The 119793-nt window shown below is 61.5% G+C and overlaps 4 protein-coding genes and 1 long non-coding RNA gene across 15 annotated transcripts; 3 read left to right on the top strand and 2 right to left on the bottom strand.

The window, feature by feature from the left end:
* Positions 1 to 18293: 18293 nt before the first annotated feature.
* Positions 18294 to 21483, top strand: GGT6 (gamma-glutamyltransferase 6). Its single transcript, XM_060647659.3, has 4 exons — positions 18294 to 18829; positions 19391 to 19575; positions 19667 to 19780; positions 20037 to 21483. The coding sequence occupies exons 1-4, from the start codon at positions 18687 to 18689 to the stop codon at positions 21065 to 21067; spliced, it is 1473 nt and encodes a 490-aa protein (XP_060503642.2). The 5' UTR covers positions 18294 to 18686; the 3' UTR covers positions 21068 to 21483.
* A 921-nt stretch (positions 21484 to 22404) lies between these two features.
* Positions 22405 to 35533, top strand: MYBBP1A (MYB binding protein 1a). The gene is made up of 26 exons (XM_078437944.2): positions 22405 to 22646; positions 22814 to 22909; positions 23609 to 23692; positions 23778 to 23852; positions 23953 to 24060; positions 25174 to 25349; positions 25459 to 25626; positions 25740 to 25857; positions 26824 to 27119; positions 27333 to 27443; positions 27907 to 28032; positions 28120 to 28287; positions 28377 to 28482; positions 29773 to 29869; positions 29984 to 30135; positions 30441 to 30521; positions 30608 to 30766; positions 30855 to 31034; positions 31112 to 31269; positions 32188 to 32428; positions 32631 to 32756; positions 32837 to 32905; positions 33417 to 33530; positions 33734 to 33835; positions 34390 to 34526; positions 34724 to 35533. The coding sequence occupies exons 1-26, from the start codon at positions 22440 to 22442 to the stop codon at positions 35274 to 35276; spliced, it is 4008 nt and encodes a 1335-aa protein (XP_078294070.2). The 5' UTR covers positions 22405 to 22439; the 3' UTR covers positions 35277 to 35533.
* Positions 35399 to 65003, bottom strand: SPNS2 (SPNS lysolipid transporter 2, sphingosine-1-phosphate). 5 transcript variants are annotated; one of them, XR_013552148.2, is made up of 14 exons: positions 64464 to 64951; positions 53084 to 53149; positions 45007 to 45143; positions 41183 to 41334; positions 40957 to 41023; positions 40030 to 40172; positions 39643 to 39795; positions 39346 to 39535; positions 38898 to 38963; positions 37376 to 37474; positions 37143 to 37306; positions 36825 to 36985; positions 35901 to 36402; positions 35399 to 35860 (listed from the first exon to the last, which is right to left on the bottom strand). XR_013552148.2 is itself a non-coding variant. In XM_078437946.2 (13 exons), exons 1-12 carry the CDS (start codon positions 64831 to 64833, stop codon positions 36829 to 36831), a joined length of 1650 nt encoding a protein of 549 aa, XP_078294072.1. In that variant the 5' UTR covers positions 64834 to 65003; the 3' UTR covers positions 35399 to 36402; positions 36825 to 36828. The 5 variants fall into 5 exon arrangements, 1 of the variants encoding a protein (XP_078294072.1); XR_013552151.2 differs by having other exon boundaries at positions 35399 to 36402; positions 64464 to 65003; XR_013552149.2 differs by having other exon boundaries at positions 35399 to 36402; positions 37143 to 37285.
* Positions 65004 to 72236: 7233 nt separating this feature from the next.
* On the bottom strand, positions 72237 to 106648 carry SPNS3 (SPNS lysolipid transporter 3, sphingosine-1-phosphate (putative)). Of its 7 annotated transcripts, none has more exons than XM_081791140.1 (12): positions 106183 to 106648; positions 104031 to 104096; positions 99802 to 99938; positions 99157 to 99308; positions 98359 to 98425; positions 97605 to 97753; positions 96664 to 96816; positions 93144 to 93337; positions 79244 to 79309; positions 73883 to 73981; positions 73419 to 73590; positions 72237 to 72586 (listed from the first exon to the last, which is right to left on the bottom strand). In XM_081791140.1, exons 1-12 carry the CDS (start codon positions 106391 to 106393, stop codon positions 72256 to 72258), a joined length of 1797 nt encoding a protein of 598 aa, XP_081647266.1. In that variant the 5' UTR covers positions 106394 to 106648; the 3' UTR covers positions 72237 to 72255. The 7 variants fall into 7 exon arrangements, with proteins under 7 accessions (XP_081647266.1, XP_081647267.1, XP_081647268.1 ...); XM_081791143.1 differs by having other exon boundaries at positions 72398 to 72586; positions 93148 to 93337; XM_078437945.2 differs by lacking the exons at positions 72237 to 72586; positions 73419 to 73590 and adding an exon at positions 73646 to 73716 and having other exon boundaries at positions 93148 to 93337.
* Positions 76619 to 80268, top strand: LOC144614395 (uncharacterized). The gene is made up of 3 exons (XR_013552152.2): positions 76619 to 76952; positions 78293 to 78404; positions 79209 to 80268. It is a non-coding gene; the product is annotated as an uncharacterized LOC144614395 (long non-coding RNA).
* Positions 106649 to 119793: the final 13145 nt, after the last annotated feature.

The raw sequence follows: 119793 nt of genomic DNA, 5'->3' as shown, positions 1-119793 counted from the left end.
AGTCTGTTGTATCTGCGCACGTGCCTGCAGGGACACGTGTGTGCATGGCACGTGTTCATTCACGGTACCGTGTCTGCAGGAGGGATTCTTGCTCATTTGCTCATGGGTGGTGAGCATACGTTTATGCACACACGTGTGTGTGTGCCTACAGAACATGTGCCGACGTTGACACTGGGATGGGTCCTCGGCCGCTAATGCACACGTGCATATCCTCGCGTGTCCGTCCTGTGTCTACACAAGCTTACCTAATCAGATGTGTGTGGTTGTGTGAGCTCCATCATACGTGTCCCATGCCCCTGAAAGTCGGTCTCTACAAGGTGCAGATCCCGGGGGTCGGGGGCCACTCTGAAGACCCCAGCGCACGAAATGCCAGAGGTGCCCTGGTTTGGGGAGGCAGCCACACTGAGCAGCGCTTCCCGCCTCCGGGACCGTGCTGGGCCTCTGGGTCCCCTCCCACGGGCCTCTGCTGGGGCACGGGGCCCACAGCACAAAGCACATCCGCCCCGGCGTGGAGGGGCTTGCGGTCCTGCCCACGGAGGCAGGGGCTGTGCGGGGCATGCAGTGGAGACAGCTGTCTCCCCCCTCCCCCCAACCCAGAGAAGGTAGTCGGGCTCACATTTTCTATCTCCAGGAGTAGCAGCCCCTGAGCCCCGGTCGCACGGCCTGTAGAGGCCTCCTCGGCTCACCCTAGCTCCCTGCCCGCACTCTGGGGACTGTGGCCCCAAGAGGGGACACTGAGGTCTGGGAAGAGCCAGCACCGCCCCCCCCCCCCCATTGTTTGTGCTGGGCCCCTGGGTCCCTGGGGAAGTGGTGTCTAGGGCAGAGCACCCTGGAGCCCTCCCAGCTCCTGAGGGCAGAGCACCCTGGAGCCCTCCCAGCTCCTGTCCCGACCCTCAGGCCTCCAGACACCCGCCCAGGAAGGCCCCTCCCTTTTATAACACGAGTCTCTGAACGGGCACTCACTCTGCCCTGCTGACCCTGGCCTCTCCGGCCCAGGGGACCCCGTGAGGCAGAGGCCCAGCTGTTGTCATTTGGGGGCAGAGCTGGGCCTCCAGCTCTGGGCTCCTCCTGCCTTCTCCCCACCCCCTCCACACCTCCCACCCGAAGGCCTGGCCCCTCCAGCCCTGCTCAGCCCGCTCCCCTCCCCCTTCCCGGACTATTTATAGAGCCTGGCTCAGTGGCCTCCAGGACAAGAGGAGCCAGAGGTCCAGGGCAACGGCTCCCGGCTCCTCGGCCTTCCCCAGGGGCCCCGCAGGCTGGCCAGTGTCCGCTTTCAGCCCAGCCAAAGGCCGCTAGCTCAGAGTGAGTAGTGGGGGTGGGGAGGCCAGGCCGAGGTGCGGGGCCTGCCCAAGCCGAAGCCGTTTGGCTCCCTCAGGAGAGTTCTGGAGACTCACTAGGGCTGGGGCCTCCACGGGAGATCTCAGGGCCTGCCGGCACCTCCTCGGCCCCTCCCCTGCCAGCCCCCAGAGGCCCCTTGCTCTGACAAAACCATCCCTCTGACCCACGGACCCCCTCCACCAACAGGGGACGCCTTACAGTGCCATTCAAGGCCCCTCCGGTAAAATGCGCAAAACTCACTCGTGCACTGACGCCTGTCCTGGTACCTCTGCCTGAAGCACCCCTGCTGCTGGCGGTCCTGTCCGGCAGACCCCCCTCCACTCTCCATTCTTCACATCTTCAGAGCGCATCTTCAATGCCACCTCCTCTGGGAAGCCCCCCTGAGGTCCCCACTCACCTCCCCTCCCTGTCCCACTGTGCCCGTTGGAATACGTCCCCTCTCCCCTGCCCTGCCTCCCTCCTCCCAAGTGCAGCTTCTGTCTTAAGGAATGATCACTCTTTGGGGTGTGGGCTGGGGGTTCCTGAAAGGGCAGGACCCTGACTCGCTCATCCTTCTGCCCCCGTGCCCAGCTCCATCAGCCAATGCTATGCAGGGGTGAAAGAGGGGGTGCACGGACCAGTGACTGGACCGAGGTGGACCCAACAAGGGAGGGGAAGGAAGCAAGAAAGACCACCCCCGCCGTGTCCCCTGAGCCCCGGTTAACTGCCTGGTGTCCCTGGGGCGGGAAGGCGGCAGGGGCAGCCCAGGCCAGGTCTCAGTGGCACGGCGCGGCCCTGGGCAGCAGCCAGATTGGTCACCCTCATTCTTTCCAGATCAAAGTTCCCCCAGGGAACAGCCTGGAACCTGACACTGGCACTGGGGGGGCTGGGCCAGCTGGCCCTGTCCAGGAGGAGGACGTGGGGGAGCGGGACACCTGTCTCCAGCTCCAGGGACGTCAGGCCAGCAGCCAGGGAGGGGACCAGACACACGCACGCGCACCTGCTCCGGCCCCAGCCCCACCCCCTCACGAGGGCCCAGCCCTCTGTCCCAGACCCCCCAAGGACTCCAGGCCCCCAGGGGCTCAGCGCCTTGAGATGCCACCCCTGCCCATGACCTCTCCCCTCCCCCAGAGAGACTTCCATCTCAGACGCCCTCCGGGTACATCTCTCTGTCTCTGCGCCCTGTGCGGCTGTATTTCTCTGCATTTTCTGCTCTCCCCTCATAACCCCACGTCTCTTTGCATCCTCTGTCTCTGGGAGGGGGGTAGCCATGGGGTGGTGTGTCGGCCCTTGCTTCCAAGGATGAGCGGTTGTCATGTTCCTCTCCATTGTCCAGATTTTCCCTGATGGAGGAAGAGGGGGAGAGGGGAAGAGGGCAGAACCCACCGCCCCTGCTGCAGCCAGGCCTCCTTGATGCCCTCCGGCTGCCAGTCTGAACCGGCGGGGAGGAGGTGGGCAGAGCTGGTCGAGGCTCCTCTGTCCTCCGTTCTGCTTCACTGTGGAAAGTCCTGCCATCTCAGAGTGTGACTTCACGCCCCTGTGTGCAAGCAAGCACGTGCAAACACATGCACACACGCACGGACATGCATGCACATAAGCGCACACGCCCACACAAGCACCCATGCATGCACACGCACGCCTGCACACACACAAATACAAGCACACACACATGCACACCTGCACACACACGCCTGCACACACGCAAATAGAGCACACACACAAGCATACACACATGCACGCCTGCACACATACAAGCACCCATGCACGCACACGCATGCCTGCACACACGCAAATAGAGCACACACACAAGCACACACACATGCACACCTGCACACACACGCCTGCACACACGCAAATAGAGCACACACACAAGCATACACACATGCACGCCTGCACACATACAAGCACCCATGCATGCACACACACACCTGCACACATGCAAATACGAGTGCACACACACACGCACGCCTGCACATACACACACACCCATGTGTGCACATGCACACCTGCACACACCCAAATACAATCATGCACATGCACACACAATGCATGCCTGCACACAAGCACACACGCACAAACAAGCGTGCACGCACGCACGTGCACATACACACATACGTGCACACGGATGCACACACGTGCACACAAGCACCCATGCATGCACACTCACGTATGCCCGCACACACATGCACATACATGCACACCTGCACACACACACATACAAGCACGCGCATGCACACACACAAGTACGTGCACACACAAGCACCCATGTACGCACACGCACGTATGCCCGCACACACACATACATGCACACTCGTGCACACACGTGCATACACGCACACACACGTAGACAGTGTAGAGGACTGGCTAAGAGCCCTGGACTCTGGATCGTAGTCGTGGCTCACTATCTGTTGTGCCTGTTTTCTTACTTGTAAATGGGGTTACGGTGAGACTTTCTGCATCCTAGGATTGTCTCTGTTTGTAAGGCCCTTGTGTCAGGCACAGAGCGTTGCATATGAGTTAAATAAGCTCAGCAAATATGCGTCCATGCTTCACACTTGGCTGTCAGTGAACAGGACAGCTCCTGTCCACCTTTATGTCTTTGCTCCAGGCTGAGCCAGACGCGTCACCAGCAGGTCCAAACGGCCTGATGTGAGCCGTCGTGACTCGAGCCAAGGAATGACACACAGCCCACAGGTGTGATTCTGCAGATCCTCTGTGGAACCACATTCAGTCAGCAGTGGCTGTGCCACATGTGGCAAGGTCGCCTCCTCCTTAAAGATGTCTAGAACCTTCTGCTACAAACCCGAGACGTGAGATTTTCGAAAGTTAATAACATGAGAGGACATGTTTGTAGACAAGAAACGGAGACCAGTTCTTCAGAGAAAGGGGACAGGAGGCGGAGGCTGGCAGTCCATGGGGGACGGGGGATGGGCCACGGCATAAGCGCTGAGCTGGACGGGGCCGCGGCCCGGCCAGCGTGGGGACCAGCACCACCTGTGAACGAAGATAAACCAGACAGGCTACGTTCACCCTTCAGGGCCGTGGCAAACACCAAAGGCTCAGCAGAGCTGCCAGGGTCTGAGGGACTGTCCCACAGATGCATCAGTCACATGACGTGCAGGCCCACAGCAGTCACTTCTGGGGAAACCCTGATCGGGAGCCCGACGGAGGCGGCCAGCAGGTGGCCTTGGGTTTTATAGCATCTCCGAGTGACCACGTGACCAGGAATCACAGAGCCCCGACGAAGCAAACAAATCTGCCAAACGGAAGGACCGCTAGCTGAGAAAACCGAGTTTTAGAGCAATTTGAAAAGCACTTTAAAGGAGACATCGGCAAGGCCCTCAAAGAAACCGAGGGGTGGCAACCATGAAACCACAACGGGAGGACGAAGTACGAGCAGGTCAGGTAACAAAGTCCATCAGAATATGGGAAGTTAGAGTTAGAGCTGAAAAATTCAAAAGGTGGGCTATCTTCCCGGAGCAGAGCGGGACAGAGTCACCGTGGATGCGAAGACTGACCTGAGAAAACACCAAGGACGCAGCCCCAAGAGACCGAGAGAGGAGGCTGCGACAGAAAACACTAGGCACAAGGAGACAGAAATAGATGTTTCCAGAACAGAGACATAGAAGGACAGACGGAGAGAAACTACAGAAGAATTGACGGCAGAGGGTTTTCCAAAAACAAGGGGAAAAAAAAGTCCTTAGACCGGAAAAATTTTCATCACATGCTAAGCATAACAGACAAACAAATCCGTGGTCATTTCATGTTTTAGTGAAACTTCAGAACATCAAGGATCAAGGGGAAAAAAAAAAAAAAATCCCAGACCCGGAAAACAAGATTACGACGCAGAGTCCTCACGGGCGACACTAAAAATCAGAATAAAATAACGTTTTCGAAGGAACGAAGGCAGCACGGCGAGCTTTCCCAGAGCTGTGGGCACAGCACCTTGAGAGAAAGAAATGGTAACAACTACATTTCCGGGCATCACGTGAAAGGGACTGGGGGGGACAGCTTCCCCGGCAGTCAGGAGGCCTGACTCCCACCGTCCCACGTGTCAGCCAATGCTGCAGCCGGCGTTCCATCCCTGTCCCCGTCCGTCTGTCCCTCCCCTGCCTACCACGTCCCCCCCCTCCTGTCCCCAGGGCTCAGCTGACAGGCTCTCACCCCCAAGTGTTTCACGTTCTGCTCCGGGGCGTCCGCAGTCACCGCCTGCAGGGATGGGAGCTGGCCGCAGGTGCCTGTCCTGCCCACCCCTCGGGGCCTCACAAGGTCCCCCAGGAAGTGAGCCCAGAATGCCCACAAGAGGCCTCAGGAACACACTCACAGTGGCCTTCCGGCCACCCTCCCTGTCCCGGCGGCCTTGACGGCCATGGTGCCGGTGCACGAATTCAGGGGGGGGGGGGGGCGTCAAGCAAGGGGGGACGCGGTTTGTGTCAACACCTGACAGAAGGGGGGTTTCCCGGGCCCCCAGTGCACGACTCCAGTCAGCCCTGCACCTGACTCAGGCTGGAAGTAGGGCGGCCGAAGGCGCAGAAACCGTATTAATCACGGTGCCGAGTCTTAGCCTGGACGAAGGAGCGTCGGTCTGCCCCTCCCACCTTTCCATCCCTCCCCTTCTTCCCTGGCCCCCCGCCAGACCCTCAGCCCTTCCCTGCAGCCCCAGCCCAGCACCCTTCTATCCCTCAGCCCCTCTCCAGACCCCAGACCCTTCGGGACAGTCTTCCGTATCCTCAGCACCCGTCCCGCCCACGTCCCCCCCTTTCCCACTGTGTCCAGCACCCCCCACCCGGGACCACAGGCTGGAGACTCTATCCAGCACCCCACCCGGGACCACGAGCAGACCGCTTCCCAAGTGGCCGGATACGAGTAAAACACAAACAAAACGTGATGCCACCTCCAGCCTCCCCGAGCCCCAGTGAGGAGGAAAGGTGGGGTCCCCCAGGCCCCCTCTCTCTTTCCACCCCAAGCAGGATGACAGCAGGCTGACAGGGTGGGTGGGGGCAGGGACCGTCCTGCAGCCAGGGAGCTCTAGGTCCAGCCGGGCGAGGGTCCCAGTCCCAGGGGCTGCTGCGCAGGTGCTCACGGTCAGGACCAGAGGGCCCTGTTTGCGGGAGGCCTGCGATTTATCAACATGGCCAGCCCCAGCCACCAACTCCCCCAAACTCCTCTCAGCCCCCAGACCCCCCAGGACCCCCAGCCGCCCACACCTCCACCAGCAGACAGGACAAACGGCCACGGCTAGGGCTGGTTACCGTGTGACGGTTTCTGTTTGGGGAGCTGAGCGAGGCCCAGGGGCGGTGGGGTTGGTTGCACAACGTTGTGAACCTGTTTAATGCCACCCAGCGGCACACTTTAAAATGCTCACGATGGTAAACGCTATGTATATTTTGCCACAATTTAGACACGTTTAAAGATTTTCTCTGCAGGCACCGTTCCCTGCCCCCCCTTCGAGCCCAGCAGCCCAGCCAGCTCTCCCGTCCCTCTGATTTCCCCCAACCCTCCCAGCCCCTCCGGGCCCCCCCACCCACTCAAATCACTCCCCCTGGGTCCCATCGTCTTCTCCTGGCCCCTCCCTCCCAGCGCACCCCACACTTGCCCGTCACATCCACCCCACCCCGCAGAATCTCTCTGCCGCCCCTGCTCCAGGCCCCTGATCCGGGCAAAATTTTCTGTGCATCCCAGGAGCTAATTTTCCTCTTGGGGCTTGTATGAGTTGGGAGACAGGAAACCTGCCTGCAGTGGTTTAAACAGGTACAACAGGATACGGGAGAAGGACTGGTCTTGTCTCCGTGCTGACTGAGACTCCGGGACGGGACGGTAGGTGCCGAGGACTCCCCGCATTCCAGAGTGGGGACACCCACCAAAGCCGGAGGTGCTTGAGAAGCAGTTTTGGGACCTGAGCCGACCACCCCACCTCGAGTCACAAAAGAGGTTGGAGAAGCTGAGAGCAATTAGAAATAATCAGAGATATCACTTCTCAGGAGAGAAGCGGTTTCAACCCCTCTCAAGAGGTGGGGGCGTCCTGTCCCCCCCCCAGCAGAGGGAAAGAGGTGGGGGCGTCCTGTCCCCCCCCAGCAGCGGGAAGGAGGGGGGGCGTCCTGTCCTCCCCCAGCAGAGGGAAAGAGGGGGGGGCGTCCTGTCCTCCCCCAGCAGAGGGAAAGAGGGGGAGGGGTGTCCTGTTCCCCCCCCCAGCAGCGGGAAAGAGGGGGGGCGTCCTGTCCTCCCCCAGCAGCGGGAAAGAGGGGGGGCGTCCTGTCCTCCCCCAGCAGAGGGAAAGAGGGGGGGGCGTCCTGTCCTCCCCCAGCAGAGGGAAAGAGGGGGGGCGTCCTGTCCCCCCCCCAGCAGCGGGAAAGGGGGGGGGCGTCCTGTCCTCCCCCAGCAGAGGGAAAGAAGGGAGGCCGTCCTGTCCTCCCCCAGCAGAGGGAAAGGGGGGGGGGGCGTCCTGTTCCCCCCCCAGCAGCGGGAAAGGGGGGGGGCGTCCTGTCCTCCCCCAGCAGAGGGAAAGAAGGGAGGGCGTCCTGTCCTCCCCCAGCAGAGGGAAAGGGGGGGGGCGTCCTGTCCTCCCCCAGCAGAGGGAAAGAGGGGGGGACGTCCTGTCCCCCACCCCCCCACCCCGGCCGATGGAAAGCAGGTTCACCGGGATCCCTGAGTCAGTCAGTAAACCGTCTGCTGATCCGGGAACGGGGTAACTTAGAGAACACGGTACACTGGTCTCTGACCTGATCCTCAAAAGTCTAGGAGGGAGGACTTCCCCTTCTGCCCCAGGAATGGCGCCCTCCTGCCATGAGCAAGTACAAGTCAGGAGAAAAGACAGAAAACGTACTTTCTACAGGCAGCACAGACTGTGACCCCTGTGACCCCGGGACGGGAGGACGCGCAGTGTGAACGCCCTCGGCCCCGCGGCAGCGGGGCCCAAAAGCAGCCCACAGTCTCACTGAGCCAAGGCAACAGAGGCCACGTGCCCAGGAGGAAGGGGCCTCCGGAGAAGACGCAGCCGTCTGCAGGGGGGCTCCAGGAGGTTTGGGCCGAGACCTGACGGCTCACAGGTGAGAGGAAACCACCCAAGGCTAAGGAGAGAAGCACCACGAGGCAGCCGGGCCAAGCAACCTGTGGGGCTCACGCAGGGGCGGGGTTGTCCCCGCTTCCTCCGTTGGAGTGGAGAGACCTCACGATACGTCGAGCATGGGGAGAGTCTTCAGAAGGGGCATGTCCTTCAGCGTGAAAAGACAGACTCGAGAATGGCAGAAAATACTTGCAAGCCACGTGCCCAACAAGGGGCTAGTGCCCAGAATATATAAGGAACTCACAGCTCAGTATCAAAGAAGGAAATAACCCATAAAAGTGGACAGAGGACCCGAATAGACGTTTTCCCGAAGGAGACATGCAAATGGCCAATAGGTACATTGAAAGGTGCTCGACATCGCTGATTAGCCGAGAAATGCAAATCAAAACCACAACGAGCTCTCACCTTACACGTCTTGGGGACGTGAGGTAGGGGCGTCTGGGTGGCTCGGTCGGTTGAGTGTCTGACTGTTGATTTCAGCTCAGGTCATGATCTCATGGTTCGTGGGATTGAGCCCCACATCAGGCTCTGAGCCCGAACAAAACCCATCATTCTTTTTAAAATTTTTTTTAACGTTTTTTTTATCTTTGAGACAGAGAGAGACAGAGCATGAATGGGAAGGGTCAGAGAGAGAGGGAGACACAGAATCCGAAACAGGCTCCAGGCTCTGAGCTGTGAGCGCAGAGCCCGACGTGGGGCTTGAACTCACAGACTGCGAGATCATGACCTGAGCCGAAGTTGGACGCTTAACCGACTAAGCCACCCAGGCACCCCCCCCCCATCATTCTTTTTAAAAATAGAATGCAGCACTCAACAGCATAAAATTCAGAATATTCAGCTCTACTAGAAAATCACCAGACCTGGGGCCCCTGGGTGGCTCGCTCAGTTGAGTGTCTGACTTCGGTGCAGGTTATTTCGAGCCCCACGTCGGGCTTCAAGCTGACAGTGTGGAGCCAGCTTGGGATTCTCTCTCTCTCCCTCTCTCTGCCCCTCACCCACTTACTCTCTCTCTCTCAAAATAAATAAATAAACTTAAAAAAAAAGACAAAAAAATCACCAGACTGACCCATACGTAGGAAAAAAACCAATTCCTAGAAACAGACCTGGAAACGCTGGGATGATGGAATCCGTAGATAAAGACTTTGCAACGGCTGTTTTAAATCTAACAGACATAACCGAGGAGGAGTTGGACGTGACGAGGGGAGAAATGGAAGACGTACCAAAGGGACCGAAGTGAAATTTCTGGAGCTGGAGAACACCACCCCCGAAATGAAAACACACCAGGTGGGGCGGGGACCAGATGAGATTTTCCTGGAGAACGGGTCGGTGGGTCTGAAGGAAATGCAGTGTAGCTACCGGAAATCAACCCGGAGAGAAAGGCCGTGGAGGAAGACGTCAACAGAGTCACCGCGGGCCGGGGGGTAGCACCAAGGGGCCCAGCATAGGCGTAGCTGCAGTCCCGGGAGGGGAGAAAGTCAGGGGACGACAATGGAAAATATGTCAATACATCACGGCTTAAAATTTTCCAAATGAGACGATGACGACCAACCCATAGATCCAAGAATCTCAACAAAATCCAAGCAGAGAAACAGAGAAAGTCACGCCAACCCATATCACAAATTGCTTAAAAAAAAAAAAAAAAAAGAAAAGGGAAATCTCAAAAGAAGTCAAGGAGATGCCACCTGTAGCCAAGATGGAATGACAGAGACTGAATTGTCCCTCTTACCAAAATGATCTAAACACAGACAAGACATCAAGACACCTGGTGTCAGGTGACAAAGGACAGCGATCTCGGAAAGGCGGGGTCTTCCGCTGCCCCAGCTCATGCTTTGGGTTCCCACAAGACGTGAAATGGCACAGAGTCACCCCTAGAGTGGTGCCAGTGGGCTGCGGCAGTCACAATGCAGTAGCACAAACCCTAAACAATCAGGGAAACAGCAAACAAAGAGCCGGAGTCGATAATCTAACAAGAGATACAAGTGGACTCATGAATGATATGAGTTTGACCTGGGAGAAGTCAGAAGAGGAAGTAAGGGGAGGAAGTCAAGCCTGAAATAAGCAGAAGAAAATCATCAATAGAAGAGCAGAATTTAATTAAGCGGAAAACAGAAACACAGTAAAGTCAATTATGCCAGAAATTAAGCCAAGAGCCGATTCCTTGAAATGACCTATAAAATGGGGGGCGAGAGGGAAACTCTAGGCAGACTGATGGGGGGAAAAACACAGGAATCATCAGGAGTGAAGCAGAGGCCATCTTACAGACCCTACAGACACGAGGATGATGAGGGGATACCGTGAACTGCTTCAGGCCAATAAACTTGACTAAGTGAAGTGCATAAATCCCTCAAAAACACAAAGCATCAAAACTCACTCAAAAAGGATAGCTAACCCTTCTTACTAAGAAAGCTCCAGGCATAAATTACTGATGATTTCTACCAAACATTTCAGCAGGAAAGGTTAAAAGAAACATCTAAGAAATTAAGGAATCATTCATTCATTTACTTACTTACTTACTTACTTACTTACTTACTTACTTACTTTGGAGAGAGAGGATGCCATAAACAGGGGAGAGGGTCGGAGAGAGAGAGAGAATCTCAGGCAGTCTCCACCATCATCACATAGCCCCATGCAGGGCTCCATCCCACAACCTTGAGATCATGACCTGAGCCAGAATCAGGCGTTGGACACTCAACCAGTGAGCCACTCAGGTGCCCCGAAATTAAGGAAAATTTTAAAAGAAAGCACCAGCTTCTGGCCTGTTTTTTCCCAATACTAAAAACAGATACGAACATTACAAAAAAAAAAAAAAAACACACAGAATAATATTCTCTATGCACATAGATGCCAAATCCTTTACAGAATTTGAGCCAATCAAATCCAGAAATACACAACAAGACAATGCATCGCGGTCGTCAGGGGTTTATGCCGGAATGCAAGCCTGGTTTAGCTTTTGAAAATTAATCAGTATAATCCAAATTAACAGCGCCAACCAGAAGAACTACAGGATGACGTCAACAGATACAGAAAAACCATTTGATAAAGCCCAACACCCAGGAATGATTAACGAGTTTTTAAAAACCTCTTGGTAAACTAGGAACTTCCTCAACCTTACAAAGCTCAGCCAAAACAAACCTAGAACTAACACCAGACTTGACCATAAAAGGCTGGATGTGTCTCTCCAAAGATTAGGGGAGAACAGACCAGGGTGTCCTGTCTCATCCCCTCCGTTGACAATTGTGCCAGGAGTCTTAGCCAGTTCAATAGACAAGGAAGAAAAGGCATATTGGATACGAAGTAAAATTCTGTTCACAAAACATGAGTGTCCAAGTCGAAAACGTTAAGCAGTCTGCAAAGAAACCGGTGTAACTAATAGACGAGCTTAGCGAGGTCTTCGGATGCAAGGAAAGGTCGATATAAAAAAATCAATTGAATTTCTTTACAACAGCAAGACCTGAGTAGGACACTGGGATTTTTTTAAAAATACCATTTGAAATAGCAGAAAACTTGCAGAAAAATAGCAGAAAAAATGCTTGAAGTTAGCCCCCCCCCCCCCCCCGCCCCCCCGGTGGCTCAGTCGGTTGAACGGTGGACTTCGGCTCAGGTCATGATCTCACAGCTTGTGAGTTCGAGCCCCGCGGCAGGCTCTGGGCTGACAGCTCAGAGCCCGGAGCCTGCTTCCGGTTCTGTGTCTCCCTCTCTCTCTGCCCCTCTCCCACTCTCACTCTGTCTCTCTTTCAAAAGTAAATGAACATTTAAAGATTTTTTTAAAAAATTAAAACTGACGATACCAAGTGTTACCAACTGGAATTCCCATTCCTTGCTGATGGGAATGCAAAACAGAGCAGTGACCTTGGAAGGTAGGGTGGTAGTTTCTTGAGTCGGCCATACACTTGCTCTACGGCCCAGAAATCCCACTCTTAGATCCACCTAAGAGGAATGAAAACATGTGTCCACACAAAGGCTTGCACACGATTGTTTATAGAAGCTATAGTCACAATAATAAAATTTTGGAAACGAGGCCATCTCTACCAATGAACAAATACATTGTAGTGTGTAGATGCAATGAACACTGCTCACCAATAAAAAATAAAAATGTTAATACATGCGACAACATGGGTGCTTCTCAAAGGCTTCTGCTAAGTGAAAGGACTCAGATAGGAATGATTATATGTTGTATGATTCCATTGGGAATACACAAATCCCCAAAACAGGATTCCTTTGGTAAAGGCAAACCCGTGGGGATAGAGATTAGATCGGTGATTGCCGAGGGCCAGAGGCAAAAGGTGAGGCTGAGGGCCACAAGGAAACTTCCTGGTGACACAGATGTCCACCTTGATCGTGGTGGTGTTGGAAAACGGCGGTATACGTCAAAATCGGTAAATTTTCCTTTATGTACACGACACCTCAACAAATCTGGTTTTAAAAATGGAACGCATGGCGGACTTGCGGCCAACGGTAGTTTTGAGAGCAAAGAGAAGACACTTCACCGCATGGGAAGCTGGCACCCCGAAATCTCTGGGGGGAAGGGCCCGGCGCCTGCCTCCCGTGGACCAGGTGAGCGGAGACTGTCCACGCGCGCCCCCTGGCGGGAGGTGAGACCCTGACAGCCCAGCATCCAGGCGGCAGCGGCCGGGGAGCGCGCGTGGTTCAGCCACCTGCCACCTGCCAAGGGGGTCGTGGTGCGGGCTGCCGGGTTTGGGAAGGGCTTCGAAAGAGCCCGACCTAAACAGATGAGTCAGCTTCATACACACGCCAAGCCCTGAGAGGCTCTGTGCCGGCCGAGGCGGAGTCCGGTGTCCGGTATCCGTCAGAAAACCTTTCTTGCCCCTCTCCCCGCCTCCTTCCCCTCCCCCCCTCCCTTCCCACCCTGGAGGAACAGTCTGGGGGTGAGCCGGCGAGCAAGTCTGAGAGGAGTGAAATCAGACACACACACACACACACACACACACACACACACACATCCTCTGTCTGTCTCATGCACACGTGCACACACGCTTGTTTCCCTGTTGCACTGTCTACCCAAAACAGACAGAGAAGGTGCAAGGGAGGGGATTTTAACTCTGAGTGAACTTTTACGTTTTGTTTTGGGAGGACGTATGCTTTTTTTTTTTTTTTTTTTGCATTTTTCATTGTGGTTAAAACATAGCTAACATAAAATGTCCCGTTTTAGCCATTTTTAAATGTACAATTCAGCAGCACCAAGCAGACTTAACATTGCTGGACACCCAACCCCAGGGACTTTGCATCATCTCTACCTGCAACCCCCCAGCCACGGACAGTGACTCCCCAGTACCCCTCCCCCGCCCTGGTAACCACTATTCTACCCTCTGTCTCCATGAATTGGACCATTGCATGGTTTTCTTCTTTTTTTTTTATTAAAACAATTTTTTTGATATATTTGTTTATTTTGAAAGAGAGAGAGACGGAGTGCGAGTGAGGGAGGGGCAGAAGGAGAAGGAGACACAGAATGTGAAGCAGGCTCCAGGCTCTGAGCTGTCAGCACGGAGCCCGACGGGGCTCAAACTTGTGAAGTGTGAGATCATGACCTGAGCTGAAGTTGACGTTTAACCAACCAAGCCCCTCGGGAGCCCCTTGTGTGGTTTTCTTTCTTTTTTTTTTAATATATATATTTTTTAACGTTTATTTATTTTTGAGACAGTGAGAGACAGCTCATGAATGGGGGAGGATCAGAGAGAGGGAGACACAGAATCTGAAACAGGCTCCAGGCTCTGAGCTGTCAGCACAGAGCCCGACGCGGGGCTCGAACTCTCAGACCGTGAGATTATGACCTGAGCCGAAGTCGGCCACCCAACCCACTGAGCCACCCAGGCGCCCCCTTGTGTGGTTTTCTCAATTGCAGTTAAGAAATTAACCCCGAGGAGCCAGTGCCGCTGGGGGGTGTGGGCACACCAAAGGACAACAGCCCCTGGCCATCCCGGCCCCTCCCAGCCGCCAGCTTGTGAGGCGGTACCAGGCTCGCCTGATACACGTGTCTGTGAGGACATAATCCCGGCTGGCAGGTCTCTGGGGGGCCTGACTTGGTTGGCGTTTGACGGGGGTGGGGGGTGGGGGAGGGACACCAGGACATCGGGCACCTTCACAAATTGCCGGGGTGTGATAAGCAGCGGGTATTGTGCTGAAGTGTTGAATCAGCAAACGGTACATCTGAAACTAATCTTACATTGTATGTTAACTAACTGGAATTTAAATTAAAGCTTTTAAGAGACAGAGAGGGTTGCCCCTTGCAAAAATCGCCAGCAGACGGCTAGGAAAGGCAGCCAGTTCGCAACTGTTACTATATATCAAAACACCCGGGCAACTACAAAAAACACCCGGGCAACTACAAAAAAATACTGATTAATCACCAACCTAAAGATTCCGGTTTGATTAGTTAATTGGTCTGCCTGGGTATTAGGTGTCGTTAAAGCTCACCAGCAGATTCTAATGTACAGCTAAGGCTAAGAGCTCGAGCTGATGAGTCTCCAGTCCCGTACTGCAGCCCTAAAGCCGTCCGTGGAGGGGGAGGGGGGTGCTGGGGGGCATTGCTGGGTGTGAATCCTCCAGACCATTTCTGCATTGTGAGACTGAGGCCCGAAAGCAGAGAGGAAGGACATTGCTTCCTGGACCCAATTCCCATGGGGCAGGGGCGGGGTCCCACACCCAAGCCGTTCTCCTGCCCCTCCACTCCTTTCTGACCCCATGTACCCGGAAAGAGTGTCAGAGTCCACGGGCTAAGGGTTCGGTCCTACAAGACTGCCCACCCCCCCCACCCCGCCCCACCGGAGGGGCCAAGTGCAAGGCCGGGCTGTCGGCTGTACTTCTGACTGACCGGCTATGGGTCAGAGGTCCCCTCGGCCCCCTCCTCGGATCCTGCCGTGCGCTGGGGCGGCCTCCAGAACCCGGGGAAACGCCGCACTCCCTGCCTCACCAGCTTCTTGTAAAAGTTCCCTGAGCCCCGTCCTCTGGGGTTTTCCCGGAGGCTTCGCCGAACCGCACGGCTCATCGAGTCATTGGCCACCGGCGACCGACCGGACCTCCCGCCCCTCGTGGGTCCCCAGAGGTCAGGGGTGGGACTGGAGGGGCCAGCCTCTGGTCACGTGTGGCCTGCTCCTGGCCACGCCCCCCCCCTTGGGTGGGGTCCAGATGCCACCTCATTAACAAACAAAAGGCATCTTGAGGGCTCTCTGGCATCGAGGAGATTCCAGAGGTTTTAGGAGCTCTGGGCGGGAACAGGATGACCAAACGTGTATTTCTTACTGTAAATCACACTATCCCGGGAAGGAACCCATGTTTCTGAAGGGGCTACCTCATACCAGGCACTGGCCAAGTGCTTTCAGTGTATTTCCTCGTTCAATTCACACCTCAGCTCTGGGAGGAGAAATGTCGTGACCCCTATTTTCAAGTGGAGTCAAGACTCCCAGCGGTCAAACCACTTGCCTGCAGTCACGTGGCAAGTCAGTGGCAGAGACCGGACTGGATGCAGGTCTCCTGAAGCCGACCCCACTCCCAGCCCCCACGGAAACAGCCTGTCAGCCCAGGGAGCCACCTGGCCTGACCGCCACCCATCGCCAGAGCCTGCCTAGCATGTAACTGGAGCTTGGCTGACAGGTGTCTCGGGGTGGGGTGGGGTGGGGGAGCCGGGGCAGTGCTGTCCAAGCCCAGAGCTTCTGGAGTGAGAAAGACCACATCAGGAAGGGTCCCGGGACCCAATCGGGGGAAGTGGGGGTCCCAAAGAGCTCATCGGGGCCTAGTTGTAAGAGCAGAAATGTCAGTTCCCGGGCTGAGGTGGAGCAGGACATGGGGGCCGCACAGGCTCGGACGGTTCCCCACTGCCCCTTCTTGGGCGGGACCCGTCTCCATTCTGAGATTATAACCTTCCCTGAGAAAGGAGAGCCGATGGTCTTTGTGAGCGCCCCACAGCCTTGGCAAAACTGAAAGATGGCCTCCCTCTGCCGGTATCTCCATTTGGTTGGTTGGCTTTTTATTGGCCGGAGAAATCAGACACCCCGGAAACCGGCTTCGAGTGAGCTGAGGCGAGGGAGTGGAGGCAGCCGCTGTGCCTGGTTCTTTGTAGATCGATGCTTCTCGGAGCATCGTCAAGGGATCACCTGGGCGTTCGGAAGGCAGATTCCTGGGCCCTACCCCAGACCCACAAAGTCAGAATCCCTGGGAGGGACCGGCAGTCTGATTTCACAAACCCCTTGGGTGACTCTGCAGCTCGCCAAAGGGAGAGAGCACTCCGCCTGCTGGTGAAAAGGCCCAGAGAAGGGGGGAGTGGCGGAGAACCGTGTGGGATTGAAGGATGATTTCTACGGTGGTTGTTTTAATGTAAAAAACACTTGAGCTTTAAAAAAAAAACTTTTGTGTTGAAATAAAACCTTCAGGAGCTTGGGGCGCTCTGGTGACTCAGTCAGTTAAACGTCCGACTCCTGGGGGCGCCTGGGTGGCTCAGTCGGTTAAGCGTCCGACTTCAGCTCAGGTCACGATCTTGCGGTCCGCGAGTTCGAGCCCCGCGTCGGGCTCTGGGCTGATGGCTCAGAGCCTGGAGCCTGCTTCCGATTCTGTGTCTCCCTCTCTCTCTGCCCCTCCCCCGTTCATGCTCTGTCTCTCTCTGTCTCAAAAATAAATAAACGTTAAAAAAAAAATTAAAAAAAAAAAAAAACGTCCGACTCCTGATTTCCACTCGGGTCATGATCTCGCAGTGTGTGGGTTCAAACCCTGCCTCGGGCTCTGTGCTGATGGCTCAGAGCCTGGAGCCTGCTTCGGATTCTGTGTCTCCCTCTTTCTCTGCCCCTCCTCTGCTTGCACTCTGCCTTTCTCTTTCAAAAATAAATAAACATTAAAAAAAAAAAAGAAATAAAATATGCTTCCAGAAAAATGCGTGTGTCCTGCATGGAGAACGGGATGCATTTCCCCCATCGGCACCGTTGGGTAAGCAGTTGAGATTAAGAGACGGATCGTCACCAACGTCCCAGATCCCAGCGGCCCCTGTCCTGCCTCTCCCAGTCACCGCCTGCCCTGTGGTGGTCACAGCTCCTTTTATGTGTTCCTGCCCTTTATGTCATGGAAGCAGATAGAACGTGCTCCTTCATGCCCGACTCTGGCCCGTCACCGTGTTTGTAAGATCCAACTGACCTATCGCATCCACCCGAAGAGCGTTCAGTCCTGTGGACACACGGCTCGCTCTACCCAGAGGGCGGGTGTGACACGTCCCAGCGTGGGACTGCTCCAGTGTCTACAGTCCTCATGCCTGTCTGCTGGAGTCTCTGTGGTCTTGACCCTGTTGAAACATCGAGAAGGAACCAGTGGGGAAGGTCCTGAAGCTGCAGGACGGAAAGAACCAGTGAGGAGGGGTTCTGGGGAAGCCGGAGGCAAGAGTGGGGCGCCTGGGGCCAGTCGGGGGGGTCAGGGGCCAGTGAGTTGGGGGTCCCGGGGAAGCCAGAGGCAAGAGTGGGGGGCCAGAACCAGAGGCAGGGCCTGGCTTTGCCACTGCAGAGGGGAGGAGAGAGCCCAGCGCAGGTGGGTTCGCAGCTGGGGTGGCTATGAGGGGCTCCTGCCGTGGGCCTGGATTTGGGTCCGTGAGGTGGGAGGCAGGGTCACCCGCTTGGGCGCGTGGGAGGGTCGGGATGTGGGGCAGGGGAGATGGAGGTCTGAAGCGGTCACGGGAGACTGGTCAGCCCAGGTGACTTGAGAGCCGAGGCTGGGGTCCACCGCGCTCCCGCAGCACCTTCCGGGCCGTGCCAAGTTGCCCTGGAACAGGTGCTGGGGAACTCGGGGGCCGGGCCGCCGCCCCAAGAGGTCTGCGGTGCCACCTGCTGGGCAAGAGCCACATGACGCCCAGGGAGTCCCCTTCCCCGCCCCAGGGGCTCCTCCCCAGACAGAGAAATGCAGACCCCAGCAGAGGCCAGACATGTCCACACCGGGACCCGGTCACAGGCTGAGCCCTGACCCAAGCCACACCGAGTGCTGAACAGGCCAGGGGATCCCGTGGTTGCATCCCCAGAAAGGCAGGGGTCGGCGGGGGTCGGCGGGGGTCCTGGGTCTCCGGGCTGCGGCTGTGGCTCCCCCCTCACAGAGCTGCTCCCCCTGACGGGCTCCCCAGCCGCGAGAGCCCCCAGGCCCCGCGCCCTAGTGGAGCAGGCTCACGCGCAGCCTCCCTGGCTCCGTGCCCTGCCCAGACCTGTTCTAGAAACACACCACCCTTCCCCACGGCTGCCTCCACCTCCCACCAGCCAAGCGCAGGCGAGGCCGGGACTCAGCTGGGAAGGCCGGCAGGCAGGAGGGCTGGGGTGGCCTCCGCGGGGCCATGGAACCCACAGCAGGGCCCGTGCTGTACCGACAGCTGCAGCTCTGGGATCCAAGCTTGGAGTCCGGGCAGGAGGAGGAGGAGGAGGAGGAGACCTCGGAGCTGGTCGTTCCTGATCCCTGGAGGCCCCAGGACTCCTCTAGGTGAGTCAGGGAGGGGTCTGGGCACCCGGCAACTCGGGCCTGAGGCTGGTAAGTCCCTCCCTCTGGAGCCCCTAAGGTGGGGGCAGGTGTCGGACCGCCCCACGCCTGGCTCGGCTCCAGGAACTTTCTGGGTGAACAGGGGAGGAGCGGAGCTGCGGCCCCAGACCTGGCCTCCGAAGGGACATCTGTACGAGGCCTGCCTGGCCAGCTGCTCTGCCAAGGGCTCCCAGCCCCCACTCCTGGTGCACCTGCCAGGCAGGTTGGAGCCGGGCCGCACCCAGCTAGGCCCCGCTCCCCACCCAGCCAAGCCCACCTGCGGCCTCCCTCCTGCCTCTCCAACCTCCTCCCCAGGGGCTCCCTCCCTAGCTGTCCTCGGTGTCCCCAAGCTCCTTCCAATCGCCGTGTCTCGTCCACGCCCTCTACCGGGAGGCCTTTCTCCTTGGCAAAACTGTAGTCCTCACGCAAGTAAGACCAAGTTTTGGGGAAACGTCCCCTGGGTCCTCTCGGGGCTCTTGGTGGCCCTCCCGCCCCGGTCCTGGCTCAGGACACCCCTCTCTGCAGGGACGAGGCCGGTGGGCTGCCCGGGGCCTGGGCCCGCCTGGTCGCGGCCCTGCTACTCCTGGCCGTTGGCTTCTCCCTGGCGGTCGGGCGGCTCCACGCCAGCAGCGGCTCTGCGGCCCCTCCTCCCAGCGGGCACTCCCACCACCCCGGCGTGTACCACCACGGGGGCGTCGTCAGCCCTGCAGGTCAGAGCGGGGAGCCGCTGGGGGAGGGGGGACGGGCCGGGGTCACGGTCCCGGGACGGCCGCCCCCCCCGACGGTCTCCTCTTGCTGCAGCCACGTGCTCCCACCTGGGCCGAGAGCTGCTCGTCGCCGGGGGCAACGTTGTGGACGCCGGAGTGGGAGCTGCTTTGTGCCTGGCGGTGGTACACCCTCACGCCACGGGGCTAGGTCAGTGACCCACAGCCCCAGGTCTGCTCTTGGGCCCTGACCTCGGGGCTGCTTAGTGGCAGGACCTGGGACTCAGGCGGTAGCCCCAACCCTGGATCGTGGCCCCGGCTCCCACGTCCGTGTGGTCTTGACCCCCGTCTCCAGGCCTAGTGAGCAACTCCTGACCTCAGGCCGAGTCGGTGACCCTTCACCTGGGCTACCGAGTCCCCCTGACCCCCGTGCCCTGACTCCCGTGTGACCCCTTCATCTCCTCCAGGTGCCACGTTCTGGGGCCTCTTCCACAATAGCACCTCGGGCAGTTCCACTGCCCTGACGCCAGGTCCGGCCCGGACGCTGGCCCCCGGCCTGGGGCTGCCGTCCGCTCTGCCGGCCCTGCGCCTGCTGCACGCACACTTCGGCCGCCTGCCCTGGTCACGCCTGCTGGTGGGCCCGGCCACGCTGGCTCAAGACGGCTTCCTGGTGGATACAGCCCTGGCCGGGGCCCTGGCCGCCCGGAGCACGGAGGGCCTCTGTCCACTGCTCTGCCACGCCGACGGGACCCCGCTGGGCCCCGGGGCCCGCGCCACCAACCCCAAACTGGCCGCCGTGCTACGCGGGGCGGCACTGGCCCCCACCCCAGACCTTGCCGGGGACGCCCTGCTGAGTCTGCTGGCCAGAGACCTGGGGCTGCGGGGACCCTCGCCTGGGCCCGGGCCCACCCTGGAGCCAGCCCTGCAGCTACCTATGCCCCAGGGCATCCTGTCCACCACCCCCAGCCCCTCAGCTGGCCCAGAACTGCTGGCGAGGGTGGAGGCGGCCTTGCGCTCTGGAGGGCCCAGCCCTGACCCCTGCCTGTTAGTCCCACGAGCTCCCGTGACCCCCGGGAGCGGCGTCCTGGCCACCATAGACAGCAGCGGCTCTGTGCTCCTCCTCACCTCCTCACTCAACAGCTCCTTTGGCTCTGGACATCTGTCCCCAAGCACCGGGGTTCTGCTGAGTGACCTGGTGGCCGAGTCTGCAAGTGGGGGCTGGGCTTGCCCCCTCGTCCTCCATGGTGGCTCTGATGACACAGAGGCTGATGTGTTGGGGCTGGTGGCCTCAGGAAACCCCGTAGTGGCCAGAGTCACGACTCGTGCCCTGCTCAGTCGCCTGGCGGGGCCCCAAGCCCGGGCCCAGCAGCAGCAGCAGGGACCAACACAGAGCCCTAGCATTTGTGGTCAAGGGACCCTGCTCCAGGTAGCTGCTCACGCAGAGCATGCTCACGTATCCAGTGTCCCCAGTGGCTGCTGCACCTTCCAGGGCTTCTAAGTGTGGGGCAGTGGCCAGCAGGGCGTGGACCGGGTGGGGGGTCTCCAGCCTGGAGGCAGGGACAGAGCAGGCCCAGCAGTGATGAAGTGCATACAGAGCACACTGCCAGCTCAGGCCCACAACCTCTGGCCTGGATTGGAGTTAGTCAGTTACCTGGACTGGAGTTCTGGCTCTTTTTTTTCAGTTAAGGAACCCAAGGACAATGAGGAAAGAGCCCCAGGCCCCGGGGCCAACCCTGAGTTCAGATCCAGCCCCTGAGAAGGACAGGTAGAAAGACGCCAAGCCCCTGTCTTGGCTCCAGTCCCCACGGGCAAGGCTGGCAGAGCCCGGGGTACTGCTGGCCTCTCTGTCCTTCCCTTCAGGCCACCCTCTGCTGATCTGTGTCAACGGGGCTGGAAACAAAATAAAGATCAAGTCTCCTGGATGCCTTGTGCCATTCCTGTTCTTAGTTTCCCATCAGCCTGTGAAGTGTTCGGTGTGGCGGCTTCCCCCTTGGGCAGCACAGCTGACCTGCACCCAGACAGGCAGAGGCTGGGCCCTGCCTTTCAGCTTTCCCCTGCTCTGCTCACCTCGGGCCCCCTGGGGCACCATGTTTTCATCTCATTTTCCAAGACAGGCAGCAGGGGTTGAGAGGAGGAACAGAAGATACCCTAGGGGCCTGGGTCCAAAAGTGGCCGCAGCTGGGGTGTGGGATTTGGCTGGGGGACGGAGCGGGGCGGGGCTTGGCCCTGACATTGCCTGCCTCCCACGTCCCCCCAGGGATGGGGTCCCTCGGGACTATAACCCTCTAGAGACAGCTTCTCCAGGCCAGAAGCTGGGGAGGCCCTCTGTATTCCCGCCCGCCCTTGGAAAAGTTATGTCTGATTTTGTAGAACCCTTGATCAGCAAAGAGAATCCTCCCCCAGCTCAGTGGATGGTACCACCATCTACCCAGCTATTTTAGCCCCAAACCTGGCATCGCTCTCTTTTCTGCTCCCCCACATCCATCCCTCCTTACCAGCTCCAAATTAGCTGGAATCTGACCTCATTTCATATTACACTGCGGTCTGTCTCTAACGGTTCTTCCTGCTTCTCCCTCGGCAATCCGACAATCCATTCCCCACGTAGCCACAGAACAATCTTTTAAAAATGTAAATAGGATCAAGGCTTGCCCTTGCATAAAACCCTCCGACAACTTCCCATCCACGCTCCGATTAAACCCAGTAGCGAAAGAACCCCCCACCCCCCACCCCGGGCCGGGCTGGCCCCGCCCCCAGCCGCCATAGGCCCCGCCCCTCCCGACGAGACCCCGCCCCCCGCGGCCAGTCCAGTGCGCACGCGCGGCGACCTGACCCGGAAGAGGTCGTCTTCAGAGCCCACGTGTTCGAGGAGCATGGCGGAGATGGAGAGTCAGGACGTCGCCGAGCCCATGGCCCCCGGGGAGGCGAGCGAGAGCGGCGCCCGGCCCGCCGACCGTGAGGGCCTTTTGAAGCACAGCCGCGAGTTCCTGGACTTCTTCTGGGACATCGCGAAGCCTCAGCAGGAGACGCGGCTGGAGGCCACGGAGAAGCTGCTGGAGTACTTGCGCGCGAGGCCCCAGGTACGGTGGCGGGGCCCGGGGCAGGGGGCTGCGTGCCTGCGGCGGAGAAGCGGCGGCGGCGGCGGCGGCGGGAGCTGGGCCCGGGTGCCCCGGTGAGCGCGCCCCGAGGGGCGGGGGTGGGCCCGCGCGGGACGGCTCCACACTGGCGGGTGTGCTTGGGTCCGCAGGGAGCCGAGATGAAGTACGCCCTGAAGCGCCTCATCACTGGGCTCGGGGTCGGGCGAGAGACCGCCCGGCCCTGCTACAGTCTGGCCCTGGCACAGGTGAGGCGGTGGCTCCTGGAAGGGCCCAGCCGTGCTGGTCGGAGGCTGAGGGGTGAGGAGGGCAGTGGTCTGAGCGGACGCTGGGGGCGGGCGCAGGGGGGGGGTGGGGGGGGGGGACCGGGCTGATGTCCTCACGTGGAGGTGGAAAGTGCCTCAGCAAGGCCCGCGTACAGAGAAGCCCGGTCAGGTGGAGGAGGATGGTAAGTGGGTTGGCCAGCCCCCCGGGGTGCGTCTGCTGGGCATAGTCAGCTCTGGGCTGGGTTCTGACCTGGGCAAGGCTCAGGGCTCTTTTCAGCTGCTTGTAGGCCACCCCTTGAGGAACGTGGGCAATGGGCGGGTGGGGGGCAGGTGCGAGGGATAAAGTTCCAGTCCTTTAGGAGGGTCGTGGGGGAGCTCAGAGCAGGCTGTGGAGACAGACTGGGAGTCTCAGGCATTCTAGGCTCCAGAGGAGGTACTTCCTGAACCCGGGGTGGTCATGAGGCAGGGAGGCAAGATTCTGGTTCATCTGAGCAGCGGTGCTCCACACGAGCACTCCTTTGGGGGGGGGGGGTGCAGCAAGCAGTCTCAGAGGCAGCCTTGGGGTGGGGGCAGGGGCCCAGGTCCTCTGGGCCGAAGCTGAAGGGAGTCGGAGAAGGCTGAGGTCTGTTGGGTGGGGCTGGACATCCCCCGACCCCTGTCGCGACCCCCCTCTCCTGCCAGCTGTTACAGTCTTTTGAAGACATCCCCTTGTGCAGCATTTTGCAGCAGATACAAGAGAAGCACGACCTGCAGAAGGTCAAGAAGGTGAGAGTTAGCGGCTTGAGGGGGATCTCAGCCCCTGGGTGGGGACACTGGGCCCTTCTCACTCGCACCTGAAATTCTTTTCCAGGCGACGATGAGACCTGCTCTGTTCGCAAACCTGTTTGGGGTGCTCGCCCTCTTTCAGTCAGGCAGGCTGGTGAAGGTAGGAGGTTTGGCGGGGGACTGCACTGGTGGGGAGTGACGGGGGGTTGGGGGGACAGCGGCACGCCCTCCTCATGCCCTGTCCCCTCTGTGGGCGCCAGGACTCAGAGGCGCTGATGAAGTCGGTGAAGCTGCTGCAGACCCTGGCCCAGCACCACAACCACCTGCAGGAGCAGCCCCAGAAGGCCCTGGTGGACATCCTGTCGGAGGTACGGGCTTCACAGCTGCGGGGCCTCGGGTAGCGCTCCCTGGTACCCGAGCACAGAGAGGAAGCATCAGAACGCCCTCGACCAGCATCGGCCTGCAGAGTCGTGAGAGCGTGCAACCTGACGTCGATTGGGATCTGTATCAAAAAGCGAAACGGGAGCGAGCGTAGTTGAGTGACGTGTGTTAGTGAACCTAACGTGTTCAACGTGTTGTTTGAGCACGCCATCAGTGCGGAAGGTTGCAGAGGTATCTTACGTTCTCCATCGAGTTTCCGGAATCCAGCACGTAGGTTATGCTTAATACGCGTCTCCACTTAGGTCAGCCCGTTCTAAGAGCCCAGGGGCTGCCGTGTTGGACGGTGCGGTTCTAGAACAGTCCCTGGCGCGTGGCAAGTATATTAAACGTGCTTGCCGTTGTTGTTTTGGATAGAGCTGGCCCCCCAGGTCTCTGCTGCCCTGCGTGGGACATGGAGGCGGGCCAGTCCCTGGAACTCTTTGCTCCCGAGGACAAGACAAAGACTGGCATAGCCCTGGCCCCAGAGCTGGGAGGACCAGGCTTCAAATAAATCTCAGCTGTCTACTCAGGGCACCTTGTATAACAAATGAGCTAATTCAGAAAAAAACAAGGAACAATTATGAGGGCCCTCAATTAGCGTCAGCTGGGTAGTTGTTAAAAACCCAGTGTCCTGGGATTGGGGGTTTGAGCTTTTTTTTTTTTTTTTTAAATTTTTTTTTAACGTTTATTTATTTTTGAGACGGAGGGAGACAGAGCGTGAACAGGGAAGGGGCAGAGAGAGAGGGAGACACAGAATCTGAAACAGTCTCCAGGCTCTGAGCTGTCAGCACAGAGCTTGACGCGGGGCTTGAACTCACAGACCGTGAGATCATGACCTGAGCCGACGTCGGACGCTTAACCGACTGAGCCACCCAGGCGCCCCGGGGGTTTGAGCTTTTAAACACCTGGTACTGGTGCCGATGCCTCGTGGTGGGTTGTGGCTGCGCCACCTCAGACTGGCACTGTGTCGGGGCCTCACGGGAGCCTGGCAGGTGGAAGGGGGAGGGCAAAGGATGCTGGGAGGGGGGGCCCCTCCCCCAATCCGCGCCTCCCGTGCCCAGGTCCCAGAGGCCACGCTGCAGGAGATCCTGCCGAAAGTCCTCAGAGCCGACCTGAATTCGGTGCTCGGCTCCCCCGAGCACCTAGAGCTCTTCCTCCTGGCCCGGCAGAAGGTGCCCCGCAAGCTGGAGGAGCTGATGGGACCAGTCAGCCTGTTCTCGGATGAGAACGTCCCCAGGTACGGGGGGGAGCGGGCAGGGCAGGCAGGGCGCTGCCCCTGGCCCCGCACAGGTTGGTGGTGTGGATGGGGTGCTCCTGCCGTCTGAGTCCCCTCACCCCGTCCCCAGACTGGTGAGCGTACTGAAGATGGCCGCCGCCTCCGTGAAGAAGGAGCGGAAGCTGCCGGCTGTTGCTCTGGACCTGCTCCGCCTGGCGCTGCAGGAGGGCAAGTTCCCCCGGTTCTGGAAGGACGTGGTGGAGCAGGGGCTGCTGAAGAAGCAGTCCTGGCCAGCCAGGTGCGCGTGGTGCCCGTCCTTGCCCCCTCCCCTGCTTGTGGGCGGGGCGGGCTCGGGGCCCCACGTCCGCCAGGGCGGCTGGACTCTGACAGGCTCCGCCGTGCACCCCGCAGCTACCTGTGTTTCCGCCTGCTGGGCGCAGCCCTGCCCCTGCTGTCCGCAGAGCAGCTGCCCCTGGTGATGCGGGGGGACCTGATCCGGCATTTTGGGGAGCACATGGTCACTGCTAAGGTGGGTATTCCACCCCCCCCTCCCCCCCCCCCCGGCAGCCCAGCACTGTCAGCAGGGGCGGGGCACCGGGGTTCCTGGTGGGGAAGAGGGGCAGGCCGCCTCTGGGATCAGCCGGCTTCTGGTTTGCTGCAACATCCAGGGGTCTTCCTGCCTCAGTGGTCTCGCTTGGGAACTGGGGTTCTCTTCCCTCTGGGTGATGGGAGCTACCTGAGTTCCCCCAGGCCTCCCCCTGTGAATGGAGTTCGGGCAGGGTCGGTTGTTCGGGCCTCAGGCCCCTCGGCAGAGGCACGTGCAGCCCTCAGCCCCCCAGGCCTCCCCCACCCCGGCTGGGGAGAGCCCTTGTCCCCCACTGGTGTGCCCCGCACTAGGCCCAAGCAGCGGACGGGAGAAGCAGGTGCCGATTAGGAGTTCGGGGTCAGGAGCCAGGGCTTGTCTGCTGGCCAAGAGCAGAGGAGTGGCGTCCCCCTCGGCCGCTGTGAGGACAGTAGGGGGAAAGCCCACGGAGGTTACCGCGCCAGGTGCCCAGGAGGTGCTGCTGTGGTGCAGTCCTCCCCTCCGGACCGCCAGCTTCATGCTTCTATGGGGGCGGGCCCAGCTCCAGAGCGGAGGGCGGCCCACGTCCCAGTGCAGACGGTTGTCAATGTGACACGAATGTGTTGTGCACCCACGAGGGAAGTGCTCAGTTTTGAGCCCCACGGTGACAGCTAGGAGCTAGAGAGCTGGGTGTGGACCCAGGTCAGGTTGGTGGCCCAGCCTGGACTCTGCTACACCCTCGGTCCAGCCTGGACAACAGCCCGTCCTGGTGCAGTGAGAAGGGGGAAGGAGGGGCCTCCTGGGGCCGGGGCCCTCGGATGGGGCCTGGCTGTGTGTGGGGAGGAGGCGTGCCGGGCCTCAGGCGCGCCTGTTGGACGAGAGCTGTGGGACCCTCCTGGCGGGTGACCCCAGTGTTGGGCCTGACTCTTGCAGCTCCCAAACCAGTTCAAGTTTGCTCCGGAGATGAACGAGTACGTGGGTGCCTTCCTGGAAGGCTGCCGTGCTGACCCCGAGCGGCAGTTGGCGGTGGTGGTGGCCTTCACCTCTGTCACCAACCAGGGCCTTCCTGTCCTGCCTACCTTCTGGAGGGCTGTGCGGTTCCTGAGTCCCCCCGCCCTCAAGGGCTACGTGGCCTGGCTACGGACCATGTTTCTCCAGCCCGATCTGGACTCCTTGGTGGACTTTAGCACCAGCAACCAGAAGAAAGCCCAGGATGCTTCGCTGCACGTGTGAGTGGCCCCGCTGAGCCCAGAGCTCGGGCCCAGGCCCCGGGTGGGGGCGGGGAAGAAAGGGCCGCAGCCAAGCCATGGCTCCCAAAGAAGGCCTCTGTTTCCCCTTGTTTTCCCTGGGCGGGGGGGGATGTTGGTCTGTCTGCGGGGAGGGGCAGAGGAGGACCGTTGTGCTGTCTCTGAGTGGCTCCCTACCTGGCTCTCCCCCACCAGGCCTGAGCGCGCCGTGTCCCGGCTGCGGAAGTGGCTCATCCTGCGCCTGGTCAGCATCGTGGACACCTTGCACGTGGAGAAGGAGGAGGATGTGATTGAGGAGGTGGCCAGGTGTGAGCAGGCTCTGTCCCCAGCTCCCTGGAGGGGGACCAAGAATTGGGTCTTCCTGGAGCCAGAAGGCTCGGGTCAGGTCGTCGGGTGGAGGCAGGCCATTCTCGCCCCTTAGGCGGAGGGGGTTTGGGGAACATCCTTGAGAGGCCCTGTGAGGAGGGGACCCAGGGAGTGTGGAGCTGGGGGGCCACAGGCGTCAGCGATGTCAGGGAAGCCCCCCGCACTGGCCTCGTCTGCCGCCTCACGCAGCCCTCGTTTGCAGAGCCCGTGCTGTGACTTGGCGGGACGTAGCCGCGGGTCCGCCTCCGTTCCAAGGGCCAGATCCTGCTTCTGTTCCCAGTTCAGGCCCGGTTGTGTTCAGCGGGAGGTCCAGACTTGGGAGACGTTCTCTCTGCCACCAGGCCCTGGGTGGTGCCCTCGTGGGAGGGGGCCGCTGAGACCTGTGCTCCCCCCGCCCCCACAGGTTTTGCTTCTTCCACTCGTTCTTCGAAGCGAAGAAGCCCACGTCCCAGATCCCAGAGACCGAGCAGCGCTTCTCCTTTCCTCTGGAGGGTCGGACGCGGGAGGTGGTCGGCAGCGCCTTCTTCAGGTGGGCGGCTGCGGAGAGGGCAGGGCGGGCAGGTGGCCCCGAGAGCCCTCGGCCCGGCTGGTGACCCCGGCCCCTGCACTCCCCCAGCCTGCTGCAGACCCTCAGCACCCAGTGCAGGCAGGCGCCCGAGCAGACACAGGACAGCCAACCCTGGACCTGCCGCCTGGTCCGGTTTGCAGACTCGCTGCTGAGCCACAGCCGAAACGTGGCCGCCCTGACGCCCTTCACGGCGCAGCAGCGCCAGGCCTGGGACCGGTGAGGGGGTGGGGCTCCCCGGGGGGGGCCGGTGGGACGCCCTGGGGTCCGGAGGGCGGCGGCCTGAGAGCGTGCCCGGCTCCCCCCAGGATGCTGCAGAGTGTGCGGGAACTGGAGGCCACCTCCTCGGGGGCCAGGGCCAAGGCCGCTGCCTTCCAGCACCTGCTTCTCCTGGTGGGCATCTACCTCTTCAAGGTACGGCACTTGGGGTCTGGGGCACCACGGCTTTCTTCCCGACGGGGCTGGGGGCGGGGGGTGGGGGGTGCTCTGGGTGGACCACAGCCCGAGAACAGTCGCTCCGTCCACCCCATGGCCAGTCGTGTCCTGAGCTCTCCGTGCGGCGTCTCTGATCTGTGACCCCCCCCCGCCCTGCTGACTGGTGGGGCGAGTAGCGCTCAGGCCACACACACAGCTGTTGGCGGGGGTTCAGATACCAGGTCTGACCGCACGGCCCCCCCCAGGCCCCCCGGCATTGCCTCACTGAGCAGAGGTGGTGGGCGTGGAGGGGAAAGTGCCTCCTTCCCGGGAGGGCCCGACTCTGGGCAGGCCTGTCCCCAGGGGCGCTGCTGTCCTCTCTGATGCCCGAGGACAAGGTCCCGCCTGTGCTCCTGCAGCCTCTCCCGCGGGAATCCAGGGTGGCCGGTGGGGTTAGCGTGTGTTCCTGTCGCCGCCCAGCCCGCGGTCCCGTGCCGTGTCGCTGTGTCCCCACGTTGGTTCTCGTACGCCAGACCGAGGTGTCTCTAGATCCAGCGTTGTCTCCCTTTCTGTGCCAGCAACTCGTGACCCTCCTGCTTCCTCTGGTTTCTCAGGAGCTTTTTCTTCCCAGGCCACGGGGTGGGGTCGGGGTTCCTGCCTCTGGCTGCTGGGCTGTGGTGGTGGTTTCTGCTTCCAGGCTGCAGACGCTCTGAGCGTGGCCCATAGGCGAGTTGTGTGTGTGCGTGGTGGCCACGGTGCCCCTCGAATGCATGGCAGCAGGGGCCCCCCTCCCCCCGCTGGTTACGGGACACGCTAGACGCCTGCCCAACCCCAGGGCCTCTTAGCTGGACGAGGAGTGAGGTGCATAAAGGGCCGGGTGTTGGGCTCTTGTCTGCCTTTCTGGTACCACAGTCACACTGACCATCTCGGGCCCCCCCAACTCACTGGGCAGTGGCTGCAGTCCGGGCTTAGCCGGGCAAGTGGGGTTCAACTGGATTTGAATTCGCTCAGGTTAATGAATTTGGGTACTTTGTAACAGTGTGGAGGTAGGCGCGGGAGGAAAATCTAGCTTTGGGGATCCAGCTGGGACAGGTTTGTGGCGACCCTGAGCTGGCTGATGTCGCCAGACTCCATGGCTTCATGTGGCTCCCGGGGTCCCGGTGAGGGACTGGCTGAGGCAGGCTGGGGGGGCCATCCAACACCAACTGCTCGCGCTTGACCAGCCCCTCCCCTGGCTCGACAAGGCCTGGAACGGGCCCGGTTTCTGATTCTGTCCTCGCCCTGCCACAGTCCCCCACAGAGAGCTGTGACCTCCTGGGTGACATCCAGACGTGCATCAAGAAGAGCCTGGGGGAGAAGACCCGCAGGACCCGCTCCAAGGCCACCAGTGGGTCACTGTCCCCGGGGCAGGGGGCGGGGCACGAACCATGAAGGGGCGGGGGGGGGGGGGGGGGGGGGGAGGTGGCGGGGCCGGCCCAGGCTCAGCCTGTCCCGTCTGCAGACCCCCAGGAGCCACCGTGGGTGGAGGTGCTGGTGGAGATCCTGCTGGCCCTCCTGGCCCAGCCCAGCCACCTGATGCGCCAGGTGGCCCGCAGTGTGTTCAGCCACATCTGTTCCCACCTGACCCCACGTGCCCTGCAGCTAATCTTGGATGTAAGTTGGGGCCTCTGGACAAATGGGTCCCGGGATGGGGCCTTGCAAGCGCCAGGCTGCATCACGGCTGCCCTTCTGTCCCGTCGGTGTCACTATAATGTGTTCAGGCCGCCACTGCACGAGGCCGTTCCCTGGGGTGCACCGAGGGGCCCTGGGTGTGGGTGCTGGGCGCGTGGCCTTCTCTCTCGGGCCCCGTTTTCCTTCCTGAAATAGGGACCTTTTGGCCCAGACCGCACAGGGTGTGGCTGGAGGTCTGGGGAGGTTAAAGGCTCTGCGACGGGGCGGCCGTCTGGGAATCCCTGCAGGTGCTGAACCCCGAGAAGAATGCGGACGAGGACAGCGTGGTGGTCACGGACGGCTCGGAGGAGCAGCTGGAGGGCGCAGAGGTGCGTGCCGGCGTGGGGCCGGGTGGGGCGGGCGGGTGTGTAGACGCGCGTGGGAGACCGGAGGTACAGCACGGCGGCCCCCGCAGGACAGGAGCTCCGACGGCGAGGATGACAGGGCCTCGGCCGGCGAAGAGGACAGTGGCGATGACAGTGACGACGACAGTGAGGAGGAGGACCGCGACGCGGACGTGGACCAGGGCTTCCGGGAGCAGCTGATGGCGGTGCTGCGGGCGGGAAAGGCGCTGGTGAGCGGCGGGGCGGGGACGTGGGGGGGGGGGGGGGGGCGCCGCGTCCGTACCCAGAGGCCAGCCGCTCACGGGCGTCGTGCCTCAGGGCGCGGTGGACGGTGAGGACGACGACGACGGTGATGAGCTGGGGGACGAGGCCATGATGGCCCTGGACCAGAACCTGGCCAGCCTCTTCGCCGAGCAGAAGCTGCGCATCCAGGCCCGGAAGGACGAGAAGGATAAGCTGCGGAAGGAGAAGGTTCTCCGGCGAGACTTCCAGATCCGGGTGAGCCCCAGAGCCCCCGGCGTCGCGCGGCCCGCCCTCCCCGCGACGTCGCTGAGCCCGCCCCGTCCTGGCCGCAGGTCCTGGACCTGATCGAGGTGCTGGTGACCAAGCAGCCGGAGAGCCCGCTGGTGCTGGAGCTGCTCGAGCCCCTGCTGGACGTCATTCGGCGCAGCATGCGCACCAGCAGCACCAAGCAGGAGCAGGATCTGCTGCACAAGACGGCCCGCATCTTCACGTGAGCGCCGGCCCTCCCGCTCGGCTGTCCCGCGTCCCTCCTGGCGCCCGCTCTTTGCCGGAACCGTGGTCCTGGGGACCGCTCCCTGCCCTCGGGGTCCCCACATCAAGGAATCAGACCGATGGTGCAGCAGTGACACCCGGGGCTGTGGCAGGGGGCGGGTGGGAGGCCGGAGCACGGAGGGGTGGGGCCCAGGGGCCCCTCTTGAGGTACCAGGGAACCCTTGCCGGGAAAGGGGTCCTCGGGCCTGGAGGCCCCAGGCAGGGCAGGAGAGGTGGTCTCTCGACAGGAGCTGGTCACACACAGGTGGAGGAAGGCCTGGTGGCCCGGAGCCCATCAGCGTTGGGGGTCCACAGAGCTGTTCTCGTCAGCAGGAGCTCCCGGGGGGATAGTTTGCATTTAGGAAGGGACGATGAGTGGGTGGGTCGTCCGGAGCAGGGGGCCCAGCAGGAGAGACGACGGGGGGGGGGGTGGGGGGGGTGGGGGGGTGGTGGTGGTGCAGACCTGCCTTCCGGAGCAGAGACGCGGCCTACAGACGCGAGATGCCGAGCTTAGGTCACAGAGGAATGGGGGAGAGCAGGACAGACAGTGCCCCAGGTGACGCTTCCTGGCTGTCCCTGCCACCTGTCGGGGCAGCGCTGAGCTGGTTGAGTGACCTACTTCTCTTCCCCCGAGGACACCGACCCTCACGTTAGAAAGGGCTCAGGGGCCGCTGTCCCAGGAGGGATGGGGGCAGACGGGAGACGTGGACCGGGTTTCCCGTGGTGCAGCCTTGTCCCCGGGGGCTGGTTTCTCTGGCTCGTGTTTGGTAAATGCAGGTGGCCCTGGGCCGCCCCCTGCAGCTTTGGTCGCGTCCCTGTTCTCGGCAGGGAGGGTGGCGGAGGTGTGGTGACCGGCTCTCCCCCCACGGCCCCACAGACACCACCTGTGCCGCTCCCGGCACTACTGCCACGACGTGGGACGCCTCGTGGGGACCCTCTATGCCCAGGTGGAGCGGCTGGTGCAGCAGGCCGGCCGCCAGGCCGACGCCGCCGTGTCCCTCTACTATTTCAACGCAGCCCTGTACCTGCTCCGCGTCCTGAAAGGCAACGCTGCCGGCAAGCCTGTGTGCAAGGCCCCCAAGAAGGAGAAGGCCGGCTCCCAGCCCAAGGGACCCGAGGTGAGTGGGCCCCGCCCCGGAAGTCGCAGCCCACGACGCACCCGGGCAGCCGGCCGGGGCCGCCTGCCCGTTTCACAGATGGGGAGTGGAGGCCACGACTCCCGGGGACCCAGCTCTCAGCCTTCCGAAGGCGGTCCGGGCTCTGCCCCGTACCGGGGACCCTCTGCCCCGCGTCACACGGGCTCTCTCTCGGGTGGCCCAGGCTGCCGGCGGCTTGGATTTGAGCCTCGTGACCCCGATCTACTCATCGGCGCTGACCTCCTTCCTGACCAGGCGCAACAGTCCGCTCACCGTCACTATGTTCCTCAGTCTCTTTTCCCGGCACCCGGTGAGCATAGGGGCCGGCCCGCCCCCGGGGCCCCTGCTCAGCCCAGGCCCCACCTCACCGGCCTGTCACTTCCTCCATAGGTGCTGTGTAAGAGCCTGCTGCCCGTCGTGATCCAGCACGTGACGGGCCCAGCGCGGCCCCGCCATCAGGTAGGGACTTCCCAGGTCCCGGCCCCAGGCCTGATTTACCCCCCATGACTCACCATTGGCTGGGTGTTTGTGAGGCCCAGGAAGTGCCCGGGCCAGGGCAGGCCCACCCCTGCCCCTTTGACCTGGTCGGCCCCTGCCCCGCCGTGTGCACGGTGTCACGGGGAGAGGGGAGGCTTTGCTCCCACCACGGCCACATCCGTGGCCTGAACCCTCGGGCTCCTCCACACACACACTCTGACCTTTGCGGCCGAGGCCCCTAGCCGTCCCCGGGCCTGGATGGGTGGGACAGGGGCTTGTGAGCCCGGAGGAAGATGGCCCTGAGCGAGTGAGAGGGCCGGGTGCTGTCCCAGCTGCCCCCTCTGCCACGGGGGCCGCCTCTGCTCCTGGTGGGGGCCGGGCCCAGGTGGCTGCTGAGGCCAGGGCCGCAGGACCGGGCAGGTGGGACCCGCAGCAGTGGCTTCTCAAGCTCGGGGCCTGCACGCTGAAGCCCCCGTGACCACATCCCCCCCAGGCCCAGGCCTGCCTGCTGCTCCAGAAGGCCCTGCCCACACGGGAGCTGCGGGTGTGCTTTGATGACCCTGAGTGGGAGCAGCTGGTCAGCCAGATCCTGGCGGAGGTCACGGAGGTGAGGGCCACGGGGTGGGGCGGGGGGGGGGGGGGGGGGGGGGTGGTTGCCGCCCACATTCCCGTCCAGGGTAATTTTCTGGGGCCCTGAGCCTCGGGGTGGGGGGGTCTGGGCTGCCCTGCCCCCAACCCCGAGACCTCCCCTCCCTCGGGGTCCAGCGGGCAGTCCTGCAGAGCGGCTCACCTGGCCGCCTCTTCCCCTAGAACCTGCGGACGCTGGGTGAGGCACAGACCAAGTCAGAGCAGCAGAAGGAACTGGCGTCTTTGGGGCTGCTCAACACCCTCTTCAGGACCATTCACCAGGAGGTGGGGGCGGGGAGCGTGGGCAGGGTCGGGGTGAGCCGAGCTCACGGGAGGACGTGAGGAGGGTCCTGGCCAGCACGTTTCTGGGCCTGGGGAGGGGTGGGCCTGCGAGTGAGGCGCTTACGGGCCGCCAGGAGCTGGGGGTGAGCGGTTCCCCAAGTCCAGCCCTGGGGGGTGGGGGGCGGGGGAGGGTCCAGGAGTCCTTCGTGAGGGTGCTGGTCAGAGCCCACAGGCAGGGCAAGCTGGCAGGGCATCTCGGGGAGCAGACTCCTGGGCCAAGGCTGCGCAGACCACAGGTGCACCCGGGGGGCAGTGGGTTACAAAATTAATCCATTCGCTGCGTGGCGGGGAGGGCACAGCGGGGCTCTGGGCAGAGAGGCCTGAGGGGGGTCGAGGAGGGGTGGGGCCTTCTGGCTGCGGGAGGGGGCTCTCCTTCCCTCCCAGGTGACGGAGGCCCGATGCACAGGCAGGAGGGGGGGCAGGACTGGGGACCCAGAGCCAGGCAGAGGCCCTGCCTCCCGTCACCTTTGCGGCCACCCTTTTCCCTGTCCCCGCAGAAGCTGACCGTGGACTTGACCGCCGTCCTGGGCGTGCTGCAGAGCAAGCAGCAGAGTCTGCAGCAGAGGGAGTGTGCGGCCGGGTCCAGCCGCCTCTACGACCTCTACTGGCAGGCCATGAAGGCGCTGGGAGTCCAGTACGTGCCGGGAGCGGGGGGTCCCTCCTGGGGCGCGTGCCTCAGGGTGGTCCTGGCAGGCCACGAGGGCCCTCACAGTCCAGTGGGGGCCCGCGGGACCCTCGTAGTGTGCGTTATCCCGGGGGGAGCTTTGGGGCAGCATTCGTCCCTCTGTTCCACAGGGGTGGGGTCCCTTCTCTCATTTTGCTCCCTTGCAGGCGCCCCAAGTCAGGGAAGAAGGAGGCCAAGGAAGTCCCCAGTGTCACGCAGAACCCCGTCAGCACGAAGAGGAAGAAAAAAGGATTCTTGCCAGAAACAAAGAAGCGCAAGAAGCCTAAGTCAGAGGGTCCCGCGCAAGAGGAGGGTGCCAGGCCTGCAGCCGCTGGTGAGCAGCAGCCCCCCAGCACAGGCAAGAAGAGGAGGAACAGGAGGAAGGCCACGGTGCCCGCCCAGGCCCAGGCGAAGCAGAGGCCGGCCCCGGCCCCCGCCGCCGCCCTCACAGGCCCCGGCACCCCCGCCAAGACCCCAAAGCCGAAGAAAAAGCGGAAGCTGTCCCAGGTGAACGGGGCCGCTGCCGTGTCCCCCGCGGAGCCTGCTGGCAAGAAGCAGCCTCAGAAGGATCTGCCCGAAAAGGGGGTCTCCGGCAAGTGCCCACAGTCCGCGCTGCCGCGGAAAAAGGCCAGGTTGTCTCTGGCCAGCAGGAGCCCCAGCCTCCTCCAGAGCGGGGCCAAGAGGAAGAAAGCGCAGCTCAGGAAGGCCCGAAAGCCCTGAGCGCGGGCCCCGCCCCAGAGACCCCAGTGTTTTCACCGTGATCTTCACAAACGAGCCGGAGGGAGCGCGTGGGGCCCCGTGTCCCCCGCCCCCGGGCTGCTCTGCTGGGGGAGCCGGCGGGCCATGATTTAAATAGGTTTATTCCTTCATTTACAAGAGGAATATATTTGGTTTTTCTCTTAAGACTCTGAGATTCACAATCAGCAGCTCTAAAAAATAAAGGAGGAGTTTGGCTTCCGGAAGGAAGAGGAGGCGAACTTGGACCTGGTTCTTGTACAACAAGAAAACATCGCTGGGGCCCCGGTTGAGGCTGGGGTGGGAGGCGGCCAGGCTGGTCTTTGGGGGTCCCACCCCCTCGCAGGTACCCCAGAGCTGGGTGAGGAGCGGGTGCCTGCCAGCTTGCACACACTGAAGCCACGCCGGCGGGAACTACGGGGCAAAGCGTCGCCTAGGCTGGCTCTTGGGGTCTCCTACCCGCCACCTTGATTCCAGCCAGTGTGCGGGGAGCGTGTGTGGAGCGGGGGCAGGGGTGTGCAAGTGCACGTGGCGGGGGGGGGGAGGGGCGCGGTGGGAGTGGAGGTGCCCTGGGCACCGTGGGCACAGGGTGTGCGGTCGGGTCTCCGCCTGGGTGGCCCTCACCTAGGAGACCGCCAGGCCGAGCACCAGCCCCGGCAGCAGGGACCAGTGCCCTCCGGAGGGTCGTGCCCAGTGCCCAGCAGCACCCTGAGGTCAGAGCCTGAAGCTCCGCCCCGAGGCCTGGGCCGCCCCTTCTCCGTGCAGTCCAGGGTCTCCAAAGCTGCCACGTGGGAAAGTCCAGCCGCCCAGGACCACGTAAGGTGGTGACGCCCCAGGCTCTCCCCACAGACGCGCTGGGGGCTGCGTCCTCCCTGGGCCCCAGCGGCTGGGAGTCTGTCCGTCCGTGCGGCTCCCCCACACGCAGCCTTCCACGTCAGTTGAGGACGCGGCCTCTTGGTGCCACGGCCACTCGGCAGGCCCGCACCAGAGAGGGTGGGTGCCCAGCCTCGGGTCACATAGAAAGCTTCGCGTCAGCCCGGCAGGGCCGGGATGCCCTGGGACGCCTCCCAGGTAGGGCGACGGCACGGTCTCTTCGCCATCCTGGGGGCACCTAGAGAGAGAAGCCAGGTCACGGGCGGGGCTCCCTGCCGTTTGAAGAAAGAGGCCTTTCTCAGGGCTCTGGGGGCAGCAGGGGACATGGGGGTGGTGACCCTGGATCCTGCACTGCTGGGAAGCATGGCCCCTGGAGGCCAAGCCCAGGGTGAGGTCAAATTCGGAGTCACCAGGCGCTGGGAGGGTAGAGCAGGGGCTTTCTGCCAGTCCTGGCCTGGACCCCCGCCCCCCGAACCCACTGGTCAATTCGGGCAACAGTTCTAGAGAAGCAGGCCAAGCCCAGGGTCAGTAGAACGTGCCCAGGGGAGGAGGTGCCTTTGGAGAAGCTGTTCCTGCTTCCAGAACATTCCCCAGGGCCCTGCAAGGTGCTCCCTGACCCCGCCCCACCCCCCAGGGGCCCCTCCACCCGGCTGCACTCACGGCCTCAGACTTTGACGGGTGCGGGTGGCATCGCCAGCTGGTTCACCCTGGGGGAGAGACGGGCGGGGGTCAAGGTGGCGGATCAGCTGCGGCCGGGCCCGGGCACTGCTCTGGCGCATCGCATCTCGGGGGCCGGCTGGCCGGACGTGCCGGGCAGGGACCTCGTCAGCCCCAGGGGAAGGTGGGAGAGCCCAGGGGTGGGGAGAGAAGAGGCAGGAATGAAGAGGAAAAGAGAGAGAAGTCAGAAAACTGGAGGCGGAACTGCGGGCACCCCCCCCCCCCCAACACTCCCCCCGGCCGCCCACCCGGCCCACTCACTGCTGCTCGGCCTTGGCACGGTCGCCCAGGAAGAAGAGGGCCGTGGCCAGGAAGAACATGCCGCCCAGGACCACCACGAAGGGGCAGAGCATGAGGGCGTAGCCCAGGCTCAGGAACTCCCAGAGCGGGGAGTCCTTGGTGCTCTGGCGGATCAGGTCGGAGATCTGTGAGGGCGGGGGCGCGTCAGGGGGCGCCTCCCGAAGCCGCCCCCACCCGGCCTCGCCCCTACTCACAAAGCCGATGAGGTAGGGGCTCCCGGCGTCCCCCAGCAGGTGCGACGTGAAGCTCTGCAGAGCCACGGCCGTGGCCCGTCGCGTGGGGATGACCACGTACTGTGCGAGAGGCGGCAGGTCAGAGGCCACGTCCCCGGGGCCACCGCATCCCCCTGCCCCCGCCCCACGCCGGAGGACAGGCTGCTCGAGGTTCTGCACGGGGCTTGTGCTGGGTGCCGTGGTCCTGGGAAACAGGCCCACGGGCCGCGGCAGCGCCGGGACCAGAACCCTGGCCTTGGCCGTGAGCTGAAGGCCACACGGGTTTCTCCCCAGGAAGACCCAGCAAGGCCCAGGCTGGCAGGGGAGGGGGTGAAGCTGGTCTGCCTGGACCGGCCTCCACTCCCACCCACTGGTGCCCCCAGCTCCCCAGGCCAGAGCCCAGCTCCAAGTATGCAGAGCTCCCCCTGTCCCCGCAGCGGCCACGCCCTCGGGGACCCTTGTAACAGGGCTGGGGGAAGGGCAGCTGCATCCGATGGGATCGCGTGGCCCCGTTTCCAGCACTGATTAGTCATGTGGCTGTGACACTTAATAAAATGGGACGTGATTTCCCTGGGACCCAAACCCTGCCTGCAGCTGGGGCCGCCCCTGGGGGGCGGAGGCAAGCACAGGGGTCCTGCCCAGCACCAACAGCTTCACCTCCCCCCTGCCACCTGCCTGGCTCCACGCTGGGCCACGGGGCTGCGTCAGACCCCCCCCTCCCCAGCCCCGTGTCCCCCGGCCCACCGATGGAGGTGGAACAGGGCAGGCTTCCTGGAGACCCGGCAGGGCCCCCGGTGGCAGGCAGACTCTGATCTCTCCGGCTGTCCCGTATCGTGGCCCCAACCCCCACGTGACCCCCAGGAGGTCTGCCCTGGCGGCTCCTGGACTCTCCCCACTGTAGACCCCGCGTGCCCTTCTCCCACCCCTCCAGGCCCTGGCTGGGAGGATCCCTGGGAACAGGAGCAGCGGTCACCCTACCCCCAAACCGCCACCCCTCAGAGACGGCAAGTTAGCAGGGCCGCACCCCCTCCCGGTTTCTCCAGGGACACAGCCCCCGCCACTGCTCAGACGGCCCTTTGTGCCCGGCTGGCTGGTCTGGAACCCATTGTTGGCCCTGTGAAGACGGCCTCTGTCCACCCGGCCCAGCCGCCGGCCCTCGGGCAGGCGCGCCTGGGACCCGAGCTGGGCTGGGAGGGCAGGGCCCGTGGAGCTCAGGCCGGGGGAGGGGGCTAGCCTGGCACTGCCGGCCTCCCGGCCATGCCGAGCCTGCACACGTCCCCCTCCCCGCCAGTCCCACCACGCCCGTCCCTCCCGCTGGCCCAGCCCCCGGTTTCAGCCCCGAAGCCTGATCCCTTCCCTGCCTCCAGGCCCACCTTCCCCGCCGGCCTGGCTTCCTGCCCACCCCCCACCAGCCCCTCTGGCCTCCCGTCCCTTCACCGCCCTCTCCAGCTGCCCCCGGAGACAAGAGGCCCGGGTTGTCACGAGGGAACTCTGTCTGCCTCACCATGAGGATGTCCGCGGTGATGGCCCAGTTAGAGAACAGCAGCGTCTCCCCAACAAAGATGCAGACCTGCCCAGGAGAGACCGGGCAGCCGTCAGGGCCCCACCCCCACCCCCAGCAGCCCCACGCTGTCCCCAGACCTGCCCAGGAGAGACCGGGCAGCCGTCAGGGCCCCCCACCCCCAGCAGCCTCAAGCTGCTCCCTGCACCCTGACTGCCAGCAGGGAGCCCCCCCCAAGCCCCCACACCCCCCTTGGGGCCCCGCATCTCTCAGCAGGAGAAATTCCTCAGGCTCAGAGCAGTTGACAGGGTCCAGGAGGACCCCAAGGCGTGCCGGTGGCCTGGACAGGCCCCGGAGGGAGCAGGGCAGGCAGCGGACTTGAGCCCCCCCCCCCGCCCCCAGGGGAGGGGGCCCGCTCGCCCCACCACCTGCGCACCCCCGTCACACTCACGTAGGCACCCACGATGCTGCTCTTGGCAGCCACGAAGATGAGGCAGACGAAGATGGCGGAGCCCAGCATGCCCACGGCACACACCAGGGGGTCGGCCCGCTGGGTCCGCAGGCGGCACCATCGCGTGGCTCCCGCCCCCGTGACGACACCCAGGAAGCCAGTGAAGCAGGTGATGGCCCCGAAGATGAGGCTGTGGGGACAGAGGGCAGGAGCCGTGGGTCGGCCGGGGGCAAGGCTGGTGGGGGGCGGAGGGGGCGGCGCTGGGCACGGCTACCCCCCGCCCCCGCCCGGCCCTACCTGTCCTTGGCCCCGCACGGCGGGCTGCTGCACGTGTCTGCTGTCTTCTGCACGACCTGAGCTCGGTGCAAGTACAGCGGGATCCACATGCCCAGGGCCCCTGTGGCGAAGGACACGGCCGACGTGGCCAGGGAGGAGAAGACGTAGCTGCGGCTGGGGAGAGGCCAGGACGTCACGCTGAGCCAGGCTCCCCCCGCCCCCCACCACCCCCAGCAGCCCTCCCCGCTCCCCCTCAGGCTCAGGCTGCTGGGATAAGCATCAGGGGCCCCAGTGAGCACCTCGAGCAGCAGGGAGCAGGGGGGCCGTGCTGCAGGGAGGGGCCCCGCCCCTCCCCCCCGCCCTGCCAGAGCCCCCCCCCCCCCCCCCCCCACCGCCGGCAGCACTCACTTGCGGATCAGGGCCTTCATGTCTCGGAGCCACGAGGTCCGCACCTTGAGCTGCCCCCCGAGCTGGTCAGCGTGGCCTCTCTTGGTGGCCGGGACCAGGATCAGGATGAGTGTTCCTGTGATCATGCCCACGATGGGGGACACCTGGTAGGGCAGGAGTAGGTCAGGCAGGTGGGGCCCCAGGGCCCAGGGGGCTGTCCCTGTTTCGCCAGGAGCAAGCCCCCAGGAGGGCCGGGGTGGGAGGGGGCGGAAGGAGAGCGAACTGACCACCGGGCGGACGAACACGTGGAAAGACAGCCTGACAGACTCTGGAATCGAGGCTGGGGCCTGGGGGCCGGGGCTCTGGCTGCCATGAAGCCCCAGCTAAGGGATCGGGTGGGGGAACAGAGCCGCCACGGCCCCGGGCCCTTCCGGGTGGAGGAGGACACCCTGGCGGCCCGCATTCCAAGACACCAGCCCCTCCGGCAGCTGGAGCCCAGGGAGGCCCGTCCCCACCCCCGCGAGCCCAGGGCGGAGGGAGTTCCTCTCCATGCGCCCCGTCAAGAAATTCCACGGAGGCTGCTTCCTTCCTGCTTTTGAGGAAAAAACACTTTGTCTTAAGCTTCCGTTGCTCTGCGAGACTGGGGATCTCTGTTTCCTCCGATTGCGCTGTCCTGGGGCCTCGGCAGACTCGCCTGAATCCTCCCTCGGGACAGGAAGGGGTTCCAGGCCCCCCGGGGGGGGGGCCCCACACAGAGGTCTCCTCTCAGCCCTGCCCTCACACAGCGCCAGGCTCGGGCAGGATGCGCCTTCGCGGACCTGGAACTTCCTGACACGTGGGAGAGTCCCTCGTCCCGTCCTGGGGCCCTGAGGCCGCAGGACCACTGGGTCTGGCCCCCCAGCTCCCCGTGCGCACGCATCCACGGACCCCAGGCTGGGGTGTCCTTACCCGCAAGGCCCAGCGCCAGTCTCCAGCCGCCTGCTTCACGCTGGAGCCCGTGATGTAGCCCAGGCCGCTGCAGACGAGACAGCGCGGGGGACGGTGTGCTCACCAGCCCGGGGGCAGCCGGCCGCCCACCCCACCCCACCCCACCCGCTGGCCGCCACCGCGCGTCCGGGTCGCAGAGCGCCAACTTCGGGGACGGGGGTCCCGGGACGCGCGCAGGGACCCTCACCTGCCCAGCGGGATGGCAAAGTAGAAGACGGACAGCATGAGCGTGCGCGTGTTCTTGGTGAAGAGGTCGCCGATGATGGTGGGCGCGATGGTGGAGTAGCTGGCCTCGCCGATGCCCACCAGCCCCCGCGACAGGACCAGCAGCCAGAAGTGCTGCAGGAGGCACACGGGATAGAGGCCGCTGGCTCCTCGGCCCGACCCTCCCGGGTCCCCACGCCGGCCCGGGAGCCGGCCCGCGGGATGGAGCCCGACGCCGTCTCAGCAGCGAGGACACCCAGGCCCCTGGGCCCCTCCACACAAGCCCGGCACGGGGTTGGCACTGGTCTTCTGCAGGTGGACGGCTGTAAGTGCGGCCTCCGGGGGCTCCGGCCCCACCTGGGGAGCTTCAGGTCACCCCACTCACGTCCCACCCCGGGCAGGGCAGCTGGGCTGGCCCTGGCAGCACTGAGGACCCTGCGTGCACGAGGAGTGGGCAGTGCCCCCCCCCCACCCCCGCCACACATCAAAGCGGGAAGCCCAGCTGAGCCAGGAAGGGTGGGGCCGTGCCAGCTGCCAGGGTCCTCCCCCTTTGAGGTGGACCCGGGCCCTCTGGCCTCCCAGCTGCCCAGGGCCCGAGAACCCAGCCTGGCCATCTTTCCCCGGTCCCACCCTGACCACCCATCCGGCCGGCCAACGCCGCCCACAGGCTACCCGGCTCAGTCTCCCGCTTCCCTCCCTCCATCTGCCCGTCTCCGTCCGGGCCGGCCCTCTGCATCGTCGACTGCCCGTCCAGCCCCGCGCCTGTCCTCCGCCTCTGTGTCCCCCGCCTGCTCGCCTCGGTCCCTCTCTCTGGGGGTCACCTGCCCGCGTTGCTGTTGGGTCGTCCTGTATCGGTTTCCATTAGCCTTTTACACATCACGTGTACCGATCCTTTGTTTAATGTGATGCCTCCGGCCTGGCGATTCCCCGCCCCCCCCCCCCCCCCCCATGGCCTCTGGACTGCACATCTCGCTCAGGCCCCATCCCCAAATGACAAAAATACCCCCTAACACGCTGTTTGCGAGACGCTGGAGGCGAGATTTCCTCCTCGGCAGGAGAGCAGGTGGATAGGACGTCCTGTGGGTCCCCGGGCCTCCCCAGGAACCCCCTCCTTGTGCGTGTGTCATGCTTCCTCCCTCCCTGTTCCCGCACACGCACGTGCCCCCGCATGCTTTCCAAACAGGGACGTAAAGGGCACGGTTCCGTGCCTCCTGCCCCGCACCTCGCCTCTGCCCTCAGTCACGCGTTGTGGAAGCGGGCCCATCGACGCCGGCTAATAAAGACCCGTTCACACTTCTCCTGCCACGAAGACACCCCGTCTTTCCGGGCGTGCACCACACGGTCCCCCGTCCTCCGAGACTGTCACAAACGCCCGTGTGCGCGTGTGCCGCTCTGCGTGCACGAGCCGGGGTTTCTCTCTCGGGTACACACCTCGAAGTCAGAGGCCGGGCCGTGGGCCGCGCGCCCGTGGCACTCGGCAGGATCCTGCCGCCCTGCTCTCCGCAGAGGCCCCGCCAATTTGCACCGCCAGCAGCAGCTTCAGTAACACTTGGTGTCCTCACCTCCCTAATTATTGCCCATCTGATGGGTGTGAAGTGTTATCTCGTTGTCGTTTCAATTTGCATTTCCCTGCTGACTTGGGACCAACACCGGGCACCGGCTCCTCCTGGGACGGCCGGCCGGTCCTCGTCCTCCCCCCACTTTCCTACGGGCTTGTCTGGCTTTTTCTTGCCGATTTCTAGCTCCCGGTTTTTAGACTTTGCTTTTTCCCTTATTTTCGCCTGCCTGGAACTTATTTTGAAGCAGGGTTCAGCTTTCATCCAGGTGCACGGTCAATCCTCCACAAGCCCCCCGAGGCACACCTGTCACCCCCACGGAAGGGACCGTTTCACGTCGGCCTGCTGCTTTGGTTAAGCGGCCACCCCGTGATGACCAACGGGGCAGGCCACCTCCACGGCCACTTTTCACCATGTCCCTCGCTGTTCCTGGACGTTTTCTCTGCCAAATGAACTTCAGGATCCCACTGCCGAGGCTCGCCAACGCCCCTCCCCCCCGCCCCGCCCCGCGGGGCCCGGACCGTGGCGGCCGTGAGTCTACAGACTAACTGGGGCGATCCGTCTCTCCGCCTCCGCCGGCCCGCCCTCCCTCCCACACCCCGGCACCGGCGTCGCGGTCCCCAGAAGCTTCTGGTCCAGGCCCCATTTTCGACCGTGGCTGTCAGACTCTACTGACACTCTGGCCTGACCCTCCTCCGTGAAGCCACGTTGTACCCGCACACCTGCCTGTTCCTTCCGCCCCTGCCTCCGGCCTCTTCTGGGCCAGCGTCAACCTTCGGAGGAAGCCCAGACCCTGAAGTGCCCCACCACCTGGCCCCTGCCTTCCTTTCCAGCCAAAACACTCTCCTCCGTTGTGGACCCACCGACACGCCCACCGTTAGTGGCTCTGTGGGCTTGCTCCCACCGCCATCCCGTCCACCAAAGGCCTCATCACCCTATTCCACCTGCCTAGCTCAAATGCCGCCTCCTCCAGGAAGTTCTCCCTGACCCCATGGATTTCAAGAGACTGCTCTCTCTTCACTCAGGGCTCTCGGCGCTTTGCACATCTCAAAGGCTGTGAACGTGGGGCGCCTGTCCCATCTTCCCACACCCAGCCCGGGAGCCCCCAAGGACGGGGAGAGGGTCTGCTCCTTTATGCCGGAGGCCGAAAGCTCCTTGAAGACAGATCTTGGTCTCTTCTCCTTCTCCCTCTATTTCCCTCTACGGTAGCCACCATGTGATTGTCCTTCCTCCGCTCGAACACTCCTGCCGATGGGAGACTCACTACCTATCAAAGCAACATATCTCCCTTGTGGATCGGAAGAACAGAAGTGACGGTTGGTTGAATGCCGCCACGGTCCGCCGTCTGGGCACTCATCGGCTCGGCGATTTCCCACAATAAACCTTCCGGCGGGGAAACACTAGTCCCATTTTACAGATGAAGGAACCGAGGCTCAGGGAGATCTCTCCAGATCACAAGGCTGAACAGACAACAGAGTTGGGACATTCGCACCCGGACTGTGGGAGCTGAGTAAGAAACACCTTCCTCGTGTTGAAATGATGCTTGCCGCCCTAGGACTCTGACCCAAGGAGTCAGCTGGTTGTTGGGCAAAGAGCACACCGAGCGGGGCGCCCAGCCGGCTCAGTCAGTACACGTGTGACTCTTGACCTTGGGGACACGGGTTCAAGCCCCATTTTGGGCGTAGAGTTTACTTAAAAAAATAAAGTAAAAGGGCGCTGGGTGGCTCACGGTCAGCTGAGTGCCCGACTCCTGACCTTGCCTCAGGTCATGATCCCAGGGTCACGGAATCAAGCCCCACATCGGGCTCTGCGCTGAGCTCGGAGCCTGCTTGGGATTCTCTCTCTCTCTGCCCCTCCCCCATTCACACTCAAGCTCTCTTAAAAAAAACGAAAAGGAGGAAACCGTGCGAGGCACAGAGAGGGCCCGTGACTCACCTGGGGTCACACGGCAAGGTGCTGGCAGAGCTGGGACTAGAATAAAGGGCCCTGCCTCCTGGACCAGACTGGTTCTGCCGTTCCTTGCATCGTCCCCAAGTCAAGGCAGGTCAGAAAGAGGGTGCCACGCGGGGCTCGGCTAGGCTCGCAGCGGGGAGGCCCTTTCCGTAGCCAGGCCAGCTTACAAAAGCAGCCACGACGCCCACCCCCCCCCACCCCCCCGCTCTGGGAAGACAGCGCCTGAGACTCCAGCAGAGAGGCAGAACGAAGCCGGGCGAGGGGGGGGGGGGGGGCGGGGGCAGAGGAGCCGACGCACCTGCCGGGGGATGAAGGAGCTGGAGAAGGTGACCGCCGACCAGAAGAAGACACCGCAGCTGAGGATCACTTTCCTGTTGAAGCGGTCACCCAGGTAGCCGAAGATGGGGGCGGCCACCATGAAACTGCAGATGAACACTGCGGGGAGAGGAGGCCGTGACACGGGGCCAGGCCCCCACCGCCCGCCAGAGGCGACCCCACGACCCGCCCGCCTCCCCGCGGGCCCAGCTTGTCCAGCGGGTGACCCTCGGGGGACTTGAGCGACAGAGGATTCACTGAGCGGTTGACGTGGCAGGAGCCACGTCAGGAGCTCACCACCTGGGGCCTTGTGGGTCCGTGCAAGGCCACCTCCTCGCAAAAGAGGGGAGGCAAGACTCGCCCGAGGCCCCACCGGCGGCAAAAGCCCCGCGGGGACCTGATCCCCTGTGTGTCCGGCCCCGGAGCCAGTGTCCTCATACCTCGTCACGCTGCCGTCCTTCTTATACTTGGGAGAGAGGTTCAGAGAGGGGAAGGGACCCACCCAAGGTCACACAGCAAACCGGGACGGAACTGGGCCTGGAACCCCAGTCTTCCACCTGCCAGCTCATGCAGTCACACTCACTCCTCACTCCCCACAGGCTGGAGAGGCTTTCCTGGCGTCTGGAAACACTGTCGTTCATTCGCTCACTCTTTCACTCATTCAACGAAACAGGCAAAAATTCCTGCCTTCCTGGGCAGGAGAAAGAAACCACAAAATGAAAAATAGAGTACATGAGGTGGTGGCAAATGCTAAGGAGGGGAAAAGGGCAGAGACGGGAGACAGGAAACGTGTGCGACACAGAGAAAGAAGGGCCAGAGAGGTGACATTTCAGTGAAGACCTGGAGGAGGGAAGGAAAACAATCATGCAAATACTGGGGCAAGTGCAAAGGCCCTGAGGCAGGAGTATGCTTAGCACATGCGAAGAATAGCATAGAGGCCAGAATGGCTGGAGCAGAAGGAAGGAGGGAGGAAGGCCTGACGAGCCAGGGCCTGTGGCCCACCGTGGGGACTGTGGCTTCTACAGCTGAGAAAGGGCACAGAGCAGGGAGTGATCTGACCTGGTTTTGTTCTAGAACGAGACAGAAGACTCCATGGGGAGTGATGGGAGGGGCCTTGGGGCCCCAGGTGGGACCTAGAGGCCCAGCAAGGCAGGGCAGGCCCTAGGGGTCAGGGAGCAAGGAGCTCCCCCAGGCCTCCCCCTGCAAGGCGGTCCCACAGCTGACGGACAGATGGCCAGACAAAGGCCGAGGGTGGGCAGACGAGGTGGCCAGTTGGCCGGGCTCTGACCGCCGGGCTGAGTGTGCACACGGGCTGGGCTTCTCCCTCAGACAGAGGCGGGGAGGGGAGGGGAGGAAGGATGGACTTGGTGAAGGAGGGGAGAGGGCCGGGCCGGAGGAGAGTGACTGTCTCCCTCTTGTCCTAGTGAGCAGGACGGGGTGTGGCCGCAGGGGAAACTGGGGCCGCGGGCAGCATCAGCACAGAGGGGCGGGACCCGGGCCCAACGTGAGCTCTGATCCTTCCCAGCTGGGTGACGTTGAGCAGGTCACCACCTCTCTGTTCTCAGTTCACTGGTGTCCTGATAAACGTCCAGTGACGGACTCCAATAAAGGGGGGATGGGGGCGGGGGGAGGGATGTGGTGTTTGCCAACTGTTGCCAACTGTCGAGGGGTGAACACGCCCGCCGTGGCTGCCCGTGGCTGCCCGTGGCTGTGGTGTGATGTCACCGACCAGCGTCACAGGAGGTGGGTCTCAGGAGCACCGCGAAGGCAGATCGATTGCGTAAATAACCTCAGGGACACAGATACTGGTAGAATGCAGGGACGTGACTAGGGAAGGATGCGTTCTGAGTATTTACTACCTTTGTGTTTCACACAAGATGTTTAACCACAAGTGTACATAATTCAGTTGTCGCTAAGGGTCGAGTTCAGCTACCGGCTCGCACGACGCCTGAGAATTAACACACGCCTCTTGCGGGCTGGTCGAGGCCGCCACCCCGCCAGCTTCCTCATCCGCCAAATGAAGATAAAAATAGCAAGGCCCCGGGTGCCGAGCGCAGCGTGAGATAAAGCTCAAGGTGCTCTGCCACGCCCCGCCCGGAGCACGGCCTCGGTCAACACCGGGTCCTTGTTTAGATTCATCCACACAGAAATTACCTCCTCATATCTAGAAAGAGAACTTGTCCTGCTGGGCCTGCCTCACAGGACCTGCCTGAGATCAGACCAGGATGCGGGCAGAAAAGCAATGTTGATCCTTCAGGACTCACGCACATTAGGGGGAGGAGGGAGGACTGTGCCCTCTGTGCCTGTCTGCGCCAAGCGGGGAGAGGGCACAAAGAACCAGAGGAAGAGTGACCCATGTCCGGCCGGGGGGCAGAGCCTATCCGTGGGCTGCCCAGCTCGAAGGGGCTAGGATGCCAGGAAAGCCACCAAGAGGGCCAACTCCTGCCAGGATGGTGAAGAGAGGCCTCACAGAGGCGGCGATGTCAGAGCTGGGCATTGAAGGGTGCACGGGAGTTTGCCAGCGATGATGATGCTTAAAACCAAGAATACATACTAAAATATAAATCACAAATCTTATAAGCAATACCGTGCAACGGTTAGGGAGGCACGATGCTCACGGCTAACGAGAACCTTGGTTGTCGCTCACGGAACACTTGTAGACAGGCCCGAGTGCGCCCTGGACGTAAGCACAGGCTTCTCACTTGCCCCTCACGACTACCTTCATCCCACAGAAAGGTGCCAGAGGCCGAAAGGAGTTTGTCAAACGCCAGGGTCTAAGCCACACTAGGACCACGGCATGTCTGTCCTCCTGCAGGGGTGGACGGGGCCCGGGGGGAGAGCCAGGCCGCCGTCCCCACCACCCGGCCTGCGGCAGAGCAGGAGGGCGGCCCCGACTTCGTGACCCTGGCTCCCTGCCAGCCATCTGAGTGGACCGAGTCACAGGGGACTCCGGTGGGAGCAGGTCCCCACCCTCACCGCTGGGTCCCAAGCACCCACCTGTCCCCACCATGTCGTCCCATGTTGGAGCTGGGCCACCGACAGCTGGAGGAACCTGCCCAAAACTACACAGTGACCCTCCTGCCCCCAGACGCCCTGCACCCTCAGCACTGTCCCCTTGGGGACAAGGGCGTCCAGGGTCACGAGGGAGAGCAGCCCTCCCCTCTGCTACGGACAGACAGGTAAGAGGACGCTCCCAGGCCCTCGGGTGCATCACAGGCCAGCGGAGGGGCCTCAATGCAATCAGGGCAGGGACAAGAGGAAAAATGCTCCTGGCAGAAGAAACAGCAGTGGCAAAGGCCTGGAACCTTGTCCCGGCAGGGCTAGAAACTTCCACTGCCCCCCACCCCGGGCCTGCAGTCTTTGCTGGAAGAGAGCTTTCTGGGCGGCCTGGCTGCCCCACCCAGACCTCGGTGGGGGTGGCCTTCCCAGCAGCTCCCGCACAAGGACATCCTGCAGTCAGGGCATGGGGAAGCCCTGTCTTGGCTCACGTGTGCTGAGCCCACAGGACGGGGACAATGGGGCTGCAGGCGGGAGGGGGGGGGGGGGGGCGGCGGGGTTGGTGAGCCAGCCCACAGGATGGGGACAATGGGGCCCGCGGACAAGGGCGGGGGAGGGGGGCAGCGTGGGAGGAGCCACCTTGCAGAACGACCTCATGTGGTGTCCCCGCCCCACAGGGATGCCCGGGGGCCTTCTCCTCTGGGGCCCTCAGAGGGCCCAGCCCCCAGAAGTCCAGAACCACCCCACTGAGGACACTGTGACCGTCTGATCCCACCCGGGGGCTGCTCCCAGGGTGCATGTGGCCCTGTCCGATCCCAGAAGCTGGTCCTGGGGCAGGGGCAGGTGAGGCCTGAACTGGGGGAGCCCTGGACGCCCCGTTGGTGCCCTCGGAGCTCACGTCCAGCCCCCACCTCAGCCTGGGCTGAACCCAGGGCTATTTTTGCAGAGTCCAGATCCGGCCGACCTGTCATTCGGAGAGATGTGCCACCCTGCACCTCCCGTGGGCGGGGAGGGCGTCGGGCCGGCTCTGCCCACAGGGTGTGGACGGGACGCCCAGGCAGCCAGGCCACGGGGAGGCCCCATCGCTGCCTGTAGGGCCACCAAGCTCGGGCTTCCTGTAGGGAGAAGGGGGCCGCTCCTCCCTCCCACCGCTCAGGATACAAGCCCTGGGACGGCCCCTCGGGCCTCAGGGAGACCGGTCCTAGGCCCCCCTCAGGCACGGGGGCGCTGGGGGAACCGCCACGGGGGCTGCCTGACTACGAAGCAGGCCACTGCAGAAGTGGGGAGGAGAGCAAGGCCAGGAGGACACTCTGCCCGAAGCAGGGCCGCCGTCTGGTTTCGGTCTGAGCTGGCTCTTCCTCTGTCCTGGCACGTCCTGGCACGTCCTCGTGACCCCACCAACCCCAGCCCTGAGCTGCCTTCCAGCGCCCTCCCCCACCACCGGCCCAGAGAGAGCATCCCCATGCAGACGTCTAACGGGGCCATGCCTGCCCCAAAGCCTCCTCTGGCTCCCTACTGCCCCAAGACCAAAGCCAGAGGCCCTTCACGATGTGCCCCTGTCCCCCGCCCAGCCTCCTTCCTTCTGGGGGGAGGGGGGCGAACACGAGTCCCCAGAGCCTCCAATCGGCTCCCCTTCCGCAGACCCAGCTTCTGATCTGCTTACTCTCTCTTCGACTGGGTCTACACTGCTGACGTCCAGGGCTCACGGTTTTCACTTCCAGAATTGCGAATTCAGCTTTTCAGTCCCTGTTCTTTTCCAATAAGGTGCTATCCCTGTCTTACAAATTCTACTCTTTCTTTGGAACCGTGGAAACGAAGCACATAGGACGTTAAAGTCTGTTACGGCAAACCTACTGCCTGAAATTCCTCGGGAATCGGGTCGCCTGCTTTCTGGGATCCGTTGCCCCCTCCCACAAAGGCTTCCTCCTCGTGGGCTCTGCTCACGCTCAGTCTGCCTTCAGTGGGCACTGTCATCTGTGCCCCACACGGGCCCTGGGGCACAAAGGCTCCTGTCAGGAGCCGCATCTGCAGAGGGGGCCGCAAAGCCCGGGCCGCACGGAGCAGGCTCTCGGCACACAGCCAGAGCCGGGACGGAGATCTCACAGGCAGAAAAAGTGCCCACGGGCCTGCGGGCACAGCCAGAAGTCAGGGGGCTTGCCCTGGGCTCGGGGTGGAAATCGCGTCACCCCCACGATGCTGGACCCCAAGCCTGCATGGGGCCGACCCTGCAAGAAACCCCCGGAGCCCGGACGCTGGGCCGGAGTGGGCAGTCGATCCCTGGATGAATCTGGGTGACAGCTTCCTGCAGCCTCGTCGCGCTAGTCTCTTTACTCTTTATGTATATTTAAAATGTTTCATCATAAAAATGTTTACACTAAAAATACCGTAACAAGCTTCTGTGACAGATACTGGTCCCCAGGCGCCCTGCACCACTTGGCTTTAATACCAGCTTCCTCTCCTGCTCCCTGGTTTAATTCCCTGCTTCTGGCACCTGGGAATCCCCCTGCCAGTCTTAGCTTTCAAGCTCAGCTATGTAATTTAAGTGTTTTCTTGGCATATTTTACACAGCGTGGAGTGGGGGGGAGGGTTTCTCACATCTGCTCAATCTGACACACTGACTGTGAGCCCTATGCCCTGAACAAACTCTAACACATCCTTCAAAGCCCCACTCAAATGTCCCCTCCTCAGGGGAGTCTGATCGACCTACCACCAGGCAGAGCTAGGTGTGCCCTCGCTGCTGTCCCCCCAGGCTCCCACGCACCCTGCTCCCCCCCTGCCCCGTCATGCCTAGGTGGTGACTAGATAGGTTTTCTGTCCCCAGCGATGGGGGGAATCTACTGGAATGCAGGGACAGAGGCTATGGCAGAGCCCAGCAGGAGCTGCCTCTCTGGGTGTAGGCTGTGGAGACCCGGGCCCCGAGACAACGGGACCAGGGCTGGAGCTCTTCCGCGGGCTTTCCCAGAAGCTTCTGCAGGGGCTCGGGGGCCTGCTCGGGGCTGCCGAAGACAGGCTCTTCCCAAGCCAGGGCTCACGGTCTGGTCCCAAGGGGAAACGGCAGAGGCAGGCCCGGGCCTGACTCTCAGCCGCACCCCCTGCCCTGTCTCCGGGCCCAGCAGCCCCTGGTGCCCACGAACGAGCAGACAGCCCGGCTCTCAGCCCTGGCCCTTTGATCTGGGCAAACACCAGCACCTGGCTGGCGCCCTCCACCTGGCTCCGACCTTATCAGGGGCTTGGGGAAGAGACAGGTGCCTGGGGCCCAGGCCAATTAGGTGATTTTCCTGGTCGCCCACTGAGTCACATCCTGGTCTAGCTGGCCTGGCTCCTTGGCTCAGGTGGCCGAGGGGTGAGGACGCTCAGGGAGCCAGCCCGGCAACGCCAGGGGCAGGTGGTAGGGTGGAGGCCACGGGGTAAGTGTCCCTGAGAGACCACGGCCCAGGGGCGCCCACGCTGAGAGCGCAGAGATGCCAGACGCTGAGACACGGGGCCAGGCCTCCCCTCCCCAGGTGGAGACGGCGGCACGCGTGGAGCCCCAATCCTGGGCCCGCCGGCCTCCCCGCACGCGACCCCCTGTGAGTCACCAGCAGAGCTGACCTCTGTCCCTTCATCTGGGAAGTGCAGCTGCCCTGGGAGGTTGTGGGGGCAGAACCGACCATGCTGGTGGGGGGGGGGGGGGGAGGGGTGGTGTCCACCTCCAGCCAGGTTGCCAGGGTCAGTGGGGGCCACCATGACTTCTCTGTCCACTAGGAAGGCAGCCAGGGACACCTTGCAATAGGGACAGCACTGCTTGGGGTGGCTGGAGGCCGGGGCAGACCCTGGACACCCCGTCAGTCAGCAAGGCTGAGGCCCAGAGGGGACGGGACCGGGGCCACAGAGGGAGGGGGCTGGAGAGCTGGGCTCTCTCCTGCCCTCTCCCCACTCCCCACATCTGGCTGAAACTCTCTTCTGGGCTGTGAGTGGCGGTCACTGTGGGCTCAGAGCCCAGGAGGCTGGGGGGGGGGGGGTGGGGGGGGGGAGGGCCAGAGGACAGGTTTGGGCTCCTGTGCTGGGTGAGGGATGTGGGCAGAGGCAGGGGCCGGCCCCCCTCAGGGTTCTGGGTCACACAGCCTTGCCCCTGTCCCAGCTTCCTCAGCTGTCTGTTAGGGCTGCGCCCTGGAGCGATCACCTCGTCTGTCTGAGCCCCAAAACCACCCTGGGAAAGGATCACAGGCCGCAGGGCCTGGCTGAGTGGCTCATGGAGGCTGGCACAGCACATTCTGGAATGCCACCTAGGCAGGTCAGGCAGGTTCCGGGACATAGCGAGCTCGCTCCACTCCTCCCTCCCAGGAGAGCCCAGGCAGGGGAAGGGGTTCCCAGGCTGGAATGCAGACCACGGACTTCCTCCCACACATCTGACCGGGCCTCACAACCACACACCCTCCAGGGCCAGAAGGAATCGGAGCCAAGGAACCGGGCCCTCGGCCACACAGCAAGCATGGGGCCAGGTAGTGGGTCGGCAGGGACAATGGAGACACAGGCCCCCCTGCCCCAGCCCAGGGGGCTCTGGCCCTGCCCCTCCCCACCCCCACCAGGGAGAAAGCTTCAGGCCCAGGACTAGCCCAGGACCCAGGCACTCAGGCGCTTTCCCCGAGTTTGGAAATGGTTCCCGGACTGGCCGTGGGGATTTCCTGCTTTGACATCTCAGAGACTGTTCCCAGGCTGATGGTGACGGAGGAAATGGGGGCGCATGCCATGGAAACAGGGTCACCAAAGGCTCTGCCGCTGTCCTGCCTGGAACCTAAGGAACTCCCTTCACCAGCCTCAGGGCAGACCCTGGGCCCCTGGGTCCTGGTGAGGCCCCAGGACCAAAAGAAGGGTCCCCTCTAAGGACTCGGGCCTGTGGCCTCCCCGGGCGCCGCTGGTCTGTTTGCAGGGAGAGCAGCAGAGGCTGGGGAAGCCGGTCTTCTTGAGTGCCAAGAGTGAGGTCTGGACACAAAGCACACGTCCCTTCCAGCGAGTCAGGACCAGGGAGGAGACCCCCAGGGAGACCCAGCAGGTGTGGGGCCTGGCAGGGGCGTGGGCCTCACCTGACTGCAGCAAGCCGGCGCCTCGGTCCTTGACCCCAAACTGCTGCTGGATGTCCAGAAGGACGCCTGGGAGGGAAGACAGAGGGTGCTTATGTCTGATGCCCGGGGCCCCTGTCCCCCACCCCACCAAGGAGACCCCCAGTCTAAGCCCAGCCCGCCCAACCCAGCCCCTTCCACAGAAGGCCACCTCGCCCAGTCTGGCCAGGCCACTGGGGAATCTGCAGGCCAGGCTATGCTCACCCTGGGGGCATGGGATCCCACCCCCCACTCAGGGACCACTCAGGGCCACTGCAGGGACCTGAGGACAGACAGGCGGGACTCGGGCAAACGCGTGCTCGCGCTCACTCAGTTGTCCTCGGGGTTGTAACCAGGACCCCGCTTTTCCGATGACAGAGCTGAGACACAGAGGGAAGCAGGTAGGGCTTCTTGGGGGGAAGGTGATCCCTGGAGGCCACGCCTGTCCTCCTCCTGAGTCCCCACCACCTCTGCTCTCCCGTTAGGACTTTGCATGTCAAGAGGACTATAACCAGAGGCCACCAACAACCACGGACAGACAGAGCCACGGCTGCGTGGGGGCCGGCAACCTCCTGGAGCCTCCTCACCTCTCACGGCGCCCAGCCCCCCACCCCGCAGGCCCCGGGGGCCCCCACCTCTGCTTATCTCCGAGGACAGCAGGGGGCTGGGCCACAGGCAGGAACCCCCCCCCCCACACCCCCCCAGTCATGACACATCTGCACCGAGAAGGGCTAGGGAGCCAGGAGGAGGAGACAGGGCAGGCTGCCCCCACAGCCCCCCACGCAGGGCATGGAGGAAGGGACCTGCCCTCAGGGGTCTCCCAGAGCTCATCAGGATATGGTGATGGCGCACGTCACTGAGCAGGAACTGGGCAGACAAGGGAGCTGAGCACGAGAGGTTAAGCCTGCGCCCCAGGTCGTACAGCGGCAAGGTGGCCAAAGCGGCCCCCGGGGCCCCGGAGGAGGGTCCCGCCTGGAGACTGCCCCCCGAGGCCCAGGGCCGGGATGCTGAGCCCTCTTCCGGGATGCAGCCTGACACGGAGGGACGCTGGCCTCCTCCTCATGAGTGCCGAGTGGATTCACCCTAATTACCCATAATGAAGAGGCTGTGCGAGGCCCAGTTAATGACTTAATAACTAAGGCGGGCTGTGGTCGTGCCCTGAACGCGGAAGCCAGGGGCCTGTCCCTGTGGACGGAGGGGCCACCAAGTGGGGCCTCCGCGGGTGGCACGGTTGGGCCCAACCTTAGGGCACCACTTACACTCACCTCCCAGCCCCGCAGCCCATTCGCCCCGCTTCTGAGCCAGGGCCGCCCTGCCCCTCTCTCTCCCCCACAGTCAGCACCTCCCGTGGCTCCCCAGTGCCTCAGACGCACACTGGCCTCCACCAGGCCACAGGGCTGCAGGCTCAGCCCCTCCAACCCCGCCCCTTCTCAGAACACCCCCGCCCCATGCTCTGGACCCCGACCGCCCACAGGTCCTCTACCCTGCTGGCTGTGCTGATTCCTGCCGCTCCTTCAACACTAGTTCAGGTGCCTCTTCTTCTGGGAAGTCTTCCTTGGCTTCTCCCCCTCCTGTCACCCTCAATAAGGCAGGTGCCCCCACACTCCCCTGGCACACTAGGATCAGTGACTTCTGAAGACACGTAGGGACGTGGGTAGGAGCTCGCTGGGCCCACGGTGGCTAAGAGCCACGAATTACTGCTTCCTGCTAAGTTCTAGGTACCCAGTGAGGCTCTGCAGATGCGATTTCTACCCCTGCTGCTTCGTCGCATTTTTCACCCCATTTTACATATGAGAAAACGGAGGCCCTGAGAAGTGAAGTAACTTGTCCTATGGCAGGCAAGGGCCCCAGTGAGATCTGAAACAGGCTCTGTTGCCAAAAACCAAAAATGTTTTCTTCTGCCGTGCCGCCTCTGCACGCACTTGGCTCTTGCGGGCCCCCAGCCCAGGCCCCGGCACGCAGCCAGCCCCCAGCGGCTGTTTGTGGACAGAGACGCCCCATCCCCACTGCAGTGAGAGCCCCCTCAGGGCAGGGTCGTGGCGGGGCATCTCCGGAACCCAGAACAGACGCCGTCGCATGTTAGGTGATGGACAGGTGCAGGTGGGAGGTGGCAGGAGGGCGAGACGCCCCTGGGTCACTGCGCAGCGGGTGCCTGTCCACAGCCAAGAGGAGGGCACGTCCGGGGAGGAAGGCCGTATCAGCGTGGTCCTCATGAGGCCAGCAGGGGTCCGCAGCGCGGAGAAAACACCCTTGCGTCCCCCGCCCCGCCCCAGGCATCTCCTAGCCTCCAGACTGGACATGCTCGACCCCCTCCAGCACTTCAAGCCCCAGTGTTTGCCTCTGCCTCCAGGAAGCCCCCCTGACCTCCTCCGATACGCAGAGCTCCTGGTAAGAGGGAAGAGCATTTTTGCACATCCAGATGGATGTCCTGGGAACTCCTGGGCAGGCCAGACCCCAAGGGCCTTAGGGGCCCTCACCCCAGCACCCTGGAGCCAGGCCTTGGGGTCACCGCCTGAGCTCCAGGCAGAACCTTCCCGGGGCCTGGGGGCAGGGCCTCACTGCAGCCTGGTAGGGGCTGTGGCCACAGGCGGGTGAGAGCCGCTGGCCGCTGGCTCGGGAAGCATGTGTCACAGCAGCTCGCCAGCCGCCTGGATGTTCCTCTAGGCTCCCGCCTGGCCTGGGCCCACGAGCCCCTCCCTTCTTCCCACCACGACCTTATTTTTAGCCTCTTTCCTGGAGGCTGAGGTTTGGTGGGTCACAGGACGGGCCTCCTGCCCGGGAGCCGCCTCCCACAGCTGAGGCCAGGCCCCTCCACCAGCCCGGGGCACGCAAGGTGGGGCTCCACACGCAGCCCCCAGCCGCCCACGGCCACAGCTGAGTCGAGCCTCTCCGGACCCACAGCCAGGACCACCCTCTGCCCACGGGGGTCCCCCTCCCCGGAGCAGCCCGAACATTCTGTCCCACCAACCCCCAGTTACACCTCTCTCTCTAACTCAAGCCCCCAGGGTCTCGCCTCTTGTCCCAGGCCAGCTGTCCCTCCTGCTGCCCCGGGAGCCGGCCCTGGGGCACGCCGGCTTGGGCCTCACTTCTGTCTGCTGCGCGTCAGCTCACAGACACGCGCCCCTCTCCGGCCCCTCTGCCAGCCCCTCAGATTCTCTCCCCACTCAGGCTTCCAGCCACCCAGACTCCCATCCATGGCTCTGCCGCGTCCTCCCCGGTCCCCAAGCCGCAGCATGGCACTCCCCAGGCCAGACGGCCCTCGCCTTCCTCGGCCCCCGAGTGGGGGCCTCCAGAGAGTCTCCTTCACCCCCCGGCCCCCTCCTGGGGCCCCAGCACCCCTCCTGCAGCCTGCCTCATGGGCACTTAACCATCTTCTCCTAAGTCCTGGGCGGTGGCTCCAGAGAGCACAGCCCGTCTCTGGACTCAAGGAACTGGTGCCACGGCCCAGAGGTTATCAACTCTGGCCGGAAGTCAGAGTCGGCCAGGCCCCTGGGTCAGTTACACCACCGACGACGACAATGTGGGGACTGACATGCGTTCAGGGCTTGCCGCTTGCCCGACACGGTTCGCACGGTGCCACCCAGATTAGTTGACCGAGTAGGACTGCAGTCATGCTTCGTGGATCCCCGCTGCCAGCCAAATGGAGCCCAGACTTCTTCTGGCACCGGAGGCCTCCGTGACCCAGGTCTGCACAACCACCTGGCCTCAAGGTGAGACCCAAGAGTCGCTGACACACTGCCTGGGTGACCTGAACCACCAGCCTGGCCAGTCCTAGGCCCCTGTGGTGTGTACATCACAGCCTGCAGGCCTCGGAGCCTTGACTCCAGCCAGGCCCTCTTCCCAGGGTGTCTGTCTACACCGTCGAGGTCTACCGCGTCTGGGGGTCAGACCCAAGGGTGTCTGCGAGGGTGTCCCCCTAACTCTCTCTCTGCAGCTCTTGTTGAAGAGGTGCCCGTAACCTCGAGAGCTGGCTGATCATGGATACTCACGGTGCCGCCCCCCGCACCCCATCGTGGCCGGTCCGTTGGTAGATCCCAGAGAAGCCAGGTCCAGATCCTAACGTGCTGGGGTCACGCAGGCCTCACAAAGGCCACAACAGAAGAAGAAACTCACACTGGCCTCAGGAGCCCCCAGCCCAGCCTCAGATGCACGGCGGAGATGACAAGACCCTGCGGTCTCTTCCTGCCCTTGTCAGCCAGGCCAGGGCACCAGGTCTCAAGTTCACGCCCTCAAACACAGGCATCATCACCCCACATTCGCCCTGCCTTTTTTGGAGCAGACGACCTAGCTGAATCCCCAAGAGCGTGGCCTCCAATACCAGACCATCTGGGTTCAACTGCACTTACCCTGCTGTGTGACCTCAGGCAAGTTACTTAACCTCTCTGTATCTCTGTCTTCCTCTGCAATGTACCTTAATGTTAAGATCTGCTTCATATGGTTGTTGTGAGGTTTAGATGGGTTAATCGGTGTAAAGTGCTTAGGATGTTGTCTAGCACAGAGTAGGTAGTCCATAAACGTTAAAAATGTGACCACAGATCACTAAGCCTTGGGGTGGGAGCCCCAGCCATGACCGGAGGGCAATGGGAACTCCCACCTCAGTGTTCTTTTCTCTAAAATGGGGCAGATGCCTGCAAGGACAGGGCCTAGGGATCTGAACGGATGGCCCACGGGTCCCGGGGAGGCCTCAGAGCTGGCTCACTCTGGAAGGATCACCCTTCTCCGACACTCAGCCGCAGCTCCCGCCCCGGTAATTACAGGAGCCTGAGGGCCTGGCTCTGCTGACCTGGCCCTGCGGGCACCGCCCCCCCTCACCCCCCTCCCCGCCCCCCCCCCCCGCCCCCAGCCGAAGGGGACCAGCCAGGGCGGTCCCTGAGCCAGGACCGGCTCTCAGGCACACTCACCTCTACCTGCCCCCTCCCCCAGGGACAAGCAGAGTGACCTCTGGGAGCAACTGGCTCTGCTCTGAGCCCCGGGCTGCCCGTCTGAGAGCCACAGGGTCCCCATACGCCCCACACCCACCCCGAATCCCAATCACGTTTGTTGAACCTACACCGACCCTCCCACCGCGATGCCACCCGACAAACCTGGGTCATTAATGTCAGAGGTGCTTGCCGCTCACCTCCACAGGGATCCCGTGAGGCCCCCAGCGCCGGACCCCAGCCCCTCAGGGAGACCCCAGTCCTTTTCTAGAGGGCCCGGATTCCAAGCCTGTGCCCCTAAAGAACATTGCAGCTGGGCCTGAAACACCCCTCCCTCTCCCAGGTCCTAGAGAGGAGCCCCCCACCCCCACCCGGGGCTCAGAGCCCTCCCTCCTCCCACCAAGTCTCCGTGCCCAGAGTGGGCGGGGACAGGCAGCCTGGCCTGTGCCTGTGGTTCTAGTCTATCATTTGGGGCCAGTTTTCCTGGAACCAGACTCGGCCTTAGTAATTTGGGGGCTCTGCACAGCCGCTCCTTCCCTGGAGCAGCCCCCGCCCCACCCCTGCCCCCGGCTGTGCCCTGGCTCGGGGCCTCCCAAGACCACCAGGGCTACCCTTATCATGATCCGCAGACCCAGGATGAGGCCGGGGCGTGGGGGAGAGAAGCCCACAGATGCTCAGCTGTCCCCCTGCAAGGCCTCAGTGGCCAAGGCCTTGCTCCTGACCCTCAGATGGCAGACTGAGAGTCCGAGGGTGCCACCGGATAGAGGCCCCAGAGCCAGGCAGGACCTGGCCTCCAAGCCCCCAGACTGGCTTGTGTTCCCCCTTCGCCCACCAAACCACAGAAAACAGGCCGTAACCAGCCTCCTCTCAACGTCCACACCAACTGCCCTGGCGTGGATTTGAACCCTGCAACCTAGGAACAGTGAGTGACCCAGTAACACCACCCCCGGGGCACCGCACTTCACAGCCTACGAAGCTGAATCGTCCTCCTTGCTTTCCGGACCGTGTCTGGCAAATCCACGCGCGCCGGTGAAGGGACCACGAAGGCCTCACGGAGGTGCCCGTCTGCAGGGCGCAGACCCACAGGGAAGCCCTCCCCGCCTCCGCGCTCCGGCCGGCGCGTCACCCCTGCTCACGTCTTGCTCTAACGTCCGTGCTTCTGCCCTTCACCCGCCGCCCCCAGGCCAGCGGGACAGAGCCAGGCCCGGAGCAGGCCAGCATCCGCAGGACACTGCTGTCCAGTGTGACCCGGGCCCCACCCAGCGCTCCAAGTGCCCTCTGCCCTCACAGCAGACCCGGCAAAGTCACCTCAGAGCCCTCCTGAATGTGCGGAAGCCGTTCTGCCCGGCGTGGGGGTGAGGAGACCCCTCCATCGGGGCTGAGGGCTGGGCACGCAGGGCCCATCCTGACCACTTTCCCAAGTCCCTCCCGGGGATGCGAGGCCCACGGCTCCCTGTGCGCCGTGGTCAGGACTCAGGCCCCCGCCTCAGCATCGGGGCCTGGTCCTTCTCAGGGTCGTCTGAGCCTACCAGCGCCCCTCCCGCCCGGGAGGATGGGTTGGGGTCAGGCAGGCCAGGGTCAACCCAACCCGGCCACCCGGTCGCTTCACAAGGCCAAGCCCGGGCCAGCCCCACGTGCACGCTGAGGTGCCAGTGGCCAGTGGGAAACAGCCCTGGGGAAGGCGGGTGCAGGCAGAGCTGGGGAGGGGACAGCAGACAAGAGTTCCTGGGACCAAGTGCCCCACACTAGCCTTGGGAGCAACATCCTGACCACAAAATCACCTGTTGTGTGTCCAGGGCTCAGAGAGGGCCAGGACCTGCCTTAGGTGACAGAGAAGGTCTGGCACAGCCAGGAACAGGAAACTCAGCCTCGCCCAGGGCCCAGTAGGGAGCTGGGCCCCAGGAGCCTGAGGATCAAGCCAGGGTTCTCTGTCTCCCTGGCTCCCATCCCCCTTCTGACCTCAGGACTTCAGCACCCCCCCCCCCCCCACACACACACACCCAGGCGGAAACAAAAGCCACTTCCTGTCTGGGGAAGGGATGGGACACCTCTCTGAGCAGCTCAGGCCAGGCTGTAACGTGCAGCCCTCCTGCCCCTCACAAAACGGGAAACTAAGGCACGAGCTGGCCGGTCATGCCCTTGGTCCTAGACCAAGGCACTTCCTCTGACGGGTCAACAGCACGCCAGAAGGTACCTGCAGAGACCGGCAGCCGGTGGTTTGTCATTAGGGCGCTGGCTCTCCAGGCCGGTCGGGCCTCTCACCTGGGCGCTGACCTGCCAGACAGCCACCTTGGAAGGCGGCCCTGGAGACGCCCCGCCCACCCGGCAGGACCGAAGTGGTGCTGACACTGCAGTGGCCAGGGCAGGGCCACCCAAGGGGACAAGGCCACTGGAGGGGGCGGGGCAGGGCTGCTGTTGGCCATCCGCATCCACCAAGGTAGCCACAGAGCTGGGAGCTTGACATGGCCTCCACCCACCCAGGTGACCCTGTGACAGGCCCTGGGTGGACAGACTCAACCAGGCAGACACCAGAAGAGCCAAGAGCCCCAGGCCGGCAGCCCCCTCCTGCAGCCAGCTCAGGTATGCGGGGAACCCCCAGGCCTGCCGGGCCTGTGTTCCCACCCGGTCCCTGTGCTCTGCTCTCCCCGGCTTTGTGTTAGTGAGCAGTTGCCATGGATACTGGTCTCAGCTTCTTTGGCAGAAAAGGGCTCCCCCAGGGCAGGGCTCTGCCTCTCCTCACCAGGCTCTGCCCCGCCCAGTGCCACCAGCTGGATCAAAGGGAAAGAGCTCAGGAAGGCACAGGTGCCCCAGAGAAGCTGGGGAGGGGTCTCAGCTCCCAACAGCCATTCTCCGTTCTCTTCCTGCTGGGCCTGGCTCCAGCCTCCGTCCTGCTCCCATTTCACAGATGGAAGAGTGGGGGCCCGGGGGCCGGTGGAGCTCCGGCACCAGGAAGCAGATCGGAGGAGACGGTGCCCGAGCCCTCACCTTTCCCCTGAGCTGGCAGCCGTGACTGGGCTCCAGCCATGGGAGCAAGAGAAGCCGTAGCAGCCTCTGCTCAGAGGCCTCGTGCCCTGGCCAGCAACAGGGCCAGGCACCCCTGCCTGCACGGAGACAGCAGTGTCCTGGGGGGTCCTGGTCCCGCTCCTCTCGGCTGCGGGAGCTTGGGTGAGCACCTGTGCTCTCTGGCCTCCAGCATCCCCATCCACACGAGGAGATGTGTGCAGGCGTAGCCCTGGGCTCCTTCCCTTCCACCCCCCTGATAAGCGCCAGAGCTGGGCCTGGCCCTCCTCACCTGCTGCCTGTGCCCTCAGGGGGTTCTCAAGGGGAGGAGGGGAGGCCGTAATTGGCTGGGAATGCTACTTGTTCCCAGGATGGAGACCCGGCCTGGTGGAGGAGGGAGGGGTCCTCAAAGGGGCCTGAAAGGGACTGACCGAAACAAAGAAACACAAGAAACACGGGAAGCACAAGGTGGCTGGGGGCACAGCTTGCACAGAGGTGAGAAAGGGAAGGAGGCTGGCATCTGTGCGGCTCTCCTAAGGGTGCGTGAAGACACCCATTCACTCCGGCAACCCGGGAGGCACCCAGGAGGCGGTGATAACCAGAAGGCTCAGGTGACACCCCCCAGGTCACCCAGCTGGGGGGGCTGAAGAGCCTGAACCCAGGTCTGCACTGGCCATTGCAGCGGGACCCCAGACACCGTGGCTGTGGCTGCCTGAGCCGTGGCCGGTCCCGACTGACCCGCGCTGTAAACGGAGAACACACACCAGGCTGCAAAAGTTAGTATGAAAAAAAAAAAAAAGCAAAATATCCCATTAATAGCTTTTATGTTGATTACATGTGCAAATACATTAGAAATGTGAGGTTGAATAAAATATATTAATCGGTTTCACTTATTTCTTTTTACTTTTTCAACGTGGCTCCCAGAAGTATTTAACTTATATATGCGGCATCATATTCCTCTTGGACAGAGCTGGTTGATCTATACCATAAAGATAGAAACGCACAGCACAGATTTCAAGAAAGAGAGTGGGAAATCCACTGCTGAGGGTCTCAGGAGTCAGGTGGGTCGAACATCAAAGGTGACTGAGCCGTAGAATGTCTGCCCCCTCACCCACCCCCTCCACCCACCCCCAGCCAGCAGCAGGTGGACTCTGGCCTGGGATGCCCATTCCCCTGCCCTCCCCCTCCAAACACATCAGGCCATAGCAGTTGTCATAGAGACAGTAAATCTCCCTAAAAACTGGACCTGGGGCAGGGGCGTGGGGAAGCCTGCCATAACGAGAGGGAGAGGGAGCCAGGCTTATCCGGAGAGGAAATCTGTGTACGTTGTGTGTTGGGGGTGGGGCGGTGCCGGGACAGGGAGGGATGCATAGCCCAGGCGGGTGTTTGCACAGGGCTTTCCGGACCTTCCTCCCGACGGCCCCACACCCCTCTGAGCCACCGCTCCCCATCCCCCCCTTACGAATTCCCTCGAATTTCCTATCTTGTTCTCCCATTCTGACTCTGGGACCCAAGTAGGGTGGGAGGCAGATAAGTTCCAGACCTCCCTGATCCCACCCTCTCCCCTCAGTCCCTGGCAGGGTCAGTCTCCCTGAGGATACCAGGGAGGGGTGGGTCTGGGGCCGGGAGAAAACAAGTTGTGCAGTGTCACAATGCCAGAGACAGCACCAGTCACCGTCCAGTAGAGATGTGGGAGCCCTCCCAGGCCAAGGCTGGCTGGTAGACCTACCACCTGCCTTCTCGGCACTTCTCAGGCCGTCCTGGACAAGGGGTGCCCAGGGGCCTTGGTCTCCTCCTGTGCACAGAGTCCATTTTGCACCGACCACAGATCCCCGTGTTCGCTGACCTCCCCCCACTTTATGGTGGCAGGGAAGCTCCCAGGTCCCAGACAGCACAGCGTGGGGGGCCGGTGCAGCTGGGCGTTGCTGCGTCTTCCTGTTCACCAGACCACAGTAAGAGCCTCCTGTGGATGGCCCAGGTCAGAAACGGGCGCCACTGGTTCTCACTGCCGCCCCCCCCCCCCCGCCGCCCCCGCAGCAGAGGGAATAGAGAGCCAAGGGCTTTTGAAAGTGGGAGGGGGGGAGGGGGAACCCATCAGAGTTCCTTCCTTCTAGTTGACACAAAACCCTATTCGACAGAGGAAGACTGAGGCCAGCAGGAGGGAAAGGGACCCAGGTGACCCACGGTGGACAGTAGGGCCCACCTCTCTCCATAGCCCCACAAAGTTCTCTTTAGAGTCTGTCCAAAATTCCTTCCGCCACCTTCCCTCCCTCTCTCTCTCTCTCTCTCTGTCTCTCTCTCTCTTCAGTTGTTCCAGATTTTACTGAGCTGTGGCTAGGCAGGTTCTGGGCCAGCGTGCCATGTAGACAGCCACTGCTCTCCTCCTGCAGGGAGCCCCCCGTACCAGCCTGCCCACAGAGGTTTCATTTCAAGGTTACCGCGTTCTCACCTACAGGCAGCTCAGTCCACGGAAGGCCCTACTCACAGACCCCCCCCACCCGGGGAACTGGGGGAGGGGGGGTGAGCAGCCGGAACCCAGTCCACCCCCGAGGGGCCCAGAGATTATCCGCCGCACAAACGGGAAACAGACTTAAACACGAGCTGGGACTGGCCCAAGGTCACACACCAAGCAAGTAAGGGGCAAATCTGGGACTAGAACCTGGCTGTTCCACAGACCCCCACCCCGTCCCCAAGGCTGGTTCCCAGAGACGCTCGCACGGGATGAGGCAGCCCCCTCTGCAGCCCCGGTGGCCTGCGCCCTACCCCCAGGCCCCCAGCGCCACAGAGCTGGGGGAGGCGGCTTCAGGCCTCCAGCCAGGGCCAGCTGCAAACCGCATCTCGGGTCCCCAGGCGCCGCGGACCCGCCCCGCCCCTCCCTCCGCTCCCCGCAGCCCCGAGCCTTTGTCAGCCACGCGCTCACACACGGATCCGCGCCGCCCGCGCGCACACACCCGGGCTCCCCTGGCGCACACCCGCAAGGGGCGCGCGCGCTCGCCGCCCGCACGCAGGGGAGTGGAGGCGCCGGAGGAAGGAAGGAACTGACCCGCTACGGCCCGACAGACCGCCTGGGCTGGGGGAAGGGGAAGCTGGGGCCGGGGCGGGAGGGGGCGCGGAGGCGAGGACGCGGAGGGACGCGGAGGAGACTCTCGGAGAAGAGGACAACGGATGGGACGTCAGGGCTGGCGAGGACGCGCGGGCTGCTCCGCGGCTGGGGGACCCCTCCAACCCCTGGCCCGGCGGGGCGGGGACGGGGGGCAGGTCCCCGCTTGGACCCGTGATTCACGGGCCGTCACTTGCCCGGCGTGCCTGAGCGGAGGGCCCTTAGACACCCCGCTTAAGGCTTGGATACAGGGGCCCTGGGACCAAAGGCTCCCCGGGGAACCTCCAGGCCGGGGGTTGGGGCGTGGGGGCTCCTGGCTCTCGGGCCGGGTGGGGCGCTCGCTCACCTGCTACGGTGTACCTGTCCAGGTAGTTGAGCACGTTGCCCAAGCTGAGGATGGCGGCAGCGGCCCCCCGTCCGCGGCCCAAGCTGGCCGGCTTGGGCTGCTGAGCTCCGGGGCCCTTGGCAGCGGCCGCGCAGCCGGGGGTGCCGGGGGTGCCGGGGGGTCCGGACGGCGCCCGCCTCACGCTGCCCGACAGCGTCTGCACCTCGTCGTCCGCGGCCGCGGCTCCCGCGGCGCCCACTCCCCGCGCCCCGCAGCAGCCGCCGCCTCCAGCCCCTCGCTGCGCCCCCCGGCGCCGGCGCCGCCGCTCCGCGTCCGCCTCCTCCTCCTCCGCGCCGCCCGCCGCCGCCGAGGCGCACTCCAGGCACATCATGCCGGCCGGGGCCGGGACCGGGGCGGCGGGGGGCGCGGGGGGCGCGGGGCCCAGCCCGGGCCCACTCAGAGCGTGTGCGCGCCGCGGAGCCGCCGCTGCACCATCGCGGCCGGGCCCGTCGGCTCCTGCGCTCCGGCCCGCGTTCCGCGCTGCGCCGCCGCCGCCGCGGCTCTGACAGCTGCGCCCCGGTCCCGCCCACCCGGCGGCGGCCAATCGGCGCGCGGCTCGGCCGCGGCCCCGCCCCGCACGTGCTGCCCGGGGCGGCCGACGGGGGCGCAGTGGGCCGCGCGGGGGCGGGGGCGGGGGCCCGGGGCGCGCGGCGTCCCGGAGACGGGGCCCGGCCCGCGGCTGCTCGCCGCCCGGATTTAATCAGTCCGGGGAGAGCGCGGAGTGTGACCGGCGGGGGCTTGGCGCGGACCCCCGGCCTCGGCCAGGCGCACAGGGCTGTGTGGCCCACCTCCGCAGGGAAACCCAGATCCAGCTCCTGACGGCTCCCGGCCCCTATGCCTGTGCGCGCGCCGAGACCCTACCCTCGCCCCCGCAGAGAAGCGGCCCCTGGCGGGGGAGCCGGGCTCCTGTGGGGCCCACCAGACGCAGGGCATGCCTAAGGGGCCTCCCCAAGCATCAGACTGCCAGCCGCGCCCTAGGGAGGGGGCGAAGCCCAGGATGGAAGACGGGAGGCTGGGTCGTGTGTGGCACCACCCTGGGCAGATCCCTAACTCTCTCTAGGTCCCAGTGTCTCTCCCGGGGCGGGGGTAGATCGGAGGACAGAATTCAGCCCGGAAGTCTATGAGCGGTCACTACCACCCTACCTGGGGAAGGGCGAGTCCTATCTCCGATGGATGTGGCAGGGTCGAGTGCCTTCTGTGTTCGCAGCCACAGTCACTGCCCTCGCCCATCTCAGAGGTGCCGTGGTTCCGTGCCCCAGCCCCAAACCTACCCTCTTCATCTGTCTGAGGCTTTGACTGTAACTCAAATCCTATAGAAAGTGCTGGGGACCGAATGTTAGCACTGGACATAGCCCGGGAAACCAGAATTACCCCCATGTTGCACAGACAGGGCCCAGAAAAGACCTCACCGTGGACCTGCAGATTTGGTGCTGACCCGGGGCTCTGATATCGGTCCCCCGGGGTTGGGAGCTCAGTTCCCCCAAGTGCAGGGGCAAGTGCATCCCATGAAAGCGTCGGCTACCGTGAGTCACGGCATAGCCAACGGGTGATGCCGCACGAGGCACCCCCTCCCTGCTGAGAGCAGAGTTAATCCCCAAGCTGGTGTTTCTTGGCGCCTTCGAGGTGTGTTTTAAATTCTGCAAGGTGACTAAAAATATGCTTCAGTGTGTTGGGTATGGATGACTGTCACGGGAGGGCCAGGAAACAGACTCCATTCTCAAAGTTCCTTGCTGCCTCTTTCCAGCTTCAAGCCGGATAAGGAAAGTTCTGCTGGCTGTCCTGGTGCTTAACAGGCCAGCGCAGACCCAGGAGCTCCATGGGGTTGGGGCCGGGCCCTGGCAACACCCCTTGCCACTGTGGGGTGGTGCCAGCTAGGGGACAGTGCCCAGCGGTGGTTCTGTGTCCGGCTGTGAAGGAGACACAACCACGGCTCAGAGCCCCACCCCAAGGTCCCCTTCCCACTCGACAAAATTCCTCCTCCTTTCGGCCATAGCCCTGCCCAGGGAGAGTTTTAGCTCCTGACCAGAAAGGGGGGCCCTCCCTTTGCAGCCCCCACTAGCCTAGAGCAGGGGAAGATGTCAGAGTTTGGAGACTTTCGAGTGTGGGGGGGGGGGGGGCTCTGAGCAGCTATTCGTACAGTGTGGGTTTTTCTGGGATGTTAACTCAAAGCCACTCTCTAGAGCAAGTCTCTGGGTAGCTATGGGGCACCGAGGGCAGGGCGACAGGAAGGACTATAGCGCTTTCTGGCTGTGTAGCCCTGGCAAGTCACAGTGGTGCCGAGAGCCTCTGGCAGGACCACGAGACCGTCGGCCACAAGACTCACAGGGCCCTTATCTCCGTCTCGCCAATGAAGAAACCGAGGCTCAGGGAAGAGAAGTAATGTGCTCAAGGTCACACACCTGGTGGACACTGGGCCTTGCACTGAAGCCGGGTGCACCTGCCTCTGACGCAGCGTGCCCGCTGCTGCCCCACAGTGCTGCTCTTGGTTCCTCCAGGACTCGGTTCCTCGGCAGCACGTGGTGCCAGGCCGAACTCCTCCGTTCCTTTGTGAGGCCTAGACCACAAAACAGTGGGCCAGCAACCCAAAGGCAAGTGTATTTGGTTTCCTGACTGAGGGACTGGACTTTTCAGAGCCTTTAACCTCAGAGTGTACGCTGTGGGGCTCCCAGGCAGAAGTAGAGGCTGCGGTGTCCCCGTGTGTACTTGTCAGGTGTCCAGAGCTTTGCAGAGCTCAGTCAGACACAGCGGCTTCCCCAAGGCTGATACCCGGGAGCTCAGCCCCTCTGCCCATCCCCCAGGACTCGGGCCTCAGTTTCTTCCCTTCTCACTGGGCGTATTCGCCCTTAGCAGGCTCTCGGCCACCATCCACACGCCCTTGGCACCCCAATCTCCATCTGTAGACGCGGCCTCATCTGCAAGCTCAAGGTCCGTATGCACACCCACCCGCCCCATATATCCTGCAGCTCCTTAAACCCAGCACAGTCAAAACTGAACTCATCGTTCCCTTAAGTCTGCTCCATTCTGATGTCATTTCTCTCTTGGCAAATAGCACCATCGTCCTCACTGTCACTGAGCAGGACAGCGGGGGCCATCTGGGACTCCTTCTTCTCCCTCAACTCCTACATCTAGGGCCTGTCCACTTTCTTTTCTTTAAAACCCACAGACTCAGCTCGAACCTCTCCTGCCTCACCTTTTTAAAACTCGCCACACCTGCCCCAACATCCCCCTCCAGGCTTTTCTCCGTATTTCTTGCCAATGACTTTCTAAATCACCCATATGACCCCATCCGTACCTTGCACACAACCTTTCCATGGCTCCCCACTGCCCACAGGATAAAAATATCCAGGTTCCAAGACCCATCATGACCCTTCACGACCCATGCCAATCTCCAGCCTCAGATCCTACTGCCCGGCTCTCAAAATCGGAGTCCACCACACTGAAAACAGAGCTCCCTGAACTCATTCAGGGCTGTTGCACTTCTTGGAGCCCGGAGGGGTGACGGGGATGGGGGGAGCCTATCTATAGTCCCTGCGGTCCCCTCAACGCAATGCTGTTCAGGACCACGGAGAGCGTCACGTGGGAACCCCCCCCCCCCCTCCCCCTGCCCCTAGTCCGGCTCTGCCTCGGCGTCTACCCAGCTCACCCTTTCGACTCGCCCTCAGAACCTCAGCACAGACCATGACTTCCTCCAGAAAGCCCTCCTCGACCCACCTGAAAACTGTCGTCTCCTCCTCTGGGCTACCTGAGTAGCCTGTGTGTGCCTCCCTCTCACCAAAGCCGTTGTGCTCACTGTGTTTGTACATGAGTCCGCCCCCCACCCTGCCCCACAACCAACTGTGAGCCTCGGGGGCCCATACCCTGATTCATCTCCACAGCCCAGTGCAGAGGCGCTCAGAGAATGTTTGTTGATTGAATGAGTAAATGACATTTAGCAGGTGCTCAGGAAGTGTGTGTTGATTTGCATCATGTATCTGTTGCTCTGAGTGACTCAGAAACCAGCCGCGTTCCTCTCCTGGCTCCTCTGGAAAAGGCATTTTTCTCCCTGACGGACTCCACCCTGCCTTAGTTTCCATGTCCCATTTGCCTCCACCCTTTGATTACCTTTCCCACAAGTCGGCACCCACCGTGGGGGAGACGGTGCCCCCTCTCTGCTCCTGCCATTGCCAACAGCGGACTTGTCAGAGCCCCTCCACCCCCCAGCCTGGGCTTGCCTTGCCAGTTTTGCTCAGAATGCTCTGTCCCTGCCTCTCTCTCCTGCTCAGAACAGATGGCTCTGAGTCCCCACTAACACAGAAGTTCCTGTTCTGTCATTTGAACATTTTTAACGCTTTCTAAATTATAGAAGATTCAGTCTCCTTTGATCATGGACTCAGACTATCAGAAACAAAGAATCCCTTGAAGGATACGGCGCCCAGCTTCTTCCCGGTCCTGCCAAGACGCTGATCTGAGAGAGCGCCAGTGGCCCGCCCAAGGGCGTCAGGATGGACGCCATCGTTGTTTGGTTTTCCTTCCATTGCTGTTCAGAGCCCATCCCCCTTCCCAGCAGCACCTGGTTTCCTGCTCTTAATGGAGCTAAAAAGCAAGGAATGACCGTGGGGTCCAACTGGACTCTCTCCCCCGGGGCTTTAAATCTCGAGTAGGGTGGCGAGAAAATAGGGAAAATTGTTTGGCGCTTTGGTGAAGGTCCCCAGTAAGACGGCCCAGGAGCCCTGGCTTCAGAATCTGCAACGTGCTCATCAATTCTGTGAGCCCCTGACGTGCTTCCAACAAATCCCTTTCTTGCCTAAGCCACTCAGTTTCTTCTGCACATCACCAGACAACCGTAACCGATATAGTCACACAGCTTCCTGTGTGCGGTAAAACTGGCACCAGTGGCCTCCTCCCGCCTGTCTCTAGAGGCCGCATTAAGCCAAAACCCTCACAGTCTGACTCAGACATGGCGGAAAGACGGACACTTTAGGGCATGAAACGGACAGAACGATGTCTGGCGATGCAGGGAGCAAGCCAGCGTCGGGGTGATCATCCCAAAGCCCGTGCCCGACCTTCTGAGCCTGAGGTCAGGGTGGAAGAAGAAGCTCACCCCCGCCCACGCTCTCGAGTGCCCCACGCGGACCAGCGCACCTGTGTGCCAGGATCACACCAGGAGCTGGAAGGCAGCGGCTTGCTCGGGGGACCGGTCGGCGGGCTGAGTGGGCAGCTCGGGCTTGAGGGCCTCGTCCTGCTGACCAGAAGCACATCCTCACCCGCATTCCCAACACCGAGACTCTCGGGAGTATCAGGGCCTGGGATTGCTCAGAAGTGACCTTTAGGCCAGACAGGTGTGATGGATTGACGTCTCCGGCCCCAGCGGCTGGGCTCTCGAGGACCCACACCTGTGACCCCGGGGCAGCGAGGCCTGAGCAGACGCCCGGGCGGGCTCTCACTCCTGGCTCCCGCCAGCCCAGGCCCCGCCCCGCCCACCCCACCCCCCCCACCCTTCGGATGATAACGCCCTGCAAACTCCGGGCTGGGCATTCTGTCCTGAGTCCTAGTGAGCACCACCCTGCCCAGCCCAGCAACCCAAACACCAGAATGCACTGAGTCAGAAGGAACTACTCTGGATTCAGGGTTCGAGCCCCAGCGCCTCCTGGTCCCCCCAGTTTCTCCGGCCTCCCCCGTTCCCCCAAAGCACACACACACACACACACACACACACACGCGCGCGCGCGCGCGCCTCCAAGACGTATCAGATACCTTTATCCCGCTCTCTCCAGGGGAATTCTCCTGCTTTGCTCCTCCGGCCCCTCCCTGCACCTCCGCAGGGTCTCCTGGGGGACTTAACGCTTCCTCTGCCCACAGGTGGCCTCACTCGGCCTGGTGCTTCTCTGTCATGGGCTGTGAGGTCCAAGGGTGGGTTTGGAGTCAGAGTTACTGCCCACAATCAAGATGGGCACCAATGATACCAACACCTGTTTCTGGAACTTGCAGGGACGAGGTCTCTGACCTCTGACCTTTCCCCCCAGCCGCTGGACTCTGGGCTCGTGGCTGTTCTGACTCATAGGAAGCCCTTGTCCGTGTTCTGGGAATGGAGCCTCACAGGGGGCCTTCTCAGGGCTGCAGGGAGGAAGGTTCAGACCCGAGAGCAGGGCATCTGTGGGCCCAGGCCCAGCCAGTGAGAATCACACAAGTGTGGGCTGGAGAAGCCACGTTCGACGCCCCTCTTAAACACAGCAGGGCCCCAAGCGGGGCCATGGCATCCTGGCTCCCACACAGACCAGGAGCCTCCTTCTCAGGAGAAAACAAGGGGATCCTGTGACCTACAACAGGAAATACATGTTTGGTCTTCATCCTGTTTCCCGCTCAGAGCTCCTAAAACCTCTGGAATTTCCTAAATGCCAGAGAGCCCTCAAGATGCCTTTTGTTTGTTAATGAGGTGGCATCTGGACCCCACCCAAGGGGGGGGGCGTGGCCAGGAGCAGGCCGCACGTGACCAGAGGCTGGCACCTCCAGTCCCACCCCTGACCTCTGGGGACCCACGAGGGGCGGGAGGTCCGGTCGGTCGCCGGTGGCCAATGACTCCATGAGCCGTGCGGTTCGGCGAAGCCTCCGGGAAAACCCCAGAGGACGGGGCTCAGGGAACTTTTACAAGAAGCTGGTGAGGCAGGGAGTGCGGCGTTTCCCCGGGTTCTGGAGGCCGCCCCAGCGGACGGCAGGACCCGAGGAGGGGGCCGAGGGGACCTCTGACCCATAGCCGGTCAGTCAGAAGTACAGCCGACAGCCCGGCCTTGCACTTCGCCCCTCCGGTGGGGCGGGGTGGGGGGGTGGGCAGTCTTGTAGGACCGAACCCTTAGCCCGTGGACTCTGACACTCTTTCCGGGTACATGGGGTCAGAAAGGAGTGGAGGGGCAGGAGAACGGCTGGTGTCTGGAATGGCTCGGGGTGTGGGAAGCCCGGCATTTGCTGTGATGGGGTACAGGTCCCTTGCCAAGTAGGCTTTTTAAAAATAATTTCAGGGACAGCCTGTTTTATGAGCTTCAGGTGTCAGATGGTGGGTGGAGGGGCTGGCCAGCTTGGTGGTGGGCACTCCTGACGAAGGGCTGAAGAGGGGGACAGGTGTGGCTAAGCTGGAGAGCCCAGCTCCTGGGGCTTGTCCATCCAACAGGAGGACAGGGAGGACAGCACAGGAACGCAGGGAGGGAGGGAGGTGAGTGTGAGTCTGATGGGAGGCGGGCCCGGCAGGACCAGGGGAGGGGGAGAGGAGCTCGTGCTGGTGGGGCAGAGAGAACATGTCCCCCCCACTGCTGCCCACCTGGAAGCTGGCGGCCTCCCGCAGGGCCCCCCGCGCCCAGCTGCTCTGAACCCAGGGTGAGTGCAAGTCCTACAGAGCCAGCCTTCCCTGCGGGCTGTGCTGGGGTCAGAGCATGAGCCGTGGGGGTGGGGGGCCAGGGTGCAGACACCCCCACTGTGGCTGCAGGGCAGCGGAGTCTGTGCGCGACCCCAGCCCTCCTCCTCGGGGAGGCTTGAAGCCACATCGGCACCAGAGTGCAAAGCCCGGCCTTTTGTTCAGAGGGTGACTCAGGCCAAGGGGGTCTTGTGCCCTCCTGACCTGCAGAGTGGGGGGCCTGGGTCAGAGTGAGACGTCCGGGGTGGGGATGCCTAGGGACCCTTGCCCTGCAGCCCTGCACCCCCGGCCAGGGCTTCCTCTCCACCCCCTCCCAGCAGAGACACCTTGAGGCTGTAAAAAACACGCTCGTAAAAGGCCTGAAATCCACTTTTACTTGGGGCCCACAGGCAGCCAACCGGGCTGAGGACCCGGGGCTGGGGCTGGGCGGGCGCAGGCCCAGGCCTCCCGCCGAAGGCGCTGACAGCTCAATTCCCGCCACAGGCCCTGCCAGCTCTCTGGCTGGGAGGGAAGAAATGACAGGTGCAGCTCGGCTGGGGGCCCTGAGCCACAGCCAGAGGGGGACAGGGCCCTGATGCTGCGGCGGCCAGCGGGAGGGGTGCAGGGAGGCGGGCAGGAGGGCGGGGGCCTCAGGGGTCCTCTGTGGCGGCACCCGCGCCAGAAAGCAGGGCTCGCCTCTCCGTGTCCTCGCCGTCCAGGGTCCCTGCGGGAGGAAGGACGCTCAGCCAGCCCTCACGGAGGCCCAGGCCCAGCTTCCGCTGGCAAAATGAACTCCAGATGCGACCCTTCCCCCAAACTTCAGTGCCACCACCAGGGTCCTGGCCCCACTGCTTCCCCCGGTGATGGCAGGGCCTCCCGTGACCTCTCTGCCGACCCTCCAGTCTGTTCTCTTCTGCACGGTAAGTAAGACACCTCGGGGTCCATCTGTGGCAACCACACAGTGGCTCTGCCTCAGAGCTAAGGCCACGGGCCCTACAAGGCCCTCAATTGCCGGCTCTGGCCTCCTTTCTGCCACCTTTGTCCCCACCCCTGTCCCCTGCGTTCCTGCCCCAGCCACACTGGCCTCCTTGCCAGGCCTCAAGCACATCAGCTACATTCCCACCTCGGGACCTTTGCACTGGCCGATCCATCCTCCAGATAGCTGCAGGGCTCGCTGCCCCACCCCCAACCCTTTGCTTCAGTGTCAGTGTCACCCGTGCAGTGGGGACCCCGACGACAAGTTTCAACTTGCCCCCACGCGTCTCTCTCTCTCCCCACTCGCCTACTTGGAGCTTCCCTGCGGCACTTCCCTGCGGCACTGGCCACAGTCTCTCTCTTGCGCTTCCTGTCTGGCTGCACCTTCTAGAGCCTCAGCTGCACGAGGGCTTGGACTCCGTGTTTCCCCCCTACGTCTGGCACATAGCAGGGGCGTAATGAACGAATGAGCAAATTAAAAAACAAACAAATCAGCCGGCTCAGGGGGCGGCCAGCGCGGCTTGCCCCCGGGAGCCCAGCCCCGCTCCTGGCGTAGGTGATAGGTGTGCAGGACAGGGTACCTGTGCCAGGCGCCCGGGCCCGGGCCTGGTCCCACTCCAGGCGCAGCGCCGTCAGCAGGAAGCAGCCCCCGCCCAGGGCAATGACAAATGCACAGCACAGGAAACTCTGCTGGAGGCTGAGGAAGGCCTGCAGGTAGGAGTCTGGGCGCCCGGCCCTCAGGGTGCTGGACACCTGCAGAGAGAGGCCGGCCTGCAGCTAGGAGTCTGGGCGCCCGGCCCTCGGGGTGCTGGACACCCGCAGAGAGACGCCGGCCTGCAGCTAGGAGTCTGGGCGCCCGGCCCTCAGGGTGCTGGACACCTGCAGAGAGAGGCCGGCCTGCAGCTAGGAGTCTGGGCGCCCGGCCCTCGGGGTGCTGGACACCCGCAGAGAGACGCCGGCCTGCCGGCCTTGGTGGTCCCCCCTCCACGCCCACCGAGGAGCCACCCCTCCCCTCCCCCACACCCACCGAGAAGCCACTCCTCACCAGTCCAGTAAGGTAAGGGCTGCTGGCGTCCCCCAGGATGTGGCCCACTGTGATCTGCAAAGCCTCTGCTGTCCCCCGGCACCTGGGCACCACCACGGACTGCAAAACACAGGACACCGGGGCAGCCCCCAAGCAAGGGCAGAGTGTGGGTGCCTCTGGTCCCCACCTGCCAAGGACCTGCCTGGAGGGCAGCTGGGCTGGCCGAGCGAGTGGGAAGGAAGGGGGTCAGCAAAGCCCCAGCACTAGGACGTCAGGCCCCTCCGAGGGATGGGGGCGCCGAGGCCCCTGATGAGGCCTGCTCTCGAGGGTTTGCTCTTGGACGGGGCAGGGACCAGGCCTGGCTCTGACTCGTGGTGACGGGGCCGGGGCGTCCCAGCTCAGGGCCCCGGAGGCGGGCCGGCCTGGCCGGGAGAGGACGCACGGCCGGGTGTCTGTGCGTGTGGGTGCTGGGCTCAGTGGCACCGAGGGCTCAGCCCCTCTCTCGGGAAGTTCGAGCCCCACTGGGTGGACACACAGTGGCAGACAGCGTGGCTGGAGAGACCCCCGCGACCCCATGGAGGGAGGTGGGGGATTAAGAGCGTGAATTCCGAAGTCAGGAATGTCTGGGTTCCAATCCCACTCGCTGGCTGTGTGCCTTCAGGCAAGTCACTGTGCCTTTCTGTGCCTCAGTCTCCCCATCACCACACGGGGATGATAACTAGCTGCTGGAGGGATGTGCTCGTGGCCATTCTTCCTCTGGTACCTGGAGGCTTCGTGGGGACGTCAGACCGAAATAGTGCCCTTTGGCCCCAGGAGGCAGAGGGTTTCCAGACACTTGAAGGTGGTGTGGCCTCTGTCTGCCAGGCCCTCCCCGCTCAGGTCCAGCTGGAGCATCTCCACCGGTCCCTCGGGACTGAGCTCCCAGAGGTCAGAGGCCTGCCCTGAGCTCCCACAGCCCCCGAGCGCGCCCCTAACTGAACACACAGCCCCCACGCTGGAAGGTTCCCCCTTCGTCCCCCCCAACACACACCCCTACGTCGTCTGGACGGCAAAGCCCCTGTCGGAGTTCTCTGGAGGTTCCTGGGTTACAGCAGGATGCCAGGCCCAGAGCAGACTACGAAAGTCTGCCAAGCAAACGAGTCCAGTAGAACCATCTGGAAGACCAGTCCCAGGACAAACCCAGCCAGCAGCCAGGGTTGCAGCAGGGGAGGGGAGGGGAGGAGCAGGAGGAGGGGTCCAAGCAGAGGCCAGGCGGTCACACAGTCCTAAGGGGGAGCTCCCCACCCCAGAGCCCCATCCCCAGCACCTAGCGGAGGATAACAATTAGCATTTATTGAGTGCCTCGTGCATGCATTTTATGCACCTCATGTATACATTTTACAGATCCACTCAACCACCCCACGAGCGAGGTATGATCGTCATCCACGGGTCCCAGATGAGGAAACTCTCCACAGGAAGGGAAGTAACCTGTCCGCGGTCACCCAGCCAGGAAACAGCAGGACAGGCATTTGAGCCTCCGGAATCTGACCTTTGACCACTTGGCTGTTAGGAGCAGGGAGGAGCCTGTCCAGCAGTGTCTGCTATGGGACACTTGGAAACGCGGAAGGGCGAGGAGGGCAAGCTCACGCAGCCCCGCACGTGGGCAACTGGCAGAGAGAGCAGGGAAGGGCATCCCAGGCAGGGAACAGAGTGAGCAGAGGTGTGAGGCAGGGGCCCAGCGCCTGGAGCCCCAGGACGGGCAGGCAGGGCCAGGCAGCAGGAGTGGGTGACAACTGGCTGCCCCCGGTCACTGACAGACACTCTGTCCAGGTGGGGAGAGAGGCTGAACCTCTAACCCTGACTGGGACCTGCCGACGGGCCAGAGCAGGAGCTGACCGTGGCTTTGCACCTTCAGGCAGTGCTTCCCCCTTGCCTGTAATTATGTGATTACCCACGGGTGGCTCTGGGGGGACAAGCAGGTGACTCCTAGAGGGTGGGCCCCGCATGTCTGGAAAAGTCCTTGCCGGCTGCTTGGACCCTCAGAGTAAGGTCCAGACAGCTGGTCCTTCCCACACCCCCCAGGAGCTGCTGGGCCCAGACCAAGACAGGTCGGTCCCCTGCCCGTTCTGGGTCCTGCTGCCTCCATGTGGGGGGGGGGGGGGGGCAAAGCTGGCCCTGCCCACAGCGGGAGAGCCCAGCAGGTAATTTTAGACGTTACAGGCTTTGGCTTCCTAAAACAGCTCCCTCTATTCTGAGACAAAGCGCCTCTGTTTCTGGCTTTCCCTTCTCAGAAGAGCTGTTCCCTTTCCAGCCTGGGACATAACCAGCATCGGCCGAGGGCCCACAGAAAGTCCGAGCGGCAACCATCAGGTGCAAACTCCCTGGCAGCCTGCCTCCTGCATCCCCCCTCGGCCCTCACCCCAGACTCGCTGGGGAGGGTGAGACAGACGGGTGGGCAGAGCAGGGAAGCATTGAGACAAGGGCCCAGAAGAACAGGAGGGAGATAACCCTCGAGGGGGTGGGAGAAATCTGCTGAGGAGGTGGGGGGTGCGCCTGGCGGCTGGATTCCAGGACCGCGGAGGAAGAGGCAGTGAGTTCCACTTCTGCTCAACTCCCTGCTGCCAGGGGCAGGTACCCCTGTGGGGCCCACACGGACAGGAGGCTGGGGAGGGAGCCAGAGGTGCCATCAGCAGGGGGAGCTCAGCCTGGGGACGGGGGCGGACACAGGCTGGGCAGACCAGATCCAGGGGAGCAGGACCCTCCAGGCAGGGCGGGGGTGCTGGAGGCGTGCCTGGGGCCAGGGGGTGAGCTTCTTGTCCAGGGGCTTGGGATCAAGGGACCGACTGTGCCAGTCAGAGTCCCGCAGGGGTTCACAGCCTGGGGAGCCGGGCGCGTTAGACCAGTGTTCTCCCAGGGCGCTCTGAGGAGCCTATGGGCACCACGGGGGACGTCCGTTAGAAAGGCACAGCCTGGACCCCAGCATGGACCCACTGAACCAGACTCTGAGGACAAAACGTCCCCCACACCTGGTTCTCACGCTCACTGAGGTCTGAGAGCCCCTGGACCACACAGCTGCTGAGGTGTCTTCCCCGGCCTCTGGGTTGTCGTGTAGGTAAGAGGGTCAGAGAGAGCACCGTCCCTCAGCGGGACTGACGTGGGGCCGGGGAGCCCACACTGACCCCCAGGAACAGGCAGGTGCGGGATGCCAGCAGGGATACGGGCCTCCTCGGTCCCGGTCCCTCCTTGGGCCTCAGGAGCCAGCACCTGCCAGCAGATGGGACCTCCGTGCTCTCCCTGCCCAGAGCTCACCCCGCTGGGCCTGGACCCGTCTCCACCACCCTGCCCTGCCTGCCCCTGGGGGTGCTCCTGTCTCACCTCTGGAAAAGCATCACCAGCTTCCAGCTACCTTCCAGCTCCCTCCCTCCCTCCCTTCCTTCCTGCCTCCCTCCCTGCCTTCTCCCCTGCCGTTCCCCCTGCCTCCATCCCTCCCTCCCCTCCTCCTTGCCCTCCAGCCCCTGTCACCACCCATGCTCACACGCACCTTGCCACTCACAGCCTGCTCCCCACCTGCATGTGGCCCAAGACCACTCCCTCCCGGAGCCCCTACTTTCCCTGTCGGGGACTGAGCTCCAAAGTCTGCAAAGTTGGCCCAGCTTTGGCCACTGACTGTCTGACGTCAATCCTTCGCTAAGGGTTTCAGGAAGGTGGGAAGCAGGGAAGGGGATCAGGAAAGTCTCCTGGGGTGCAGAGACTTGCAACGCTTTGGGGCCTTGGGGCCGGAGGTCTCCAAGCCAGGGGAGGAACAGAGGGAGCCCCAGGTCACACCTAGCACAGCCCCCAGGGCAGCCCCAGCCTGCTCCCAGCAGAGCCCCAGCTGGGTCAGACCACGGCTGGCTGGCGCTGTCGCCCCTCCCCTGCCCCCAACACACACACACACACACACACACACACACACACACACACACACAGTGCCACAAAGAGCCTGGCTCGGCCAGGTTAATCATTCCTGCAAACACAGACACTGGGGTGCCCCGGGCACGGCCCTCACACATCTGCGGCTGCCATGTGGAAAGGGACAGTGCCCTGGGGGGCGGGTTTCAGCTCCACCTGAATGCCCAGATGTCAGGGTGGGGGGTAGTCAGGCTCCCGGTGCCTGAAAGTGGGCCACCCCCCGAAGAAGACGTTTACGAAGGCTTGGCTGCCGCTGCCCCGCTCTGCCTGCCAGACCGGACAAGGAGACTGAGGCCCAGGGCCGTTCATCCTCTCTGTGGCCGAGTCTGGGCTGGAGAGAAGGGCAGAAACGACCACCAGCCCTGCAGCTGATCCGCCCCGGGAGTCAAAGGGCAGCGTGGGCTACACCTGCCGAGCCTGGGCCGTGGTGGGGGTGCAGACCATCTAGGCCGTGTGTGAGCAGGCCTCGTGGGCTCGTTAAATGATCGTGCCTCCCCACAGCCCCCTCGAAGTCGCATGGAGGGCACAGGACTCGAGAAGGTGGAGAGGGCTCTGTGGAGCCCCGGCCAGCATCCTGCCAGAGCTTCCCTCGGTCGCCTCGTTCGCCCTCATAGTAACCACGAGTATTTCAGTTTTTCACCCCACTGTGCACACGGGGAAACTGAGGCTCGGAGACACGGAATGGCTTGCCCATGACACACACAGCTGGCAAGCGGCAGGAGTGGGGCTGAAAGCTAGGCGTCTCCTCCGTCCAGGACCAGGCCCGGCAGCTGGTCACCACAGGACAGCTGTCAGCCTGTCGCCAGGCTCCTGGGCTCCCCTGTGCACGGTGTTGGACTATGCCAGGCCTTCAGGGGGCAGGAGGGCTCGTAGGGGTCCCCAGGTCTGGGTCCCACAAGGGCACAGCTCACCAGTGTTCCAAGTGCTCTCCTGATGGCTCCCGGAGGGAGGCAGGGAGGCTGGGCAGAGAGCGTGAGGCTCAGGGACGGCCACGCTGGACTCTGGATGTAGTGGAGTCACGTGGTCGGGCCTCACTTTAGCCTGAGCCGGCCCCTGGCCTCGCAGACCATGACACGGGAGCCGAGGCAGCCTGGACCCACCTGGCTTGTGGCTGTAACCCTGAAGTCCCACATCCCCGTCCACACACCCAGAGCCTGCTTGTGGACAAGTACAGTCAAGAAAGAGGGAGGGGAGGCGTCAAAAAAGCCTAGGCCCCTGTCCTGGCTCGGTGCCTCTGCATGCTGGGCGACTTTGGCCCGGGTACCTGCCTTCTCTGAGCCTCCGTTGGCTCATCTGCAAAATGCAGCCAATGGTCAAAGGATATGTTTGAGAGTGTCAGGAAGGCCCCGTCCAAGGAAACTGTCCAATGACTTCAGTCCCCCGCCCCATGGTCTCTGAAGCCCCTCCCAGCTTCCAGGCCAGCGGACAGCAGAGACCCAGCCCCACACCTACCAGCAGGATGTCGGCAACCACCGCCCAGTTGCAGGACAGAAGCAGCTCCCCGAGGGCCAGGAGCACCTGTGGACAAGGACCCTGGTCACCGACCCTCCCTGCCGGGTCTCTTCCCGCCTGCAGAGAGAGACCGAGGCCGCACAGAGAAGGGCGCCATCAGATCTGCTGGGGGAGGCGAGGCCTGAGCTGCGTCTTTGGTTCCAGCAGCCTCCAGGGTGGGCAGACATTCCCGTCTGGGCGGGCTGGCGGCCATGACCCAGAGGAGAGCGCCAGGCCCCGGGCCTGGGAACAGCCTGCTCCCTGATGGACGGCCCCCAGGCCCAGCTGCTGAGGTCCCCCGTGGGGCCCCAGGAAGAGGCAGCCAGGACTTCTGGGCCACTTGAAAGCTGGGAAAACAGACTGGAGAGGAGAGAGGCCCAGGGACTGAATAGTTTGCTCACCCCTCCTGTGTTCCCCTAAGGCCTGCATACGCTGAAAAGGTACACACAGTGGGCCAGCCCACCTGCCTGGCCCGGGCACTCCATCTACAGTCCCTCCCAGGCTACCTCCTTCCCAGGCCCCTTGAGCAGCACAGGGGAGGCCAGCAAGGCCGAGCCGGGGGCAGGGCCAAGGTTTCCCAGGGGTCACCGGCTGGCCCAGGGCAAAGCCGGCCTGGAGCGTGACTCCTGGGCCCTGGCCAGCGGCCCACCCCCTTCCCCGATACCTGTGGGGCTGGTTTAACTCTGTGTGCCCCCCTCCCTGCCCCACTGTCTGCCGGGGACCAGGGGCCACTGTGGGCCTGCCCCACCCAGCAACCTGAGTCCCTGCCTCTGCAGAGGATTGGGACAATCCTCATACCCCTCGCTCAGGAAGAGTTTAATGAAGCGGCAAGAAGGGGAAAAAAGGCATTTCTCAGAGCTTCCAGGAGCTTATGCTGGAGTGGAATTAGTCATTCCTGGAGTCACGGGGCTGTGCTGGGGCGGCCCAGGCTCTGGTCCCCAAAGGCCCGTGACACTCAGGGCAGAGGAAGTGAAGGAGCCCGGTCACCTGCCACGTACCGGGCGTGTCCGCTCTCGCGACATCCACCCACGCCCTCAGCCACTTCGTGTGGCCCGTCCCCAGGCCCGCCTCACACATCAAGCCTCCTTCAGGTGAACCCCTCACCCCTGCGCTGGCCCTGTGCAGGTCGAGGCTGGCAGAGGAAGTCGGAGGAAAGGCCAGGATGGGGAGGGCCTGGGGGGAGGTGGCGCTGAGAGCAGGGGGGAGGCAGGATCTGCGGAGGAGCCCCCCAGGGAGGCAAGAAGCTGGGCTGCACCCACCGCCTGGCCTGGCCTCCACCCCGGCCTGGGGAGCTGTGCCGGCAGATCAACCCCCCTCCCCCCCCCCCCCCACCGGCCTGGGGCTGGGCCTGGTGGGAATCAGGAAGTCCCCGGGGGCGGGTCCGGGCTGCAGACCCACATTCCAGCCTGACAGTCTTGCCAACCCAGGCCTGTGAGGCCACATGAAAGCCCAGGGCGCTCTCACGCCCTCCCCTCTGCTTCTCGGTCTGGGCCTCCACCTGGGCGGCGGCGGTGCCCTCCTCACATCCTGCGCCACGGCCGGCCGTGTCTCTCCCCCGCTCCCCCACAGCCACATGACACATGGAAATACATTCTCCTTCCTCCGGCTGCGGCAGGGTGGATCCCGACCCCAAAATAGAGCCCGCAGAGGGAGGCCGCAGCCACAGGCCGCCCGGGGATGCCAGGTTTCCTGAAACACACCTGGAAATCCTCGAGGGGCGAAGGCCGGGCCGGGAGAGGCTGGCTTCTTCCTCACCCTGTAATTACCGGCCTCCCCAGGCTCCAGGAGGGCCGGCCCGCCCTGCCCCGCCCTGTCCTGCCCGGCCACCCCGGAGGTCACCGCCCTCTGGGCCTGGGTCTCCCCGGTACCGCGTGGTGAGGACCCAGGTGCCTCCGGCACCCCCGGCCTGTGCTTCTGTGTCCCCAGCAGGCTGAGTGCAAACTCAGAGCTCAGAGGCTCCCGTGACTACATCAGACCCCGGCTCCACAGGTCAACAACCAGCCCGAAAGGGCCCTGGTTTGAGGCCAAGCCAGCAGGAGGAGGCGCCGGCCATTCAGAGCCCTGCTCCGTGGGCGCCCCAGCCCTGCAGCCCCAGGCACCACCCAGACACCCTCCTGTGCCTCTCAGCGGGCCGAGTCCCCCAGCTCGAGCTGGTTCTCTCCTCCGGCCCCTGTCACCCAGCGTGGCCGAGCCGGCAGGACAGGCCCCAGCACAGACCGGCCGCCAGCAGCTCCCTCTCCTCTGGGAAAGCCTGCTGTACCCTGTCACTCGAGCAGGACACGGGGCCGTGGGGCTCCTGCATCCTCGACGCCCCTCAGCCCTGCTCAGTCCTCCCGTCCTCTCCTCCTCAGCAGTTTCCCAGGCCCCACCATCCCTCCCAACGCCAGCCCTGGAGGGGACTTCCAAAAGGGAAATCGGACCCTGCCCTCGTCCCCTTTGCGCCTGTGCTGGCTTCCCTGCACGCTGACTTAGTTCCCCGGGTGAGAGGGCCTGGGAACGCTGCCCGGAGCCTGAGAAACCAGGAGCCCCTCGGCCTCTGGCCGCTTCCATTTCAGACTCAGGAGGATTTCCCCCTCGAGCTGGGGCAGCGGTGGTGAATATCCCCAGCCTTAGTCACCCCCGGTCAGAGATGCAAGGCGCACGCTGTGACACGTGCACACGCACTCACATACACAGACCCACACACGTGCACGCTTACATAGACGTTCGTAACCTGGGACGCACACACACTCACCACAAGTACACGCATGTGCGGCGAGCAGGGATGACTCTGGAGGCGACACCACGTGCGGTAAAAGCACCCGCCAAACAGTGGCAAACGCGCTGGGACAGGCGTGCCGGGGTGAACGAGCACGCACACCTGTGTCCTTGCGGCCTCCCAACACGGACAGCAAGTTGTGCACACACACGTGCACGTGCACACACAGGTGGGCTTGGGGAAGGAGACGGTGAGCAGCCCCGTCGCGGTGCCCGCGGCAGGGAGGGCCGGTTACTGGGCTCTGACACGCAAAGACTGGATTCTGGGCCTCGCCAGAAAGGGAAGGGAGGAACCCCCGCGGGCTCAGAGGACCGGGGCAGGGCCCAGACGCCATGCTGCCCTTTCTCGGATCAACTCCGTCCGTGCCCAGTGAGCCTGAGCCAGTCGGGACGGGCCCCGGGCACAGACGGGCCTCCAGCAAGCTGCCACGCCGCTGGCACACGTCGGCCCTGGGCCTGCCAACCGGTAATTGCAGGGACTGGCTTCGTGCACGAGGGCACCACTCGGCTCCCCAGGGCTCGCGGCAGCCCAGCGGGCAGGCGAGGCCTCGGAGCTCCGACATCCTCCGGGACGATTCGGCAGACCGTGGCCTCCCCGGGTGGGTGCTGCTTCCCACCCAGCAGGGGACGCCTGCTGGGTCCAGGGACGCGTGGCCCTGAGGGGAAGGGCAGGTGGGCCTCCCCCGGCGGCGCTGGTTACTCCAGCAAAAGGTGCGGGGGGAAAAGGGGAGAGCCCCCAGAACCGGGGTGTCTGCCCAGCACATCTGGCCCCCGCAGGGGCCAGAGAGCAGGTGGCATGGCCACCCCAGAATCCTTAGCTGCCCCTGACCACAGCTATGGTGGGCACACATCCTTGTGGGCCCCCGCCATGGGCGGTGGTGGGGCAGACACGTCTAACCCTGGTCCTTGCTCAGGAATCTTCAAGGCTGAGGAGGGTGGCGTCCACTCCCGGATGTGAAGGCCTTGGTGACAGGAAAGCTGGCTCTCATGGGGCCAGATGATCTAGTTTGGGCTGCCAGGGGCCTTAAACATCATCGGGGGCAACTTCTGTGTAAAGACAGAGAGGGTCAGACTGTGTCACAGACTTTCCTTCCTCCCAAAAGTAAAAAGTAATAATTCAGAAAAAAGTTGTTCTTCCTCAAAGAAAAGAACAAAACCTAAGGAGATCAATGTTCCATACCGACAGCCAAGGGAAGATACACTCTGGAGTAGAGTATAGAACTTCTCACCTCACCCCCCCCCCCCACAAGCCCCCGTAGCTAGAGGGAAGTCAGCTGAGGAGGGGTCCCTTGTTCCCGCTCCTGAGAACCGAGGGGAAGATGCTGGGAGAATCGGGGGAAAGTGGAGAAAAGCAAACAATGACCCAGTTCTGATTCCGCTCGAGGCCAATAAGTAGAAGGAGGGCCACGCACATGAGGGAGACTTTCCGCACGCCCAGAGGACAGCCAGCCCAGGGGGGCTCACAAAGCCTCCTCGCCGCCTGACGGAGCCCTGCAAGCCTCTCAGGTGACAGAACACCCCAAGCACAGACTTCAGACTGTAGCCCCTTTGAGGGGAGAATGTCCCCAGGGAAGGCTGGGGAGCGAGGGCAGAGCCACCACGCGGGGTCAGGGCAAGTTCCGCATCGGCGCAGAGCCGCCCAGGCCCAGGCCCCGGCCCGGCACAGAAGGAACGAGAGGGAACGAGACGGATCATCGACAGACCGGCTAGCGCCTTCCCAGCCCACACGCCTAAAGGCATAAGCTGCTGGATGAGAGGGGCCCACGCAGCAAGCAACAGCGGCGAAGGGCTGAGGTCCTCAGCCCGCGATGCCCCCGCGTCCGAGTGCAGCCAACAAGCACCCGGTGAGCTGGGGGTGGCTCCCTGCCCCGTTGGGCCTTCAGATGAAACCACAGACCCGGCCAACACCCTCCGCGGCCTGTGGAGGACCCAGCTGGGCCCGACCGGACACGTGCATTGTCTTGAACTGCTACGTTCGGGGGTGATTTGCTTCACGACACAGGATGACTAATACGCTGGTTGGGCCGTGAATTTCAAGAATAAATAATGAAATCTCCAGGCATCCAGGTGGAAACAGTGAGTCGGCATTCAGGGCTTTTTTGAACGTGAGGCAAACTTTATTCTGCACGGCAACATTTGTGGCCAAAAGACAACAGAGCAAACGCCAAGCTACAGGGAAGTAACACGTGACCCGAGAGTCTTAGACCCAGTTAGATGATGTTCAGGTGAACAATCAAAGGGAAGATGGCCCCACAGATGGGCGGACGGAAGACACACGGTCTCTCTAGGCACAAATTACTTGACCCCAGAAACCACCCAGGTAGGGGCTGAACCCGAACAAAGACCGGGAACGGAGGGTCCCCGTGAACAGACGGTTGGTGGGTGCTGAGCCCATCCCATCTGGGACCCCTCCCAGATGACAGTGAGGGGCACGCTTGGACAGCAGGCTGTGGGGGGTGTAACTCCAGCAAAAGTGAAAAGTCACACACGCCAGGAGCCTGGGGAGAGAAGAAGGGGGCGTACGAGAAGGTAGGGGCTCCCTTCCACGGTCGGATTCACCAGTAAGTCCAAAATCTTAAAATCGATGTGAACTTAAAAATCACTTCAAGTTCTTCAGGTAAATTCATATAAACATATTAGACATATTGAAGGATTCCATTTATAGGAACTACCCAGAATGAACAAATCTATAAAGACAGGAAGTGGATTAGTGGTTACCCACGGCTGGCCTGGGGGCAGGTTGGGGGCAAATGGGAGAGACTGATGAACAGATATAAAAATTCTTTTTGGGGTGATGAAAATGTTCCAAAGTTGATAGCGATGATTGTGCAGTTCTGAATATACAAAAGGCCAATGAAGTGTACATTTTGAAGGGGCGACTGGCACATCTCAATCCACCTGGTTTTAAAATTATATGACTATGGGGCACCTGGGTGGTCAGTAGGTTAAGCGTCCAACTTCGACTCAGGTCATGATCTCACGGGTTCGTGAGTTCCAGCCCCGCGTCGGGCTCCGTGCTGACAGCTCAGAGCCTGGAACCAGCTTCAGATTCTGTGTCTCCCTCTCTCTCTCTCTGCCCCTACCCCGCTCATGCTCTGTCTCTCCCTCAAAAATAAGTAAACATTAAAAAAAATTTTTTTAATAAATAAAGTAAAACAAAATAAAATTACATGACTATATGGCCTCAGTTTAATAAGAATATTTCTAGAAACATAAATGGGTGTACATATATAGATACACATGGAATGATCGTCACCTGATTAGATAACAAAAGCAGCAGGAAGTACTTAGAGTCCAGCCGTGGTCCCCCCCACCTCCGTCCATGCGCACCCCTGGCCCACCCCTCTCTGCCTCGCGGCTCTGCCCGACCGCCAACACTTCTCTCCTGAGCTTCAGACTCAAATCGCAACATCTCCAGCTGATGTCCTAGGAGGCATCTTGAGTTTAACATGTCTAAAATCAAATTCCTAACCCACCCGTCCGAAACAAGGCCGCACCTCCCTCAGTCTCCCGGGTCAGTGAATGGCAGCTCGGCCTCTGGTAGCCGGCAGAAACCCCGGGTCGTTCCGGCTCCTCCCGCCCCTGCCCTGATACCGACCCACCAGGAAATCCTGTTGGTTCCACTTCCAAAACATACCGAGAATCTAACCACTTCTCCACTCGCCCCGCCCCACCCTGGTCCCAGCCAAACCAGCCGTGCCCTTCTTAGGAAGCCTCCTAACCGGTTTCCCTGTTTCTGTGTCCTTTCTTATCCTTTCACAACACGACAACCAGAGAGACCCCGTTCAACCACGAGGAAGATGGTGGCAAAGTGGCCCCCGCATCCTCATGCATCTTGGAACCCACACCCCGCGCAGCCACGGCAAACCCGGTTGGCCCGTACCTCGCTCTGGCGGGCAAGATAGGGCAGCGGGGCCGCTCCTGACCTGGGCCTCGGGAGACTTGGCCGCCTCCCCCTTGTGCCTTCCTGGAGGCTGCCGTGAGGGAAGGCAGTCTACTTGGAGGAGGACCCAGCAATAGACGGATGTGAGGAGGCCAGTGTGGACACCCCGTCTGCCAGGTGCAGGCTGCCACGTGAGTGGGCACAGGCAGGACCCGCCAACCCGCTGAATCATAAGAAACAATAAATCATCGTTGTTTGGGATGATTTGTTACACAGCAGCAGGTAACTGATACAAAGCCACAAGTCGGATCATTTCACACCTGGCCAGAGGGCCTGAGGGATTTCCCACTTGGCTCAGGCTGGAAGCCAAGGTCTCACGCGGATAGGGCTCTACGCAGCCTGTACCCACGGGGGTCGCCTCTGATCTCGCGTCCCGCGCTCCTCCCCGGCTGGCCTGGCTCCACCACGTTTGCCCAAACACACCAGCCATGCCTCCCGCTGGGCGTTTGCACTGGCTGCTCCCCCTGCATCAGGCTTCCCCTCACTGCACCTCATGTCCACCCGGCTCCTTCCCTCACTTTGCTACTGAAGCACCACATCTCAGCAAGGCCTCGCTGACCACCTGGCCCTGGCCCTGCCCCGGCCCCTCCTCATGTCGCTTTCCCTGCTCTGTTATTCTCCCCACCTAACGTATCATTTATTTTGCAGGGTTCCTATATCACACGCATATCCTGCCTGATCTGTTCAACGGTGGATACTCAGAGTCTGAAACGGTGCCGGCACACAGGAGGAGCTCAGGAAGGAGGAGCTCGGGTGACAGGAGGAGTCACCGTGAGGTGACTGAAGGTCTCTGCCCGTTCTGGCTGGGACCCGCTTCCCAGCAGCCTTGCCCCTCGGAGCCCAGCAGGGCTTTAACGGTGAAACCCCCACCCCAGGGTTTCTCGCCTGAGCGGCCAGAAGAACAGGGCAGACCAGGGGATCCCTGGTGGCCCACACCTGCGGGGCTTCGTGGCTGCGTGCCCGGACCCCTCCCCCATGGCTGGTGGTCAACGGGACCCAGAGCACAGTGGGGGAGGAGCCCAAAACAGCCGCTGTGGTATCCCCACGTGCTTTCTCCAAAGCCCCATAAAAGACCGAATCCCCGCTCAATTCTGAGCAAGCAGTTGTGACTGGAGCAAAGAACCCAAAGCAGGAAAGATGATGCTGTGTAACTTTCGAGGGTAAGTCACACACAGCAATACGGCGTCACCTGGCTCTCTCTGGACGCTAGTCCTCGGGGGCCGGCCACCACGTTGCGAGGAAGCCCCGGCCACGTGGAGAGGTCACGGGCAGCCGGTCCAGCCACCAGCTCCAGCCGAGGCCCGGCCAATGGCTGGCATCCACCACCCCATCCTGACCAATTATCCCCAGTCCCAACCTGCCCAAACTGCAAATTCATGAGCAAAATGAGTATTTTTGTTGCTCGAAACCGCTGAGTGTCATCACATTCCCATAGTAACTAGAACAGGCACAGAAGAAGGCTCCTCGGTGAAACCAAGAGGCCAGCACTAGGCCCCCGCGTTACAGAGAATCGGGGCTCGGCCAGGCCAGGGTCTCACCCCGGCTCACACAGCAAGCAAGTGCAGAAGCAGAAACAACACGAGATCTCCCTGATGCCTCGAGGCTCGATGCCTGCCCACTCCCCTCCCCTGACCCAGCCCCTCCATCGGGACCACAAAGCCCCCCGCCCCCTCCCCCTGGGGATGTCCTCCGGCCACGGGGGCCGGCAGTGCTGGAGCCCCCGCCTTGGGCTCGGTCCGGTCCTTCGGCCGAGTACCAGACCTTCTCCTCTGAAGGGCAGTGACTCTGGGAAGGAGGCCAAGGAAGGGGGTGTGTGCCAAGCCCTGCTGTGCGTGTCTGGATCCTAATTAACAGCTGAGAAGCCCACTTCCCCTGCCAAGGACCCGGAAGGAGGGAGGGATGGAACCCTCGGTGCCTGCAGGTGGGTGTCCAGCGCAGGGCTCCCCAGGGAAGGCCCCGGACCAGACGCCATAAGGTCAGGAAACCTCACCGCCATGAAACACACGGCACAGGCTGGTCCCAACCTCAGGCGATGCGGGGTGGCACAAAGTGCCGCCCAGATCCCTCTTCGCTGAGCTACCCTCAGCGCGTGTGCAGACACGCGTGTGCACACACGTGCGCCCGGTCATCCGCTGCCCTGAGACACGTGGATGTGCACACTCACGCACAGACCCGTACGCAAAACGGCACACGCAGACACGTCCCCACACATCGTGCGCGTCCAGGGCAGACACACATCCGGGCTCGTACAGAATGAACACGCGTCCGTGCACGTCCAGGCCGAACACACGTACGCGCAACCAAGCACAGACCGATCGTGAAGGTGCCCGGAGATGCACACGCGGAAGCACGTGTGTCCACACCCGTATTCACAGACCCGAATACATCCACCCTGAAAAGCACACTCACATGGGCACACACGCCCGCATTTCCACGTGCCCTTCCCAGGAAGTCGGATCGGTCTCCCGGGATGACAGAGGTGGTGCGGGAAGAACCAATGTGGTTTCTGGGATCTGAGAAAGTGAAGGGACACACGGCCAGTTGGACAGAGCAGACACAGGGACTCCGGATTTTGAACAGAAGTCGATTCCTCAGTCGCCTTTGGACATCGTTTCGTTGCTGTTGTTTTAATGTTTACTCATTTTTGAGAGACAGAGAGAGAGAGAGAGAGCACCACAAGCGGGGGGGGGGGGGGGGGCAGAGACAGAAGGAGACACAGAACCCAAGCAGGCTCCAGGCTCTGAGCTGTCGGCACAGAGCCCGACACGGGGCTCCAACTCACAGACCATGAGATCGTGACCTGAGCCGAAGTCGGACGCTTAAACCACTGAGCCCCCAGGCGTCCCTTGGACATCGTTTCAGACGCTGACCCTGTAATGTCCCCCAAACCCGATGATGCTCCTGCATGGTGAGCCGTAGCCATTTCCCACCCATTAAGGTTTTAGGGGTGACGTCGTGTCCCGTGGCCCCAGACTCCACGTCTAACTCCCCACAGCCCCCTCCCCCAGGATGCCGGCCTGCCGTCACTGCACCCTCCCCAAATCCACAGCTCCTGGCCAGGGTCCTCTCCCTGGTGGTGGCCACACAGGCTAGTGTCTCAGAGGCCTCCGCACCCCCCCCTTCTCTCACACCCCGCGTGGACTCATCGGGAAATTCCTCCGAGATGTACCTGGGATCCACCCGCTTCTTCCGCCTCCACGGCAGCGGCTCGAGCCCACACCCCGCGTCACCTGGATGGGGGCAGGGGTCTAGCCCCACCCACGCCTATGACCACAGAAGCCGGACTGATTCCACCGAACATGGGCCGATAACAGAACAATAGAGAAAATCAATACAACAAAGCTGGCAGCAAAATGGATGAGGCTTTCGCGACACCGACCAGGAGGAAAGCACAGAACACTCGGGTCCCCAAAACCAGCAACGGAAAAGGCACGTCCCGCCAACCTCAGGGAGCCGAGAGGGGAAAAGGGAATATACCAGGCACAACTATACCCCAACAAACCAGACACCTAGACAAAGGCACAGATTCTCGGAAAGCCGCCAACTATCAAAAATGACATAAAAGGAAATCAAAAGCCTTAACTGATCTATAACAAGTAAATATTGAGTCAGTGATCAGAAAACTTCCCACAACAAAAAGCCCAGAACCATATGGCTTCACTGGTGAATTCTAAAAATGTCTAAAGATGAACGAACGCAAGTCCTTCCCAAACTCTTCCAGAAAATCAAAGAGGAAGAAGCATGTGTCAACACGTTCCTCGGGGCCGTTATCCTGATGCCAAAACCGCAAAGACCACATTCCTCGTGAACACGCGGCAGTCGGTGCGCTGAAGCAGATTTGATGAAGGACAAACCACACGGTCGTGTCCACAGACGCAGAAAACAGGAGCCAGATGCCCCCTCCTCAGTGCAAACCCCCCCACCCTCCGCAAAAGCTGGACCCGCTCTCTGCCCCTCCCCCACTCGTTCTCACTCTCTCAGGAATAAATAAACATTTGGGGCGCCTGGGGGGCTCAGTCGGTTGAGCGTCCGACTTCGGCTCAGGTCACGATCTCACGGTTCGTGGGTTCGAGCCCCGCATCGGGCTCCGTGCTGACAGCTCAGAGCCTGGAGCCTGTTTCAGATTCTGTGTCTCCCTCTCTCTCTGCCCCTCCCCTGCTTGCACTCTGTCTCTCTCTTTCTGTCAAAATAATAAATAAACATTAAAAAAAAAATTAATAGAAAAACAAATGAATGTTTCGGGTGGCTGGTGATGTAGCCATCCACTCAGCAAGCGGTGACCCCCCCCCCCCCAAGTACCTGGCGCTGTGTTTCAGGCCGAGAGCTGAGGAAGGTGGGACCCCCCGGGCCCCTGGGCTGGGACAGGGGTCAGAGCATAAGTAACTGTGGCCTAAAGAAGACCTCACAGAGAGCAGGAGGGTGGGAGTGGGGGGCAGGTGGAGCCCAGCAATTCCGGAGGGCTCCATGGAGGAGGGGTGCGGAGGGAGCCAAGGGAGGGTCGGCCGGACAGACGTGGGGACCAGGAGGGGCCCTGGCGTCAGCACTGCAGGGGACATGGCTGGTCAAGGGAGTCATGAGGGGCTTCGAGCCCCCCGAGAGGAGCTGGGCTCAGTTCCAGAGGCGCCAGGGGCCCCGGAAGGTCCACGGTGTCTCTGGCAGTGGGCAGGTGAACAGACCAGGAAGGGGCTCCTGGCACCGGTCCCACAGACAGACGGCAGGAGCCGTGCCAGGCAGAGGGCCCGAATCTCAAGCCGGAACGTTAGTTAGAGGCACAGACGGAGCCATGGAAGGGCTTCTGCTCAGGAGGCCCGGAAGGTTCCACGCTGCTCCTGGAAGGCGGGAGCCTGGCTGCTGGCTTGGTGCCGCTGGGTCCCACGCCAGGCCCACACACGAGTCACGGAGGGAGCAGCCTCCCAGCATCGGAGGGACGCGCCCCCGGCCTGCCCACCATCCGGCCCGCAGCCCCTCACCCCTGCGGCAGGCCCAGAGAAGAGTTTCTTCCACTCTGTCAGCCGGGACGCAATGTCACTTCTAGACGAGCCATCCAGCCCTGGAGATACGCCAGGCTGCAGAGGGGGAGACAGCTGTGTCCCCTAAACACAGCCAAGGAGCCGCCTCCCAGAGCCAAACAGGACGGTGGCAGAAGCAGAACTGGCAGGGGACTGGGCCCCAGCCGATGCAGGGACGGCCTTTGACAGACCTCCATCTGCCTGCAAGGTCAGGCCCGCTGAGCCCCAGCAGCCGAGACTCTGGCCCCACTCAGGGAGCTGCTCCCTCGGCCCGGATGCCAGTAAGCATCTAGGCACTTATTAGCACCTACTGTATGCCGGGCTCCGTTCCTCCCCCACGGGAGCGACAAGAGTCAGCAGGGCATGAAGGACACAGACTATGGGCTGGCTCTCAGCTCTGTCTGTCCCACTATCTGTGTTCTGTCTCTGGGCCTCAGTCTCCCAATCTGTAAGTGGGGGTGAGAAAGCCCTTCCCCCACTGTTAGCAGCGCTAACAGGACCCGTCTGTCCTCCGGGAATTTCGGCAGAAGCCCACCCAGACCTTCAGAGACACGCCATCCCCTCCCTCAGGACCTGGGGAGAGAAACGACAGCCCTGTATGGCCCCCTTCCCCTGGCTTCTAGAGGGAAGGCTGCAGGCGTGGGCTGGGGAGGGTTAACCTGAAGAGTAGGAGAGCTGGCGAGGGGCTCCGAGCGACCCAGCCACAGACAGAGGACACGAGCCAGCGGAGTGCTGGGGCCGCCTGAGTGGAGCTCACACAGGGCACCGTGGGGGCACCCGTTCGTGTCACCCAGGGGCACGAGGATGCAGGCCCCGAGCCCCTCCCCAGGGCATCCAGGGTCCGACAGACGCCAGGCAGAGGAGGCAGGCCTGAGGGTCACGAGAGGGGAGCCCCGGTGGTGGGTCCAGCAGGACCAGCTGAGCCGAGAGGAGGGACGCCTTGGAAGACGACCTGCAGCAGTAATTGGATGTTGCAAATGCCGGGGCTCCAAAAAGTGCCCCCAAGAGAGCGACCCGTGCTGGTCAGCCAGCATCTGGAAGCTGGCACCAGGAGGACACAGACACTCGGGGAAAACCCACTCCGGGCACGGTAACACGTGCCCCATTTCAGGCCGTCCTTCCCGCCTGCCCAGCCCGGAGCGGGGCCAGGGACCAGGGCAGAGGTGGACCGAGAAGAAGCAAACGGACCGCAGCTCCCTCTCGCCCCAGTGCAATATCTGGGCCTGGACAGACACTGTTTGGAAGCAGGACCAACGTGTTGACTTTCCAGTTCGCGGGTGTGACAGTGGGCTCTGGGCGTGGGTAGTTCTGGTCTCAGTGTGCTCGGTGAAGCCCACGGGCGTGTGCAGGGGCACCTGTGTCCACGGTGGGGTCCCCAGGGCCTTGGGACGGGAGAGGAGGGGAGGGGAGCCCATCTGGCTGGGGCTAGGCTGGCACCAGCTTCCCAGAATCACTGGCCCTTTCCCGCTGGTGAGACCATCAGGGCTGGGGCTTTGGGGAGCAGGGGGTGTGCATACAGCCCCACCCATACACCACGGTGCCCGAGGGACCCAAACATGCATGGAACCCAAGCGGGAACAGTGAATTCTGACGGGAGCACGGGACGGTCTGGAAAGGCTTCTGGAGGCACAACGTTTGAGCTGGGCCTTGCAGAAGGAGCTCAAGGGGGAACCGTGCCCCTGCAGAGGGACGGGCACAGCAAAGGCCGGCAGGTGTGAGCTCATCACTGGCACGGCCACAGGGTGGGGCACACGGAGGGGTATGACGGAATAGAGCCCGGAAGACGAGAGAGCATCCGATTGCTGCCTTTACAGCGGCGTCGGCACGGGCCATGGCCAATCTGGGCTTCACTCCCCTCACCTGTCACCCCATCTCTCCTGGCTCTCACAGCACATCCGAGGAACAAATGCGTCCCACCGTCTCCCATCAGAGCCTTCACCAGCAGCTCAGAGCCAGAAAGGCTCAGGCTCAAACCCCAGTTCTGTTCCTCCCTAGCGGTGCCACTCTGGGTAAGCCTCAGTTTACGCATCTGTAAAATGGGGGTAGCAGGCTGTCCCTGGACGGAGTGATAAACATAATGTACGTAAAACCTGGCCCGGCGTCAGCCCACGCGAACAAGCAGCACCCACCCACACCACCAGCGGGCACTCACTTACATAGGAGGCCAGGAACGTGGTCGGGGCCAGGATGAGAGCCAGGTAGAGGCAGGGGGCTGCGACCAGAAGGCTGCCGGCGCAGAGGAGGGGCTCGGCCCGAGGGTTGACTTTCTTGTACCTCCTGGAAGCCTCTGCTCCCAGGACAACTCCAATGATGCCAGTCACGACAGTCAGCGCCCCAAAAATCAGGCTGATGGGAAAGAGCAGAGCAGGGTTACTCGGCCAGGTGGGGGTAGACCTGTCCTGGGGTTCAGCCCCTGCCCCGAGTGCGTGATCGGGTACCGACAGGGAGTGTGGCTGTGGGCCCTCCCCCCTCCCTCCTACCAATGCTCCTGGGTCCTCAGGGCCCCTCCCTCCATTTTCCTTCCTGCCTCGTCCTGGGGAGGTCACTGGCCACCAGGGTGGCTGCCCCAGCAGGCCTCACTGCTCAAACAGCCCCTCCTAACTGCACTCCCTGTCCCTACTCCCGGACCCGCTTCCCCTACACCTGACCCCCTCCTGCACCTGCTGCCTGGGGAAGGGTTCCTCAGACCGAATTCAAAGCAGGTCCCCAGAGGGTGCTTTCTAAAATACAGGTTTGAAAAAATAATAATACAGAGTGCCCACCCCCTGCCTAAAACTCCCCACCAGCTCTCAGACACCACTGGATTTGGTGCCAACTCATCGCGGCCCGTGTGGCCCTCCGTGGTCTGACCCTGGCTGACCTCAACCCCATCCCCCAGCTCCAACCTCTGCCCCCAGATGGGCTCTTGTCCCCACCTCATACTTTTATTCCTACATCCGGACACTCCTCACTAGTTTTCCCACCTACTGAACTCCTACTCATCCGTCAAGACCCATCACAAGATCCCCTCTTTGGAGATGCCTTCCTCTGTCCCCTTGCTGATTCCTTCACTCCCTTCACTTCCCAGATCCGCTTCTGTGTTTCTACCATCAAGGTCATTCACTAGCCTGCTGATTCCTGGAGGACACAAACCAGGTGTGCCTTAATCTCCCGACTACGCTAGCAACACAGAGCCTGGAGTACAAGAGACAGTCCCAGAACTTCTGGGCAGACAGCCGCAGGGGGCAAGGTGGAGGAAGGATAAGGCAAGGTCACTCAGCTAATGCAGCAGCAGAGCCAGGATCTCAATGCCCACCTGCCCCCCCGCCCAGCCTCCTTTTAAAGGGGTTCAAGGGACGCCGACCTAGACGAACCATGGGTGTAGTCGGGGCCTCTCCAGCGCTCGGTGGCCTCCCGTTGTCCTCGGGCCAGCTCTGCGGACCGGCCCCTGCTGCCCGTGTGGCATCTTGCCCTTCTCTCTCCACCCCCACCTCTGCACAAATGACTGTGGGTTCTCCGGACTCACCCATCTTCCGGCCCCCCTGGCCTGGAGCACCACTGCCCCACCCACCCCCTCCCGCCGCCAGCACCCCCTCCTGGCCCAAGCATTTCCAGAAGTGCGCAGATGGCCTCCGGTATGGCGGGGTGATGACCGTTCACCAAGATGCAACACGACAGGTGCGAGACTGTGCTTACTGACAGTCTCCCCAAACCGACTCTCCCCAAACCGAGTCTCCCCAAAACCGCCTTTCCTCTAAACAGCTTCTGTGAAATATCCCACAGGCTGAGGACGGTGGGCTAATCCCCCTGCCCCACCCCCTTGGTGAACAGGAGGGAGTGTAGGGCCCAGAGAGGGCAGGGACCTGCCCCAGGTCACACAGCCCTTCACTGGCACAGCCAGGACCTCCTGACAAAGCACGTGTTGGCCTTAGGCAGCTTAAAGGTGCCCAGCGACCCTTCCCAGGCTACAAGCTGCACAAGGTTCTGGCTCATGCCAGTCGAGTGACCCCGAATCCTGGAAGAATGCTGTCTACCTTGGAGTCCGGGTCTGAGCTGGCCCTGGAAGATTCTGGAGACCTTCCTGAGACTTAGGATTCATTATTCAGACAGGGCCCTCCACTGGCCCCCACACAGGAGGTGTGGCCAGAGGACAGGCCCAGCCGCCAAGCTACCCCCAACCCACAAGACCTTCCCAGAATCGGACTCTCAGAGCCAAGAGGGTCCTTAACGTCCTGCAAGTTCCACACTGACCCTCTGTACAATAGCCGTGGCAAGCAGCTGTCCAACTCCCACTTACATGCCCTGAGGGGCGGGAAGCTCACTACCACCATACAGCCCCTTCCACAGGGGCCAGCTCTGAGTGTTGGAAGTTCTCCCAGGGGCTAAGCCAGCATCCTTGTCCTGAAGCTTCCCTCCCTCGACGCACCCTCACCGTGGGGCCTACCCTAACCGCAGAGGGTGTGTTAATAGCTGAGGTCCATGCAGAACCCCAACACCAGGACCTTCTACCTACCCTGTGGCAGGCTGAGTAATGCCCCCCAAGATGTCTATGCCCTAATCTCTGGAACCTTTACAGAGGTGATTGCATTAAGGGTCTTGAGAAGGGGAGATTAGCACCCATTAACCGAGGCCCTCCATTTAATCACCAGCATCTCTGTAAGAGGGAAGCGGAGGGAGACGTGAGACACAACAGGAGAAGGCAACGTGACCACAGCTGTGGAGACTGTGGACGCGGCCACAAGCCAAGGGACACCAGCAGCCCCCGGAGGTGACGAGGCAGGAAGGACCATTCCCTGGACCCTGGGAGGGCACGTGGCCCAGTGCAACCATCTGGACGCGGGGCCTCAGGCTCTCTGACAAAGGGACTCGCTTGCCCAGGGACACACAGCCACTGAACGCTAGACACACAAGTGAGTCCCGTGTCCCATGTTTTCAAGCTGCTGCGGGACTTTTAGGGCCCAGTCTTTGTCTCCAGGGAGGTGACAGTCTGGCTGTAGCTGCAAGGCCAGCATCACAATCTGTGTGGTCCACGCATTCACTCATCACTGCTGCCTCCTCCCGGCCCCCGCGGTGCTCCAGGAAGCGCCCCCAGAGAGGTGCGCAGATGTTCAAGTCCAGCAGGAACCGGCGTCTCCAGAGGCGACAGGACGTGGCGCTAAGACCACCAGCTCTGGAGTCCGAGGGGCTTGAACCTGCCTCCGCCACGTGCTGCTGGGACAAGTCACTTAATTTTCTGAACTTCTGTCTCCTCATTTGCAACAGGACTAATCGGGTTTGTTATTACAACACCTCTGAGGATTCTTCACGTAAAATGCTCAGCTAACGTTAAAGGTTAAGAAGTAACGATGGGAAGACAGAAGGGGACCTACGGGCAGAGGGCCCAGCTCGGGCATGGGGCATTCCGGAAATCACAAGGAGCTCTCTCTGTGTCCCCAGAGAGGAGGCCAAGGAGACCGAGACGGAAGCATCGCCCCACAGACCCTGCAGAAGCCTCACCCGCCTGCCAAGTGCCTCCCGGACCCCCACAGTGGCTCAAGAGCAGGGAGACTGGGGCCCAGAGGGGACGAGGCTGCCACCTACGGCCGCCCGGAGGTACAGGAGCTCAGCCAGAGTGGGAACCTGGCCTGCAGTCTGCCAGCAAGGCCCCAGGTCCCGGGGCACGTGCCCGCCCAGGGCTCCCAGCACCCCCTCACCTGTCCTGGCTGTTGCACGGCTCCTGGAGGCAAGGGCACTGCAGTCCATGCACCACACGGGCCTCGAACAGAAATCTGGGGGCCCAGAAGCCCAGAGCTCCTGTCACAAAGGCGACGGCGGTCACCCCAAGGGTGGACCACACAAAGCTCCAGCTGCAAGAGAAAGCGCCCTGGCTGACACCCCCAGAAAGGGCCGTGGCCGCAGGGCCCCTCTGCTCCTGTCACTGCCCTCCCAGGTCACCCAGGCTCCGGACCCTCCCCGCCACAGCCCCCGCCACACCCCCATTCTCGCTGGGCCTTCCCCCCTCCTCTCTGCAGGACCAGCTCTCCCCGTCCAGGAAGGCCCAAACCCAACAGCACGTTCTCCAGGAAGCCGCCCCCTGCCCCCACCTTCCTCCCAGCGCCACCCCCCCCCCCCCCCGCCAGTCGCATGGCTCTGTATCAAAGAGAGCGAGAGCCGGGGCCTGTCCGCACCCCACATTCCAGTAAGTCATGAGGCCGGGAGTGCAGTTGACTGGGGCCGCCTCCCCGCCCATGCCTGGAACAGAAAGAGGATGGACGCACTCCCACGAGGTTTGCAGAGGTGAGTGATTAACTCCCAGCATCCTCCCGGCAACCCGGGGAGAATTATGTCCGCTGAATAAATGAGGGGAGTGAGGTTCCAAGTCTCAGGTCACTCGGGGATAAGGCCCTGGCAGAGCTCACTCTGCCTCCCTCCCTCCCTTCCGGTCCCCATTCTGTCACAGGCAGGCAGGCAGGCGCAGGGGGCCTCCAACTGCGGGAGGGGCACCTAAGTTGGTGAGTGGGAGCTCAGAGGAGGAAGAAGGCTGTGAACATCGGGACAGTCACGGAGGGCTCCCTGGAGGCGGAGAGAGGCAGGTCAGCAATGCTAGGGCAGACAGGATTTTTGGTGACGTGCAGGGAGGAGCAGGGACACTCACTTTCTCCCCAGGTATCTGACGTCCTCCCACCAGCTGCTCCTCGGGCCCCCCATGGCCACCTCCTCCTGCTTCTCAGCAGCTCCCCGGGGAGGGTCTGGAACCAGCACGATAAGCAGGACCAGGGCTACGGCTTCCAGGCAGGGCATGACCTGGGCACGGAGGACCCAGGATCTCAGGGCCACACATACACCCCTGCGACCCAGGAGATCCTGCACGTGGCTGAACCATGTGGCCCAGGCTCCGGGAGCCTCTGTGCCCTGGGAGGGGTGGGGCAGGGGGCTCGTTTCCTGACTGCCCCTCACCCCTGGGAATGCAGCCTCTCTGGGGAGTAGGGTCCCCCTGGGACTTCCCTCCACACGGTCTGTTCAGTGATTGCTCTCTTGGGGTCCGTGAGCCCACGTGGCTGAGGACTGGCACCGACTGGGGTTCTCGCCGCCTCCACCTGCCAGGCCACTTCTGCCCTGGGATGTCCCCACCCTTGTCTGTCCACCTCTGAGGTTCCAGGAGGCAGCACGTACTGCCCCCGCTCTGCAAGCCACTTGCTTGAGCTCGCGTCCTGAGCAGACCCAGCAGCCAGCATCTGAATCCAGGGCCGTGACCTCCACAGTTCACGTTCTGTCAAACGTCCGAAGCTGCCAACGTCTGACCACCCCCCACGGCGCCAGCTACCGTGCCAAGTGGCGAAGGCCACTGGAGGCTGGAAAGTCCCTGCCTGCCCAGGGGGATCAGAGGAAGAACAGGAGGCTGGACTCACTCGGAGGGCCCAGCGCCAGTTCCCGGTCAGCTGCAACACGGCCGAGCCCAGCATGTAGCCCAGACCACTGCGACAGAGGATGGACAAGGGGGTGGGCAGTGAGGGGGGGGCGGGGCAGTGGGGGGGAGGGGATGGGCAGTGAGGGGGAGGGGCAAGGGGATGGGCAGTGGTGGGGAGGGGAACGGGAGTGAGGGGGGAAGGGCAAGGGGATGGGCAGTGGGGGAGGCCCAGCCTGAGCCCAAGGCTGCAAGGCCAGCCTGAGCTGGGGCGCCCCACCCCAAGGGGCTGGCTCTCTGCTGCTCACAGCCCTGTCACAGGAAAAGTGAGCCACATGAGGCCCAGATGTCCACTGCCCTTGGTCAAGTCACCGGTGACCTCTGGCTTCAGGCCCGTCTCCAGCACCACTGCCCCTGCCTCCCTATCCAAGGACCCAAGGCTCAGCCCTGCCTGAGTCAGGCAATGCCAGGAAACCTGGCTCAGAGCTCTTGGGCCCGACTGCAAATCCACTCTGACCTCCCCCACCCAGGGGAGCCCGCCCCGGCCCCACACGCTTCCCCAAGCAGGCCTTCCCAAGCGTCCTACGGGGTAGGAGGCATCTTGATTCCCTCGAACACAGCCCATCAGCCAGTGTTCTTGCCCCCCCTTTACAGATGAGGAAACCGAGGCCCAGAGTGGTAAAGGGACAAAGCGAGGAAGGAGCCCTCCTGGTCTGATGCCCTCCTACCCCAGCCCAGACTATTCTGGCTCCTTTGGGCCTCAGTTTACCGCCTGGGGAAGCGGGTCCTGGGTGGCACCAACCTTCCGACAGGGATAAAGATGTAGAAGATGGCCAGCACCCGGGTCCGCTGGTCCCTCACAAAGAGGTCGCCCAGAATTGTGGGTGCGATGGTGGAGTAGCTGGCTGAGCCGGTGCCCACGACTCCCCGGGACAGGAAGAACAGCCAGGAATACTGGGCAGGCAGGCGCAAGACCCCAGTGAGCCCCAGGATCACCCTCGGGGTGAGGGACCTGAGCGAGTGTGTGTCCGAGGCCCCAGGTCCTGGTGACAGGAGCCCCCACCCCCCCCCCCCCCCGGGGTGGAGGAGGGGATCTGGGCTCAAAGACGCCTAGCTACCAGCCCAGCCCAGGTCTCCACATCACACGGGTGCCCCCTGCTGGCGCCTGCAGCCGCGGCCTCCCCACCCACTCTCCCACCGCCCAGGGGAGCCCTTTTTCTGGGCCCCCAGACAGTGGCTGTCACCTCCACCCGCCCCCCACAGGCAGCAGCGGGAGGCGCAGGGGAGGAAGTCTCCCGCTGAGAGAGTCTAAGGGGGTCCTCTCTCGGCCCTGGATGGCGCCCCTGCAGCCAGCCTGGAGGCCACCCATGTTTTAACGGGAAGGAGCAGGTGGGGGGGGGGGGGGGAGGGCAGGTCCAGGGCGCCTTGCAGGGATGAGGGCACCCACCTGGGGGGAAATGAAGGAGCTGGAGAGGCCCGCCCCTGACCAGAGCAGGATCCCAATGCTCAGCGTAGCTTTGCGGCTGTGTCGGTCGCCCAGGTAGCCAAACACAGGTGCAGACAGCAGCAGGCAACCTATGAAGACTGGAGGGGACAGGCCGGGGCCCCATGCATTCCCCCGTGGTGGTGGGCGCGCAGACGGGCCTGCGGGCCCGCAGAAGGGGCCTGGCTCAGGTGCGGCAAAGCTGGCACCCTGGCAGTGGGTGGAGGCCACAGGACCCACGGCCCCGAGTCAGGGGAACTGGGAAGGGGGTGGAGGGAGCTGGGCCGGCTCAAATCCCGGCTCTGCTGCAGGCTCGCTGTGCAGCCTGGGGTTACTAACGCCACCCCTCTGAGCGTCCCCCGAGCCGCCAGCGCTCGGTGCACGCCAGGCCCCGCGTCTCTGCGGAGCTGTCCGTCCCCTTGCCTGGCTGGGCCAGGTCTGATTTTGCCGTCACACCCCTGCTGGGGGCGGGAGGCAAGGGAGGCCTGCCCGGGCCTGCGGTGCAGACCTGCAGGGTTAAGAATGAGTGCAGTCGTTCCCGGAGGCTGGAAAAGGGCCTGGTTTTCCTAAGCAGGCAGAACATTCCCCTGACACCGTCAGTTGTATTTGTTCCATTTTTTTAAAGTAAACCCTTCTGAATTGGGAGACTGGGTTAACGAACGCGTTCGCTACTCTGCGAAGACAAAGAAACTGCCGCGTTTTCGCACGACTCTGCACCCTCGCCGCTCGCGTCCCTCACCTGAAACCGTCTCCACCCTCCGAGGGGGGGGGGCGTGTCCGCGGCCGCAGGTGAGCGCGGCGTCCGGACCCGCCTCCGCCCGAGGCCCCGCCCCATGCCTGGGTCCGCATTCGCTGAGCGCTCGTGATCGACATTGCCTGAGCCTAATGAGCGTCCAGACTCGTCCCAGCCCCTCCCACTCCGCCCCACCCGCTCTGGTATTGGGTGGAGCCGTGCGCGGTTGCAGAAATTAGGCCAGTTTTGACCTACAAAAAATGAGGCAATTTAAAATGGTTCGACCTAATACTCCACAGAGAATGGTCTTTGGTGCCAGGGACATTTAGAATTTTAATAGCTACCTCCAAAATAGGCCTCCAAAAAGGCTGTATCCGTTTACACTCGTGCAGAAGCGCGTATCTCTCAGCTCCCTTGATATGATCAGTCACTTTGTTCCTCTTAATGGTTGAGGCACAGACGGTGTCTCGCTGATGTTTTAATCTGCATTGTCCTTATGTCAGTTCCTGTGCTCACACCTTCTGCCCGTTTCTCTCTTGGGCCCTTGTGGGAATTGCAAACAATTTCTCCCAGGCCTTTACGTTTAAGGATTTAAAATGCAAATTCTGGGCTCACATCCTGACCCAATGACTGCTTAGCTGTGTGACCTTGGGCAAATTCCTTAACTCTTCTGTGCCCCTCGAATCAACTATATAATGAGATAGCATTGTGCTTCCTGTAGAAGGTTCAATGAAGTTAAGCATATAAAAAAGGCAGTGACTAGCTTTATGTTAATGCCTAATAAATGTCATCCATTGTTGTTACTAACTGCATTTATAGTTTCAATCATGTCGAGTTTACCTTCTTTACCTTGGTGTCCTCAAATGTGTCAATACTCCCGGTGTGGTGTTTCTTGTCTCCTTAACGCATCTCTTCTCTACCCAAAGGTTATAAAAATACTTCCCCAAAAGTTCTAATACTTTTATGAGATTTGGGGCAGGGATCCTTTATAAGATCTAAACACCTTAAACCCACAGATGCCCTGAAATGGAGAACCTTGCCCCCAAAGGAAGGCACGCTCTCTCTCTCTCTCTCTCTCTCTCTCTCTCTCACACACACACACACACACACACACACTCCTTTGCTCCTGTAGCATCAAATGACTTCTGTGACAAATAGGAGCGATGAAAGAGCAGTGGGTTAAGAGAAGGACTCCACAGGAAGCTGCCTGGATTTGATCCCAGCTGTGTGACCTTCAGCAAGCCCCATAGCCTCTCTGTGCCTCAGGTTCGGCATGCATAAAATGGGCATAATAACAATGCCTGCCTCGTGGGTTTGTTGTAAAGATTAAATGAGTTAATATCACAAAACACTTGAGATAGTGTCGGGCACATGGTAAAGGCCACATCATTAAATATTATTAATCAACGAATTAACTCCAACAGCCAGTCTGTCCCTTTGGAAGGGGAGGGGGTCTGACCACTGCTAACCCCCACCCTCTGCCCCACTCTTACAGCTCAGCCACGGCTGAGTCAGGGGCTCCCTCCCTTCTGCAGACACAGGGTGGGTCTCCGGCCATTTCACGACAACCCAGAAAAAGGCGAAGACTCACCCGAGGTCCCCGGAGACAGCCTGGTCATCTGGTCATCAACCCCACTGCCTTCTCCACATACCCTTTGGGCTGCTTCTGCAGAGTTGAGCCTCCCTTCACACACCCCCAGGCACCCCCCCAGGCACACGCACATCCTCTCTACCCACTCACACACGTACACACACGTACTTTCTCTCTCTCTCTCTCTCTCTCTCTCTGCCCCTCTCCCTCACCTGCACAAACTCCTTCCATGCATCTCATTTATCAGCGCTTTGTAGTAATAATCCTGTTCACCAGGGAGAGGACCAGGGGGGCAAATACCGACTCACCTCCCATTATCTGTTTAACCTAGAAGTTGCTGGTATTGAGCTGAGATGGTGTCGCTTTGGCTACAGAAATGACTGGAGACCAGCACCAGCCTCAGCCCTGAGACAAGAGCAGTCAGAACGGACCTGGGACGTACACGGTGGCCTGCTAACTCTTTTCCTCCGGTGCCTTTTAAAGACGTTTGTAGAACTACGTACCCCTTCATGCGTTTTCAGCCAACATTTACAACGTTCTCATCCTAAGTTTAAATAATTGCTAAGGATGTGATTTCCATCATTATTGTACTTTTTTACACGATATTTTCACCTAAACCCTTGGGGCCACAGAGGCGTTCATTGCATTCGTGGGACATGTCTGCCATCTACGGACATCGCTTTAATGAGCAAACCAGTCTTTATTCGCCGAATCGATCCAACAAATCAGGATGATCGCCTGTGAGAAAGACACTAAATATTTCAAAGATATCTGAAATAAATGTGTTGACACCCATCCCTGAGACAACATCTTGCTTCTGAATTCTAAATTAGAGATAAATAGTAGACTGTCACGCCAGCAGGAAGACAGACAAGGCTTGGCACTTGGCCACGGGTCTGTGGCCTGGAGGAAACACCCCCACTGGGTTCGTACTGACACCGTCTCTGCTATGTTCCCAGAGCCTCGCACGGGAGCCCAGCGTCTGTGAAGGGTCCCGTCTGCATGGCACCCTGGAGGCTTCCACACCCCAGGGCTGGGCGTAGAAGAAACACAGAATAGGGAAGAGGGACATTTTCCTGCTTGGAGGGGTGAGGTGGGAAAGAGGAACCAGGAGCTTTCTCTCAGGCAGGTCCATTTTAGGAAAGAAAAACACAGGCTTGAGGGTCTGTAAGTGGATTCTCTCCCAACTCTGCCCGTGTAGCCCCTGAAAAGCTTTTGTGTATCCCCAGGGGTCCCACTTGTCGCAAGACTGTTGGGGGAAGGAGGGGCCACAGAGAGGGGCACGCGGGTGCTGGTTACATGCTGGGTGTGTGCACACGTGCGTATCCGGTGTGGTGACAGTGAATGTGCCCATGGGGACACGTGTGTGTCACTGTGGATGGAAGGTGTGTCTGGTCCCCACCCCTGGACTGTAGGCCCCGTGGGCCCAAACCCCATCTGAACACATGTGGGAAGTATGTCTGTCTGTCTGTCTGAGTTCCGGGGGCCAGATTCTTCAGGCCCACAGGGGAAAGCACGTGTCGGGATTTCTCAACCCCAGCCTGTCTCTGGCCCCAGCCGGGCTACATAGGCACAAGAGAGCACGCCGCAGTCATGATCTGAAGCTCAGGGGCCTCCTCCAGCCGTCCTCCCCGCTCCTGCAGTGCCTCCGCTCAAACCCGAAGGCTCCGCTCAGGCACCGGGCCTACCTCCTCCCTTCTCCTACCCACACTGCCCTCGCGCCCAGCACCACCCTTCCTCAGCGTCCCCTCCTTTGTGCCGGGGGGACTCAGCGGGGCTCAGCCTGGCCCCCATTTCCCAGCAGCTGGAACTAGGCCCCTCCCCAGCATGAGCCCAGGGCCCCAGCACCACCAGGGACTCACCCCTTACCTGTCTGAAGCAAACCAGCACAGCTATCACTGATCTGAAAAAACTTCTGTACGTCCAGCAGCACGCCTGTGGACAGACGGACAGCGCTCAGGAAATGGGGAGTGGCCCGCAGGGCTTCTAAGGGCAGCTGCCCCTGCGTCTGGGACAGGGCCCCAGCGGGCCAGCACAGGGGGTGACTCGGGGCCCACGGTTCTCTTCCTCTCTGTCCCACACGCACGTACAACCACACGCGCACACAGATAGGGGAGCACGTCCACACGCCCGGGAGCACATATCGCAGAGGCCCAAGTGTGTGTACGCATTCGGACACGAATGCACGCGCACACTGACACGTGCACAGAGAGGCACCCACGTGTCCCACACACGCGTGCCAACATGCCATCATCGTCAGAGTGACGGGAGGCTCCCCGCGGCTGCACAGCTGCTCACTCAGACTACCGGTGGGTATTTTTGTTTCTGTTTTGTTTCCTTTTAATTTGTAGAGAGAAAAAGAGCGCGCAAGCAGGGGAGAGGGGCAGAGGGAGAGAGAATCGAGGGCAGGCTCCAGGCTCAGCGCAGAGCCAGATGCAGGGTTCGATCCCACGACCCTGGGGTCACCACCTGAGCGGAGAATCAAGAGTCAGATGCTCAGGTGACTGAGCCACCCGGGCCCCCCTAGACCACGGTGTTAACGGAAGTCCCTGGGACTGCAAGGTCGCAGCCCTGCTCGGGTACGCGCACCCATGCGTGAGCATAGGCATGCAGAGACACGTGTGCACACGCGTGTTCTTCCAGACGCATGAGCAGACAGTCACGACAGTGCATGTGAGCGCTTCAGAGACAGGCCCCACTCAGGTCCTCCTACCCCCAGCAGCCCCGGGCACCTCTCCGCATGGTTTCACTTCTCCAGGCCTCCTCCGTCCGGTCCCTGAGGCCAGAGGAAGTGCCCACTAGGAAAGGGCTCCCCAGCCTGCAGGCCTGCAGGACTCCACACCGGTGACTGACCCGCCCCCAGGCCCTGCACCCCTGCCCGGCCTCGGGCCCTCCACTCAAACCCTCAGCCCCCTTAGCCCCGGACTGGCCCCCTGTCTTGTTTGCACCAATCTGAGCATCTGAGCATAGTCCCCGCCCCCGCACCCGACCCAAAAAATCATCCGTGGCTCCCCATTGCCTCAGCAGAAAGCCCCAGCTCCCAGCCTGGCAACCAAGGAGCCGTGATCTGGCAACAAGACTCTTTTAGAACAGTTCCCCACGCTCCCCTCGTCAGCTCTGACCACACCACACACTTCGGCCCCTGTGGGCCTTGGCCCACGCTGACCCTTCACCCAATGCCCCCCCCCCCCCACCTGCCGGCTCCCTGTCTTGCCGATTTGCTCGTCCTTCAAGACCCAACCCGAGTGCCCCCTCCTCTGGGTCCCGCCGGAGCCCTCAGTCACCGTCCTGGGGCCACCCCGCTGACGTCCCTCCTGCCCTGTCCTGTGCTGCTGTGTCCTGTGATCCTCTGAGCTCCGCCCCCTGAGCCCCCCAGGCCGGCCTGTGAGTCCCTCTGCCTTGCAGGAGTCCCGGTGACGAGCTCCCCGCCTCTGCCCCTCAAGGTGGCCATTCTGGAGCTCAGGAACCACCAGGCCGACCCCTCCCCCGGGTCTCCAAGCCTGTAGTTAATGTTCCTTCAGCCAGTCGTGAATGAGCCCTTGATGCAGAGAGAAAAGGTTAAATCTGGAAGAATGAAGGAATGAATGAGTCCGTGAATGTGCCAGTAACAGGCAGAACAGGGTAGCCCCGGGGCCTCCAAGAAGGAAGTAAGAAAGTGCAAGGTTTGCACACAGCCCGCTGGCCCAGAAATGCCCGGCTATTCTGGGCCAGGCTGCCGGCCTGCCGTCCACACCCTCACGGGGCACCCCCAGAGCCTCCGGGCCTTCGCCCTGCTGCCCTCACCCACCACACCTGTGTGCATACACCCCGTTTGGGGCTGAATTGGGAACTCGATGCCTCCCTCCCCGGTTCGGGCCTGGCTGAAACCGCCCGCCCCCCCTCCAGGGGTGAGAGCGGCTGGGACGTCTCCACGAGAAGACAGTTTGCTGGACGGTGGGTGCCGTGCGTCCACAGCGCCAGCAGGTGGCCGGGAGCCGTGAGTGACAGCAGGTGCAGCCCGGGACGCCCTCCCCGCCCTCACCTGGGATGATGAACCAGTGCATGTAGTTCAGGAGGTTGACATAGCACAGCACCGCGGCGGCCGCGTGAGCTCTCCAGAGGGGCAGGCTCCAAGGGGCGGATGTGGTCCGAGGGGCGCACGGTCCCAAGCCCGAGGCCCCGGGGAGACCGCCTGGCCCCGGGGACGGCCCCTGAGGCCCCTCCGGCCCGGGCTCCCCGCACTCCGCGGACATGCCCCCAGCCTCACCCGCCTGTAGCTCCTGTCCCGGGACGAAGGCGCATCAGCTCTGCACCGACTCACTTCCTGTGGTTTCCCAGCGTCCTGACCTCAGAACAGCAGCCCCAACTGCACAGGTTCCTCCTGAGCCCACTGCGGCCTCGCCGGCGAGGTTTCACCACCCCAGACTCTGAGGCCCGCGAGGGACCCACCCTGGGGGACGGGACGTTATGGTCCCTTGACCCGGCCTGCAGCTTCAGTGGCCGCAGTGAGGAAGCGAGATGGGACAGGAAGTGAGAGGGCTCTCCAAAAGAGGGTCTGGCTGCCCAGACAAGACACGGGCTGCGAGTGCGGGAGGTGAACGGGGTCACATCAGGAAGGCTGGGTACCGGCCAGGCGAGAAGCCCCAGCAGGACTGTGCACGAGGCCACCACCTGCTCCGGGCTGGTGCCCCACCTGGAGAAACGAAGGTGGCAGAGGGGCGCGTACAGGAGGGCAGCCTGTATCTGTCGTAGATACAAAACCCAGGGGGACGTTGTGATGAGGGGCGAGATATCAGCAGGGTCTCAAAGCGTCTCTTTACAGTTTATGAGTAGCGGGGTGCAGAGGGAGTAACCACACCACATGGGAATCAGGCGACATCTCAACCAAGGGTCGAGTTAACACCACCAACCAGGTCAGGGGTGTCGTGCTCCTCCACGTGAGGCCCCGAGCAGGCCAACGTCACCTAAGGGTGACCACATCTAATGAGGAAACGTCACACCCGAATTGAGGCACGCTATGTTTTTAATACACTGTGTTTTAGGAAAGTTTTAGCAAAATCGAGCAGAAGGTTCAGAGGTTTCCTGTATACCCAGCCCCCACACATGCAGAGGGGGACATCGGTCAGAACTGATGAACCCACGGTGACACCATCACCCAAAGTCCACCCCTTACGTTAGGGTTCACTCGATGTCGTACATCCTGGAGTTCAGACAAATGTATGATGTGCACCCACTCTCATAGTATCACACAGAGAAGTTACATTGCCCTAAAAATCCTCTGTGCTCTGCCTCCCGCCCTGCCCACCGCTGACAACCACTACTGTGTTTACTGTCCCCATAGTTGTGCCTCTTCCAGAAAGCTGTAGAGTCAGAATCACACAGCATGGAGGCTCTTCAGACGGGCTTCTCCACGTAGCAAAATGCATTTAAGGTGCTTTTATGTCTTTTTAGGGCTTGAGACTCATCCTTTTCTGTGCTGAATAATATTCCACTGTCTGGATGGGCCAGGGTTCATTTATCCGTTCGTCTACTGAAGGACATCTTGGTTGATCGCAAGGTTTGGCAATTTAAATAAAGCTGCCCAAATCATCTGTGTGCGAGTTTTTGCGGGCACTGAAGTTTCGACTCCTTTGGGTAAGGCTGGTGATTGCTGGATTGTATGCTAACTGTACAGAACACTTTGTTTTGTTTTGTTTTTAAGGAACTGCGGTATTCAAAAGTGTCAAAGTCATAAAAGACTTAGGAAGGCGGAGGGATTGTTTCAGAAAAGGAGATGAAGATCAGCGCATACACGAGACTGTGTCCTGCCCTGGAGAGAAGGGCACGTTCTTGGATACACTGTATCCTCTCCTGGAGAGAAGGGAACTTCTTGGATACACTGTGTCCTCTCCTGGAGAGAAGGGAACTTCTTGGATACACTGTGTCCTCTCCTGGAGAGAAGGGAACTTCTTGGATACACTGTGTCCTCTCCTGGAGAGAAGGGAACTTCTTGGATACACTGTGTCCTCTCCTGGAGAGAAGGGCACGTTCTTGGTTACACTGTGTCCTCTCCTGGAGAGAAGGGCACGTTCTTGGATACACTGTGTCCTCTCCTGGAGAGAAGGGCACGTTCTTGGATACACTGTGTCCTCTCCTGGAGAGAAGGGCACGTTCTTGGATCAGCTGATGAGATTGGAACTCAGAAGGCAGACCAGGAAGAAATACGCCAGCATCCAATGAACTGAAGTTGATAACTGTGCTGTGGTTACGTCCATGAAGCCCTTCTACTGAAGTGTTTACGGGTAACGGGCCACCGTGTAGGCACCTTACTATCAAGTTGTTCAGGAAAAAATTAAGAGACGGTAAGAAAGCAAATGGGACAAAATGGGTAACGACTTTGTGGGTTTTGGGGCGCCTGGGTGGCTCGGTCGGTTGAGTGTCCAACTTTGGCTCGGGTGATGATCTCGCAGTTTGTGAGTTCGAGCCCCACATCGGGCTCTGCGCTGACAGCTCGGAGTCTGAAGCCTGCTTCCGATTCTGTGTCTCCCTCTCTCTCTGCTCCTCCCCTGCTCGCACTGTCTCTCTGTCTCTCAAAAATAAACATTAAAAAAAATTAAAAACTTAAAAAAAAATAAGCGGCCGACTTGAACAGGTATCTCCGAAGAAGTCGTACAAATGGCCAACGTGCACATGAAAAGATGCTCGCTTTCACCAGTCATTAAGGAAATGCCGATCAAAACCACAATGAGGGGCACCTCGGGGGCTCAGTCGGTTAGGGTGTCCAACTCTTGATTTCGGCTCCGGCCATGATCTCACAGTTCATGAGATCAAGCCCCATGTCGGACTCTGCACTGAGAGCTCAGAGCCTGCTTGGGATTCTCTCTCTCTGTCTGTCTGCCCCTCTGTCTCTCTGCCTCTCTCTCTCTCTCTCCAAATAAATAAGTAAACTTACAAAAAACCAGAATGAGAAACCAGTTCATATCCACTGAGATGACCAGAATTTAAAAAAAAAAAAAAAATCTAATTAAAAAAAAAAAGAAAGAACAGAACAAGTTTGGTGAGGATGTGGGGGAAACAAGACCCTCATACGTTGCTGGTGGGAAGGGGAAATGGCTCAGCCTCTGTGGAAAACAAGAGGCTTAGAATTCAAACTTAGAATTACCCTACGACCAGCAGTCCTCTTTGTAGGTATAAACTCGGCAGGATCGAAAACAGGGACTCAAGCGAACGAATGTCCGTAGAAACGCTATTCCTTATTTGCAACATGCGGAAACAACCCCAACGCCCATCAGCTTACAAACGGGCGAACCGAATTCGGTGTGTGAGCGCAACAAAGCAAAGGGTTGAGGTCCTGATCTCAGCTACCGTGCCCACCCTCGAAAACACCGTGCTAAGGGAAAGAAGCCAGACGCAGGAGGTCACACGCTGTAGGATTCCATTTATACGAAATATCCTGAGTAGGTAAGTCCCCAGAAGCAGAAAGCAGACCTGTCCTTGCCAGCGGCCGGGAGGGACAGGAAATGCTTCGTGGGTTCGAAGTCTCCTCTGGGGGGTGAAACATTTTGGAGCCAGACAGAGGTGACACCGAAAGCACCAAATGCCACTGAAGTGTGTGCCTCGAAATGCTTAAGATGTTATGTGAATTTCGCTTCAACTTTTTAAGAGAAGTCCAAGCAGGGGCGCCTGGGTGTCTCAGGCAGTTGAGCATCCAGCTCTTGATTTCAGCTCAGCTCGTGATCCCAGGGCCGTGGGCTCAAGCCCTGATCCAGGGTCTGTGCTGAGGGTGTGGTGTGGAGCCTGCTTGGAATTCTGTCTCTCTCTGTGACCCTCTCCCCCACTCATGCTCTCTCTCTCTCAAAAATAAAATTAAAAATAAAAATAAATAAAAAATTAAAGCAAACCAAGAAAGAGCCAGTCTGGAGACATGACGAGAATGTGAGCTTTGCATCCTGAGAGGCCAGGGTTCAAATTCCAATTTTGCTTCTTCCGAGCCTTGTGTCTAAGGCAAATCCTCGGCCTCTCTGGGCGCTGTGTGTCTAAGGCAAGTCCTCGACCTCTCTGGGCGCTGTGTGTCTAAGGCAAGTCCTCGACCTGTCTGGGCGCTGTGTGTCTAAGGCAAGTCCTCGACCTCTCTGGGCGCTGTGTGTCTAAGGCAAGTCCTCGACCTCTCTGGGCGCTGTGTGTCTAAGGCAAGTCCTCGACCTCTCTGGGCGCTGTGTGTCTAAGGCAAGTCCTCGACCTCTCTGGGCGACAGAAGGTCAATTGAGCCCAACAACCGAGACAAGTGCAGCCTTCCCCTCGGGGCCAGGGAGGGGAGGCTGGCCTCTATTATTGCTGTCAGGGTGAGGCTCACCCTCCCGCCCCAGGGGGTGGTCCTGGGGAAACAAGGAGGGCTGGGAAGCAGGTGCTCCAGCAAGAGCTCCCACAGCCCCACGGCTAAGGGCCTGTCTGAGCCCCGGCCATCTGTTCTTAGGCCTGACTCAGCTCTCTGTGCCTCAGTTTCCTTACCTGTAAAATGGGGTAATAACAGAACACAGCTCCTAACCTGCTATGATTGCCGTGCTGTAAACAAGGTGACGTGTGAAAAATGCCCAGAACTTTGCCTATTGAGGAAGCGCTGTGGGGTTTCCCTGGCACACGTACGGGGGACTTTGGTCCCGGCCCCGCCCTCAGAGACCAGTGGCATCCTCGGGTATGAGTGTGAGAGTACACACGGAGGTGCACACACTCGTGCAAGGCACACAAGACCTTTGCCCCTTGTGAGCGCGAGACGGGGCTGCTCACGGTCGCCCCGCTCCAGAGTCCAGCCCTCACTAGGCAAGGCCGGGACGCCACCCCTCCAAGGACACGGGATTTGTCCCCAGGGGGTTCTGTGCCCGGAGGCCAGCAGGGCGACACAGTCACAGATGTTCGGGTAAGGCCCGGGTTCCAGCACCGTGAGGTACCACCGGGACGCGGCCCAGCCACAGTCGTAGAGACACAGAAGGGACACTGGGCGGGGGCCCGTGCTTCACAGGGACAGCGCTTCCGTTTGGGAAGGTGGAGAAGTCCTGGGGACGGGTGGCCGTGGCGGTTTCGCTGGTGAATGAGCCCCATGCCCCTGAGCCGAACACCTAAAAGTGGTTCAGGTGGGAGCACCTGCGTGGCATCCGACTTCGGCTCAGGTCAGGATCTCACGGCTCATGGGTTCGAGCCCCACGTGGGGCTCTGTGCTGACAGCTCAGAGCCTGCTTGGGATTCTCTCTGTCTCTCTCTCTCTGACCCTCCCCCACTTGAGCTCTCTCCATCTCCCTCTCTCTGTGTCTCAAAAACAAATTAACGTTTATTTATTTTTGAGACACAGAGAGAGACAGAGCATGAACGGGGGAGAGTCAGAGAGAGGGAGACACAGAATCCGAAACAGGCTCCAGGCTCTGAGCGGTCAGCACAGAGCCCGACACGGGGCTCGAACTCACAGACCGTGAGATCATGACCTGAGCCGAGGTTGGACGCTCAACCAACTGAGCCATCCAGGCGCCCCAAAACAAATAAACTTTAAAAATGATTAAAATGGTAAGTTTTATTTTGTGTATGTTTCGCCGCAATTAAAACGAGTAAATGCGGTATCACACTATCCGAAAAAGCGGTGACATTCTGGACTCCAGGTTTCAGGGGACTGGTCGGATAAGTGATGGAGCCCCCGACTGCTTCCCGTCCTGTTGGTCTGCGTTGGTCTGAAGTGTGCCCGGGATATGGCAGTGACGTGTCCATCAGAGAGTACGAAAAGCATGTGCAGTATGACCCCACTGGGGTAAAAATTATAAAAGTGAATACAAAAAAGCCTTAGGAGTTGGCCGGTCACAATCCCCTCGGCTGTTTGTCCCCATAAACTCTGACGAATGCAGTTTATTTGGGATTATCTTCAGCACAGGCCCTTCCAGAGGGGTTCCCGTTGGAGTGTGAATTTACTGGCTGTCCCAGCTCAGAGTCTCTCCTGCGCCCAGTGAGGCGTCGGCCATCGGGACCGTAGTCATCTGCAGGCTCGACCGGGGCCGGAGGGATCACTTCCAAGGGGGCTCGCTCACAGGGCTGGCAGGCTGGATCTGGTGCTTGGCTGCTCTCCCGGCAGCGTCTGAGCGTCCTCGGGCTGTGGTGTGTGTCCTCGAGTGTCACAGCGTGGTGGCCAGTGTCCTCCAGTGCCTCGCAAGACCTCTCCTCTGGGCCACCCGGGCCAGCCCGGCTCGCTGTGGGAGGGGACCGCAGAGGGCATGCATGACCACAGGAGGGATGCTCCCCGGAGACCGGCTTGCAGGCTGGTGAGCACGCCTTCGCCTGGAGGCTGTCATCCGACTGGTAAGAAGGTTCACGCGTGTCTTTCCCCCAGGACCCACCGGCCAGGGGAACCCACGTGCCCCCCCCCCCCCCAGCTGCCAGAGACGCCCAGGGCGGGCAGGGTGGGGGATTGTGAGTGAGGAAGATGGGCAAGGGAAGCGGCCTGCGTGTGAGCAAGCCCCTGCCACAGCCGGCCAACCGGCGCAGTGCCGCCTGAGAGGGTGGCACTCTCCCCCCGGGGAAAAGGGGCGTCACTGGACCCTTCATGATCGGAGGGCTTGACAAGTGCCTGGTGTGGATTCCCCTCTGGGTCTAGCAGGTGGCAGATGCCAGCAGCTGTCCTGAGCCGAAGCCCCCAGCTAGCAGGAGGCGTGGGGACAGAGAGCCGCTGAGCACGGGAGCCCAAGCCCAGGGGAGCCTCGCTGAGCTCCACGCGGTTCAAAAAGCCCCAGGAGCGTGCGCCGCCCGCGGACCCGGTTTCCATAGCGACACCCTGTGGCCGCACGAGGTAACTGCGGGCACGAACGGCGCCTGCCGCGCTGGGCCCTCTAGACTCCGGGTCGCTCGGTCACTCACTCGGGGGCTCTTGCTAATGAGGCGGTAGCAAGCAGGGCCTGATGGGAAACCCCGCGTCATGACCTTGTGGACACGGAACCGACCACCTGCATGGTGCGTGCACACGGGGACCACCGTGGAAGGGCGCACCCCAAGGGGTTCATGGCACTCGTCCCAGCTCACAGAATTACAGATGATTTTTTTCCCCTTCTCCTTTCCTTTTCTTTTCTTTTCTTTTTTTTTTTTTTTTTTTTTTTTTTTTTTACTTTCTTTCCATACAGCCGATAATGACATTTGCAAATAGCACCTACCATGCGCTGGGCGCTGCAACCCCCATGGATTGGGTGTGACGATTATGCGGACTTTTCAGGTGAGGACACGGGCACGAAGACTGAGTGAGGGCCCCGTCTGGCTCTAAATGTGCTCCTATCCCTGGAAATCTACCTTCTTGTCTTCTATGTACCAATCTTTCTGTAATAGCATTTAAAAAAGGACAAGTAGAGGCATGCAGAGTTTTTAGAATCACACACAAAATAACGCAATGGGTATACGTTAACTAACTTGGATTGAAATTTAAAAGTAAACTAAAAAACATAATGTGGGGCGCCTGGGTGGCTCAGTCGGCTGAGCGTCTGACTTCAGCACATTTATGATCTCGCGGTTTGTGGGTTCGTGGGTTCGTGGTTTCGAGCCCCGTGTCGGGCCCTGTGCTCACAGCCGGGAGCCCGGAGCCCGCTTCGGATTCTGGGTCTCCCTCTCTCTCTGCCCCTCCCCCACTCAACTCTCTCTCTCAAAAATAAACATTAAAATTTTTTTTAAAAACAATGCAATGGAACAAAACAAAGCGTGCTTGACTATGTGCTGCACCTGCCTATGGGTCACCTATGGGACACCTCCTATGGGTCACCTCCTCCAGGAAGCCTGCGGGCTTGGTTCAGTGCTTATTTTTTGTCATACTTACGGCTCATTTTGGGGATTTTCTGTTTCCCCCACCGGTCAGCAAACCCTTCAAGGGAGAGGCGATGTGTGAGCCCTTTCCGCCTCCCCCGGGGTCTGGCCCGGGAGACTTGACCAGAGCAGGAAGGCAGACAGGCGTTCTGAATGAGTGAATGAACCTTGCTTCTCAGGCCGGCAGCCGCACAGCCTGGGAGTAATGGTAGGTCTCCATTTCCACAAAGGTGTTTTTGTCGCTCTAGCCTTGACCAGAAAAATAGCTAGAACTCTGTCGCTTTTTGGTTTTTTTGTTTTGTTTTGTTTTTTAATTTTTTTTTTAACGTTTATTATTTTTGAGACAGAGAGAGACAGAGCATGAATGGGGGAGGGTCAGAGAGAGAGAGGGAGACACAGAATCTGAAACAGGCTCCAGGCTCCGAGCTGTCAGCCCAGAGCCCGACGCGGGGCTCGAACCCACGGACCGCAAGATCGTGACCTGAGCCGAAGTCGGACGCTTAACCGACTGAGCCACCCAGGCACCCCAAGAGACAATTTTTTAATGTGTTATTTTAGTTTTTGAGAGACAGAGACAGAGACAGAGTTTGAGCAGGGAAGGGGCAGAGAGAAAGAGAGAGAGAGAGAGAGAGAGAGAGAGAGAGAAGGAGAGAATCAGAAGCAGGCTCCAGGCTCTGAGCCATCAGCACAGAGCCCCATGCGGGACTGGAACTCACCAAGGCGAGATCAGGACCTGAGCCGAAGTCGGACGCTCAACCGACTGAGCCACCCAGGCGCCCCACTCTGTCACTTTTTGAAAGCAGGACCCCACACACTTTCTCGGGGACCGTGCAGAGGGAGTCTTGTTTGTGCAAGGATGTCTCCCCAGTATACTGCACTCAGGCTCTCTCTGCACACAGGGGCGTCTCTCTGTGGGTGGGGGAGGGGGGGGCGACAGCTAAAGGTCATAGGGCATGTTCTAAAGTTGACCGTGGTGATGGCTGCACATCTCTGAATAGACCAAAAAGAAAACCACCTGAACTGTACATTTTGTATATTTATTTTTGAATTCTGCATTTTATTTACTTTTTATTTTTTTTTAACATTTATTCATTTTTGAGAGACAGAGAGAGAGAGAGGGAGCATGAATGGGGGAGGGACAGAGAGAGAGGGAGACACAGAATCGGAAGCGGGCTCCAGGCTCCGAGCTGTACCACCAGTGTCACAGAGCGTGGCACTCGGGCCGAGCTCAGTCACGTCCCGATAGGGAGAGGGAGGCATTGCTGTGTGGTTTCAGGCGGGTCAGTGCTGTTCTCTGAACCCTCTCCGTGGAATAAAGCCATGTGCCTGGGGGCGCCTGGGTGGCTCGGTCAGTTAAGCCTCCGACATCAGCTCAGGTCATGATCTCCCAGTCTGTGAGTTCGAGCCCCGCGTCGGGCTCTGGGCTGACAGCTCGGAGCTTGGAGCCTGCTTCCGACTCTGTGTCTCCTTCTCTCTCTGCCCCTTCCCTGCTCATGCTCTGTCTCTCTCTCAAAAATAAAAGTAAACATAAAAAAAATTAAAAAAAAAAAAAAAAAGCCGTGTGCCGGGCTCAGCTCTTTGCTTCTGAAGATGAGTCAGCCTTTAAGGGGCGCTGGAGGTGGGGTGAACAGAGACCACCAGGTGTCGCCAGACACCAAGACGAGCCCCTCCTTCGCCCACAGCAGTTCCCCGGGAGTCTGGACATCAACTCGCCACTGAGACAGGCTCCGGGAACACCGGAGTCAGCGCGTGCCTCCCGGGGTCGACCCCGAAGTGGGGGGTCTCCACGGCTCCAGGGACTCCGCCAGCCAGGCAAGGACCAAAGGACTGGACCCCAGGTTATCTCTGGGCCTCAGTCTTCCCATCTGCCCGTTGGGCATAGACTTGCCACCCAGGTTCTTCTGGTTCAGACCCCTTCTCCGTGGCGGCATTGGGGCGGGATGAAGGAGCCCTGGAAAGGAGAAGGGGGTCCGCCTTTGTTCCCTCTGCCTCATGGGGCAGGGACATGTCCTTCCCGGGGGGCGTTCCTGGTGCGCTCACATTCAACGAGAAGTCGTCTCTGACAGGGCACAGCTTTGCCATTATGCCCGTGGTGGAAGCCATCACAGCCCGAGGAATCCCTCTCGGGGGAGCCAGGGAGGTCCTGGGGGAGGGGAAATGTGTTCTTCTAAAGAAGTGAATGTCAAAACCATTCTGAGCTCAGAGTTCAACCAAAACAGGCCATCGGCCAGACCTGCCAACAGGCCACAGTCTGCAGACCGACCCCTGGTTGAGAGGAAACCCCACGACGGCCCCCTCGGGGTCCCTGGCATCTGTTCGCAGAAGAGCCTCAGAGACAGTCAGCCACCTGCCCGAGGCCTTCACTGTCTCCATTCAGATAAAACACACACACGTATGTCAGCAACTGGGGTGCGCGAGGTCAGGGGAGATCGGTTCGGGCTCTGGGAGACGGGGCCAGGGCCAGGGGCGAAACGCCAGGGGCTGCAGGGCGACACATCCCAAGAGCCCGAACCTTCGGTGAGAATGAAGTCCACTGCACGTGAGGATCCATCATGCCTCTTGTGAGGACCCCCACCCTCGTCCTGATCCCTCCCAGCCCCAGGAGAGAAGGGGTCCCCCTTCCAGTGGCACATTCGGACCCCGGGCCAAGGAAAGACGTGGGAACACAGCCCCCGGTCCTTGTCAAACACGGAGGGCAAGCGGGCGCCCGGGGAAGGATGAGACAGGTGACTTAGCAGGCGTTCGCATACACCTCAGCTTTGTGGAAATGGAACCCACGTGCCGCATGATTTCACCCGCTGGAGTTTTCTCATCGGTGCTTTTGAGTACATTCAGTTCTGCAGCTCACCACAATGAACTGCGAAACACAGTATCGCTGCGGGGCCCCGGGGTGGCTCGGTGGGTCGAGTGGCTGACTCTTGTGTTTGGCTCAGGTCACGATCTCACGGTTTGCGGGTTCAAGCCCCGCGTCCGGCTGCTCGCTGAGAGCGGAGTCTGCTTGGGATTCTCTCTCTCTGCCCCTCCCCTGCTCCTGCTGTCTTTCTCTAAACTAAAATAATATATATATTTAAATTTTTTTAAAAATTTTTTTTAATGTTTATTTATTTTTGAGAGAGAGAGAGAGACACGGACAGAGCACAAGTGGGAAGGGGCATAGAAAGAGGGAGACACAGAATCCAAAGCAGACTCCAGGCTCTGAGCTGTCAGCACAGAGCCCGATGTGGGGCTTGAACCCACAAACCGTGAGATCATGACCTGAGCTGAAGTCAGACGCTCAACCAACTGAGCCACTCAGGCGCCCCTATTTAAAAATTTTTAATTAAGAATATGTCATCACTGCAAAAGCAAAAATAACCGCTCCCCCCCCCCGGCAGCCCTCCCTTCCATCCCCCCACCCACCCCACCCCACCCCACCCCCGGCAGCCACCCCGTCTGCTTCCCACCTCTACAGAGTGGCCCGTTCTGGACGATTCATATAGATGGAGTCAGACAGGAAGTGGCCCCTGGTGCCTGGCTTCTCCTGCCAAGCACGGTGTTTCCGAGGCTCGTGCGTGCCGATGCGTGGACCGGGACCTCGTTCTTCTGACGGCGGGACCGTCCGGATGGTGCACCGTCCGGACAGAACCACAATTTGTGTATCTGCCCACCTGTTGACGGACCTTTGGGTTGTTTCCTGCTTTGGTCCATTACGAGTGATGCTGTTATGAACACTTATGCCCAAGTCGCTGGGTGAACCTATGTTTTCAGTGACTTTGGCCTGTGCCGGGACGTAGACCTCCATGCTCAGCGGCTGGGGACCCCCCCCCCCCCGGTGTCTTCCAGCGCGTCTGTGCCCTCTGTGTCCCTTGTCTCCCGTCTTTGGGGTTCCAGCCGTCCCGGTGGGTGGGAAGTGGGACCTCAGCGTGGATGTATGCACTTCCCTGACGGCTCATGATGCTGAACATCTTTTCAAGTAGTTGTGCCTTCCTCAGAGAAACGTCTGTTCAAATCCTCACCCATTTTAAAATGGGGTTGCCTTTTTACTGTTACGTCCGACGGGTCCTTTGTACATTCTGGACAGAAATCCCTTCTCAGGCGCATGACTTGCAAACATCTTCTCCCGTGGCCAGATCCTTCCACTTTCTGGGTGTCTGCTTTATGTTTTAAGGATCCAGGATCAGGTAATACAACTTGAAAACCATTTCCGCTTACTAGATCGTTCCTGTAACCATGATGTGGACCCTCTTGTTTTCCCTCACAAATATTTTCTCTGTTAAATAATATTTTGTTTGTTATTTATTTTTTTTAATGTTTATGTTGCAGGGGTGGGGAGGAGGGGAGAGAAAGAAAGAGCACAAACAGGGGAGGGGCAGAGAGAGGGAGAGTCCCAAGCAGGCTCCGTGATGTCAGCACAGAGCCTGATGCAGGGCTCAGTCCCACGAACCGTGAGATCATGACCTGAGCCGAAGTTGGACGCTTAACCAACCGAGCCACCCAGGTGCCCCTTTTGTTTGATATTTATGGAGATACACTGGCTTTCTTTTGGTTAGTGTTTTCTGTTTACTTTCAACCTTTTATATCCTTGTTTTAGGGCTTTCTTTCTTTCTTTCTTTCTTTCTTTCTTTCATTCTTTCTTTCTTTCTAGAGAGCCAGCAAGAGCAGGGGGAGGGGCAGAAGGAGAGGGTTCCAAGCAGGTTCCATGCCCAGTGTAGAGCCCAACACGGGGCTCAAAGCCACAGCCCGGGGATCATGACCTGAGCAGAAATCAAGAGTTGGACGCGTAACTGGACTGAGCCACCAGGCGCCCCTGAATCTGAACTCTTTTTAAACCCAGTCTGACAGCTGATGTGGCCCAGTTGGTGGCCTCACAATGACGGTGACTCAGGCTAATCAGCAGTGCCCACACTCCGCCAGGAGCTGGCCAGGGTGAGGGAAAAGAAACTGCTGTTTATCCAAGTGTGTCCCACAGGTGGCCTTGCTCAAGGCTCACACTGTGTCTCCTGTTTCACGGAGAGAGATCAGGGTTCTGCCCAGCGAAGTCACTCAAAGTCACCCAGCTAGTAAGTGGCAGAGTCGGGGCTGTCCCTGGGCTCCAGACCCCGTCCCCACCATCGGCAGGGGCAGCCGGAGCCCTCCCAGAGTGGGCAGAAATCCAGCTGTCCCAGAGTGACAGAGAAGGAAACAGGTTTCCAGGCAAAGGGAACAGTCACAACCTGATGCCAAGGTGCGTCAAGGTCAAAGGGTGGCGTCCCTTCCCATGTAACCGAGCCACCCACAGGTGTGGAAAAACCTGTGCCCACCCGACCCCACCCCCCCTGCATTTCTCCTGCCCATGACATGCACGGTAGGGTCAGGCTGAGAGCTTCCAGAGAAATCTGGGAAACATGATTCGTTCCTGTCCCACTGATGTGCAGGGGGGAGGTTTAGCAGCCACTCAGTGGGAAGGGGGTCCTGAGCTTTTGCCAATCACGTGCTATGAGTACACCCACCATGCCAAACTATCAACGTCACTAAGCACACACACTGGGAAGATGCACAAACAATCCACTCTCACAAGCCGGGGACAGCCAACTCCGGCCCACCACCCTGCTTCCCTGCCTGAGAAGTCTGCCAAAGGGGGGGGGTGGGGAACGCTGCTGGAGGCTGTGCCCTCCCATGGGGCAGAGATAGTTCATGCCTTCCTCCCCGACCCCCTCCTCCCCTTCTCCTCCTCCCTCCCCCTTCTCCCCTCCCCCCTCCTCCCCTCCCCCTCCTCCCCTCCCCCCTCCTTCCCTCCCCCCTCCTTCCCTCCCCCCTCCTCCCCTCCTTCACTCCTCCCCTCCTCCCCTACCCCTCCTCCCCTACACTTTCCTCCCCTCGTCCCCTCCCACTACTCCCCCTC

The sequence above is a fragment of the Panthera onca genome, chromosome E1, assembly GCF_046562875.1.
Source record: "Panthera onca isolate mPanOnc1 chromosome E1, mPanOnc1 haplotype 2, whole genome shotgun sequence".
In the NCBI taxonomy this organism is placed as follows: Eukaryota; Metazoa; Chordata; class Mammalia; order Carnivora; family Felidae; genus Panthera; species Panthera onca.
Note: the sequence above shows the minus strand (reverse complement) of the source record. Positions and strands in the feature narration are given on the sequence as shown.

Bases quoted from the DNA above. Each gene is read 5' to 3' on its own strand.
- SPNS3 (XM_081791140.1), bottom strand. From the start codon at position 106,393: ATGTCCGCGGAGTGCGGGGAGCCCGGGCCGGAGGGGCCTCAGGGGCCG. The intron at 96,817-97,604 runs GTGAGTGTCCCT...TTTCTCTTGCAG, and splicing joins GTCAGATACCTGGGGAGAAA to CTGGAGCTTTGTGTGGTCCA. The intron at 73,982-79,243 runs GTAGGTGTGGGG...TGTGTTTTGCAG, and splicing joins TGGTTGCCGACATCCTGCTG to TCCGTGGTGGTGCCCAGGTG.
- SPNS2 (XM_078437946.2), bottom strand. From the start codon at position 64,833: ATGATGTGCCTGGAGTGCGCCTCGGCGGCGGCGGGCGGCGCGGAGGAG. The intron at 53,150-64,463 runs GTGAGCGAGCGC...CTTCCCTCCCAG, and splicing joins GGACAGGTACACCGTAGCAG to GCGTCCTTCTGGACATCCAG. The intron at 41,335-45,006 runs GTGCGTCGGCTC...TGCCTCCTGCAG, and splicing joins GCTCCTTCATCCCCCGGCAG to CACTTCTGGCTGCTGGTCCT.
- GGT6 (XM_060647659.3), top strand. From the start codon at position 18,687: ATGGAACCCACAGCAGGGCCCGTGCTGTACCGACAGCTGCAGCTCTGG. The intron at 19,576-19,666 runs GTCAGAGCGGGG...CTCTTGCTGCAG, and splicing joins GGGCGTCGTCAGCCCTGCAG to CCACGTGCTCCCACCTGGGC. The intron at 19,781-20,036 runs GTCAGTGACCCA...CATCTCCTCCAG, and splicing joins CCCTCACGCCACGGGGCTAG to GTGCCACGTTCTGGGGCCTC.
- MYBBP1A (XM_078437944.2), top strand. From the start codon at position 22,440: ATGGCGGAGATGGAGAGTCAGGACGTCGCCGAGCCCATGGCCCCCGGG. The intron at 22,647-22,813 runs GTACGGTGGCGG...TTGGGTCCGCAG, and splicing joins ACTTGCGCGCGAGGCCCCAG to GGAGCCGAGATGAAGTACGC. The intron at 28,483-29,772 runs GTACGGCACTTG...GCCCTGCCACAG, and splicing joins TGGGCATCTACCTCTTCAAG to TCCCCCACAGAGAGCTGTGA.